The following is a 144179-nucleotide window of genomic DNA, read 5'->3' on the forward strand; positions in this document are numbered from 1 at the left end:
TCAAGCTTCTTTATTTTTCAAAAGGATGGATGATGTGGCTAAAATTATCTCAAGATCCAAAATTCTAATCTTGAAAGAAAACGTTAAACATAAACAACTTAAAACAGCAGCGGTGCCATTGACACTACCTCTTTTTAGGGCTACAATTAATTATATCCCCGGCAGCGGCGCCATTTGACCTACCTCTTTTTGTGTGTTTAGATGTGGTATATGGATGATATAGATAGATGATGGTCGTTGAACAAAAAGAAGCGTATCAAAACCTAATTATCCCTCAATAAGTAAAGGATGAGTAGGGTATCGTTCCACTTTTAAGTGTATGTTTATATGAAGGACAGGACTGGAAAGGGGGTTTGAGGGATTAAAAACTATAATTGTAGATATTTTAGATTCTAATGCTAAACTAAACTAACTAAACTTATACTAAAACTAATAATTGGAAATAGGGAGAGAATATGAGAGAGATAGATTCAAGAGATTCAAATCCACCAATGCTTTTGATTCAATGACTTTTTGCTTCATGTTGTTATCCAAGTAGACTACAATCGGGCAATCGAGCGAGTGCCGATGCCTTTTTAGGTGAAACATCGTTAAACAATTAACTCTACTTAAGGTTGTTCCTATGTTCATGTTACTAGTATCTTCTTTCCTTTTATGTGAGCTTGGGCAGCTATTCAATGAATCACCATCTAAGGCAAACACAAGGAATACTTCCCTTACTCTAAAACACTACACAACTAGAAGAAAAGTAGAGAATAATAATATAATATTCAATTACAATAAATAAAACTCTATTCTAGCATTATATTCAATTACAATAAATAAAAGCATGTTACTAGCAAATATTCAATTGCAATAAATAAAACCCTAAACTAGCATGATATTCAATTGTAATAAATAAAAACCTTAATCTATACTTCCATCCCCTAGTGTGGGCAATGGAACTAATAACTAAAAACATAAAGAACTAACCTGATTGAAGAACACCATAAACCAGAAGAATCATTAAACCTTAAGCACTGGCTTCATCTCCTCCCTTGAAGGAGAAGATTAGCCTTCCATAAAGAAGGAAGAACACGAAAAACGAGAAGAAGAAGAGTTGAAGAACATAATACTAGAAAGACTAATTTATTAAGACTCTCTGCCTCAAGTTCTGGAGACAAGAATATAAGTGAATTGGCCCATTACATGAGGCACTTAGGTCCTCTATTTATAGGGGTTACAATGAGTTCTAGAAGCATTCCAAACCGTCATTTGTTTCCTAATACAAATAGGTTTCTTTTCAGTCCGACTTCGTCTTCAAACCGAGAAGGAATTGGCTACGATTAATGCGATTCATGCGTCACGGGCGCATTATCCATGCGTCCCGGACTTAATCAATGTGTTGCGGGCCGCCGATCTATCGTCTCGGATGCAATCAATACGTCTCGGGCCTTTCGATCCATCGTCCCGAGGCCAGCGTAAAGCCGATTTTCTCTCTTCTGCTCTATCCTTCTATCCTCTTTTGCGGGCTTTGGTCCAAGCAATGAATCCTTTGGCCTTGGGCTTCCAAATAGACTTTAAAATAGGTCCAAGTCGCATATTTAATAGCTCCAATTCCTTGGCCTTCTCCATGATTGTCCACGGGCTTCCCATGTGATCCTTAATGCTCCGAATTACTCCGCTTTACCCCATTTTCTCTAATATTCTACAAAACTCTCTTTTTTACCTATAGAATCTTAAAACACAACTTATAAACACTATTAGTCCACTAAGATGGCTAAACAAGAGGCATAATCGAAGGTTAAATAGCACTTTTTGAGCACTTATCATATGGCAGGGTTCAAATGACGTTATGGCTCACGGAGGTTTTCGCATTATCCTCCAAATGTAAGCGATGTTTGCATACGCTAGGGTCAATACCCTTAATGCCGTCTAAAGACTAACCAATCGCAGAACGATGTTCACGAATAACCCGAATCAAATTTGCCTCTTCAATAGCAGATAACTGAGATGATATAATAATCGGATGAGTGACATCCGGATCAAGATGAATGTAATTTAACTCAGCAGGAAGAGGTTTAAGCTCAGGGGTAGGAGGAGTGGGAATGAGGGATTTATGAGGGTCTTCCTCCTTTACAACGCAAACTTGTTCAGGAATGAGTTCTTTAAACTCAGGAGCTAGATCGTGGATAGGAGTAGATTCTAAGAGGGCATGTACTTCTTGGATGTAAGAATCCTCAATACTGCCAAAGGAAAGAAATTGGTGCATCTGATTATCTAGAAAAGTTTTGTTAAAATAATCTTGAGCGAGACTTTCTATCATGCTAATTTTGTTATCTATAGTCGTGTCTGGTGTCTGTTGCATCATCTTAAACACATTTATCTCAACAACAAGGTTTCCAAAGAAAATAGACATCAAACCATCGCAGCAATTAATGAGGGCATTGGGAGTTTTCGAGAAAGGATGCCTTAAGATGATAAGAACAAAGTCATGAGCGACTTCTGTGTCTAGAATGACAAAATCAGCTGGATAATAGAAGTTTTGTATTTTAACAAGAATATTTTCAACTACCCCCTTGAGATACTTAATTGAACGATCGTCTACCTGCAAAGTTATTTTAGTTAGTTTTAGATCGTGTATACCTAGTTGTTTATAAAGGTAAAATGAGAGTAAGTTAACACTCGCCCCTATATCTAGAAGAGCAGTTGTGGTGAAAGTATCGCCTAAGGTGCATTGTACAGTGGGATGTCCAGGGTCCTTGTACTTAACGATTCCGTTGTGCTCAATTAAAGAAGGAAACTATTCCGTTTAAAAGGCTTCTTTAGGTATGTTTGTTTTTCTCTTTGTGGTGCACAAATCTTTAAGAAACTTAGTGTGTTTTGGAAGACTTTTTATAGCTTTGAGGAAAGTTAGGTTTATAGTTAAATTTTTGAAAAATTTCCTAATCTCGTTAAAATTATCGTCCTTCTTTAGCATAGCTAGTCTTTGGGGAAACGAGGGGTTTTCCCTATATTTAGCATAAGGGTCAATAGGAGTATTGCCCTTTTCTTTAACTGTTGTTGGTTTCCCCTTCGGTTGAGATTTAACTGGTACTTCTACAGTGGTAGGATCTTCAGTTTCAACTATGGTATCTAGTATGGTTTCATTATCTTTTTCAGTTTGTGGGGAATCCTCAAGAATTATTACTTTGTTGTCAATCACTTTCCCTGAACGGAGAGTAGTTATGGCCTTTAATTCACCTTGTATTAAATTTTCATTACTATGATTTAACATAAGGGTTAATAGGAGTATTGCCCTTTTCTTTAACTGTTGTCAGTTTCCCCTTAGGTTGAGGTTTAACTAGTACTTCTACAGTGGTAGGATCTTCAGTTTCAACTACGGTATCTAGTATTGTTTCATTATCTTTTTCAGTTTGTGGGGAATCCTCAGGCATTATTACTTTGTTGTCAACCACTTTCCCTGAACGGAGAGTAGTTATGGCCTTTAATTCACCTTGTATTAAATTTTCATTACTTTGATTACCGGTTAATTCAAAAGCTGTGTTTGTTGATCTTGGATTAGGTACAGGTTGACCTGGAAACACGCCTTTTTGTTGTGGTTTTTCTTGGGCTAACTGTTGGATGGATTATTGGATAGCTAGTAATATATGGTTGTGAGTCTGCATGTATGCATCGAATCTATCGGGTTGGGTAGGTTGAGTGGCCACGGGTTGTGTAATAGGAACTATCTCACATTGATTATTAACAAGTGGATTTTGATAGTTGCTATTTACTTGGACTAAACTTCTATTATTATTATTATAATTACCTTGCCCTTGTCCTTGCCTTGGTTTATATTGATTGTAGTTATTGGTGGGCCTAACGTTTTGATTATTAAAACCTGGAGGTGCTCCTTGATGGTGATTACTACGCCAACTAAAATTAGGATTTTGTCTCCAAGGTGCGTTAGGTATATTAAAAGCGCAGACATCTTCTGGCTGTGGTTGTGGTTGTTGTTGTTCATAGTCAAGAGCACAATAATGATCGGAATGCTCAAGACTAAAATAGAAATTACAGTGAAGAGAGTTTATATTCATGACAAGATCGGAGTGGGTTTCTCTTCTTGTTTATTGACAGAAAGGTGAGGGATTCAATGAAAGTTCTAAGTTCTGGATTTGGTTTAACCTCAAACATACTAGCTACCTTAGCTGTAGAAGAATAAGAAATGGAGCGGGAGTAATCTTTACCTCCCCAGTTGTTACTTTTCTTGGATTGTTTATCTAGAAAGTTATAAGCATCTATGGTTCCTTTACCTAGGAAATTACCTCCATTCATGATATCTAAAGTCTCTTTATGATGTTGGGATAGGCCTTTGAAGAAGGCACGAACTAGTGTGTCTTTACCAAGATTATGATGTGGACATTCTACTAGAAGATCAGTGAAATGATTCCAAGCCTCAGAAAAGGATTCTTGAGGCTTTTGGCGAAAGAAATAAATAGGTGATAGCATTTCATCAGTCTTCTATGGCGGGTAAAATTGTTCCATAAATAATTCTACTAGTTTTTCCCATGTGTCAACAGAGTTCAACTTTTGTGTTGTTAGCCAAGTAGCCATTTTGTCAGCTAGGGTGAAAGGAAACACCCTGAGCTTTATTTGTTCAGGTCTTACGTTAGAATGATGAAATATAGTAAGAACTTGTTGTATCCTATGTAAGTGTTGATAAATCTTCTCATGGTCTAATCCATGGAACATAGGTAGCAAATTAAATATATTAGGGGGGATTCTAAAATCTCCTGTAGTATCTGCAAGAATGATGCAGGACTTAGGTCCATCGTTTAAAGCCTAATAAAATCAGAGAGAGGTCTCTCTACTATTTCTTCACCCATTGCTACAAATGTAGTGTAGGTGGTGTGTGTGTGGTAATTGGTGAATTTCTAGATAGGCGATTATTTCTACGTCTACGATAAACTAATATGGCAGGTTTATGCATACCATATCTTAATCTCCTGCATGTTTTAAGTCTAATAGGCAATTCCTAACGAGCATGCAAAAATTAGTCAGATTATTACTAGAAATAGAATCCTCTGACAGTAAATTTGAGGATGTATAGAGGTGTTACCTGGAGTGTCCTTGCTACGCGTATAAATAGCGTCTTCAACTGCCTTGAAGCACGTCTATATTACTTGAACAATTATATGAGTACTGGTCCGGGTACACGGTGTGGATAGTGAAGTCCGGGTACGCGAGTTTAAGCTTTTTACTATGGGCTTCGTGTTGGGCCTTGATGTTAGGCCTATGAAACGGGCTGTGGGTGGGCTTACTAACTAATGTTAATTAATTTTTTTTGTATTTTTGAATCAAACCAACGGCCACGCCACCTAAGAATTGAGGGAGGTTGTCCATGTGTGCACGTTCCTTAATTAGATAACCCCAATTATTTGAGTTTTCTAGACACCGTTTAGAATGAGAAAAATATGTTTTTTCTAATTTTGTAGTTGATAACATACGAGTACTGTATTGTACTCGTGAGAGAATATTGAAAATAATATTAAAAAATTAATTTAAGCTAATTAACCTAAGGAGCGTGCGCGCTTAGAATTAAGGCAAATTGGGAGCAGGTCGCGAGTTTAAGTAATGTGCGGGTTGCGCTCCGTTAAGGAAAATTTGAGGCGCGTGCATGCTCTCAATTAGAAATAGTAGGGTGAACTTTTTTGGGTCAGGTCATGAGAGGGCAGTGAGTTGGTTGAACAACTCGTATGCACTCCAGCAGTAGCAGAACAATTGGAAGAAATTACGAACAATGTTTTCAGTGTGTGTTTTGTGAACAGTAAAAAACAATGTTTCTAATCTAAATACTCGTAATGTAAATGAACTAGATGGCAAGTGGTGCCATTGATAAATAAATAAATTAGATAGATTATAAAACAGTAGATGTGGAGGTGAAGAACAGTAGATATATGATGGAAAAATAGTAATTAAATACTCTCAAAATTCGTAGAAATAATGAGGAGCAGTCGTGTAAGGTTCACTCTAGTCGTACATTAGTTGAATGCAAGTTTAGATTAGAAATATGTTTTACTAGTTAGAGTCAAAATAGTAGACTTGAGGGTAAAAACAGTTAACTTAAATGACAAGAGAAGATATTAGAAGGAGTTTAATTCGTCATGCAATTCGATTGACTATTAGTTAGTATCGAATCGCTTGTGTTAATCTCTAGTGAAGACCAAGTCCTCTCGGATTGAGGTTTCACTAGCATGAGAGTTTAGCTCCACCACAAATCTCTTTGGTGGTGGCTCTATACTCTAGTTCTCTGTTATGAGCTATATCTCTAGACACTCATAACGAAGAACTTGACGTTCTTGATGCAAAACAATAATATTAATAATTACTCATCCTCACATGGCTTGATAAACCTCCTCTAATGGAGGTTTAGCTTTGTGTCATAGGAATCATTACGCTAAAGCAATAATAAGAAGACATAATTGAAAAGAGAATTGAATTGAAATTAACTAAAGCTTTTATTGATGGGAATTAATGGAGGCTACAAACTAATTTATGCTAACCCTAAACTAAAGAAAAGTAAACCTAATTAAAACTAAACTAATAATGGAGTGGATCAGAGTGTTTAGCCTTAACCCTCTTTATATAGGAGAGGTTTAGAGTTACATTTTCGTGCATGGGCGAGAAAGGGGGACATTGGGCCTAAAGTGAGCCCAAAGTCTATTAGGCTAAGTCTAAAGAGGCCACAGCTGTTGGATAATACTTCCATGCCCTTTTCATCCACGTTTATAGCTTTTATTGAGGCAAAACTAGGTCCATTGGAAAGCTGATTTCGAGTTGGTCATTTTGACATAAAGTAGGCTCAATTCTGAGGCCCGAGTATAACGTTATGGCCTATTAAAGTTCTATTGACTTTTCTGTTTTTTTTCTACCCGTATTGACTTTGACTGGGCTTGAAAAAGGCTTTTCTCTATGATTCTTGGGATTTAAACGTAGAACTTCCTTAGCAATCATCTTGACTCGTTTTCCATTCAAAAGTGGTGCCTTTAGTCACCTAATCAACTTCAAGTCCTAAAATGCACAAAAACACGTAAACAGTACTAACTCTTATTTATTATAAACATAATTAGCCTAAGTAGAATACTGTTAAAGGGTTTAAAATACACTCTTGGGTACCTATCAGAAACTAAAACATTTCTATGTAGAAAGAATTAATAATTTACTTCACTAATATATCATTGAACACCTTCAGCCCTTTCCTACCCCCAAACAAATATATAAGATAACAACAAACTTCAGTTGTACTTCTTACAAAAAGCTACCAAAGTACTCAGTATTTCAATTCAGACTAACCATCCACATCATCTACTTGAAAACAATCTAAACATCACAAAATAGATAACAAATTATTACTAGAGATAATATATTATTGAACACCTTAAGCCCTTTCCCCATCCCAACAAATATACAAGATAACAACAAATATCAGATCGACTTCTTACAAAAAACCACCAAAATAATTGATTAGCTCCCAACTATGCGTTTTATTATCTTTACATTACTACATTATAGCCTTTCTTATGCATAATGAAAAGACAACTCATAGTTTTTAATACATGTTTCAGGTTACAGGCCATTTCAGACCACTTATCATAGAAGCTGCATTTTAGCACTAAAATGAGTCTTATTAACGCTTACTATGAAGACTCAAGCTGCTATGAAAAAGTTCTAAAAAAATCAAAGTCAAAGGTCAAACGTCAAATGATAAGCACCCAAAAGTGTATTATGAAACCCCATTGAGACATATAAATTTGGTTAATTATGTGTTTAATAATCATGAAATAAATATGTTTTCATACTTTTGCAGGTATTCGCAGTAAACATGGAAATATTGGTTAAACCTGCGATAAAGCATGGGGAACGACGTATATATGAATTCTTCCAAATCTGCACAGAAGCATCAAACTTCCGAAGCTCCTATCTCTTGAACCAGGACTCCGAATGCGACAAGTGAGCTACTCAGACAATCAGGGCGATGAACTCTACGCATATATAGGCGGGAAGTTGTAAAATTACCCAAAGACCGGACCGCCACTGGACTGCATATGGACCCACTATGCGGGCCCGCAAGATTGGATGAGTCATCAATCATGGAGCATGTCAAGACAAAAATAACAAATTATTGGTGCAAAGTTGACACCTTGCATGTAATTAATTAGATTAGGTGTTAATAGTGAAAAAAAAAAAAAAAAAAGGCAAAGTGTCACTTTGTTTTAATGTGGTGGATAAAAATGAAGTAAATGTGGTTTGATGTTTCACGTGGAAGAAAATGAGATTTCTCTCAAATGAAGAAGAAAACAAAACAAGGGGGGACACTCCCTTGACTTATTTTCCTTACCTTGTATTATTTTAGTTCCTTAGTCTTAGATTTTATTTTTAGTTTTATTTTGGTAAGAATAGCTTGTAATAGTTTTAATAGAGGAAACCTTGTGTTTCTCTTGAAAAATTCTCATTTCTTCATGTAAGTGAGTATATAAATTAATAGTTTTCTTCTCTCTCTCTCTCTCTCTCTTTACATTCTACACTTGTTTTACTGTTCTCCCAAGGATCATGAGCTAACTTTCCCTTTTTGGGGAGTTAATAAAACTCATGTGAGGAAAAATCTTTGTTGTTTGGTTTAGTAAGTTAATTGTTTAGGAACAACAACTAGACCTACATCCTATCCCAAAATTATAGTTGGTGTAGTGTCTAGTTAGGGATCAAAGTGATGAGCTTAGAGATAAGTCATTGCTTTGGTTCCACATGTTAACATGTATGAGCTTAGAGATGAGTCATATATACTAGGGATCAAGTTTTTCTTTTATTAGGACTTGTCTATGAGTTCTAGCTAGGAAGATAATAATGAACTTATTAAAATCAAATAACAAAGGTTATCTTCACATGAGGATGATTAACTCTCCACCTTTGTTTTTAGTAAAATTTTATTGTGTCTTAATTGCATGATTTTTGTAACTTAATGTTTTTAAATTTTGTGTAGTAAAGAAACCAAGTATTTAGTATTAATATAATCATATTTAAACTTACTCACTAGTTCCCTAAAGAGTAAAACAACCAAGTTGTAGTTTGTCCTAAGCTTTAGGTTGGTTCGAATTCTTACTCCAACTATATGAACACGAAGATCGTGAGTAAGGAAAAACTTTGAATTCGCACTTACGCCAAAGAAGATAAGCAATTCTCTAACATAGCAAAAAGGCAAATATCAAAATGGCGCCGCTGCCGTTCTAAAGGCATAGGACTTGTGCTACAGATTGGAATTTGCTCCAAGGGGAAACCCCCCCTCACATCCTCCCTTATTTTTTGCTATTTTTTTTTTTTTTTATTTCTTCGTCGTCGCCAAACAAACGACCTGACCTCTCTTGAATTTTTGGTTGTACTTCCAGGGACAAAAAGTTAGGACCGGGAAAGTAAACTACACAAGATTCTAAGGTTTCTATGAAAAGTTGAACTCATTGTGGCATAATCGACACGCGTGCGCAGTACTGGATTCGCGTCCGCGGGTGTATTGTCTCTTGTGCTGCTCCTGTTCTACCTCCAACACCCACTAATAAATATTGATCCATATCCAGGCCTAACTCTCTGGAACTGTGACATAAAATTTGAATATCTTCTGGGATTAATTACGTCGACGGATTGAAACGTCTGTTTCATTTCTTTGGTGGACTTGTAGGAAGCAACAGGTTCCAAGTTTTTACTGTTTTTGCATGAATGCCATGTACGTAGTTATTATGTGCTAATTTATGGATTATTATTTACGTGTTAGCCTAGAAATATGCATGAATCATGTTCATATACCTGTAAATATTTATATACGATTAACTGGGCATGAATTGCATCTTAATGTATATATACATATAAATTGTACTGTTTTGCATGATTATCCGCCTTTCTAATGTATAAGTGTCTATTGTTGCATGTTTAGTATTTCTCTCGTATTATAAGTACCGTCTTGTATAATACTTGATTTTGTCAAGAAAGAGGAGAACATTCAACGAGGGTTAAAAATCTGAGTTGGGTAAGTTGTTTCTAAACCATACGGGGTGAAGTTCTCTATATGACACTCACAATCTCAATGAGTATTGCGAAATCGTTTTATTATACAATACAAAGAGTCGTATTTTAGTCTATGTATAATCGTTGCATGTTTAGTTTTAGCATTGTCTTATTTATATCGTCGTTATACTATATTCACATGATAATTGTATTTAGATAATGTATGAGTGATTCAAATTTGCACATTCTTGTTGATATCGTCCTACGTAATATCGATCTACAAATTAAGCGTACATATACGTATTACTTATGTATATTTGCCTATACGTATGGAAGTATTTATCGATGATACAACCTTGCCTATTCGTATAGCTATACGTATGAGTAGAGTATCTTCACATGCTACTGCATCTAGTATTGTATGAGTAGATCGTATTTGCATGCTTGTATTTTCATCCTTGCATAAATCTTTAAAAAAAATAATAATAATTAATTAATTAATTAATTAAGAAAGACCTTGCATAAATTTTAATTCCATAAATCTTAATCATAATCATATTCCAACGGTGTCTAGGAAATTTGAAAGATTGAGGTTACTTAATTAGAACCGTGCTTGCGGAAAAGCCTCCCTATATCTCTTGTGACCTGGCTGTTGGTTTATGCACACGTATTCCTAACTTCACTGCTACGTTAACAGCAACTTAGGCTTACGTTGTTACACTCTAATGCTTTAAGATAATAATACAATTCAAGTAATAAGAAGTTCCTTCTGTAAATTAGATCTAATTTTATGCTTGCATGAGATTAAGGTCTGGTTCCACTAAAGAATTTGAACATACCTATCGTCAAAGAAAATACGATAAGCAATTGCGTAAGTTCTCACCTAAAAATTGTTCTTCTTCTGTTAATTACCTTAATCAAGTTCCTTCGTCGCCATTAACTTCTGCAGTTATGGCTGACGATCCTCCACTCACCGGTGAGAAGCCCCATGGGACTTCTATCTTTGCATTCTGAGAAAGGACCTTCTTCCCTGCATCAAACTTGAGGACATTGTCGGTGATTTTCGTATCCCACCAAACGTTTTTAGTTTGTTACCTATGTACCATGGTTTGGATCACGAAAAACCGTACAATCATCTTCGTAGGCTTCAACAAGTGGCCACAACATTTCACTATCCAGCTGTCTCTAAGGAACAACTCTTGCTTCAGCTATTTTCATTCACCTTAGCAGAAAAAGCGTCAATTTGGCTTGCAGGACAATAGCCACAATCTATAGACACATGGAATAAACTTGTTCAAGCTTTCATGCTTAAATTTTACACTCAAAAGAAAACTACTGAAATGCTTCAGAAAATTCAATTCTTTCGTCAAAATCCTCATGAATCGTTTACGGAAGCATGGAGTCGCTTTACTGATCTACTTTTAGAATGTCCTCATCACCAACTAGACAAAGCCATCCTTGTCCATTCCTTCTTTAATGGACTTTCTGATCATCAAAAAGAAACTCTTGATATAATGAATGGAGGTTGCTTCATGGAAAAAGGAGCTACTGATTCATATACTTTTCTTGAAAAACAAGCGAAAAAAAGGTACACACTGGGGTAACACTGAGCCATCTAGATCATCAAAGGATACGGTAACAAAGGCTACATCTATTTTTTAGGTAAAACCCGATCCCGAATTAAAAAATTTGATAGAATCCCTAACTAAAAAAGTAGATGCCCTTGCAGTTCAAGTAAACGATCAACTCCCAAAACAGGTCATGAACGTTGACACATCCCCATGTGTTCTTTGTCTCAGTCCTGACCATCTTGATGCTTATTGTCCCTTGTTATATGCCTCCCCTTCTCAACCATCAGAAGAGGCATGTGCATTCAACATTCATAATGCACCTTGGCGACAACATCCGAATTTCGCTTGACGCCAAAATAACCAACAGCTGGGGGGTCCTCCAGGTTTCGCTAATCCACCTGTTCAACCAACCAACAACTTTATTCCATACCGCCAAGGAAATAATCAACAATACCAACAAAGTTAGAATCAATTTCAAAATACTTCGGATGCTAACTATCAAACCAACCGTGGCCTTGTTCCAGCCAATCCAAATCCCAACTATAATCAACAACTTCTCAGCAATAATCGTGATCTAGTACTTGTTGCACAATCTGCACCACTCGTTACGGATAGGACAAGTGAGACTTTCTTAGCTTACATGAACCAACAATCTCAAATTTTAATGTCTATCCAACAATCACTTCAACAATTGGCACAAGAAAATAGTCAGAAAGGCGTGTTTCCTGGACAAACAGTTCCAAACCCTAAGCCAGCAAACACTGCCTTTGAACTCACCAATGCACCTGGTACAAGTACTCCCAACCAAGGTGAGGTGCACGCAATCACTACTCTTCGATCTGGAAAAACTATAGACAATCAAATATGTATGTCAGATGATCAACCAAAGGAATTTGACGGTTCAAATGAATCTATTTCCAATAATGAACCTATGGAGGATTCACCAAATACAACAAAGTTAACATCTCAGAATTTAGGAAACAAGCAAGCGGACCCCTTTGCCAAATTCATACTAAGGCACCGTTTCTGCGCGCAGGCAAAGAATAAACCCGATGAGAATTTTGCTGAAATTCGAGAGACTTTTCAGAATTTGACAATCAACTTACCTTTTCTCGACGCCTTAAAGCTATTGCCAAAACATGCAAAATTTCTGAAAAATATGTGCACCACAAAAAGGAGAACTAATGTTTCTCAACAAGCGTTCCTCACCGAACAGTTTCCATCCATCACCGAACACAATGGTATAGTCAAATACAAAGACCACGGTAGACCAATCGGTTCCATGCACCTTAGGTGACAAATATCACGGCCTCTTTGCCTTTGCTAGACCTAGGAGCTAGTGTGAACTTACTTCCATATTACTTATTTAAGCAACTAGGGTCTTCATGAGCTGAAACCCACCACCATGACTCTACAGTTAGCCGATCGTTCCATTAAGTATCCAAAAGGAATTGTGGAAAACGTCCTTGTAAAAGTCCAAGACTTTTTATATCCAGTCGACTTTGTTATTTTGGATACTGAAATTGCATGTGATTCCATTCCTATCATCTTAGGACGTCCGTTCCTAGCAACTGCTAATGCTCTTATTAACTGTAGGGATGGTTCCATGACCATGTCCTTCGGAAATCTTTCGGTCGAGGTAAATGTGTTCAAGATGATGAAACAAATTTCAGAGCCTGACATTGATGGTGAGGTGAACAGGGTTAATAGCATTGTGCAAGAGTATTTAACAAGCACTTTTCCTGAAGATGAAGTATACCAATTTCTTTCCTTTAGAGATTCTGAATTTGAGGACGATGATTATACACAAGACGTAAACGAATTATTAGAGTCAATACCATTATTTGACCCTACGACCGTGATGTCCAGCAAATTGGAAGAACATCAATCTATTTACTCTATGGACGATGACTTTCCTCAAGAATCTTTAATACCCACTCCACCACCCATACGACTTTAAACCTCTTCCTTCGGAATTAAAATACGTACATCTTGATCCATATGGTAGTCATCCAATTACTATATCATCTCAATTGATTGATGATCAAGATTCCCATTTAATAGATGTCATTCAACAACACCGTTCTGCTATTGGATGGTCCCTCGATGACATTAAAGGCATTGACCCTAATGTATGCACCCATCGCATACATCTTGAAGAAAATGCTAAGACGTCACGTGAACTGCAGCGTCGTCTAAACCCAACCATGAAAGATGTGGTACGAGAGGAAGTTTTAAGATTACTTGATGTAGGTATTATTTACCCTATATCCGATAGTATTTGGGTGAGTCCAGTGCACGTTGTTCTAAATAAATCTGGCATTACAGTTGTGCGCAATGATAAAGATGAATGCATCTCTGCTCGTATTCCAATGAAATGGTGAGTATGCATTGACTATCGCAAAACTTAATGTAGTAACTTCGTAAGGATCACTTTCCACGCCGCTTCATCGATCGGATACTTGAACGGTTAGCGGTCATGCGTATTACTGTTTTCTTGATGGTTATTCGGGATATTTTCAAATAGTCATAGATCCCGCTAATCAAGAAAAGACTACGTTCACAATTGTCCTTTTGGTACATTTGCATATAAATGAATGCCTTTCGCCTTTGCAATGCACTGGTACTTTCAACGCTGCATGCTTCATTTTTTCATGATATGGTTGAACGTTTTATGGAAGTATTCATGGACGACTTCTCAATATATGGAGATTCTTTTCGATAGTGTCTATCAAATCTTGAAAAGGTCTTTACACGCCAGAAAAGAAAAACCTTGTTCTTAATTGGGAAAAATGTCATTTCATGGTTTAAAAAGGAATAGTTTTAGGACATATCGTTTCAAAAGACAGAATCAAAGTCGACAAAGCTAAGATAGAAAAAATTGCTTCACTTCCTATACCAAAAACAGTTCGCGACATTCTCGCATTTTTAGGACACGCAGGTTTCTATAGGAAATTTATTCAAGATTTCTCAAAGGTTGCTCAACCTTTGAGAAATCTCTTGCTTAAAGATGCCATTTTTTACTTCAGTTTCAATTGCAAACAAGCTTTTGAAACTTTAAAATCCTCCTTAACTACCGCTCCCATAATTCAACCACCTGATTGGTCTAAACCTTTTGATTAATGTGTGACGCGAGTGACTATGCTATTGGAGCTGTACTAGGGCAACGCCGAGAAGATAAGCCAATTGTCATTTACTACGCGAGTAAAACCCTTAATGAAGCTCAACGTAACTATACCACCACTGAGAAAGAGTTTCTCGCCCTGGTACGCAAGTAAAAGATATTCCATTTTTTCGTCCCCCTGGTACGCTAACATAGTAAATTACTTAGTTACCGAGGAAGTCCCTTCATTTTGGTCTCGTAATGACCGAAAAAAGTTCTTATCCATTGTGAAATTTTATTTCTGGGATGATCCTTACCTCTTAAAGTATTGTTTCGACCAACTAATCCATCGTTGCATTCCCGACTGGGAACACAATGACGTGTTATCCTTCTTCCATGAACAATCTTGTGGTGGTTATTTTAGTGGTAAGAAAACATCGGACAAGGTTCTACAATGTGGATTTTATTGGCCAACACTGTGTAGAAATGCACATGAGCATTGCAAAGCATGCAACCGCTGCCAGCAACTAGGACGCATTACTCAACGTAATATGATGCCCTTAAATTCCATTTTAATTGTGGAAATCTTTGAGGTATGGGGCATTGACTTCATGGGTCCCTTTCCAAATTCTCATGGTTTCCTTTACATACTAGTAGCAGTTGACTACGTGTCAAAATGGATTGAGGCATTGGCATGTCGTGCTAATGATCATAAAACTGTCGTTTTTTTCGTAAAAGAAAATATTTTCTCTCGATTTGGCGTTCCAAAAGCTATTATTAGTGATGGGGGAAAACATTTCTATAATAAAAATTTTGAATAATTAGTAAAGAAATATGGAGTCACGCACAAAGTGGCAACTCCGTATCATCCTCAAACGTGGCCAAGTAGAAGTCTCTAATAGAGAGATCAAATCCATTTTGGAAAAAACTGTTAATCCATCTAGAAAAGACTGGTCTACGATTATCTGATGCCTTGTGGGCATACAGAACAGCTTTTAAGACACCTATAGGGATGTCTCCTTATCACCTTATTTCTGGAAAACCTTGTCACCTGCCGGTTGAACTTGAGCATCGTGCTCTATGGGCCATCAAAAGCCTCAACTATAATACTAATGCGGCAGGCGCAAAGAGAAAATTGCAGTTAAATGAGCTCGATGAAATTTGGAGTAATGCCTATAATCTCTCGAAATCTTATAAAGCCAACATGAAAAGAGTGCATGACAAGCACATATTAAGAAAAGATTTCAAAGTTGGTCAAAATGTTTTGTTGTACAACTCAAGATTACACATTTTTCCAGGAAAATTAAAAACTCGATGGTCCGGTCCTTTCATTGTCTCTGCTGTCACCCCTTATGGGGCTATATCTTTGAAAAACGAAAATGATGAAAGCGAATTTCAAGTAAATGGCCAACGCGTAAAACATTATCATGAGTTGCGCTCTCCAGATATCGAAGAGACTCTTCTCAAAGATACAGTCTACACAGACTAATAGATTCACTGGTGTACTTCTTTCCATATGATATAAACAGGGAAAGTATGCCATTAGGGTAGCCAGGCCCTCTTCTATTTTCTTTTCTAAAAAATCCCAAGAGTGTGTGGTTGCAAGCGCCGGAACCTTAGTCCACAAAAACTCTACTTCAGAACTGAGTATAAATGTCTTCTGTTAATCGAAAGCAAAGCGTGCCTTCCGTAAACAATGGGTACCAAAATTTCAACTCCTTCCTTCTCTTCCCTTTTCTATTCTATTTCTCGTGAACTTCAGCTTATCATTTGGTGTAAATCTCACCCATCTCGAATAGGTAATGGTCGTAGTACTTTTGCTCGAAAGCGATGGGCGAAAAGGATAGGGTGGTGTATGAATTGTCAAACACCTTTTTGTCCAGGTCTTTATCTACTATCCGATATGAGCCGATATAAGGTATATTATTGTCTGACACTAGCTCAACAGGATAAACTTCGTCGTCGTCCCGTTGCTCCCACAGGTTGGGATTCGTCTTGAGGATCTGACGTTAAAAGACTCACATTAGTCTTGAGGATCTGACGTTAAAAGACTCAATTTGTTTATACTCGTGCCTTTTATTTTCACCTTTGCACTAAGTGTTGTGCACAAAGAGAGTCGTGATATGCAACATCAGTTGGTCCCTTGTTCGCACGGGCAATGGATTTCACCAAGCCAACCCCGAATAGTTTTCTATTTGATGACAGTTCGGGGCGGTTTGAGGCTATACCATATGTACTAAGGGTAATATTATTATTAGACCATTGCACATTGGTCAGGGATGGTACCGTCCTGAACCCTAGGCCCTCAAAACATAAAGGTTAAGCCACAGTCTGGCTGGATGACAGTTGCCTGATTTTACAGTAATTATTTTCTTCTTGAAATCTGGTGTTGTTAACACGTTCATCTCCCCTTGTACATTTGTATATAAAATTTGTAAATAAATAAACTTCCTAAAAAAAAAAAAAAAAAAAAAAATGGGGGTTTGTCTTTTTAAAGATTCAAAAAAAAAAAAAATAAAAATTTGTAAATATATATATATATATATATATATATATATATATGATTTTTGATTTTGATGATTATGCCATATTCCAGTGGATGGCATTTTTAATGCCGATCATTTTGATATCTCATTCGTTCAATTTGAAGTTAAAACGAATCGAAATTCTACGTTTGAAATTTCAAAACATTTCGGGACATAAGGGGAATTTCTGGAAAACATTTGGGCTTGGGCCAAAAATTGGACTTGATCCAAAATCATGGATCCGGTCACAAAACATAACCCGCGGGCCACACACGTGTCCAACCCTCACATTTCTTCCCCCCACAAATCCGGATCTTGGTCCCCATAAAAACTCCCTCACAGCGCATGCATCTCTCGAACTACATTTCACCAAATAAGACGCAGTAATAACTCCACCAATTCGAACCCCCTTCGTCCAGCACCATCTCCTCCATCACTCCTAGCAATTTCCACCCTCAGAAAATCATCTAGACCTCTCTATGGCAGCACGAAGGAGAATCACAATTGAGAGAAATTTTGAAAATCTCTATAACTCCGGGATGTTTCATCCATTTTTCGATGAGGAAATTGCTAGTAGAGAGTGAGAATATCTCTTGCATCGAATTCCAGCTCATTATTCCAAAGATTTAGTGTTAAAGTTTTACAACAATGGTGGTTTCCGGGGTGATGAATTTTGGATTACGGCGGATGGGTTGGAACGTGAACTCACGCTGGAGTTAATATCGAATACAACACAGATTTCGATAAACTCAGATAGTCCGACCGTGTTGTTATCAGAGTATCCGACTACGATGGACTTAATATTTGACACGCTTCTCGAGGGAGAGTACAATAATGGCTTGAACTGCGTGTACCAGCACTCACTCAGACGAAACCAACTAGCCGTCACTCAATGGTCAACTTACAACGTTATTGGAACTTCAAAGGCGTCGGCGTGAACAAGAAATTCTTGCACCTGCTGTGCATCCTCCAGGAGAAGAAGAATACTTTCTGTATGGTCCATTTCCTGGGCCATGTTCTTACGACTGCGTCAAACAAGTCAGCTCCTCTTGCTGTACTTGTTACTTAGCTTATGCTTAACTTAGGATTCTAGTCTGCTACTCATTTCATTCCAACAAGGTCTTTCGAGAATTTTGGAATTTTCGAGACTTGTGTTCTGGACCACTGGGACCCAGTAGCTAGAGATGATATTGAGCGTGATAACGTACCTCCTCCTCCTCCTTCACCACCCAACTGTTTTAATGAGGATATCATGCGCCGAATCAGCACTCCCATGGAAGCTTTAAGACACATGAATACCAGCATGCGCAGGATGTTTCTTCGTCAGGAAGAGATGCTTACTTCCTAAAATGACTTGCAGCAAGAAATGCGCAGGATGTTTCTTCGTCAGGAAGAGATGCTTACTTCCCAAAATGACTTGCAGCAAGAAATGCGCAATCGCCAAGGCCGTTTCCAGAGAATGATGATGGCAAATCAGCAGCAATTCCAAGATCAACTGCTACATGATCTTTGGGCCACATTCCGACCGGTCACCTCGGCTAGGAGTTAAATTAAGTAGCCCGACAAAGTGGAAACCCTGGTTCATCTTCTGCTAACCCTGAGGATTCCCAATAGCTGTTTATTTCCCTTGGTTTAGAAATGACTATGTCATTTATTTCCCTTATGCATTGCATTTTTATTTTTCTAGTGATAAAAATTATATATCATTTGATTTCTCATAATTTTGTATCTCCAAACGGTTTGAATGAGAAATTATTTATGTTATGCAATTATTGTACTTCTTAATATATTAGTTTGTTCCTTGATGCATGGGGCCTACTCTCAAAGCCCAATGGTCAGAACCCAACGGACTGATCCAAACGGTCAGATGCCCAACGGTTAGAATTCTAATTATAAATACAACTCTCCTTTTCCACTTTCACTTATCCCCTTCTCTCACTCTTCACAAATTCCTCTTCACAAATTCTCATTTTCTTGAACATAATGAATCCAATCGAGCGATGGGAAAAGGAGCAACGCGAATGGGCTATCACAGTATTCATGATAACAGTGTTTATCATTATTCTCTGTCACTCATGCATAACATGATCCAGAACATCTAGATCTATGTAACCGACATCTCTCTTTCCGTCTGTCGTTTTGTATATTAGTATGGTGTGATAAATAATTCTCACACATTTGTACGGGTTACATATTAAATGGAGAAGTTTCGTATTAAATATTTGTGTATATTACCTTGTCTTTTCCTCTAAAAAAAAAACAAACAAACAAACAAACAAACAAACAAACAAACAAACAAACAAACAAACAAACAAACAAACAAAAATAATAATAATAATAAAACAAACCATAACAAAGAAAACACCATCCAAAACTCACCAAAATAATTAAATCGATACTCATGGTGTTCAGAGAAGATCACACACGCTACAAGGTACGCATAACACTTGTCACACATGTAGCTTGATTATTCTATCCATATGCTATTACTGAGGTCTGATCATCATTTCTGAAATTACGTGTAAGTCTAACTACCCTGTGAAACTTTTCTCCGTATTTTCTAACATTGAACATCTCATTAATTGTTTTTGGAAATCTGACATGACAAGACTTACTATGGATCCCCATTGTTGTTGTTCATAATCACATAGGTCATTAACTACACTTGGAATCCAGATTGGTATAGACTCATAGATTGGCTATAAATCTCTTCTTTTCAGCCATTCTCATTTCAAACAATTTTCACTATCCTTCCCTCCGTAATAGTACCAAATGGATCAACCAAGAAAAATAATGTCTGAGAAAGACTACCTAAAAGTTTTTGAAGATGGCGGTTTTCTCCTTATTTTGACACCCTAAATTATGCGTCGGGGATGGGCGCCTTTCTATATCATTCAGTAGTTGGTTATTCCCGAGAATTGGTTTTGATGTTCTACCAATTTATAGGACCTGAGAATGGAAAATTCTACTTCAATGCTTATGGACGACGATTGGAATTGACTAGGGAAGTTATCTCCAACATACTTCAGATCCTAATGAATTCCCAGGAGTTCCTTTTTCCAGAGTCATCATTCGATTCCGTCAAAACTTTACTAAGAGCTACCGTATCTCATGGCGAAGTGGGAAATAGACATCACGTTGTTCTTCAATGCTCTTTGAAACAGAATCAACGAGTTGTGCTCCACTGGTTAGGACACAATGTGATAGGTACATCTCACCAATCAGAAGTCACAAAGTCTCAACTTCACCTACTTTGGGTTTTGCAGACTCAAAGGGATGATTTTTGTCTAATCCAACACCTCTGGAACGTGATCACCAGGAAAACAAGAAAGTCAGCACCTCTACCTCCACCTACTTTAGTCACGCAAATTATGATGCGTTAGGGTTATCCAGTAATTTCTCCAGAAACACCACTTCAAAGAGCACATATTAGTGTACTCCAAACAGACTACTCCATTGGTTTTTGGACTCCTGATACTCTGACAGATGAACAGAATGACCCAAGCTCAAACCCTGACCATTTCTTTGATGAAAATGCCATGCTAAATTTTTTTAATCCCATGGAAGCCATTCAATTTCTTCATCACGGCATGCGGGAACTATACGCTTGTCAGAATATCATCATTACAACTCTTAAGGAATTCCAAGAACGTCAAGCAATGCATGATGTTGAACAGGAAGAAATCTTGGAAAATCATTCTCAGTCCTTGAAAAATCATGCTCTCCTAATGGAGAATCAAACTACACTCTCTCTGCCCGGGGGACATTCGGATCGCATTTCGAAAAACAAATTGAAGAACTAAACACTGTGGTACACGATATGCGTCTCCAGTAGCATCATAATAATCCATGATTTTCTTATTGAATAAAAATGGAATAATAATACTAAGTGAATAAATAAATAAATAATCGTATATATTATTACGTTTTTCGTCGTATTATTAATTTTGTGTCATCTTTTGTAAGAAATGCTTGCTAGAATCATTTATGTTGTGACTAACTAATTTTAACATGTGATTTTCAATGTCATTACAGAAGGGTTTATTTTCTTCCATACTCATTTATCCATCCAGTTGCCTTTCTCATTACCCATTTCTTTACTTCATCCACCATGGCATCTTCATCAAACATGACACCTCCTAAACTCATTCCTGAGCAATCCTTTCAGTCTATGATGGATTCCAATACTTATGGTCATCTCTTCTGTGACTACATCACTAACATTGGGTGGTCTTCCCTAGTTCTTCAACCTGACCAAACTTATTCTCTGAGTTTGGCCGCATACTTTTATGCTAATATGGAGGACACACCAGCATTCAATCATGCACATGGCTTCTACTTAGACGGGTTCACAATCCTAGTTGGTGACACACATCATATTTTTTTCGAACAACAACTTGCCCTAACTTTGGATCTTCCATATCACGAACCCGGCCGCATCATGGCATTACATCTATCATAATTCTTACCGTTCCTTTTCGGTGGCAAGTGTTTCGCAAAACTTCACGGAGATGGTCTTTAGAGTAAACGAAAAGAGATGGCCATGTGCCATGGTAGCGACATCACCATTCCTTAGCAAGCATGACCATGAACATGGGGAATTTGGGATGTTGTTTGTACTCCTGAACATCATGGGAGATTGGCATTTTTCTCTCGCCAATGAGGCAGCCTGCGTAGAGTATTGATTCTGACCGGCACAAGGTCATACATTATTTAACATCTTAGGTTGTGTTATCTCCAACCTGAAACGAGCTCGCGACTTTTCGGATCATTATATTCTTTTACCTCAGAACCGCTTGCGAATCATGAAGACACATTTCCCACGGTTTGCAACTACTTTTCATGGTCAAAGGTAGATTCTATGTGCCCGAAAAGCGTAATCATTCGTTCATTAAGGTTTAGGCAATGGAAGTCTGCTTTCGATTAAGACGAGGTATGTTCGTTGTTACCCGAAGGATGAAAATATGAAGAAACATTTGAGGAAATCTGGAGACAAAGAATGGGCAGAAATTTGGCAGACTATTATCTTTTGGCGCGATGCTAAGGAAATGCATTTCCTTATTGAGGACCTGACCTACACATCCCGGCCTGATGGTAAATTTGAGCTTGTCATTGTACATATATCTAGCTAAAAATTATGTTTCGTGTGCTATTGTCTTTCATTATTCCGTGTGCTATATTTCGTGTGCTATTGAACATTTTATTGTTTCTTTCTAAATAATATATTATGTTCTCCAACCTTTCTGTTCTAGCAATCTAGCCCTAATTTTTGCTCACAGTTCTCAGGTAATTTCTCTCTTTATTTATTGATACTTCGAGGACTAAGCATCATTCTGTTTGGGGGTATTTTTAAACCCAGTAAAAAATTAGGCATATTGTAACTTCAGATATAGTTTTTATTTTCTTGTTAATAATTGTACTTAGTGACAAAGTCTTGTTTCCTTTTCAATGATGAAAATTGTCTAGAAATCTCACATTAGTATCCGAATTAGGATTTGCTTTAAGAAACTTAAGATAATACATTATACAATAGTTTATACATCTTTTCATGAACATTCATGCACTCGAGTATTATTATTGATTGTCATAGCAATAAGTTTACGGAACCAACGGTTAGTTACTTAAACTATAAATCCTGTAAGAATCTAACAAAAGCCTTGACATGAGTGATTTGTGTGTGATGACACGTGAGGAGTAGTTTTCGATTAGATAAAATCAATCGTCTACTTACTTGATCACCACCAACCCTAAGCGAGAATTTAGGCCTTCTTTGGATTGACATAGCTAAAATTCTTACATTACAAATTTTACCGCTAGTCACTCCATTTGAACCTTTCATCAAACCTTTCACTTTCACCAAAAAAATCCTTACCCATCTATTAAACCAAATAGAAGAACCTACCTAAGTGAGGAGTATGAGAAATAGGATGAAATGTGGAAAAATAAAGAGAAAGACTTGTCCCAAATAAAAAGTTACTTGCTTCAGGAAAGAAAAATAGAATCATGTCCTTAAGCAATAAAAAAAAAAAAATCCAGAGGCTTAAGAACAAGGTTGGAAAACTCAGTTAGAAGAAGGAAAGAAAACAAGAAATTCTCTAGTATAAATATCTTAAAGACCCTATTCTCTCATACTCGTAAATTTTCATTATCCATTTCCATGTTCTTGTACACTATCACCTAAGCCCCACAATACCTAATAAAGACCTCTAGCTCAATTAGGAGTAGGGTGGTGTGATAATAAGTAGTAGACGGATTGATTGATCGACATCGGTTCCTCCGATTTGTCATTGAGATGTAAGGAAATGTGTGCCCACCACATTAATGGAGTTAACAAAACCCGAGTGGTAAAATTTTGAGTGGAATTATGTTTCGACACATACACAGCGGAGAACCCATTTAGATGCACGCTCTCCAAAGGATCAAAAACGGCCCTGCTAGTACATTTCAATGCAAGTTCACTTTATGCATTATCATATGTAGATGTTTTAATTATTGGATGCATATTAACTTGAGTTTCAAAGAAATCAATCCTCGTTCCCTACTAAGAAGATGTATGGATATCCGAGATTAATTTAGGAAACGAAGTTTTATCAATCGAAGTCGTTGTAATATAAATGAAGTTTGTGAGTATCTTCTCTAGAAAACTCTCCGCGAGGCTATAACTTCGTCCCACTTAGGGAATTCCTAGTGGTTTAAAGGCCTTGTTGCATATGGTCAATGCAAATCAAGATCAGAATTGGCGTATTTTTTTAAAATATCGTTTTTATTTATTTATTAATTAATTAAATTATTTATTTAAAAATCGGGTTGGATTGGATTTTGGATACGTGGGCCCGGTTTTGGGCCCGAAGTCGTGTTTGGCTTGGGTTTGGACCCAAGTATATAAACACATTTTTCTAGAAAATAGGGTTCTGGAGAATAGAATATTAAAAAAATGGAGGCAGAGATGAAAGCTTGGATTTCACGGAGAGTGGAGGCGTGGCGGCGGACTCGAGAAATTCGTAGGAGTCGTTCATACAATTGAGTAGAATTTATCTCTCACCACTACTAAAATTATGATTTTTGTCGGTTTAGTATTTACTTAATTCAACGTCGAAAGTGTTTCCGACCAGTTTTATAATTTATTTTGGTTAAACCGTCGAACCGTTATAATCTTGGATACCGTTGAGGCGATTTGGTTTTCAATGGCGTACGAGCCCTACCAAAACAAAACAGATGGTCCCGTCTATGTGTTGGAAGTGTTTGCATCTCATTCTGCTCGGTTATACTCTTTTTGTTGTTGTGTGGATAGCTTTGAACAGTCGAATGGAGGTCGAGTTGGTTCTTTCAGTGGTGGCTGATGTTGGAATCGAGATGGGTAGTATAGTATAGTGTGGGTTTTGGTTAGGGATCAAAACCCAACTGTTTTGAAGGGTGCTAATGGTGCGGTCGAAGCTCCCAAATGGCGTTAATGGCTGCCAGAAATCGCCAGTTTAAATTAAACTTGGTGTTTGGGTTTTGGTTGGAACTTGTTGTTTGGCTGTTGATGTATGATGGAAGGTCGAACTTGGGTGGGCAGTCAAAGCTCCAAGAAGCCAGTAATGGCGGTTCGAAATTAGGCTAGATCTAGTTTTTGGAAAAGATATATATTGATTGATTTGGGGGTTTCGGTTTTGTAAATATTGTATGGTTTTTCATTCTCCTCATTTTCGATTTGGTTGGGACGAGTGGGGATTAGTGGTGGCTGGTGGTGGCCGGATTTGGTGGCTGTTGGTAGCTAGAGAAGATGAACAGTAACAAGCCGATTTGGGCTTGGGCCAAATCGGTTGGGCCGAAAACATTAGTTTGGTTGGGCCGGTTTTTAGTTAAGTTGTATGGGCCGGATTCTATTTTAAGTTGTTGGGCTCGGTTTATATTAAGTTTTGGACCAATTTGGCTTAGCCTATGGACCGGTTTCATTTTAATTTTCGGGCCGAACTCAGTTGTGTTTTGGGCCAGTTCAGTATACGTTTTTGGGCCCGTTTCTAATATTGCTTGGGACCAGTCCATTGAACTTAAAAATAGATCTGTTTGGGTCTTCCAATGTTTAGACTTTCGGGTTCTAAGGTTTGGGTTTGGCCAGTTGGGTCCGAACCATGACCTTAGTCACGAGCCCATGAGCCATGCACCTTTGCCCTTAGCCATGAACCATGGCTATGCCCATGAACCTGTCGAACATGGAAACGACAGTTTGACTTTGACCAGGATAGTTTGACTTTGACCATCGACCGTTGACTAGGACAGGTTGACTTTGACCTTTGACCTTTGACGGTTGACTTTCACCTTTGACTTTGATGATGACAGTTTGACTTTGACCATGACATGTTGAGTTTGACCTTGACCATGAGGTGTTGACCTTTGACCGTTGACCATTGACTTTGACTGTTGACCGTTTACTTTGACCGTTGACTGTGAATGTTGACTTTTCCAGTTTTTCATATGTTTGTTTATATGGACAAATATAGTAATAAAATATTGTCGATATTATATAACTTGGATGGTCATTATCTAATTTAGATTTGACGTGAGTAGTGTGTAAAGCATATATATATATTGGGCTTTGATTGTGGACTGTGGACTGTTTATTTGTGCTACGTTTTTTGTGTATATTATATGGACACATATAGTAATAAAATGCTGTGGAAGCTTGTAAAATTTGGTGGTCATTATCTAAGAAAGATTTGACCTTGATGTTGTGTATTTTTGACACGTGACGATATTGAGATGTTAGGAGACATTATATTCCTAATACGTTATAATAAAAATGTATGTGATACGTTGAAGCATTGTGACATGAGATAATATGCTGGGATATTTATATTAATGCAATATCTTGGAGAAATGTATATACACTCCATTATTTTATATGTGAGATGCTAATATAGTATTGGTGAATATTTGCCCACGGGAGTGTGGTGCAGTGCAATAATATATTGGCACGTGAAAGAATGAAAGTGACTATGAGATATAATTGAGATGTTTCTAGATATTATGGCTTAGTGCAATAAGGTAATTGACCTGCACGTGATATAGTAGAAATGTTTATGAGTCATTAATGTATGACACCTGAATAAATTACATAACGAAAATCCTAGAACCTGACTACCACAACTCATGTGATTGGCCCTTCTGGCGTTTCAGTAAAGCTGAATGGCCCTCCTGGCGTAGCCGAATAGTGGCTTGATTATTCCGTTCGCAAAATAGAACGATGATGCGCAATATTTTATGCCGAATAGAATAATAACTTGATGCTTACATAGATTTGGCTTCCGTGTGAGGATTTACGGTGTCGCGCATCCCGCCGAGGTAGTTACGCATACGAATGGCTCATTATGTAAGGGGAGGCATGTGGATGTACATGTTCGGCGTTGGGTAGCGATTGTGGTAGCCAGGGAAACTAGTAAGACATAGATACGACGTGATTTTAGGGACACGCAAAGAAAGCCTGAAATAATCTAATTATGGTAATATGTTTGGTTGGTTATTTGTTTAGTTAGAACCTAAGGCGCCTCGATGGAGGAACTACATGCCTTATTTATGATCCGTATAGTTTGTTGTATGGTTAGTGGGAAGTTAAGGCGCCTCAGTGGAGGAACTACCTGCCTAGATTATTGTACTTAAGGATGTTGTATTAGTCGTTGAAAGTTAAGGCGCCTCGGTGGAGGAACTAACTGCCGTTTGGATTGTGTATATATATGTATATTATATGTTGTATTTTAGGACTACTCACACCAGCATTGTTTATAATGCTGACCCGATTTGCATGTTTGCTTATCGGGTGTGTTCATTCAATGAACATAGTTGATAAGTTTTGACAGGTTTAGTGTTGAAGAAGAGTGGTTGCTGCTTGTGGTTTGCGTTAGCGTTGCATCTCAGGATCTGTTTTGTTTTCCCTTAAGGTGATATAGATTTTTAGTCTAGACGATGTTTTACGTATTTTCATTTGTAATTTAATTAAAGAATTATTGAAAAGAGATTTGTAACCTAATCTTATTTGGTAAATTTTCGTAAGGAAAATGACTTTTGTTTAAAAGTAAATATTATTGATTTTTAATTATCCGCATATTTAAACTGTTTATGGGTTTTTGGAAGTGGAGAGTGCGTCACACCTCGGAGATCGAAGAGTCGGGGACAAATAATGTTTTTTCGAATTCTGTCGAAATTCGGGGTGTGACACGCACTCTGTGAAACGAGAATTAGTTAGGACTACACATTTTTTGCCACTTATCTGTTTTAATGTCTCTTCTTTGCTTGAGGACAAGCAAAGTGCTGTTTGGGGGTAGTGTGATAAGCACCCAAAAGTTTATTATGAAACCCCATTGAGACATATAAATTTGCTTAATTATGTGTTTAATAATCATGAAATAAATATGCTTTCATACTTTTGCAGGTATTCGCAGTAAACATGGAAATATTGGTTAAACCTGCGATAAAGCACGGGGAACGACGTATATATGAATTCTTCCAAATCCGCACAGAAGCATCAAACTTCCGAAGCTCCTACCTCTTGAACCAGGACTCCAAATGTGACAAGTGAGCTGCTCAGACAATCAGGGCGATGAACTCTACGCATAGGCAGGAAGTTGTAAAATTGCCCAAAGACCAGACTGCCACTGGACTGCACATAGACCCACTATGCGGGCCCGTAAGATTGGATGAGTCATCAATCATGGAGCATGTCAAGACAAAAATAACAAATTATTGGTGCAAAATTGACACCTTGCATGTAATTAATTAGATTAGGTGTTAATAGTGAAAAAAAAATGCAAGATATCACTTTGTTTTAATGTGGTGGATAAAAATGAAATAAATGTGGTTTAATGTTTCATGTGGGAGGAAAAGAGATTTCTCTCAAATGGAGAAGAAAACAAAACAAGGGGGGACACTCCATTTACTCCCTTGACTTCTTTTCCTTACCTTGTATTATTTTAGTTCCTTAGTCTTAGATTTTATTTTTAGTTTTATTTTGGTAAGAATAACTTGTAATAGTTTTAATGGAGGAAACCTTGTGTTTCTCTTGAAAAATTCTCACTTCTTCATGTAAGTGAGTATATAAATAAATAGTTTTCTTCTTTTTCTTCTCTCTCTTCTTCATGTAAGTGAGTATATAAATGTGATATAGCTGGTTGTGTCAACAATATTCCTCAACTCTATAAGTTTTTTCTTTTCTTGGTCCTTTTGAGCATGCAATTCGGCCTCCTTGACCATTTTCTCAATTTCATCCTCAGACAGTCCTCCTGACGACTTAATTGTAATCTGTTGTTCTTTTCCTGTAGCTTTTGTCTTTGGCAGAAATGGTCACAATACTATACCATGAATTGGTGATTATAAGATGCATGAATATATGTGTTTGACTCTAGTTTCATCTAATTTTGTACTCACTTTGGTACTGAATATTAGGTCGCTATATGTATGCGTAGAGTTAGCTTGAAGTAAGTGTATGCCTAGAGTTAGCATTGTAACTCCTTGGCCTAGTTAGTGTATGCCTCTACATAACTATTTAGCTATTTTTCTTGTTCTGAGTTTCATTCATTCTTTCTTATCTCTTAGAAGTACATCATGGAGTCAACGTGCTTGATAGATAAGAGTTGGATTGATCTAGACGATTTCCGGCATCCGCGTTTTATAAGAGGTGTTACAGAGTTTGTAACCTTTGCCTCGGAACATCACGTTAACAAGAATGTCATACCATGTTCTTGTCGAAAGTGTCGAAACCAAAGTAGCGAAAGAATGAGTCCGCGATAATGTTGCCTACTACAATCGCTTTTAGCTATGGGTTTGACAAGACATATAAAATGTGGTTCTTGCACGGTGAGAAAGAAGTGGAAGAACAACACAATAAAAGAGGGCCGGAATTTCAAGAGAACGTGCATGTGGTTGACATGAATGCTGCTTTCCACACCATTGCTCAAGAGTTTAGTCTTAACAACTTGGACACTTTTCTTGGAGATGATCCAGGAGGTTGTATAGAAGGGGAAAAGTCGTAGACGATGTTGCTTTTAACGCTAACTTGCGTGAAGCAATGACTGAATTATATCCTGGATGTGACTTCAGTGTTCTTAGATTTGTCGTGAAACTCCTTAACCTGAAGTACACAAATGGGTGGAGTGATAAGAGTTTTACCGTATTGCTTCAACTACTCCGCATGGTGTTGCCTGCTGGTAACAAGATACCAGAGAATAACTACAGGGCAGATAAGATGATTAAAGACTTGAAACTAAAATGCAAGAAAATTGATGCATGTAGAAACGACTGCATCTTGTATTGGGAAAAGAATGAATTTAAGGTTACCTGTCCTACTTGTGGTGTTTCTAGATACAAAACTCCAACCATTGAGGATTTGAGGAAGCGAACCAGGGTGCCTGCTAAGGTTTTGCAATACTTTCCACTTACGGAAAGGTTGAAGCGATTGTATAGTGTGCCTTGGGTGGCAAAGGAGATGCGGTGGCATTCTACTGAAGAATCAAAGCCTGGCACGATGAGGCATCCTGTTGACTCGGCAGTGTGGAAGCAAGTCAATTTAAAATATCCAGACTTCTCTGTAGAGCCATGGAATGTTGGCTTGGGACTAGCCACTGATGGTTTTACTCCTTATGGCAACTTTGGAACGCAACATAGTTCATGGCCTGTTATGCTTGTGAACTATAACCTCCCGCCTTGGATATGCATGAAGTCTCAATTCACCATGCTTTCAACTCTCATTGAGGGTCCAAAGCAACCAGGTAATGATATTGACATTTATTTGTAGCCGTTGGTTAAAGAACTCCAAGAATTGTGGCGTGATGGTTAAAGATGCATTCAAAGGTGAAGAGTTCCATATGCGTGCCATTTTATTGTGGGCAATCCATGATTTTCCAGCTTATGGGAATATCTCTGGCTGTAGAACTAAGGGAAAATTCGCTTGCCCTCCTTGTGGTCCGAAAACTGCTTCTATAAGACTTCACCATGGAAGTAAGCATGTGTTTATGAGAAGTAGACGGTGGCTTCCATTGAGATCCGAGGCTAGAAATGATACAAGAGAAAGCACCTATGATAAGACAAAGGAAAAAGGTGAGCAACCAATAAAGTTGACTGGAGTTGAAGTTAAGAGAATGACTAAGTGTTTGAAAAATCATCAATTTGGGAAACTCGGCAAGAATAAGGAAGGGAATAAAGGAAATTTGTGGTTTTCGAAGCGATCTATCTTCTTTAAGCTCAAGTATTGGAAACACATTCTCGCTCGTCATAACCTTGATGTCATGCATATTGAAAAAAATGTATGTGAAATTCTTCTTGCTTTGATGTTGAATACGAAAAGGAAAACTAAAGATGATGTCAATGCACGCAAAGATTTAAAGCGTATGAAGAGAAAGAAGAAATATTGGGTGACTAAGCTTGGCGGGAAACAGGTTATGCCTCAAGGTATCTTTTGGCTTCGAAAAGAAGAGAAGAAGTTGTTCATCCAAACCTTGCGCAATCTTAGTGTACCTGTTGGGTTTAGTGGTAACTGGTCTAATATTGTCAAAGGAGATTCAATGGATTTGAGAGAAATGAAGTCACATGACTATCATATTCTAATGCAACATTTGCTACCGGTATTAAAACAGCATGCTTATAGAGATGGCAACAGAGAAGAAGCTCGAACAATTATTACTACCATTTGTACTTTCTTTAGTGTTTTGTGTTCGAAGAAAGTAGAGATTGAAACACTTGATGTACTGGAAAGGGGTATGGTCAAGGCATTGTGCGCGCTGGAGAGAATCTGCCCACCATCATTGTTTGTTACTATGATGCATATTCCTATTCACTTAGCTCATGAGGCTCGCCTTTGTGGGCCTATTTTCTTTAGGTGGATGTATTGTTTTGAAAGGTACGTAGCCTGATTTTTGTTACTTATTTTATTTATTTATTTTCTCATTTTTAAGATTCTATTGCTTCTAAAATACTTTTTTAAGGTACATGAAATATTTCAAAGATTATGTTACCAACAAAGCGAGCCTGGAAGGGTGTATTGCAGAGCGTTACTTGAAGGAGGAGACACTAATGTATTGTGCTGGATATAAAAGAGGAGGTGGTCTTTTAGATAAACTTGATAGGATGGCTGAAAATGAACCTGATGTTTTACCAGATTTTTTGGATAGTGTAGACGACAACCACACTGCCAATGAGGGTGGGCCAGTGACCTAAGTGCAAAGTATTTATTGGAAGGTGTGGAATATGAACAAGCACGACAATGGGTACTAAGAAGTCATCCCAATCTAAATTATATACATAATCCTAACTGACTTTATTACTTCAAAAATCATTTAGGAAGTACACTAGCTTCATTGAGGACAATAAAACAAGTGCAAGGAGGAGGACTGGGCACACTAGAGTGGCATTTTATTCTGATGATTTCATCACATGGTTGACAAAACAAAGAGGAGTTCCTCGAATCCACCGATGATCACTTCAAGGATTTAGTTAGGGGACCTACACGCTTTGCTACAAAGTACCATAAGTATTGTGTCAATGGGTTTCTCTTCATCACCAAAGACTATCAGAAAAATAAAAGGAACCAAAACAGCAGTGTTACCACAAATTGCCCTACAACTTTCCGTTCTAGTTCTAAGGATAAAAATCCAATTGATGAAGATGCAGATTACTATGGTGTTCTAACAAACATTGTTCAACTAAATTATCGTGAAGGCTACAAGACTGTTTTGTTCAAGTGTGATTGGGCTAAGTGCACACAACTTGGTGTGAAAGTGGATGAGGAAGCAAAGTTGAGGTTGGTCAACTTATCCAATCAACTCAGTTCGGACCATATATGTGATGAACCATTTATTCTTGCAGAGAAGGCTACTCAGGTTTTCTATTCCCAAGATCCCAAGAATCTTGAATGGCATGTAGTGTTGGAGGTTCCAAGAAAAGTGTATTTTGATGAAGGTGGACCGTGTCTCTCAGATGAAAGAGTGGTGAATGATTCAGATATAGGGCCTAACAACCTCGACATTTCTATGGTGGATGAACTGATATTCAACGACCTAGACGACATGTTTGAAGTTGTTGAGAGTAGCAGAAAAAGAAAGAGATCTAGAACATAGTCCATTTATATTTTGTGTTGACTTAGTGGTGTGAGTTTTGTGGTATTAAAATTTTGGTAGTTCTTTGATCAAGTGCAACTTTTTGTTTGATTGTAATCATTGGGTCACCTTCTTGAAACATTGCTTGTGTACTTAAATGTTTTTATTGGCTTTTACCAGTGCCAAGTACTAAGTAAACTACTGGCTTTTTGCTATTTCCTTTTTGGTTTCGTGGTTGTGATGTATATTTTTTATCACTATATAATATGGTTCTTAGGAAAGCAATAATTGAGTTATGTTCTACCAACCCCCCTTGTAACTCTGCCTGTGCAAACTTATGATAAGTTTGCATTGCTGGTCCCAAGCCCAGATAAAAGAGGAGGGAGAAGGATGGCAGATGTTTTGTTTTGCTAGATTCACCTACGTTAACTAAAGCTGCTGGTGTTATTATAGATGTAAGTAATTCTTTTTCTTACTTCTACGATTTCTGCTTGTTTCTATTCATGGCGAGAAACTCATCTTTTACTCCATCCTTATATTGTTTTTTATGGCTACTGGTGCTATTACATTGCCTTGTGGAAGTTCGAGACAACGAAGTACTACTGCACTGTCATTGATGCTCCTAGACATTGTGACTTTATCCAGAGCATGATCGCTGGAACCTCTCAAGCTGATTGCTCAGTCTTGATCATTGACCAACCTACTGGTGCTGGGAAGTCGTTGTGTTATCAGTTACCGGCTCTTGTTTTGGAGGGAATAACTTTGGTTGTGAGTCCACTTTTAGCTTTGATGGTTGATCAGTTAAGGTAACTCCCTCCAATGATTCAAGGCATTGTTCTTAGTAGTACAGTTCTGTTTCTGTTTCTGACTGAGTGAATGGATGCCTACAGTTTGTTTTCTTAAGGTTTCTATGTTATATTGGTTTTTAAATGCTTGTATTAGTAGTACTTTTGCGAATACTGTAACTAAGGTTTGCTGGCATCTTCCTTGTTAAACAGATTTATCTATTCGGCCCACTTTTCCCCTGTTAAATACAAACTTCTTGGGTTTCTTATGTCATGTTTTTCTATTTCTGGTAGGTCTTAAAATATATTGAAGGAATGTGCTGGGTTATGCACTACTATTACGAAGGGGTATGCTCCTAACAATGGTAAGAGAAACTTTGATTGGCTTTGATATGTGCAAAACTAATTCTCATTTCTCTGACTTTCTCAGATATATTATTGAATGATTGTATTGTTAATGGGTGTACCACTTTAGAACAAAACCACGTATGGTACTGGGTCTAATTAGGAAAAGGAGGTGGGCTGATGGTGATAGAAAGAAAAGGTGTATGTTTACATAAGAAGGAATTAGAAATTGGGATGAAGAAGACAAGGGTAAAATTGGCGTAAGTGAGAATTTCAATGTTTGGCTAGAGGAGCAGGATGGAATGTGTAGTTAAGTGTGAGTTGCCAAATCACAGGGGTTTTGTTCTAAAGTGGTACAAACTTTGGTGGTTTTTTCTAAAATGCCCTTCATATTTGCAGCATCAATTTCACATATTTCTATTTTCTCCAGGTTTTATCCATATATGCGCCATTTGCTTCTGATTTTCTTAATATTGAGCATTGTGAAATTCATTTCACACCTGGGACACCGTTCAAGCCATTTGATCAGTTAATGGGTGTATTGCCTGCTGCAAGGTTTGCATTTAAGACTATCCTTTTTGCTATTGGTACTTGGTTGTCAACACAATATGTGATTAGAGTTGTGTTTCTAGTGTGCATGCACTTCCCTTGTGTTACAGGGAACTGATGACTGATTCTTCATCTCCAATTTTAGATTTTTATCCCATTGGTAAGGTTCATTTGGTTTTTCAGATACAACCTTGACTTCCTTCCTTAGTGTAGTTAGTAATGATTTCTTTTATCAGAAGCTTACAGTAGTATATTTCTGGTAAATTTTGAGCTTGACATGTTTGGAAAGCATCATGCATGGTAGGTAATGCTCCGTATTTTGGCTTTGAATTTGAATATACACATGTGAAATTGAGCAGTCAATTTGGGCTTTGAAATTCAATCAATAAAGCTTGAGCTGAATTTCTCATCCAGCATGATCTCAGTGTAGTATATTGGATGATTCTTCCTTGTATTATGAATTGTATGCTTAAAACTTGAAAAATCCTAGTCATACCTAATCATGGCTCCTAATTGTGGGTATTACCATTGTTAGCAATATTATTGGCATAATATGTTAAGATAACTGCGATAAGTAGTTCTTTATACAGAGAAATACTAAGAGAACAAACACAATTTGGGCTAAGTTTTCTAACATTCTATACTTCTAACTGTGACGAAATAGAAAGATTCAACTGCATTACACTTTCAAGTTGTTAATAATATTGAATTCTTTCCTCTCTTAAATTTCATACTACAAATAGGATAATAAATCTTGCTTTATGACCTTATGTTGTGTTGAAATTGACAGGCTATCTACAAATTACCGTTTATTGAAGAATCTCGTCTTCTTCTAGAGATTGCAAAAGTTGAACATACCTTGACAGTAGTGCCTACTTCCGATGATCCTTCCTTTGTCATTCTCAATTTCAATTTTTTATTACTTCATTTCTTCTTATCTTGTTAGTGGCCATCTTTTTTCTCGCTATATAGGATGAAGAGAAGAGTAGAAACAGCTTTGGTATGGATTTACTGTTTGTCCATATTTCACATCCATTAGCAGCAGAGATCATAATATTTTTCGAGCGAAATAAGGTTCACCCAAAGTTGGCTATGGCTTAAGTCAAACGAAGAATTGATCCGAAATTCAGGTTTGTGATCATAAAATTCAATAAATAGCAGCCCACACCTTGTTCCTTTACAGGTTATTTTTCAAGTTATCATTGTTACACATTTATGTGCAAACTTAAATGAAATACCGGTTTTAGTTGTTGTCATTAGATCCAGAAAATAAAATAGAAAATAAGCAATTTGTTTCTTAGTTGGTATTTTTAATCAACAAAATGGTTCATTTATTGTGCTAAAATATGTAATAACTTAATGACCAGTCAATTGAGATATACCTCATTCTAATGGGGTAAGAACCCCACACATTTTCAAGACCAAGAAATTGGTCCAGAAGACCAATTTTGAGCCAAAATCACGGTAGAAGACAACCTATTTTAGAAACCACTCACAAAACCAAATTCCATGTTTTAATCACTTATGGACCCAGTCTTTTAATTAAAATAACCCTCAAGGAAAAAATAAGTTGGCCCAGTTTTTTATTTTTTATTTTATTTCCCCTTTTACCCTTATATGAATAAAACAAAACTACGAGAGAGAAAACCCAAAAGGCCAAAACTCCTTCTTCTCCAACCAACCAGACCCTTTTTAGACGATAATAACACCTCCTTGCGAAGAATAGCCTTTTTTATACAATAATATCAATGGCTAATTATCAAACAAAGCTAGAGATGGCGGCACCAGACTAATTATCAAACAAAATAGTGTTCATAGCTCCAATAGGTATGAACACTCATTGTTCATAGCTAATGTTCATAATTGGGGGTATGAACAATTAATGGTCATAGCTAATGTGAATAACTTATTCAAATTTGGGTAAAAGTGATATCCAAAGGTGATGGTGGTTCGATTCCACCAAGATCCTCTAAAATTTTAATGTTAATCAAACAATGATTGTTCATTTTTTACTGTTAAACACGTATTGTTCATACCTACTTTAAGCATAAACACGTATTGTTCATATCTGTTTTGGAAATAAACATTTATTGTTTATATCTACTTTGGATTCATGTTTTTTTGTTGGTATGAACACGTATTTTTCATATCTGTTTTGGGTATGAACAATCAATATTCATATCTGTTTTGGGTTCATGTTTTTTTTAAGTAGGTATGAACAATCAATGTTCATATATGTTTTGGGTATGAACAATCAATGTTCATGTCTGTTTTAGGTATGAACATTTATTGTTCATATGTGTTTTGGGTATGAACAATCAATGTTCATATCTGTTTTGGGTTCATGTTTTTTTTGGGTATGAACACGGATTGTTCATACCTAAAGAAGGTATAAAAAGGTATGAACAATCAATGTTCATATCTATTTTGAGTGTGTACATTTATTGTTCATATCTGTTTTGTTCATACCTATTGTTCATAGCTAATGTTCATAATTTGGGGTATGAACAGTTATTGTTCATATCTGTTTTGGGTTCATATTTTCATAGCCACAATCAATGTTCATAGCTGATGTTTAGCATGGAATGTTCATACCTATTGTGGGTATGAACAATCAATGTTCATAGCTATTGTTCATACATGGATAGGTATTGATTGTTCATACCTATTGTGGGTATGAACAATCAATGTTCATAACCGGGTTGTTTCAGTTGGGTCGGGCCATTTATTTTTTTTCTTCAGGGGTATACTTAACTTTTCATCTACCCGAGCCATTCTTATTTCGTGTCAAAGGTAAACTTGAACTTTCATCCACCCGGTCCTTGTGAGTAATTACAAAAATAATGTGTCCTCTAGAGTTTCTCTTTCGGCCGATTTGTCCTCTAGAGTCGCTCCCTGTTTTCAAGACTTACTGTGATGGCTTAACCGTATCTCCGTTGATGTCTGTGGGGTGTGGGGGTTTGGAGAACCCTACCGCACACCTCTTTGCATTAATAAACTTATAACAAAATGTATTGGAAGTCAACCGTAGTCTCGTTATTGTTTATGTATCATAGTCGCAGAATGTTATTTACTTAAAAGGGAAATAGGAAAAAGTTGTTATAGCACCTTTGCATTTATAGTAAAGGAAAAGTCAACCATATTCTGCAGAGGTTCTATTAATAAAAGCCTCAACATCAAGATCTTCTAGGGCTGAAGGAATTTATAGAACGCATTACATTTCCTGATAACAGGAACTAGATTCAGAGGGAACCAAATTACTGGCAAAGTTGCAAATTGCATTTCTTTGACCTTCTAATTATGTAGAAACATTCTTCGTCCCAAAGTGGTACGTACCAGTGGCCTGAGTCTTGGTTCTCTTTAGAAATGGTCTCTGTATACCAACCGGATACTCTGTATTCACAGTTTGAATATAGATTCCAAGATATTGGTTTGGAGAAAGGGTGGGGTGATACTGCTGAGCGAGTTCAGGAGATGATTCATTTGCTCTTGGATCTTCTTGAAGCACCTGATCCCTGTACCTTGGAAAAGTTCCTTGAGAGGGTACCAATGGTTTTCAACGTTCTTATTCTATCTCTGCATGGCTACTTTGCTCAAGCGGATGTTCTGGGCTATCCTGACACTGGTGGCCATATTCTTCTTTGATTGCAGTATGATCTCATCTTAGATTCTGGTTGCTTTTATATACGTATTCTGCTTTTGGAATAACTTTAGGTCGTCTATATTTTGGATCAAGTTCGTGCCTTGGAGAGTAAGATGCTTCTTCGCATTAAGCAGCAAGGACTGGATATTGTACCCCGAATACTCATTGTAATATTTCGGACACTTATCTGGATATAATGCTAATTAGTACATTTTTGTTCTTTTTTATTCTCATTTGTGCATTTGAATCCAGGTGAAGCGTCTTCTACCTGATGCAGTAGGGGCGACTTGCAATCAACGTCTTGAGAAAGTTTACGGTACAGAGCATTCACATATTCTCCGAGTTCCTTTCAGAACTAAGAAAGGAATTCTCCGCAAATGGATTTCAAGGATTGAAGTATGGCCATACTTGGAGACATTCACTGAGGTTAGACTTTCTTTTATGCTCATCTTATCCAGTCACACAGGTAATTGGAGAAGAATTATTGGTAGCTCAAAGCCATTTTCTCATTGCCGTTTCATGCACTCTAAGAAACTGATATTTCTTGTCTGTATTTTTCTGCAGTGCACCATTGCCCATGCTCTTGAGAAAACAAAGTATCCTAATTCTGACATATATTGGAAAAACTTTGAAGAGAAGTACCACTTCTCATGCCAGTTCACAGCTTATTTATATGCCATGAACCATACAGATTTCATCATACTAGTACATTCCAGGAGATTGTTGGAAGGTATGTTCACTAGATGCGTACTAACTTTATGGTCTTTTAATTTTCAGACCTAATATTTGACCTTTTTTCTTCTAAATTCTTACAGCAAGGACATTGTTAGACAGTGTGCGGTCTCTTCTCATTTCCTCTCTGTTTGTGCCTCCTTGTTGGCATCATATACATACGGTGCACGTTCATCTTTGTCTGTTCTGCACCATTTCTTTAGGGGTATATGTATGTGTCTCCACTTTTTTATCCTTTATGGTGATGAACGTGTACATAGTCCAATTTTCCGTTATGTGACTCACTACGTTTTCTTTGTTCAATATCATCTCATTATCTTCAACTTTGACAGCTGGGATTCCGAATGTGAGGTGGTTTGGCGCTGAAGGAGATTACAATGTTCTTGTGATAAAGTCAAAACTCCCGAAATAGTGATGACTTCTCCCAGCACTAAGCCACCAAGTGCAGATTCAGTTCATGTGTTGCTTAAGCAGGCACTACGTGCTGATGACCGTGTATTATTGTTGGATTGCTTGCACATGAGAGACAAAAAGGTTATTGCAAATTCAATCTCCCTTTTGACTCCATCAGACATTCTCAAGCTCTTGGATTTCTTGATTTCTATAGTTCAGTCAAGGGGTGCAGTCTTAGTTTGTGCGCTCCCATGGTTGAAAAGTCTGCTTCTTCAACATGCAAGCGCTATTATGTCCCAAGATTCTTCTATACGTGCACTGAATTCTTTATATCAGATTATTGAGTCTAGAGTTTCAACTTTTTAGTCAGCTCTTCAACTATCTAGTGTGATTGGGAATTTGGGATGCCTGAAAGAATTATTACAACCAATATTTTTTTTTAAAACAAAAAACTAATACCCGACGGATACCAACTGTCTAGTAGTAAACTACCCCGACGGACCTATCCGATGGCCTATAGCACTGGTCCTATCTGACGGATAGTGACAGCTGATATATCCGACGGCCTATAACAGTTGTCGTATCCGACGGCTAGTGACCGCAGGCCTATCCGACGGTTAACAACAGCAGTCCATATCCGACAGATCTTGGCAGCAGTAATACCCGACGGTTCAAAGCAGTGGGAATATCCGTCGGCAAAGATCATCAACCCCGACAACCTGTTATGACTGTTCATAACTGTCGGAAACCTATGCCAACCGAGCGTTTTCCGACGGTCGTGCTGCAGTTTTGGTCTGTCGGGTAATACCTTTGGCGACAGTCACTGTCAGTCGGGTAAAGTGACTTCTTTTGTAGTGAATGTACTCAAAGAAGTATTTAAACGTCAACAAACATGCGTAAGTAATAAAAGCACAAGTAGTAGTCCATATATGAAGAGCCTTTTAAGAAATAAGAACTAACTTCAGATAGCATCTGTGAAATGATAATTTAAAGATTTGGTAGCATTTTTGCAAACACCCCTATAACTTTGTTATCCTTTTTACGTAAGTGTTTTTTGTGAAACACTATTATACATGAAGAATTGTTAGGTGCTTCAAATATCACATGCATGGTTTATTACTTACATGTTGAATTATAGATGTAACATACTACATTCCCCATCTATCGCTTTAGATGAGACTGTAAGCATGTCAGCTCTGCCGGTAATGAATACATTAAGCATGCAGTTCAGACAATGGAATAATACATATTTTTTTTACCCTCAGAAAAATAAAAGTTACAATGTGAAAAAAGCTTCAGACAACCACCAAAAAAAGAAAAGAAAATATATTTGTATACTTGTGTAGTGAGCTAGTATTAGAGGTAATAATGTAATTGTACTTAAAGCAAAGCCAGCACCTCAGAAGGATGAAACCAAGTAACCTCATCCACAGCTTAAGCACCATGAGTTATGAAAGATAGTAAAATTGTTTGACAATAAGAATTAGTCACTTTTTTAAATCATCTATAAAACTGCCTATAAAGGTGGGGGACGGAATTGAGCATAAAGATGCCCGGTTCAATAAGTTGTTAAAATGTGCAGCAAAGTGAACTCCTAGTAATATTTTGTTTTCAATGCAAGGAGAAATTCATTGACTTGGGTTAGATCATACTTGGGAATGCTGAAGTGATCTGGGTTCTGCCTCCAATGTTGACATCAGTAGGATTCGAAGAAATATGACAACTTCTAGGCAGAACTTCTGCAACTATCTGGCAACCTGCAGAACCATGGAGCACAAGAAAGATCCAATGGCAATGTCACGCCCACGTGTTATTGGACAATGCATCAGATACTCGCACATCAATAAAACCGCTGGTGTCATGACAACATGATGGAAATCACAGCATGGAAATATCATGGACCATATCCTCAAAAGAAATAATGTCTTCATAGAAGGCCAAGAACTCGTCACTACAAGATGTATGTGCATTAGTAAAAAAAAACTAGTACAAGGAAGTTGTTTTATTTAAGCTGGAAAGTACCTCACAAAATTGAGTTCTGGTTTGATGTATGTGTCGCCGAGCACAAATTGCAGCAAAGTACGGAGTGTCCATGCTCATCTCCATCAATGGTTTAACCAACAAGTTCAACTGTTCAAGAGTTTGAAGTTCAATGGCTTCTTATCCGCAATGACAGCCAAAATACTACAATAAGACACCACAAAAAACCTAAGAAAAAAAATAACAATTCATTACAAGAACACTTGCTTTTCTTTTTATTAAATGCCTAGCTTGCAACTCAAACTTAGATCCAGGTATGCCAGACTAAAAACTAAGCTTAATTGAACATTAGGGTGAATTTTAAGGTCACAAGCACAGCCCAAAAGATGATTAACTTCAGAACTTGTGTTCTGACACAAAATCACCCTTGTGTCAAGCAACCCCAAAAATGTGTAGTAATTGTTACCTAAAAGAAACTGAAGTTTTAACTCCATTATATTATACTAGTATTACCCGCAATGACAGCCAAAATACTACAATAAGACACCATAAAAAACCTAAGAAAAAAAATAACAATTCATTACAAGAACACTTGCTTTTCTTTTTATTAAATGCCAAGCTTGTCACATACTCGAGTGCAACTCAAACTTAGATCCAGGTATGCCAGACTAAAAACTAAGCTTAATTGAACATCAGGGTGAATTTTAAGGTCACAAGTACAGCCCAAAAGATGATTAACTTCAGAACTTGTGTTCTGACACAAAATCACCCTTGTGTCAAGCAGCCCCAAAAATGTGTAGTAATTGTTACCTAAAAGAAACTGAAGTTTTAACTCCATTATATTATACTAGTATTACCCCCACACACACACAATATTAAAAAAGGTTTTTGCAATTACTTACCAATTCCATAACCAAATAGGTTTATAACAGTTAGCTTTGTGTCAGCAAACAGAAGGGTTGACAGTAGGACGACCACCCAATCCTTGACAACTCCCGCGACACGAATAGTCAATGCACTTGTGTGTGAGATGACAAGGAACACCGATAGATTCAGTGCAAAAGTACAAAGGGAATTGAGGGTCAGCACAAGAGGTTGAAAACTCCATGGTCCATTCGCATTCATCTTTGGCAGCTCTAGAAATATCCATGGGATGAAGAGGCATAGAGCACTGCAGAAAACAATATTTTGTCACGGAGGCAGCTTTTCACATAAGAGCTGGAAATCAAACTTATGAAAGAAAGTTCTACACATACCCGCACGGACTGACATAGTACATTACAGATATAGGATTTAGTTTGAGACCCTTTTCACAAATATCTCCATGAAAATTAGCCTCAACACCTCCCATTTGGTAAACCACTCCGATCCAGTTAACATTTACTTCTCCAGATGAAGCAACAAGAATGCCAAAACTGATCAACGACATTATGAAAAACATTCTGCAGCTCATAAGTTCAAGTCCTGATGCTACTCCAAGAATAAAGACCGCTAAAGGCACTACACATTTGAAAGCTTACATTATGAACAATTGCCCCAATAAATGGTTGTATACATGTAAGAAGAACACTTCAGACTGTGTGAAGGTTGGGATACTTCAATCTCTAGCCGTGTAACAATTACCCCAGCTGACGCAGGGGCACTTGGACATACTTACATGGACAGATTTGACTCACGTACATACTTACATTAAAGGTAATAACATAGGCACATAGCTATACAGGGGTAGTTGAGTTTGGAGAAAACATACTGATAGCTTTCAACATTTGTGCAAATGCAACAGAAATATACATATATGCAGTGTTCCCCAGCCACAGCGTCATCGCAAACATTGCACCAATTGGGATAACTGAAGTAGTGTATCTGAACACCAAAATTAGAATTCAATTCATGAAACTACCCTTTCATATCAATTATCAGATAACAAAAATTTTATTCTATATAATCGGTCCACTATATGCAATTAATCCCCGACCGATTTCCAGTGCTTACCATCTTAAACTACATTCTAACATGGAACAAACATTTCTAAACAATTGTAATAATGAAAAAGGATTTGTTTGATGCTTACATATCTAAAGTCATTCCCTCTTCAACCTTCATAATCTATAATAACACAATCAAGTTAAGCAGAATCCTATAAACAAAAACTAGTATGTTCAAACAATATATAAATAAATGTACCTTGAAAACTTTAGTTAACAAAAAACACAATACAGATGAAAACACCAAGTGTAGTAGAGTCAATCCAAGTGGGTATGGGAAGTTGATTTGTTTTGATGATAATACCCACTGCATGCATCCACGTAACAAAAAATGTCAATCAAATTAATCATACATATAAATGTATATGAAATAGATTTGTTTCAGCTGTGACTGACCTTATTAAAGAAAATCTAACCGCTGGATAGAAAGATGTATAAAAGAATGTAAATGTAAGTGAGAGCTCCTTCTCTGATTGCTTTTGCCATTCTATTTGATCCGACTTTTCCGGAAAACTTGTGTTTCTTGGATTGGCAAAAGTAGCGAGATCGGTTTATAATTGTGGTCGCCTCTTCAACTTCACACTTCACTCTCTCGTTTTTCTTGGGATGTGGCCGAAATACCATGGCGGAATTTCGGAAGATATTTCAACGACTGTAAAGCCCAACTCGAAGTTTTGGTCCATGGTGAAGCCCACGGGTTGAAAATTTTTAAGTGAGCCTGAACTGATGAAAAATGTTGAAAATTTCAGCTGACAAAAGTAAACTAGAAACTGGGCATAGCAGAGGCAGTGAGCAGAGTATAAAATTGTTGTATGGTCATTGGCACTAAATAAAATCACGACAATTGAAAAAAGTGCCAATCACAAATCACAACTCTTGTGGGTGAGGTTCCAAGTGAGAAGCCTTATTGGCTTTAGGTTCCTGAAATCTTACTGAAAGCCTGCACGATAGGGTTGGAATCAGATTCAATACATAGCTAGCATATTTGCTCCACCTACTAACAAAATGTTTGTCTTTGGCGGGGATGTCATTAATTATGTACCAAGATGGACATATGTTATGTTATGGGTGCCCATATACTATCACATGGATAAGTCACACTCAAATCACATGCATCTATAATTTCATATTTCAAATGATTTTTATACTTTGTATGACAAAAAACAAACACTAGAACACAGTTTTGGTAGAGAAAGCGTATAAATGACACCAAAATAGATCAGATATGAAAATGAGCCTAGCATAACATAAGCTAAAGCAGGTAAGAGTGTCGTTAAGTCAGGACCTAAGTTCCATTTGGTGTTAATGGGATCCCTTGTTTCACTCTACTAAAAAATGATAAAAGAAGCCTCTCACAAATATAATAATACATTGATGTTGAAACTTATGAAGCTTTTGTTAAAACAATTACCAAGCCCAAGAACCCAAAGTGCGGCACTATTACTAAGTCAAAGAAGGCAAGAACCCATACCTCTCTGCTAGCTTTCCTCTGTGAGTGGGCAGAACTTTGATTCAATAAGTTATTTCAACATGCAACAAATATATTAATAGGCAACACATCAACTGATCTGCACCAAAGGCAATGGAACATGGTCTAATCCAACCAGCTCCAATCAATGCGAACGCAAGAGTTGATAGGAGGAATTCATACTGAACCCAAGCATTGATAATAAATATAAAACAAATAACTAATTATTAACCCAAAGTTTCCCATTGTTAACACAAACAAATAACTAATTAATACAAAGTTCCTAAATTCTACCGTAGTAGTATATCTCCCTCAACCCAAACCAAATTATTAACACCACCTTTTTCCACTTCTCCTTCTAGATAAACAAAAACCAACATCAACCCAATTTTCCCCATCTATGCTCTTTGTTCAACTAATTTCACAATCACTCCAAACACACATTTGACAAAAAATCAAGAAATGACTAAAATTTGAGTTACATTTATAGAGAAGCTAAACAGAACAAAACCCAAATCAACCAAATCATTAAAAATGGAAAAAACAAACATGTCCATCTCACAAAATCAAATTTTTATCCTTGTATAAGTAAATGAAAATTTTCTTTTAAAAAAAAAGGCTCACATGGGATTTTGTAGAATGAAGGAGCAACAACATCTCAGAGAATCCATGAAGTGATAAGAGAGACCAGGAAGACAACCATAATCAAGTCCAACAGAAAGTCTTGGGATCCCAGAAGCTACTGAAATAAACCCAAATGCGTATATTAGACGAAAGCCCTAAAAATTTATAGGAAATGGTAAAGCCATACCGAAGAGATAGAATGCTGCACTTGAAATCCCAAAAACTGAAGCAACAGAACTTCCCAATGCCTAAAATCCCAAAATTCAGACCCCTCTTCTTTGAATCTGTGTTTGTGAAACACAACCACAAACATAAACAAGCGGTTTCATTACCTGAACAATAGGTTCGAATGGCTGTTGAGGTGGAGAATTGGTGTTGCTGGTAGAGAGATTTCAGAAGAAAGTGATACTGTCGAGTGGTCTAGTGTTTTCTATTTTGGAAACAAACTACCCCTCTTTTTACTTCGTCCTTATTTCTTTTGGTTTTTTTTTTATTTTTTGAGGAAAATATGGGCGCTAAATAACGAAATGATAGGCGCGGAAAGAAAAACATTAATAGTGCCTATTATCTACAAGACTACAACGGATGCAAGGGTGGGCAATAATTTTCTTTCAAAAACTGATTTGAAGAACCAGCTACGCATACAAGGGTTGCCAATAATAGAGACTATCAGCAACGCTTGAAAGTGTTGTCGAAGCTTTTACCAAATTTTGGTATTCACTGTGAGCATAGAATTAGCAACACTTATTGAACCGTTGCCAAACTTAGCTACTTAACCACATATTTTTCCCTATTTTAAAAGTGTCTCCAACTCTTTCAAGCATTGCTGAAAGTAAATAATATTTGCTACTCTTAAAAGCGTAGCTAATAGTAGCTAAATAATACAAAAAAATTAATTTAGCTAAATAATACAAAAAAATTAATTTAATTATTAGAAAATGCGAGATACATATAGCAACGCTTAAAACTGTTGCCGATAATAGCATCTATTACCTATTCCAAAAAAGCAATAACAACGTTTTTAAGCATATCAAAAGATGTTTATTGGCTACGCATTGTAAGCGTAGCAAATAATTTCGTAGCAAAAAATCTCATCTCTCTTTCTCTTTTTGGTTTTTATGTTTATGCGGTTGAGTGAAATGAACGTTTTTGGTCAGTATTTGGTCAATGGGAAATTGGAATTGGGAGTTTGAATGGGCCTGGCGTTATTCTGTGAAAATGATGGAATTGTGTCTTTCCTATGGGCTTTGGGATTGGAGAAGTAGTTCTGTGGAAGTTGAGTGAAGGTTAGATTGGCCTGACTCGTTAAATGAAGTCAATGGGATTGTTTATGGGCTCTGGGATTGGAGTTGGGTAGTTAATAGATGACCCTCGTTTGTTTCAGGCTTACACAATCTAAAAGTGTCTTTGTCAGAGAGAAACTAAAATATTTCTATTTAAAAAGAATCACTAATTTACTTCACTAATATATCATTGAACACTTTCAACCCTTTCCCCACCCCCAACAAATAAATAAGAGGCTTAAATACATAAATATGCAACGTATTTAGGTCCTATTAACATTTGTATCAACATAGAATTTTTTTTCACAAACGTATCAACGTACTATGCCCGATTTCACAAAAATAGCAATATGTTAGCATCCGTCAGTTAAGTGATGATGTGTCCATTTATTTTCAATTTTCTTTTTTTGTATTTTCCACCCAGCATAATATTAGGACGCGATGTGGCGAAAATAATACACCTAATATAATGGATGAGATTGATAACTCTTAAGGCCCAAAAAGAATAAGGACCCAGGCTCCAAAAATGATAGAACTCGACCCATGAAACAAAAGATTATAACCCGGCCCAACAATCTAACCCAAATTCTTATACTAAGCAACTACCGGGTGTACAAGATCACACTCGCCCTCATCTTCTTCCCCAACCATCGAACTAGCAAACCCTAAATTGACAATATTGGTTTCACATCCAAAGCCTTTGTATAAATCTAAAGGTCTTTCTAGCTAGAAGCCTAGAAGCACCTTCAAACACGAGACCAAAAGCTAGTAGTTGAAGAAATAGAGTTATTTTGATGGACCTTGCCTGTTGATGATGTTACTGTCCAACATTCCCGACTTAAAGTTTCTTGGCAAAATATCTCGCTGACCTGGTTTCATTTTGAACACAAGAAGTGGTGGGCGTAATTGAACACATCTCAAGTCAAGAGCAATTTTTTATTTTTTATTTTACACTTGTTGGTAGTTGAGTCAAAGTAGAGCACTTCCCATAAATTCATTTCCAGCATAACAAAACCTATTGCGTTCCATAAGAAAGCCATTGCGTTCCGTGTTAATTACTACGATTTTGAATGCAAATTTTCTCTTGGGTCGTTATTGGATAGCCGTAGACTACTCCAATGCAGATCGTCACCCATGAACCTTGATTTAGTGAATCACATTTTAAACTTCTAAATGATGTCAGCCTCTTAGGGCATGGAAATGGCGGCATTGATTTTAGGGTTTGCTGGTTCGATGGTGGGGGAAGAAAATGAGGGAGAGGATGATCATGTGCACCCGGTAATTGCTTAATATAAGAATTTGGGTTAGATTGTTGGGCCGGGTTATAATATTTTGTTTCATGGGTTGGGTTATGTCATTTTTGGGGCTGGGTCCTTATTCTTTTTGGGCCTTAAGAGTTATCAATCTCACCCATTATATTAGGTGTATTATTTTCGCCACATCATGTCCTAGTGTTATGTCCGATGGAAAATACAAAAAAAAATTTTAATAAATAGACACATCATCACTTAACAGACAGATGCTAACAGATTGCTATTTTTGTGAAATCAGGCATAGTACATTGATACGCTTGTGAAAAAAAAATCTATGCTGATACAAGTGTTAATAGGACCTAAGTACGTTGTATATTTATGTATTTAAGCCTAAATAAGATAACAACAAACTTCAGATGGACTTCTTACAAAAAGCCACCAAAATACTCAGTATTTTAATTTAGACTAACCATCCATCATCATCTACCTGAAAACAAACTAAACATCATATAATAAATAGCAAATTCTTACTAGAGGTAATATATCATTGAACATTGATAATCAGTAATTTAGGGTTTCGTTCTTTTGAATCCAAAGTCCGTAAAACGTCTGATTAGTCAAGTTACCTTACTCTAGTGGGGTGGTACCATAGATCGAGTAAGGGTTTGTCCAAACCTTAGGACTAGGCAAGGTTCACAAGTGGATTTACAGCTTCAAGGGAATCAGTGAGTATGATTTACTTTGTTATTTCCTATGTTGCTCAATTAAAACTTGGAATGCAAGTTAACTTAGAATTACAAAGATTGATTACTTAATAAACTAGAGAGAGGGAGAGATACAGGAAGAAGGTTAATCATAATCATGCAAGGTCAATTACAAGAGTTTAGAGTACCTCATCACTACAGCTCTAATCTGTCTCGAGTTCATAGACAAACCCGGAACGGTGTCGAGTATCGATCCCTAGTAAGATGTACTCATCTCTGAGTTCATCTCACTAGCATGAGGAGTTGAATTAACATTCCATCTCTGGAATATCACTTCAACTCCTGGTTTACGTATACACCAGCTGGACAAACTAGAGGGCTAACGGTCACCATAGGGTCTCGCACGAGACTTGACCTAGTGTTAACTAGGTCTCGCACAAGACTGGTCTGGAGTATCAGCACTCCAAACTTGGTCAGACTCAGTCATTTTGGGATCGGATATATAATCAAACCCTATTCCCTAAGTAGTGATTCTGGACTACTAAATTGCAGCCTGATCCTCACATGAGCATCATTAACCCTCCCCTTGGGATGGGGTTTTAGCTCATGGTCCTTGGATGGATTGATTTCTCTGATGTATGAAAGGAAAAAGAGAAAAGAAGTAAAGGAAAAACTGAAAATTTAACTTGAAGAAATAGATTTTATTTGAAGTTTAAGACTTCCTGTACCAACCTAATACAAAAGCTTCAAATGAGAAAAAAAAATACTAAGCATGAAAATGAAAACCACAAAATGAAATGCAAGAAGAGCCCCCCTCCTTTCTCCAACATCCAAAATATATATCCCATGGGAATCTCACGTGAAGACTTCCCATATTTATAAGTTTTGTCCTTTATTTCCTTTTTCAAAACATCCAAATTTTTTTCACAAAATTTGTCTTTTTCTTTTCAGAATATCCAAACTTTTTTCACCCTTTTCTAATCAATAATCTAATCATGCATTTAATTTCTTGTCTTGTCTTTTCTTGCAAGGTGTCACAAAAGTGTCCATCACTTGCCACTTGTCTATGCATGATGACTCATCATTTTTTGTGGGCCCGCAAAGTAGGTTCACGTGTTGTGTCCAATGGTGGCCCGGATTTTGGCATTTTTACAACTTTTTGTCTTTGTATAGAGCTCGTCACCCTGGTTGTTCTGGCAGTTCACTTGTTGCAATCAGCGTCCAGGTATGAAAGATGTGACCTTCGGAAGTTTGCTGCTTCTTTACAAGTGGTCCCGTTCTGCACTGGTTTTGTCCCTTTGGAATCTTCAGCTCTAGTCGGGGCTTTGTTAGGCTTTACATCAATGAGTGGGAAAGACTTCAAGTATGCGCAAGATTTCCGTGCATTTTGATGAGGTTTTATCATTATATTCACGTTAACTGCGAAAACCTACAAAAGTACGAAAATATAATTATTTCATGATTATTAAACACATAATTAACCAAAATGCTATGTCTATATGGGGTTTAGTATTACAATTTTGGGTGCTTATCACACCACCCCCAAATAGCACTTTGCTTGTCCTCAAGCAAAGAAGAGACATTAAAACGATAAGTGGCCAAAAATGTGTTGTTCTAAACTAAGTCTCATTTCGCAGAGTGCGGTTGCATTGACCATATGCAACAAGGCCTTAAACCACTTGGAATTCTCTAGTGGACGAATTATATCCTCGTGAGAGTTTTCCAGAGAAGATACTCACAAACTTCATCTATACTACAACGACTCAGTAACAAAAGCTTGTTCCCTTAATTAATCTTAGATATCTATACATCTCACTAGCGAGGGAAACAAAGATTAATTCTTTTGAAATTCAAGTTAATATACATACAATAATCAAAACATCTACATATGAACATGCATGCAGTGATCTTTACAATGAAATGTACGAGCAGGGCCGTTTATGGATCCTTTGGATATCGTCTTTAAGTAGGTTCTCACAGGTATGTGTCGAAACACAAATTCTCTCATATTTTTCCACTCAAGTTTTGCTAACTTCAGTGTGCAATGGGCACACGTTTCCTCACATACTCAATGACAGTCAGAGGAGCCAAGGTCGAGAATTCACATCTACTACTTATTATCACAACATCCTACTCCTAATTGAGTTAGAGATCTTTATTAGGTGTTATGGGGCTTAGGTGGTAGTGTAGAAGAAAATGGAATGGAAAATTCAAAAATGATAAGTATGAGAGAATAAGGTCTTCAAGATATTTTACACTAGAGAAATCCTTATTTTTTTTCCTGCTTCTAACATAAGTTTCCGTACTTAGCTTTTTTAGCTTTTGTATTCCCTTTTGATTTGATTTTGGGGGAAAGTCTAACTTTGATTTTTCTTTTGATTTTTGAAAATATATTTCTAATTTTCTTTTTCTTTTCTTCTTAAGCAGGTAACTGATTTTGATTTGTGACAAGTTTTTCTCTTCATTTTTCCACACTTCATCCTATTTCTCATACTTATCATCTAGGTAGCCTTATTTATTTGTGGTTAATATATAGATGGGTAAGGATTTTTATTTTTTTTTTTTTTTGCTGAAAATAAAAGGGTTAATGAAAGGTTTAGTGGGGAGACTAGCGGTAAAAATTTTACAGGTATAAATTTGTGGCTATATCGATCCAAAGAAGGACTAAATTCTCACCTAGGATTCGGGTAGTGATCAAATAAGTAGACGCATGATTTTCTCTATTCGGAAAAGCTACTCCTCTGTGTCATTACTCATATATCACACATGTTGAGGCTTTTTTGTTAGATTCTCACAGGATATGGAAATTAAGTTGTCTAACCGTGGGTCTCAGAAACTTACTGCTATGTATATTCAATGATAGTCAGTGCATGAATGCTCATAAAAAGATGTAAAAACTATTGCATACGTATTAACTTAAGTTTCTAAGAACAAATCCTAATTCTAATGCTAGGGTGAGATTTCTAGATATTTTTTTATCACTAAAAAAGAAACTAGACTTTGTAACTAAATACACTTATTTAGACAGAAAATAAAACTATATACAACCTATAAATGTTTAATTTTTTAGAAAGGTTCTAACCACCCCCAAACAGTACGTAGGACGTTGTGTCCTCAAAGTGTCAAGAGAAAGAAATAATATACTTGAGAGGTTTGAGCAAAAATAGAGTTGATATCTTCAACAGAAAATTATGCTAACACCACATATAATATACAAAACAAAAGGGAAAGGGCACATCAAGAATTAAAACAACAAATATGTACATCAACTTACACTGCCCTAATTAAGAATTAGGGGTATGTCCATTCTAGCTTCATCTCTATCGAAATGTCATTCTTTGGCGTCACGCCAGTTTATCATGGTCTGCCAAACTTTGCTCCACTTTCTCTTTTTAGAAGTGTCCAAATGAGCTATCATGTCTTTGTCTTTGGGGAAACAACAAACATACTTCAGGTACCTTGAAGAGCACCGACGCCAGACCCAAAATCTCAAAGAACGAATTATCCTTTTCGCCGGACACATAGAATCTACTTGTACCCAGTCATGAAAAGTGGCCGAAAACTGTGGGAAGAATGCCCTCATTATCCGGCATGCGGTAACGAGCAAGGTGATATACTGGTGTCGAAAATGGCGAGCCCTTTTTAGGTTCTCAATTACGAGATCCGTGATGTCGAAGAAGGTATGTTGCTGAGCAAGAGCATGGAAAGTCTTGCAAGCTAATTCGGTGGTAGTGGAAAAATGTCAATCCCCCATGATGTTCAGAAGGATAAACAATATGGCAGTCCCGACATTCATTGTCATACTTGCTAGGAGAATTGTTTTGTCCGGCCATCAGCTAGGTTCTTTACGTTCAACGACACGGGTGAGGCCATCACCATAGAGGCCAGCAAAATCTTCCCAAAAGTAGTGATTAAAGGAGTTCTGTATGATGTATTGAATGGTGGGGGTGGGCTCGTGATAGGGATGGTCCAAAGTCATAGCAACTGTAAGCTCGTAAAAGAGATGTCTGGTGTTACCCATACGGATTGTGAATCCGTTCAAAAAGAAACCACGTGCACCATTAAATGTTGTTGTATCCTTCATATGATCATAAAAATAAGCCGTTAAATGTGGAGAGTATGTCTGCTCAGGTTGCAGAACGAGGGAGGACCAACCGGATTGGGTGATAAGGTCTCTTAAATGAAGTCCATACGAAGGAGAATCCAACAAAGCCTGGAAGGATTGTTCAGGGATGATCTTTGGAGGTTCCATTATTGGAGATGTAGAAGACGTGTGATGAAAGATACCACCTGTAGACAAAGATAAACCAATTTTTAGAATATGATGGAAATGACTGAGTAAAAACAAATGACATTGATTACAACAGGAAAATTGCACTACACTTAATTAGGGTTACTAAAGAAAAACTAAAAAAAAAAAAAATAGAAAAACGACAAAGAACGGAAATTCTAACGGAAATTTGTGAAATTTAATTTGGGTCATGGCCCGGGTAACAGCGAGGATCCTTTGGTGGGAGAAATCCATTTATAAGATTCTCGATGAAGTCAATCCATGCAACAGGGCGCTTTGTGTCTGGTAAATCTTATATTGATTCTCCATTATGAGATTGTGCTTTGCCAAGAACTGGTTGTGGCTATGCAAGAATTGTGTTTGTTCCTCGTCGTGCATTGTCTGAAGGTCGTGAAACTCAAGAAGACTGGTGATGATGATGCTCTGATGTGTGTATAATGTTATTAGTCCTTGATGAATTAAATGAAGGCCTTCCATAGGATTAAATACGTTGTGTATTGCATTGTCAGCGAAGATGTTGATAGAGGAAAAAACTTCACCGGTTTCTGCACCGGCATGGTTCTTTGCAACGTCGAGAGTCCAAAAACTGTTCATACAGACGGAGTGAATGGTGAGAATGTTAGCTGTTCTGAGATATGTAGTAGGAACAGTAATAGGAAAACCCCAACGCACCATGATAAGTGCCACAATGGTTGGCAAAGGAGCTGACTTTTTCCCGGCACGTGTAATCGCGTTCCAGAGAAATTGAATTATGCAAAAATCATTGCTTTTAGTTTGCAGGACCCAGAGTAGATGGAGGAGGGGTTTTGTTATTTTGGAAGTCTTAGATGTGCCGAGCACATTATGGGCTAGCCATTGGATCACAGCTAATTGGTTCTTTTGCAAGGATCGCTGATAAACAATGCGGTTTTTCCGGTTGTATTCGCCGTAAAGGATAGTTGCAAACATTAGATGCCTTATATTGTCGAATGGTGAATCCTGAAGGTGTACCCCAGGGTTTGTTATGGGAATTTGAAGGACCTCGAAGATGATTTCTGGAGTCAATTCGGGCTCGCATCCGTTTGCACGGACAAAGAATTTCCCGTTTTGGAAATTATCGTGTGTATAGAAATGCATAACCAATTCTCTGGAATAAAGTGCCTCCTTATGATGTAATAAAGGGAACCATCCTGGACGTAAAATTTCAGTGTCAAAATATGGTTGAAATAGACCGCTCTGAAAATTTTCCATAAAGTTTTGCTCGGGCACGAAAATTCAAGTGAAGATGGAAGGAATGGAGTGGTGAAGATAATTCAATGAAAAAGGGAAGACTGGATTTTAGAGGTGTCTAGCCTAACTATAAATAGGCACCAATCCGAAACTGCAAAAAATACGGATCGAGGTGTCACAGGGTAGTTAGACCACGTGTATCTTCTAAAATAATTCTATCAAGGTGCTTGCCCAAAAGATTGTTTAAAGTCAGATCCCTGAGACTGTGAGTCAAACGTGGGAAGAGATAGAATATATGAGAGAAGGTTTCACAGGGTAGTTTGGCCAACTTGTATATTCATAAATCAATTAAACAATGCGCAAAAGTGGATGTAGTGTGGAGAGGAAAGAATAAGGCATGCCACTACAAGGAAGATCATGAATATCCTCCTGAATAAAAAATGGGATTTTAATATCATCAGATGAGTGATTGTCAGCAAAACCACACCACTACTGTAACGCTCGTATTTATTTATTTATTTATTTATTTATTTAATATTTGATTGGATTGGATTTGGGATACATGGGCCTGGTTTCTGGGCCCGAGTCTATGTTGGGCTTGGGTTTCAAACCCAAGTATATAATCACATTGTTCTAGAGAATATGGTTTTTAGAGAATAAAAAAATAATAAAAATGGAGGCAGAGATAGAAGCTCGGTTGCTAGAGCGTTGGAGCGCGACGATTCGGATTAGGAGGGATTCGTCGAGCTGTTAATAAAGGTGAGTAGACAATTTTTATACACCGTATGATTTTCGCAAGTTTAAATATAATAATAAAATTGTCGATTGAATATATATATATATATATATATATATATATATATATATATATATATATATATATATATATAGTGGGATTTAAATTTTTGGTGACTGTTTCTTCATTGTTGGCCGGTTCTTGATCCTGTGAATCTTAAGTGGACATTTCTAATTGTTGGCATATTGAGTATATCAATAGAATTTTTATTGATCCCTTAGAGTGGTAATTCAATACCGTACTTATATTATTGGGCTTCATACGGATATGGAGTTTGTTTGATTAAATCTGTGTATGATAAGGTCCTAGAATGGTATGATGAAATTAGGCTCTTAAATCCACTGTGTAAGATCCTTAGCTACCAGAACATAAAGTGGGTGCGAGAAAGCTCTCAATATTCAGTTTGCCTTTGATCCTTATCTATTTATGTTTACTTACTTGGTGAGAAACCTAAATATATTTATTTAATCACCTTCAGTTCTCAAAAAGACTTTAGGAGTACCATGTGACTATAACTTTAGAAACATTTCGACAGCTTTAGCATACCTGTTAAAGTGGATTGGCCAATAAGTATAGAATGTGGTGTTAAGAAATCAGAGCACGACTTCTTATTGAATTAATGTGATATTCATTACCTATCCATCGCGAGGGTTACCGTTTGGTGCTGGAATACTCCTTCCAAAATCGACAATGAACAACATTGTTTGTTGTGGCTGATCCGGTGGTGGTTGGAGAGGAGGCTGGTGGTAGCTGATGGAGAAGACGACCTATTGGTCAGTTAGGATTGGGGCGTGGGCCTTAGGTGGTTTAGTTGCTGGGTCGAAATCTAATTTTGTTGGTTGGGCCGGAACTAAGTTATTTTAGTTATGGGCCAGTTTCATTTGTTTTGATTGGGGCCGGTTTTGTTTTAGTTTTGGGCCAGTTCAGTTTAAAATTTTTAGGCCAATTTCTAATATTGCTTGGGGCCAGTCCATAGGACTTAATAGAGATCCAAATGGGTCTTTCAACATTTAGACTTTCGGGTTCTAAGGTTTGGGCTTGGCTAGTTGGCTCCGAACCATGACCTTAGCCTTGAGCCCAGGAACCATGCACTTTTGACTTTAGCCATGAACCATGGCTATGACCCTGAACCTGTCGAACATGGAAACGACAGTTTGATTTTGACTTTTGACCATTGACTTTTGACTGTTGACTGTGGAATGTTGACTTTTTCTAGATTTTCACATATTTAAGAATATGGACAAATGTAGTAATAAAATATTGTCGAAAATTATATAACGCTGTTTGTCATTATCTAATTAAAATTTGACGTGAGTAGTGTGTAAAACAAATATATATATTGGGCTTTGATTGTGGACTGTTGACTGTTTAATTGTGTTACGTTTTTATATATTAAATTGTATGGACAAATCAAATGCTAAAATGTTGTGGAAGCTTGTATGAATTTGGTTGTCATTATCTAATTAAGATTTGACGTTGATATTGTGACATTATATAATATGTTGGGATATATATATTAAAGGCAATAGTTTTGGAGAAATAAATGTATAGATACTCTATTATTTTATCTATGAGGTAGTCTAGTATGTGTGGATATTTTCCCACGGGATTATGGCTTAGTGCAATAATATATTGGCACGTGAAAGAATAAAAGTGGTTATGAGATATAATTGAGATATTTCTAAATATTGTGGCTTAGTGCAATAATGTATTTGACATGCACGTGATATAGTGGAATTATTATGAGTCATAAATGGATGACACTTGAATAAATTACGTAACGAAAATCCTATAACCTAGCTACCACAACTCATGTGATTTGGCCCTTCTGGCATTTTAGTGAATCTGAATGGCCTTTGGGCGTAAGTAATATGATTGGCCCTTCTGGCGTTTCAGTGAATCTGAATGGCCTTCGGGCGTAAGTAATGTGATTGGCCCTTCTGGCGTTTCAGTGAATCTGAATGGCCTTCAGGCGTAAGTAATGTGATTGACCCTTCTGGCGTTTCAGTGAATCTGAATGGCCCTTCTGGCGTAGCCGAATAGTGGCTTGATTATTCCGTTCACAAAATAGAACGAGACGCGCGATATTTTATGCCGAATAGTGGCGATTTTACATAATGGCTTCCGTGTGAGGGTTACGGTGTCGCGCGCATCCCGCCGTGGTAGTTACACCGCGGAGTGGTTCATTATATAAGGGGAGGCATGTGGATGTACATGTTCGGCGTTGGAAAGCGATTGTGGTAGCCAGGGAAACTAGGTAAGACATAGATACGACGTGATTTTAGGGACACGCAAAGAAAGCCTTAAATAATATAATTATGGTAATATGTAGGTTATTGATGTATCTTTAGATAGATGATTGTATATGGTTTTGCAGAAGTGTGGGTCAAACTAATTACTTGGGCAGAGACGACCCACTCTGTAATTGAGCATGAAATACGGTACGTATATAATATGTTTTGTTGGTTATTTGTTAGATGTTAGAACCTAAGGCGCCTCGATGGAGGAACTACATGCCTTATTCATTATGCATATAGTTTGTTGTAATAGTTGTTTTAAGTTAAGGCGCCTCAGTGGAGGAACTACCTGCCTTACCTATTGTAGTTAAGAATGTCGTATTAGTTGTTGGGAGTTAAGGCGCCTCGGTGGAGGAACTAACTACCTTATGGGTTGTGTTTGTATATGTATAAATATGTGTTGTATTTTAGAGCTACTCACACCAGCATTTTATAATGCTGACCCGATTTGCATGTTTGCTTATCGGGTGTGTTCATTAAATGAACATAGTTGATAAGTCTTGACATATTTAGTGTTGAAGAAGATTGGTTGCTGCTTGTGGTTTGCGTTATCGTCGCATTTCAAGATAGGCCTTGTTTTCCTTTGAGGTGATATAGATTTTCAGTTGAGATAAAGTTATTTGCATTTTCATTTGTGAAGTTTTGTAATGAATAGGATTTTTGTTTAAGTTAAAATTTTATTGGTTTTTAATTATCCACATATTCAAACTGTTTATGGGTTTTTGGAAGTTGAGAGTGCGTCACACCTCGGAGATCGAAGAGTCGGGAACAAATATTGTTTTTCCGAATTCTGTCGAAATTCGGGGTGTGACAGTTTGGTATCAGAGCATTTGGTTAGCTTAGACTTAGGTGAGTTTAGGTGATTCTCGGATCGTGGTTTATGGGTAGTGTTTAAGAAGTTTTATTTTCAAAACTATTTCCGCTAGTTGTTTTATTTTTACAAAGAAAATGAAAGAGATATAGAAATAAAAAGAGTCAATATTTTTCTTGATTTGTTTGTACGTGTAATGTGTATATTTATATTAGTTACTCTGGTGGAGTGCATATGAAATGATGTTTTTGTTTCCTTATCATATGAGGAGTAGTTACATTTATTATATGTTAATTATTAATGGATTTGATCAAAATGATGTGTGCTACTATAAGGATGTTTTATTGTTTGTATTCATTTTCACATGGATTATGGATTAAGTGTTATAACCTGTCTGTGAACTTTGTATTTGCGTGTTATGTTATTATTTAAGAAACAAGAAGATATTTTATCTATATTGAATGAGCTGTTTTAGCTGATGACTTTGTGATGTACTGAGTAAGGAACTAATCGCCTCGGTGTTGGAGGAACTATCTTGCCTCACTCGTACACTTTAATGGATGAATAATATTTTAAAGTATAAGAGATTAATTTGTTAGATGTGATTAATTATAAATAGAATAAAAAATAATAAATAAATAAATAAAATATACGTGTATTCTTTTTGAGATGTGTATACTTGCGTATACACGTATATTCTTTTTGAGATGTGTATACTTGCGTATACACGTTTTATATTATTGTATATAGATGAACTATTACCGGGTATATGAAGATAATAGTGTTTCACCAACATGGCATGATTGATTAATATTGTTAAATTAGTTTCACAGTGATTTTTGCATATTCGAGTATTCTTACATATATACCCTGATTTATGGTTCATAAATATTACCGTGAGAATATAACTTGTTATGGGTGATATATTAGAAATGAGTTTATATTATCCTAAATTTTTTTAAAATTCGTGTTATACGGTAGCAAGTCTTATGTTAATTGTCATTGTATATGGAGATTAATTTTTGGAATCTTTTCACCGTTTAAAATAATTAGTAATAATAATAATAGCAATGAGCGTCGTGTAATTATTCTTAATTGTTTTGTTTTAGTCTATATGATTTTGATAGATGAATATGAAAAATTATTTTTAGATACGTGTTATATTTGATCCAGTTGCAAGCATGAATTAGGATTCAAGGGTTGTTATAAATTTAATATTTCTGAGAGCATGACTAAAGTAAATATAAAGTTTTATTGTAGTATCAATGACACGAGTGATTTTTATTTTAAGTGTATCAGGACACTAATTTTCTTTTATGCATGATAATGAAAGACTCCATAATGTTTTATGCAGTGATGAACTTACCCTGTATTATTGATTAGTTACGTAGAATATTATTTTTCGTAGAGACTGCTACGTGTCAAGAAACTACATGCTAAAAAGATATGATATATTTATCTTGTATTTAAGTGACAGTAATAATTTGTTTTAATATAGACAGTTAAACTGTAATAGATTTTGAAATGGCATGAGGACATATATTCTGAAATGATTTAAAATAATTAATATCAACGTTATCTTGCTTAAGTTTAATCTTTGTACATTCTTGTGAAAACTCTACGTTAATAACCAACGTTATTTGTTCGTATAACTTTACTTCTGAATCTCGGGACGAGATTCTTTTGAGATGTGTATAGCTGTAACGCCTGTATTTAAAATACATATTTATTTATTTATTTATTTAATTATTTATTTAATATTTGATTGGATTGGATTTGGGATACATGGGCCTGGTTTCTGGGCCCGAGTCTGTGTTGGGCTTGGGTTTCAAACCCAAGTGTATAATCACATTGTTCTAGAGAATAGGGTTTTTAGAGAATAAAAAAATAATAAAAATGGAGGTAGAGAGATAGAAGCTCGGTTGCTAGAGCGTTGGAACGCGACAATTCGGATTAGGAGGGATTCGTCGAGCTGTTAATAAAGGTGAGTAGATAATTTTTATACACCGTATGATTTTCGCAAGTTTAAATATAATACGTAAATTGTCAATTGAATATATATATAGTGGGATTTAAATTTTTGGTGACTGTTTCTTCATTGTTGGCCAGTTCTTGATCTTGTGAATCTTAAGTGGACATTGCTAATTGTTGGCATATTGAGTATATCAATAGAATTTTTATTGATCCCTTAGAGTGGTAATTCAATACCGTACTTATATTATTGGGCTTCATACGGATATGGAGTTTGTTTGATTAAATCTGTGTATGATAAGGTCCTAGAATGGTATGATGAAATTAGGCTCTTAAATCCACTGTGTAAGATCCTTAGCAACCAGAACATAAAGTGGGTGCGAGAAAGCTCTCAATATTCAGTTTGCCTTTGATCCTTATATATTTATGTTTACTTACTTGGTGAGAAACCTAAATATATTTTTTTAATCACCTTCAGTTCTCAAAAAGACTTTAGGAGTACCATGTGACTATAACTTTAGAAACATTTCGACAGCTTTAGCATACCTGTTAAAGTGGATTGGCCAATAAGTATAGAATGTGGCTGTTAAGAAATCAGAGCACGACTTCTTATTGAATTAATGTGATATTCATTACCTATCCATCGCGAGGGTTGTCGTTTGGTACTGGAATACTCCTTCCAGAATCGACAATGAACAACATTGCTTGTTGTGGCTGATCCAGTGGTGGCTGGAGAGGAGGCTGGTGGTAGCTGATGGAGAAGACGACCTGTTGGTCGGTTGGGATTGGGGTGTGGGCCTTAGGTGGTTTAGTTGCTGGGCCGAAATCTAATTTTGTTGGTTGGGCCGGAACTAAGTTATTTTAGTTATGGGCCAGTTTCATTTGTTTTGATTGGGGCCAGTTTTGTTTTAGTTTTGGGCCAGTTCAGTTTAAATTTTTTGGGCCGATTTCTAATATTGCTTGGGGCCAGTCCATAGGACTTAATAGAGATCCAAATGGGTCTTTCAACAGTTAGACTTTCGGGTTCTAAGGTTTGGGCTTGGCTAGTTGGGTCCGAACCATGACCTTAGCCTTGAGCCCAGGAACCATGCACCTTTGACCTTAGCCATGAACCATGGCTATGACCCTGAACGTGTCGAACATGGAAACGACAGTTTGACTTTGACTTTTGACCGTTGACTTTTGACTTTTGACTGTTGACTGTGGAATGTTGACTTTTTCTAGATTTTCACATATTTAAGAATATGGACAAATGTAGTAATAAAATATTGTCGAAAATTATATAACGCTGTTTGTCATTATCTAATTAAGATTTGACGTGAGTAGTGTGTAAAACATATATATATTGGGCTTTGATTGTGGACTGTTGACTGTTTAATTGTGTTACGTTTTTATATATTAAATTGTATGGACAAATCAAATGCTAAAATGTTGTGGAAGCTTGTATGAATTTTGTTGTCATTATCTAATTAAGATTTGACATTGATATTGTGACATTATATAATATGTTGGGATATATATATTAAAGGCAATAGTTTTGGAGAAATAAATGTATAGACACTCTATTATTTTATCTATGAGGTAGTATAGTATGTGTGGATATTTTTCCACGGGATTATGGCTTAGTGCAATAATATATTGGCACGTGAAAGAATGAAAGTGGTTATGAGATATAATTGAGATATTTCAAAATATTGTGACTTAGTGCAATAATGTATTTGACATGCACGTGATATAGTAAAATTATTATGAGTCATAAATGGATGACACTTGAATAAATTACGTAACGAAAATCCTCGAACCTAGCTACCACATCTGATTTTTGTTGAGAAATCTATGATCCAGTACAGACTTGTTAACCGGATAAACTGGTTTGGAAAAAAAACAAATATATGAAATACCAAATTTACCCAAAAACTAATTCAACCTAATAACCATCGTGGAAATTGGAAAGTCAAATAAATACATCGCTATTTACTTCGGGCTGGTTCGAATAAAAAAGGAAAACAGTTGGCACCAAACTCTCATACTCTTTTCGGGTTCATCTCCACTAAACTGAGTTCATCTCCATTGTTTCCCTTTTTCACTATCTTCTAAGAGAAATCCTCTACATTTCAAACTCGGATTGGGCATCTCTCAAATACTCCTTCAAGACTCTCCTTGGGTTTGGATATGAGTATTTAGTAATTTAGGCTTAGTTTAAGAAATTTTTCTATGGATTGATTAGTGAATTAATATCTAGTTTCAAAATATCTGTTATTTACATATGGTGGTGCTTGGTCTTCAATGGCAAACACAAGTTTTTTACATGTATATTTTGGTTCAATGGTTTGCTTTTCTTGTTTGTTTATGACTTTCACACATATATCATGGCTTCCTCTATATAAATGCACTGATGCCATTAGAATCCGCAATTAAATGTGCTAGGCGATAGTACTATCTACTAAGGCTAACAGCAGTGATCGCTACTAGACCTGATGTCTTGGCAATGCCCTAACCCTGCTTTGTTGGCCAGCAAAAGCATGTTAGATAAGAAACACTTGTTTTATTGATGAACTTGGCCTGTTTAGAAATTTAAGTGTAGTAGTAGTTATCTTATTGCACTAAATTTGTTTGTAAACTCTTGAGATGTGCAGTAGACAAATGGCGGGATTGCAAAATTGAGTTAAAGTAGGTACCAGATTATAATCTAGAATATTTATGTAATTGTGCTAAAGTGTGTACAGTAATAATGTGATCAAGTGAAAAAAGAGTTGAGAGATACTGAAACCCTCGATGCTTCATGGCCAAAAATGCGAGGAAATAAATGAGCAAGTGGTGAGAAAAAAGAATTATTAGTTAGAAATGTGATTCGCATAGGCATACACGGGGGGGGGGAGGGTGGACCAGGTTAAGCAAAGTGTACCGGTTAAACTGATTTTACTTTCATCCTGATAACACTGCTGGCATTGTTAGTCGATCCTATAATTTTAGTGGCACACATGACACATGCAAGAGCATAAACAATCCTTGAGACCAGAGAAACTAAATTGTCACTTTTTCTAGCATAAATGTAAAAAAAAAATGATGTTGGAATAGTATTACCTCTTTTATAGTTCTGGAATGACATCTTGAAATAACTATAGTACTATACAACGTAATAACGAGAGAAGTAGTGATAGTTTATAAATTATAAGTAGATTCCTGGCCTGGCCGGATTGCCAATTATGAAGGTATTCTACTCCTTGAAAATTGAAATTGATCATATTTTCAATTCTAGGATTCAAGACATGTAAATATTGAGCTCCATAGGGGGAGTTTAATCACATATTGAACTTGCTTATCTTCTTATGTCACATAATAAGGAGAGTTTAATTTTACTGCTAGTTTCTTTTTACTTATTTCCGTTGCTTAAATTATCGTTACGCATTACTCACCTTCACCTTTTGTCCCTTCATGACACAAAGGTGAATCTTTTAATTATTTATTTGTGAACCTAAAATGCTATTGTCTGTTTTATTTTTTATTTTAAAATGAAATTTTAACTTCAAATTAATGTTGCTTCAATGTATACTCTTTATTTGTTGTTTATTTTATTTTGCACTTATAGTGCAAGAAGTAATGAATGCATATTTATATTATTACCATATTATAGTGATCAAGTGATGGTGGATATCTCTAATGAAGACAGAGATTGGGCTACAAATATGTGTAATGACGCATGTCCCGATATGAGGAAAGTGATTCTTGGACAATCGAAATAAATATTGTGGAAGGTTCAACCAATGTGAGTTTGGAAGACGGAGATGAATCGATGACCATAGTGTTAGTGAAATTGAAGGTTTTGAAGGACAGATCAAATGAAGCGCGATGCAAGAAGTGAACAAACTAATGAGAATGATTTCGATCTATTCAGTGGTAAGTTGGGAGGGGAAGATCTAGATGAAAATGCAATCATATTTTCAATGTGTTTTAAAACCAGCAACGAGGCATTTGAGTTCTACAACGAGTATGCTAAGGTTGTTGGGTTTAGTGTACGCAAGGGTGTTTACCGATTTCATAAAAATATCCCGGTTAAAAGAAATTTTGTGTGCTCGTGCCAAGGTGAGAGAGAGGTGAAATATTTGAATATGGAACACAAAAGGAAACAACGTGAGTTGTCTAGATGCAAGTGTCTTGCGATTTTTGAAGTGATTTTTTATATTAAATGCAATATGTGGGTTGTTAATAAGTTTGTTGCTGAACACACTCAACCACTTGTGCCTTATCCTAGTTCGATATTTGGTCGCTCACATAGAAAGATGGGCAGTGAAGATGCGGCTTTGGCAAAGAGTCTAATTGATGTGGGCATTAGACAATGTCAAGTGATGGATTTCCTTGTTTATAGGGTGACCAGTTTTTGTAAAGTTGGTTACATAAGAAAGGATTTGTATAATTATATGACCGGGATGAGAAAAATTTTTATTATATGAATGGAGATGCTAGCACACTTGTTTCCCTGCATGAAAAACAAGTCGAAGATTGATCCAGAATTTTACTACTCATACAAAATTTGAATGAACTTAGCCAATTGGTCGATTGTTCGGGTGATTCGACGCCTCGTCACGATTACAATTTGTTTTGGTGATGTGTTATTGTTTGATTCAACATACCGGACAAATCAATACAAAATGCCAATTGTCGTATTTGGCCGGAGTGAACAATCATAGACAAACTATTGTATTTGGTTTTGCAGTTATGACTAGTGAGTCGAGCGGTTTACATTTAGGCGTTAGAGCGTTTTCTTACAGCGATGGGCGGTAAGGCACCTAAGTCGGTCATAGCAGATGGTGATCATGCAATTCGCAAGGCTATTAAAGCTACCTTACCTAGTGCTAGACATCACTTATGTGCTTGGCACGTTCTGAAAAATTGTATTGACAATGTCCGTGTCTCTGGGTTTCAAAGGGGCTTTTGTTCACTCATGTTTATGAAATGTTCAGAAGAAGAGTTTGACCAAATGTGGGAACATTTGTTAGAAGCACACCAGGTCCATGACCATGAGTGGGTGAAGAAGATATACAAAAAGAGGATGAGGTGGGCAGAGGCATATCTTCGAGGCGCATTCTTTGGTGGTTGTAGAACCAACCAACGTTGTGAAAGCATGAACTCTGTTATACGGCTTCATGTAAAGCCTGGTTTAAAAATGGTTGAGCTCTATGGAAAAATGAAGCTAGTACTTGAGAAGATCCGGCACCGTGAGCACGAAGAAGAAGTTATTATTCTGACAACCAAGCCGGTAATTGTGACCCACCTGACTGAGTATGAAAATCAGGCGAACTCCATCTATACACAGGCGGCTTTTAATGTGTTTAAGATGCAATTGCAGCAAGAGGCATTGTACATTGTTGATTCAATGAAGGATCATCAAGGTGACAATATTCGTTACTACACTTTGCATCGTCATTTGTATAGGCACTGCAAGTCTATTGTGGAATACAATGTTGTTGATAAAAAAGCGAAGTGTTCTTGTGGTCTATTTGAGTCATTTGGTTTTCCATGCCGACACATCATTTCCGTCTTAAAAAATGAAGACGTCGCTGAAATACCCTCTAGTTGCATTTTATTGAGGTGGACACGACATGTGAAAACGGTCATTCCTACTGTTACTTCAGTTAATGTTCATAATGAAGCAACTTCTGCTATTTGTTATAGTGAGCTTATGGGGATTTGCAAGAATATTTGTTTGAAGGCCTCCAAAACTAAAGAAGCTAGTGAAGAGTTCAAAGATTTCCTACATTCTTATCTTATGTCAAAAGATATCCCATCAACTGCTGAAGAAAATCATCAAGTTCCCGTTGAGGAGCCATCAGATACTCACGGAGATGCGGCCCACTTAGAACTGATACGTGATCCACCCCAGGTAGCACCTAAGGGTCGACCAAAAAGACGTAAAGGACACAATGAGACAAAGAAGAAAAGTTGTGGCGAATGTGGTGTTGTTGGGCATACAAAACCCACGTGCCCAGAATTACATCGAGAAATTGGGGGTAACTAGTTATGTTCACCGCTTTAGTTTTTCCAATACAAGTATTTATATTATTGAAGAACTATAATTTTTAAACATGTTGCGTTGCTAGTACTTCTATTTTTTTAATAACTACAATGCTATGTGTGTGTAATAGGGCCAAATACAAACTCAAAACGTATGAGAAAATGTGCTCGATCAACTGATTTGAGCGAAGAAGAGGAGATACATTCTACGAGTGGTAGGTACTGCCATTTGCTCAATTTTGGTTTCCAAAGCTCAATATAATTCTCAATTTTTGTTCTAATATAGGTGTGTGTGGTTTTGTTGCTACGGAGAATTCTGATAAAAATAAAGGAAGATCTCGAATCAGCAAGTGTGGAAATTGCAGTGAAACAGGGCATACGAAGACTACGTGTACATGGCCTAAACCTCAATCACAAGGTAGGTACTACATATTGAGTAGTTATATTTGGAAGGTTACAATATCCTGAACTATGTATATACTTATTTAATATTAGTATTTTCAAAATCTTAGTATTTAATTATTGAATTTATTGCTTGAATTCTTTTCAAACAGCTTCTTCTTCTAAGGTTCCAACAACTCCTCCACCTTCTCAGGTAATTACATTTATCTTCTAGGATATATTTTCCCACCAATCGACCATATTTACTAAACGAATGTAAACTCAGAAGGCGTTAACTGTGTTGTATTAGTTTTTGCAGGGTGATCAGTAGTGAGATTAGATGCTGTTGGGAAGGTTTTTGCAGGGTGATCAGTAGTGGATATTAGCTGCAGTCTCATGACCGTAAGTTGATCAGTTGTTTGTCAAAGTTGGCAGTTCCAGCTAATAGGCCTTGTATTGAGTTAGTGGGACAGAAGAAAGTGAATCATCAGTCTACCAGCTATAGAAGTGAAGAAGTACTCAATTGTGAAGAAAGACATTGTCCCAGTTCTTGGTCATTGCTACTAGACCTGATGTCTTGGCAATGCCCTAACCCTGCTCTGTTGGCCAGCAAAAGCATGTTAGATAAGAAACACTTGTTTTATTGATGAACTTGGCCTGTTCAGAAATTTAAGTGTAGTAGTAGTAATCTTATTGCACTAAATTTGTTTGTAAACTCTTGAGATTTGAGACAAAAGAGGTTTGAGAATTTCACCATCATGTCATAATAACAATTCTGTTTTTAGAAGAAGAAGAAAGAATGGGAGTGTTCACTTTTGTCTGCAAGAGTTCTGGGAAAGTATGGAGTGGAAAGCAGTATTCAGGAGATTTAGAAGCATCAGCTTCATCAACTTTTGAGTTGCAGAGGAAACTTGTTCAAGCTGCTCTTTCTGCTGACTCATCTGGTGGTGTTTCTTCTTCCTTTTCTCTTGTCACTCCTTCTTCTGCTGTCTTTCAGGTTATTGTTGGCGGTGGTGGTGGTGGTGGCTTCATTGGAGGTGGTGGCTTCATTGGAATGTTTTGTTTTAAGTCTTAGTTATGTGTAGATATTTAACCCTTCTTCATCTGTTGGTTCTTTCCCTCAAGTGCAATGTTATTTTTGTACAGGTTTGAAAAGCAAGATGGAGTTGTTTTGATGGCTACAACCAGAAATCTGAAGCAAATAGATCAGGCCCTACAAAGGACTGGTCGGATGGATAGAGTATTTCATCTTCAACGGCCAACTCAAAGAGAAAGAGAGAAAATCTTGCAAATTTCTGCTAAAGAGACTATGGACAAAGAACTAATTGATTTTGTAGACTGTGGAAAGGTAATTATTTGCATATTACTGTTAAATAATTCAGAAAATGCTTTTATATGTCAACTCCTAATTTTTTTTTCTTTTTTTTTGTCAAATCATATGCAATTTGTACTGTAAAATTCTATTTTATTTTTCATCCTTTTCAGATAAGAAGCTATTATAACAACTAGCAGATTATTAGCTAGTATTAATATACTTGTTTGAAAATATGTTTCATACGCTATTTGGCCTGTATACTCTATTTGGAAGAGTTTTAACCTGATTCTGCCATCCTTATGCAGTGTTCTATGCTTCCTTCATGGATGAAATTTACTCACCGAAAAATGTGAAGAAAGTATAATACAAATAAAATTTTAAGTGGTCAGGCAGGGGTCTGGTTAATAAAATTCCAAGCACATTTGTTTTCCCCAAACCAAACTCCTAACATGCCAAACTTCGTTACCTTTTGCAGAGTGAATCACACAACTTTAATTTAAATACGTAGAGTCTTCATCGTATTGAACTTGGTTATGGTCATCTCTTATCTGATGTATCGACTTAGGGAACGGTTTTGCACATGGCATTTTATCAAGCTTCCAGTTATGAATAAGGAGCTTAGAACTCATGTCCTCTGCTGGTTGTGGGACTTCTTGTAACAAAAATAGACATTGCTATGGCAGATTTAATTTATCAAATGCTTTGCAATTATCATGCCTTTGCCATAAGTTCATAACACCTTGGCAAGCTATTAATTGATCTCATAATATAGAATTAATCTTTTGTCTCTCTCAAATTATATATATATATATATATATATATATATATATATATATATATATATATATATATATATATATATAAAATATAAATGGTAGAAACAAAATCCATGTCCATGTACAAAGAAGTAGTTTTAGGCGGTGATGTTTGGGATCTTCTTGACGAAGTTAATGATTTATATGGGAAACCTTATGCAAGTACTCACGAGAGATAAGTGCAGTTTGTTCGATAATTTTTTCAATTCTGTTTTATTTATTACGCATATTTTTTTAATCAGCAATATCTTATTCTTTTGGAATAAGCTTAGTTTCTATTGGTAGATTTTGATGTAGCTCTTTGGTGTCTGACAGGGTGTTCTTCTCTCTGGTCCTCCTGGAAAACACTTTTAACTAGATTTTTCTTTTGATTGGACCCCTTGATTAGAGGTTACCACACCTTTTAACTAGACCAGTATACCTGTTTTCCAAGGAATGAGGAAATCTCAGAATTTAACAGGGATCTCTTATTTGAAGAGGATAGCTGCTTTAGTGGTTTGTAGCTTCTGTAGTATAAAGATATGGTAGTAGTATTTAAGGCCTACTAGTAGTTTATTGGTGCTCAGCAAGTGTAACTAGTTTCTCTGTAGTCCTTAGGAAGTCTTATATCTATTCTGTTTAGGTATTTTGATGTTTCATTGATTGAATTTTTCTTTTCTATATTCAATACTTCCGTAATTTTCAGGAAGCCTTCATAGCTTAACTTAATCGGAAAACTAATCTTTCTTGACTTTTTCTGTTTTTTTACTTTTTATGATCATTTTGTTTAAATGGCAGTTTGCACCTCTTGATACTCCTGCTGCAGTCGATGCTTTCCTTAAATATTGGAGTCCAAATGTGTTCGTGCTTTGGGAAAGAAGGTTTGGCCAAATCTCATATTGGGTGCCTAAAGAAAAGGCGTAAGTGAATATCGCAATAATAATTAGTGCCTTTATGTGGAATTTGAAATTGAGGATAACCTGAATGTGGGCAGATATTTTTCCTTTAGAATTCACTTTCTCTATTTCAGTGACAAAACAATTGATCACTTTTTAGTCAATAGAGCTTTAAAGCAGAGGATACTTTGAGTATTTATCAGTATGCCACTTTCATGATATTAGATTACCAAAAGTTTGTAATACTTAGCATAGTCCACTCCCCACCTCCTCCTCAGCCTCGTTCCTGTCCTCCTCATAAGCATATTACCTTTAGATCCTTTGGTAAATAAAAATCATTCCAGTTGGTTTTTTCGTTTGATCTGTGCATTTGGATTGTTGACTCTCTCCTTTCATCTCTTTTTTTTGGTGATCGGTAATTGTATTTGTTTTAATCCTGGCAAGTTATGCTCAGGTCGTGCTGGCTTTGTTAAATGCCCGGGTTTCTTCCAGATCTTGCAAACTTTGGTCACAGCCACTAGCTCTACCCTTGATTTCGTTGATCTATTGCAGTAGTTTGGATTTTTATACATTGGCAACTCTATGAAGTATTGGATTCCAGATGATGGCATATTCAGGATTAGCTTTTGTAGTTGCGGCTATGTGTCTTAGACTCTAGTGCAGATGCTGTTATCTCTTATCTGACAACCAGAAGATATTCTATATTTTTGGATACGTGGTCATTCTATTTTCCTTTGTGATAATATTTATCAGGTTCGTGAAATATTGGAGCTCTATAGAAGGATATATGAGGAGTATCTAGCAATCCCAGTTGTAAAAGGGAAGGCAAGCGAGCTTGAAAAGTTTCCTGGTGGGTTTTATACAACAACTGTTGAGGTGACTCATGATAGTTTTGTGCAACTCATCTACTTGTTTCAGTGATTACTATAAACTATGAGCTTTCTTCATCTCTGTTCTGATTATATTTTGGCAGGCATTTATTCCAAATACTGGTCATGGCATACAAGGTGCAACATCCCATTGCCTCGGTCAGAATTTTGCCAATATGTTCGAGATAACCTTCGAGAATGAGATGAGAGAGAAGGCTATGGTCTGGCAGAATTCCTGGGCGTACAGCACTCGAACAGTAACTCTCACACAATTTCTTTTGTTATTTTTTATTTCACATAATTGCTTAGGTACTTAACAGTACTGAGTTAACCATCTCTGTGAAATTTTATAAAGGCATTGGATGAGAAGCACTTCTACTGATATTTTCCGACTGTCCTAGAATAGTTAAAAATTGAGTGTGAAAACCAATAGACTCTTCGTCAGATCAAGAGTTCATTTAATATAGAACTTATAGAAGTCTGATTCATTCTGAAAGTAATTTATATCTCCTGTTCACTTAGCTGTTTGTAGGACTGTTCATTCTTGTATATGAAGAGACGAGATGTGCATTTGACAATGATCACAACATTCTTGAATGGGCTAAGGTTTGATGCTCTATTGTACTTTGTCATTAATTGACATGCTTTCAGGTGGAACACCTGGGTGCTCTGGAAGCCATATTTAGCCATTTTAATTCTAATGCAATTTTGTGTTTTCAGGCAAACAATCATGGATCCTTGCAAATTATATGTGAGTATTATCGTTTATGTTGTCCTACCAGAGGAACAACACTTGCATTCTGTCCTCTGGAGCACCTGCATCCTTTGGAATTCCACAGACCTAGTGAAACAGTGCTACATGTTCTTGGGATTAACCATTGATTTGAAATCCTGCAGCAGTCTGGAGTTTGTAGAGGTAAATTCCTATATTTAAATGAGTGTACCAATGCCAAAAATAACAATTTAGTCAGTTGTAAGACAAATGGATTCACCCCTAAGTTCTGATATTTTCCCAATGAACAGAGGTGCATGTGTTGGTTGTGACTTGTGAATCTGTGGTAGAGCATTGGGTATGAAAAGTAATATTATGCTCAAAATATTTTGGAGCTAAAAATATTTTTATTTCATAATACCAACAACGCGCAGAGATATGATGTTATTAAAAAGATTTTGATAAGCTCATCACATATCTACTATTGGCATATTTTCAGTGAAAAAACATATTAATTGGAGATCAGGGAAAGCACAATAGATGATAAATGTTTTTCAGTAATGATCCTATACAAGAGAAGTAAAAATTAGTGGAACCTACTCCACAAGAGTCATATGTCCAAAGCGTGTATGTAAATGCTGTTGGTTTTCATTTATTGTATTATATGTTTATGGAGTAGGTTCTGTTTACAAACTTTTTATGCAGCACTTCATACAATGCCCCCTAACAAGGTGATTTAAGGGATAATTTCTTGATTTCACCACCATGGAGATCATGTCTATATAATATCAGCTCATTTACAAATAGCTAACCTCTTTTTGAAATTGTTCTCAACTTACGAATTTTTTAACGGTCCAGTAAAGCAGATATTGCATCCATCTTTCTGGCAATGTCAAAAAATGTGCAAAGGAACTGATTTTTGGGGTGATGATTTCCATGGAGTATCATACTTAAAAATAATTCAGCCTTCGATTCATCTTGTGGGGTGTGGGAGGGGGCATTGTATGTACATTTATGTATGTATTTCTGATTTCACTTCTCTATGATATTATCAGGCACGCAATGCAGTATTAGCAGAGGAGGCAACTGCTCTATCTGTGTGGACAGTTGCATGCTTATGTGGCTTGTTGCGCCTTGAACATGTAATTATCTGCTCTATCTCGATTGACAAAACCATGCCCTATCATCTGACCCTAGGGAAATAGTTATAATTGTCAGCCTTCTTATGAAAACCAGAAAGTATGTCTGTATGATGTCATTATTGAGGGTAATTCTTGTGGTGTTCACTCCTCGGATCAGGTGATCCATATACATATTTTAATCAGCTTTGTTATAGCTTCTTATTTATAATGGTATAATTCTTCAGGTTTATCTTCAAGTGATTATGCATCTCCCAATTTAAGTGTATACAGTATACATGTAATTTTTGATACTATATGTAGAGTAATTGGATTGAAGTTGAAATCGTTTGTACCTATTCTTGCTTTAAAACTTTCACTGAACTTTTTGTTTAAATTCATATTGTATGCTTAGGAAGAAGGGAAAAAAAGTCGTGGAGTAGGTTAATTTGAAATTAAGTAACTGTAGAAGTTAAGGACCAATGTCTAATTTTGCTGGATTATCTGAAACATTTGTTCATTGCACACGCCTTTTTCAGCGTTTCATGTCAAATCTAAATAAGTTTTCAAATGGGTGATTTTTGCTTTTGAATTCTTCAGTTCCATAGAAAATGATAAATTATGTTAAGACCAAAAGAAAATTGGTAACAAGAAACCTTTTTAAATCTGATTCTGTAAGCGTGCCCGTTTACATCCTATGATTGTGTTTGCATGTTTCAGGTATTGACAATGTTAGCAGGGGCACTTTTGGAGAAGCAAATTGTCGTTGTCTGCTCTAACTTGGTATGGTTGAGTTATGACATTGACTTCATGTGAATCCTCCATGTACTTATGGTTTTGTAGAAAGCCTGTCCACTGTAAACAAATGTGGAATAAGGAGTTACTCTGTTACTTGAGCGTGTAGGAATTGTTTCTTGGCCAGAGGTGGAAGATTGTAATGACTTGAGTTTTATGGCTGATTGACTTGGGGCTCATTGAGTCCAGCCTTCACCAGTAACATCTATGTATCTAACCAATAGACGTCGTCTTAAAAAAAGCAGTCAGCAGTGCTATGAGCTTTATCTATGTACGTGAAGTCTGTCAGTACCTATCAGCCACTACATTTTTAGAAATTCAGTGCAGCAAACCAATAATTTTATCTCCACCACATCCACATCCTCCTAGCATGTGTGCCTGCTTTTTTCCTCGCTCTGTTTTGTTCTGCCATCACTGTCAAAATTTTATACATGAATTGAATTCTAAATTCAAACCCATCACTTCATTGAAAAGAGTGAGATTTTATCTGAGGCGTGATTCATCCAAAACCTTGTGATTTTATTGTTGGTTGTGCTGATATAGTTTTGAGTGTATCTACTGCCCTTGCATATTAGGTGCTTTTAGATAAAACTTATGGATATATTGTTTTTTTTTCAGGGAATCTTGTCTGCTTCAGTTCTCTCCGTTATTTCTTTAATCCGGCCCTACCAGTGGCAGAGCCTTCTAATGCCAGTATGGTACCTTCTTCTTTATGATTCGTGTAAAAAATTTCTTGAACAATTCGTTGTAATTGTAATGTGGAGATTCAGGTGTCAGTATATCCTGATAGTCTATAGCATCTTGTATGAACTTTCAGGTTTTGCCAAATGACATGCATGATTTTTTGGATGCACCAGTCCCATATATAGTAAGATTTTCTAACTTCCTCCTTTTTCTTAAACATCTTGTATGTACATCTTGTATGTAATATGTTACCCGCAGAATCCTGCATTGTTTCTTATTTTACCTTGTGGATTTGTGGAGTTCACTTTTTGTGTTTCAATACTCTCAAGGCAACTTTACTGCCAATCTTGACAGTTTTAAGCTATGCTGATGGGTCTTTTTCTGGCACTGACAATTATAGAATTTTCTGAAGTGCGTCTAAAGAATTTTGAAGATATTATATAAAATTCATCTAGTTTTAAACTTAGATGTAGCACCTAACACTTTCAGTAGAGACAATCTTTAGGAGAATATGATATTGAAAGAGGAGAATATATAGACATTTTGAGTATTGCTTTCATCAATCATCAATTGTTTCAACTCCCTCTTTAACATCTAAGAGATGACTAGCTGGAAGTCAAAATTCGTAAGGGCAAGTGGATTCCTTGCTGTGCAAATAGGTCTGACTGGTTAATTTAGTACTCATTCTAGCAGGTGCATTGGTGCAAGCATCATGGTAGGTATTCTAAGATCTATACAGACAACGTAGTAGATACCGTGTTTTCCGGAAGCAAATTAATAAAGATCTTTTTTCAAGTGAGAATTCCTATGTTTAGACTACCTAATAGAATCACTGAATTCAGAATCTTATAATAAATTTGTTTTGTATTGCCTTCGGTTTCTAGCATTATTGTATATGAATGAGAAATGTTTAGAGCTCCTTGTAGGTTGGTGTAAAGAACAAAACTGGTGAAGTACAATCGAAGATAGGAAATGTCATTCTGGTCGACGCTAACAAGAACCAGGTATTTAGTTTCGTCACATAGTAGAACTTTCATAATAAATAAAATTTTAATTAACAAAAAAAAAAAAAATTATACTTGTAAAAATCAGGTGCGGTCTCCCACTTTACCTCAATTGCCCCAGAACAAAGAGTTGTTTAAGTCGTTGAGTCCATACCATGCAAAGCTTGTTGGAGAAAGCTATTTAGGAAGAAGACGACCTGTCTTCGAGTGTACAGATGTTCAGGTTGGCTCTTAACACAATACAAAGTGCATAGACGTTATTGACTGTGAAATGCTAATAACTCTCTCAATTGCTTGCTGCTCGTTATTCGGTCCCACAATTTGTTAATTTTTGAAGAGGAGGCCTGGGGATAGAAACACAGGTGCAACACACGTAGAAATCAGGACGGAACAATCTGAACTGCGTCCGAATTTGTTCTCACATTTAGGACTTGAAAATTTGTTTGGTCGCTTATATACCAATTTTTTTTTCTATGTGCAGATTGAGGCTGCGAAGGGCTTCTTAGCTGTTCTAAGGTCTTACCTGGATTCTCTTTGCTCAAATCTCCGGTCTCATACAATTACTAATGTGCAATCTAATGATGACAAGGTTGGTACCCCCCCCCAATACCAGTAGCAGAAAATGTGTCTCAGTTGAAGGGCAATATGATTCCTTCCTCGACTTTAAAATTTCTTTGTATTTTCTTGGGCCACCATCTGTTCACGTTCTTTCTATTGGAGAATTATTCAGGTCATGTGGTGTGATTGCCCATAGTCTATTCATAAAGTTAATGAGTGAGTGGTGAAAAACTTGATATTCCATAGTCTCATCCAACAGGACATTCTCCTTCGAAGCATTAATGATCTTTGGAAGAGAAACATGACCGTTATTAAGTTTTGTTCTTTGTGTGGCTGGCCCTGTGTCAGCAAGAACATTCTGAGGTGGCCTTTGTCTTAGCACATTTTTTTGTAATAGTACTTTGGTAGATGTCCAGTATGGCTTGTGTCATGCTAGCGGGGCGTTGGTACATGGGTCTCTCTCTCCAAGTGAGAAAGTGCCTCTGAAGTTGTGGTTCCTTTTTGCTGCTTGGTCTTGGTGGTTGTGTGCAGCTAGTCATTAGGAGCCTAGGTGATTAAGGAGCTGTGGTCTTTCTCTCAGATATTTTTGTCTTTAGGGGAGCTGTTCCGTTTTGTACTGGGTGTGTCGCATGTGGTAGATTAGTTTTAGGAGCAGAGATTTTTTTTGTCACTTTTGGCTTTGTGTTTTTTCCTCTCTTTGTTCTTGTACAAAAGAAAAAAATGATTATTTGCTTCTCCATTGACAGAATTAACAGACACTATACACACTTACGCCTGCATTTCTTTCCACTATCAGGTGTCTTTACTCTTGAAGGAGAGTTTCATTGATTCATTTCCAAACAGAGACAGGTCTTTTATGAGGGTAAGCATCTTAAACAACTAGTTTTACAGGTCTTTTAAATGATATAAATTGTACTTAAGCGTCTGTTTAAATAGTCGGTTCTTTGAAATTTACTATCGCACTTCATACCAGTTTGTATATTTATACTGCAAAAATGTCCAAAAATCTTGATGTAACCATGCTAGAAATAGACATTACTTTGAGATCTCTTACAGAGTCCTGACCCTTCACTTAGTTCCTTACCTGTAGCGGTGTAATAATAAAAAGTAAAGACTCTGGACATACAAAAAATCCGACAAGTCATTGTATAGTTGAAAACAACATAAAAGTTGGTATTGTTACTAATTTCTTTTTATGTTGAACAGCATTTTGTAGACACACAGCTCTTTTCTGTACATACGGATCTTGTTCTATCCTTCTATCAAAAGGATTAGCGTCACCATGTAAAGGTTACTGGATAAGTTATGGGCGAAGTACCTAGAGCGCAAGCTCTGTAATTTAGACAAGTTATTTATGAATTATTGATCCCCAGTTAGGGGACACAGAGAAGTTTGTTTTCCCAACCCTTTGCAAGTTTTCCTTCATTCCTCTTTTGTTCAATTATATGAAGAAAAAAAGAGAGGAAAATGAAGGAGTTTAGTTTGTTAAGTCCAAGTTCTACCTAAACATATTTTTGGTCTCTCTTCCACGATGAATTTAAAGTTCTTATTATCGTAGCATTGGTTTCATGGATTTGTCCTCATTCTCTTCGTATAATATACTCTTCTTGTTCCGATTTGAAAAGGCCTTTTAACCCGTTTCATTAGTATTGTAGCCTTGTAGGTGAAAGGGAACTAAGTGTTGTACGATATACATACATTAATCTCATATATATTTTTTGAATGAGATTGTGGAATTATTGTTTATATTTAACCAATCTCCCCCATTCCATCAAAAAAGAACTTCAATGCCCATGCTGCAAAATAATAAATGAACAGGGATTAGTGATCTCTTTGTATAGATAATAATAGGAACTCAAAATGAAAATATATATAGCGAGGATAAAATATACATAGTAGAGGCTTTGATGCTAGCCAGTAATGCACTACTGACTCCTGCTTTTTGATGCTGTCTGCTTTTTGTGCTGGTGTTCAATTCACCTCATTAGGAACCAATCCAAAGTGTTCCACCCCACCCCCACACCTCTCTTTTATGCATAGATTACCAGTTTGTATGTACTCCACTACTCCCCTTCTCAAATTATATTAGACATTCCATTTCTTAATAGTAACAAAGAATAATAAATCTCATAATATAATTATTAACTATATATATCAGTTGTATATGATCTGTACTGAAAGTAGGTGTCAAAAATTTCTGGGCTGATAAAACGTACTACCATAGTTTAGTTACTACTGCATATATATTACATCAGATTGCCATTCTTCTTACCTACTGATGAGTCCTGACCAGTTCTTGGGCATTCAAGAGCACTTAAGCCTATTAGACAGGATCTATTTCATTTGTGGCTTTACGTTACCTAACAGTATGATGTCATGGATGTATTCAGTTCAATTTTGCATTCCTTGTGTAAAATTCATGTGATGATCTGAGAAAAAAATAACTCGTTTGATGATTAATTTGCAGGTTGGAACTTCAGTTCATTGTGTTTTTATGTTTTTTATGCATACAGGTGGAGGAGAACTATATACATGGGGATCAAATGAGAATGGATGCCTTGGAGTCGGTTGCACGGAGGCCATCTATGAACCAGAACGAGTTGAAGGTCCATTCTTGAAATTTTCTGTGTTTAAGGTATCTTGTGGTTGGAAGCATACGGCTGCAGTTTCTGGTGGTAAGGTTTTCACATGGGGTTGGGGAGGATCACATGGAACATTTTCTGTAGATGGACATTCCCCTGGTGGTCAGTTGGGACATGGAGATGATATCGACTATTACGAACCAATGATGGTAGAATTCGGGAAGAATGTCAAAGCGTTGGAAGTATCTTGCGGATTCAATCACACAGGCGCAATACTTGAATACGCTTAATCTTATACAAGAAGCTGCAAGAAATGGTATAGTGTTGTTTCTGACGAAGAAAGGAGTTGGTATTTTCCTCAATTCTTCTTTTATAATGTTTAACGTGTTTAAGTACTCATTTCTTATAGAGCTCGATGGTGTAACATCATTATACTTGCAAATCTAACATGGAAACTCAGTTCTGTAATGAAACAACTGTTATATGGTAAATTTTGTTTAAACCATCAAGCTGAAGTCTTGTGATATGAACGCAGCCATTCAAAAGTCGAAGTCACTGCTCAACACGTTAAATACAGAACTTGATATTTGGCTAATAAAAGTATTTATGAAGCCGCTTCACCATACAGATAGTTCTGATATAACAGCACAAATCACATTAGTCTACAAAGATATGTATTTCTTCCCTCAGCAACTACATGTAACCCAACAACCATGAGAACCAAAGATCAAACGAAAATACAGTCTTTTCTAGTAGATATGCAATAAGTTTCTTCAAATAGATTACAAGAAATTGAAAGTTTTAACCATACAAATTGAAAACCATTCAATGGAGAACATGATTTTCTCACTTGAGAACAGAAGTACAATAATGAAATTCTATTAAAACTAGCAAAGAAAGATTTTGGATCATAAAGCGGATAACATTCAAGAGAAATCAGAATGCATCATATAGTGATCTCACCTGCATCAACTTAATACTCAGACCCGATTTAGCTGCCTCAAGAGTTCCAAAGAGTGAACCTGCGGCATATGATGTGTCAGAAAACGAAGCAGAAACACACCCTCACCCTTCCCCCCCTGAAGCAAAAAGCATAGAAAACGAGCACTATTTCCATTAGTTCTATCCCTCTAACTATGATCATAAATCATGTACATGATAAACTACCGAAATTTGTATGACAAAAGGTTACAACATCAGATCCGCATGAGACAAATTGAACTTGCTTTAAAGTTGTAACAGCATACCAAATATGAAGTAGAAGTCATCAGTAATCACGTCTTTCGCTAAATTCTTGATGTATAAAACTGTAGCAGAACTCCCGGCTGAATAGTTCTGCATAAATGCAAGAATGCGTAACTCAGTAAATATTTTTCATGCAAATGGTACTTAGATCTAGACTCCACTGCATTTTGAAATGTTCTGAATTTCTCCTTAACCTTTAAGGATTATACTAATGATGCCTTAGCATGAAATTGACATGGGTCTCTACTATGACTGATATGCAGGCATAGATATTTTTAAGGGTGCCCACCGCCATCCCAAAATTGGAGTTACACAGAACTCCATTATTTTCTTCGATTATACACTGATGAATTTTTAGCACGTTCAAATCATATTCTTTCAGTTTTCGATACCTTAAACATTGGTAGTGATAAGATTTCTTCGAGGCAACAACTTTCCTCTCTCTATATCTTCAGTTGTTGCAAATGGTTTTAGCTCCATGCCCTCTTATTCTGGCTCCCCTGATTCATTCGTGTTGTCCGCATCATATTTATCTTCATTATGTATTGGTTTAGCAGCGAGTTTGATCTGCATCCAAAAAAAAACAAAAATTAAATTACTGATATATATTGTTTAACTAAAGAATCTTAATTAACTCTTCCGAGGATGAGAAGCTACCTGCAGAACAGGGCTATTTTTTTTTATCATCGGCATCTCTTTTGGAGCTAACGTGGCTAGTTTCAATCCAACATCCTCATGAGACACATCTTTATTTACAGTCGGCCCTACAATAGTTTCTCCTCTGCAACGCTTTCGACCACGCTTTGATTTACTATGAGCATCGACGAGGCCGCTTTTGTCTTCATCCTCATCTCCCTAAATTTTTGGGCATGAAGGTGAACATTCCTCTTACTCCTAAGCTCAGACACTTTTTTCTTTTGGTAATCTAAACTCAGAGACTTAATGCCTGTAAGTATACTACTCGCGACAATACAAAAGATAAAATGTTCCGAGAAATAAAATCTGTGAATTCTAATCCTACTGTACAAAAATACATAGCAAATGCACAGTTAAAATCTCAAACACATTCTTTAAGTGGTAATAATGGCCCAACTCAAAGGAACAGAACCTTTAAACCAGTAGCTGCTAATGTGTTCATCTCTAGAGGGCTTGTTTATCTTATGCATTCCGACCAAGATTTGTAAGTTCTTGCAGTTCACTAAAAATTCAAAAAACTGAAATCTACACCAAATCTGCAATACTCTAAAGTTTGTTTCTACTTTAAAGAAAATAATGTATGTAACTGAAGCCATAAATTTAGTACCTCCACTGTGAAGGAGTTGTCACTTTGGAACTTGTCCATGATACCTGACTCATGTTCTGATAGTAGGCAACAACCTGTAGAAAATATAGTAACAAGGAAAACAGGGTTCTAATGCATCAACACTAAAGAAAAACTATAAACAACAACACAAAATAAGGTCAACAACGTACTTTCTCAATTTCTCTAGTACAGAATGAAGAATTAGAAACAGGAAGTAAACAGCCAACAGTGGGTCACAACTTGCAACTAAATCATCTCGGATATATTGTAAAATTCAAGAAGAAAGTATGTACAGAGTAGGACATTGTCCATTCAACATGACCACTATGTAAAACTGTAAATTGGAGATTTAGGCTGACGCTCTACCTCATTATCCTTATGTTCTGCCTCTTCTTTGCTATCCTTGTGGCTGCTGTCCTCTGGCACACTTTCTACCACTTTGACTTCCTCTTTTGAGGACGGCTGATTGTTATCTGGTACACTTTCGTCCCACTTTGACCCCACCTTTGGAATCGGCCTGGCTGTCGTCTGGTATACTTTCACCAACTTTTAAATCTTCTTTTACAGAAGCCCCTTCTCTGAACTTCTGCCGCACATCCAGGAAATCGTATTTCTGGTTCCCTGAATCAAGGTTAACCAGAAGGTTAAAAATTCAACATGAATGACGAGGTCCGTAATCTGTGTTTTCTGACATAAGTACTGCCTGGATGGGCATAATATGTACAGATTGGAAAGAAGGAACAGAATCCATACTGTGATCCTAGACTTATATAATTAGTTAGTAAGGATTCCAAGTGATGTATGCAAAAGGGTCACATACAATAAAGTAGATTGAAAGAAAATGTTCTGTGTGTAAGACCTAGATCGAGTTATGTTAACGTTCTTCCTAACGTACTGATTGGTTTAGAAAACAAGAACCATCTACATTTTAGTATTAGTCAATGAAGAAGGTGAGAACCAAGATCAATGGAGTCAGCTTCCAAGAGATGTTCTAGCTTATTTCATATTTGTTTTAAGACACTAGCTTATTTCATACATGAGGAGGCGGAAGCAAAGAAGTGGATATGCCACTGCAAAAACTAGGGAAAAAAAAACAAAACAAAAAAACGTAGCAATCTAGTAACAAACCTTATCTGGTTTGTTAGCTGCAAGAAGCACATTTGTGAGACCACGCAGTACTTCAAAGTTAATAGATTCACACACCTAGCACAAGTGAGAATACATTTGTGGGATCTGGTCAGAATTCAGAAGTAAGCCAATACTTTTGATTTAAGCAAAAGCAAGATTTGTAAACTTAATCTCAAATTTCATAAACCACTGACAGATGCAGAACTCCTATAGGCAGCAGCACTCCCTTCATAATCCTTGAGCTCATATTTAACTTCGCCAAGTAAACGATAAACATCAGGATCACTTGGCTTTTCCTAAAATACAAAAGTAAATTTTTTGGAAAGTAACCTCCAGAACTGTCCAAACAACTGGATATATATAGCAAATTCTACTTTGGTTCTACTCACTGATAATTGAGAACAAGAGCGGAGCAAACCTTGGACAATTTCTCAAGTAGAGAAGCAGCTTGGCCATATTCTCCTAATTCTGAAAGGGTTACAGCAGCTGCCTGAAGACCATTATTCCTTTAAAAATTAAATCCACACTAAGGTACTTACCCTCAAAACTTGGAAAGAAGAAATTTGTACTGTGTTAGTTGTAGGTGTTAGTTGTACTGTGTTGTCTGCTAATCGCATACTGTAGGTTTGTCAAAATAACATATTAACAAACAAAATATTTCTCAAGGAAATTATAACATTAGAGTTTATTTAACCTGAAAACCTGCAGTGGAACTGTCCAACAACTACTAGCATAGCTGCTTAGTTGCTGAAGTCCTTTAGCTTAATCAATAAATTTTAAGGATATTATTATTAATTTAATAAATATAAGTATTGCATAGATTTTTTTTTTAACACAAATGGTACATCTCACGTTTTTCTAAAGGTCCAGTGAAGTACAGGGCACTCCTAGGTCAAATCCCTGCTAGCAATATCAAGAATGAGGGTGTAAGTGTTAGTACAGATATAACTTAAACCTCAAAGCAATTTGGAGTTCTTTGTCTTCAGGATCCCGCCTCAAACCCTCAGAGAATGCATTTGGTGCCAAGTTGAATTTTGCACTTCCGCAGTATAGATTAGCAAATCCCCAGTTGAGATATGAGCACATATTTTCAAGGATGATGGAAAGATTAAGAAAATTCACTCACTTTTAGTGTAGCCCATGCAACTCCTTTCCTATAGTACGCCTCCGGCCAGTCAGGTCTTAGCCTTATACATGCGTTGAGAAAGCTGTGGAATGCAATTGGATTAGGATTTTGATTGGAGGTAGACTCCTATGCTGCAGTGCTAGCGAGTAATGGTGGCTCTATTACAATGGACCTGTAGAAACAGGAGGAATGATAGCAGGCAACAACCTGTAGAAAATATAGTAACAAGGAAAACAGGGTTCTAATACATCAACACTAAAGAAAGACTATAAACAAACAAAATAACTCAAATTCAAAAATTATAATATTGTACTTATTGACACTAATGAAAGACCACTAAAGAGGACTATCTGTCCAAACACCTAACTGAAATAAAGACAACATAAACTAGAAACTTCTTTACACCAACGAAATAAGTCTTAAGAAACCAAAACAAGGAAGTAAAACTGCTCCTATCCAGTCCATCAAACTCCACCACTACCATGCTTTTTCCCTCGGGATTCAGGAATTGTACCAACAACCTTCTTGTATGCATCAAAGCATGGTTGAAAATATGTTTCCCAATCACCGTTAGTAGGATAATGATAGTCAAACCAGAGCTTCACAATTTCTGGCATCAGATAGTTTGTTTTGAGCTTGAGCTTTAACATTTTGTTCTCGACAAGCCCAATACTTATAACATTAGGGCCATTTTTAGGGATAGCTGATCTCAGTGGGAGAAATGTGACGGACTTTGCCTTTGAAAAAAGACAACGGCAAGATGATACTTGAAGCTGCAAGATAACCAACCGTGCATCTTCATAAATTCATCCGTACCATATTTTGAAAGGTTCTCCACACAATTTTAAACCCATGAACACCAACATCTTTACATACTCTTGCTTAAAGCAACTCAACTCTACCAACAAATCTGTTTGTACTTTTATCCAATTCTCTTTACGATAACCCAATGCTAAAGCCAAGGCTATAAAACCACCAATTCCATCTCCCATTGATTCTTTAATATCCAAAGTGAATGGCCTCACAACTTCTGGAACTTTATCCATATAGTGAAAGTAGCAATGAGTATAGGAAGGTATTTCAACATCCCCGAGATACTCTACCTACAAAAAACATCTCACTATTCAACAATTTTTTATTTTATTAATTCCTACTTAATCATAAAAACCTTTACACGAATTTACCTTCTCTTTTCTTTTCATTGCCTCCTTCATCAGTCCAAGAGTGACGGGTGAAGCATCGCTAGCACCTTGATCTGTAATATTTGCATCATTTGCAAATTTCTATTTTTCTTTAATCAATTGAATTCTTTTCTCAATATTGTTGATATGAGACACTATGCCAATAAAAGCCTCATCAAGGTACTCTTTTATTGCATACAAATTCATCTTCAGACCAGCCACCTCCTCCTCTAGTCGATCCATTGGAACTTGGAAATCTAAGAGAAAAAATAAATAAAGAAACATTTAGACCTAGGACAATATCAACATTGCATATACTATCTAGCGAATTTTTAGCACTATAAAATTGTTAACTAGTTACTCTATTTTCATAACTTATTGAAATTTTCACGGGAATAGTGAGCTAAGTATAGTCTATCTTTCACTCTTAGAATATATTAGTTATGTCAGGGACGAACATACACCGCGACCGAAGTTGCTTGATTTCTTTCGTCGTTTTTCTAGTCTCAAATCATGCTAAAAACAACCTTCCATCCAAATATAAATTCAATAACGTTTAAAAGTGAGACAAGATATGTAAACATAAATAAAGGCTCTCTTTAAACAAATTACAAGAGTCCTACTCACATTCTCTCAAATCAATAACCGAAAGGAACAAGATTCAAAGATAACATCATTCTTGATGCAGGCAGTGAATTCCCAAGGGTTCATTGACATAAGATCAATTCCCGGACTAGAGACTACAACATATAAAACTCAACTCAAAAGCATATGAACCAATTACCATGGTCAACGTCTCTTGTCAAATTGGTCACTATAACATAGACAACAAACTAAAAAACCACTTACAGAACTAGATTACATTTTTGGGTAATATGCTATGGTCTTACATGCATGAATATCGAATAATTGCGAGAATAATTTATAACAGGTGTTCATTAACTAAACATGAAGAACTAAAGCATAAAACATATAGAACATAGAAAATATTACCTTTTAGTGTTGACCGCGAGCTGAAAAAAAAGAAATAGAGAACAACTGTTGACCGTTGATGGTTGATGTCTCTAATTGGGAGGGGAGGTAATAAATGGAGCGGAAATAGAGAATGTGCAAAGTGGAGATCCATTCGAAAAGTGGAGGGGGAACATGGTGATGTGGGGGGTTTTGGGCGTGGTGTGTGCGGATGGTTTGGGCGTGGTGTGTGGGGGAAGCCGCGAAAATAAATTATCTAATTTTTTTTTTGAAGTTTTGAAATTTTGAAAATTCGATAAAAATGAAACAAAATTGAAAATTGCACTTCATCCGAAATGTGGGTAACGGGCAAATCCACATGGCCCAAATTTTTCCATATCTCTATCTCTCTAAAACGGACGGCGGATAACCCATGGGTTAAAATAAAAAAAAGCTTTTTTTAGTCCAAGTGTCGGACATTTTTTTTTTTTTGGGACTCTCCAACCGCCATTCCCATAGGCATGACGCTGGGGACATGGATGCCCGTCGACGTGTGGTTTAGGGCAAGATCTTGATCAACTAAACTTAAGCCGGGTCAAGACGCAAAGGCCGACGCGGGTCAACATGGTCAGGACGCGGATTTTGACCCAAACAAATAAAAAATAAATCAAAATAATATTAAAAAACTAAAATTTTTCATTTTTTGTTTTATTAAGACTTATGACATGTTTTTAAAGTTTGATTAGGAAATATTAAACTTAATTTTGTGGCTATTTATCTTTAATAGTTTTGAATTTATAAATGTTGATACATTTAATTTAGTTTTTAATGTTCAATTTATATAAAATAAAATTATTAATATTAATTAATTTCCGCGTCCTTTGTTGCGTCCGCGTCCTACATTTTTGAGATATAACCGAGTCGTCCGCGTCCGCGTCGGTGCAACATAGCTCCACACACACCCAAAACCGAAATATAACGGTCTATATCGATATTTCAGAGATTCCAGCTTTTTTGAAATAGTTAAAATTTTAATATATATATCATTATATATCGATATATATCATTGATATATAACGACATATGTCGAATTATCTATCAACAATAAATATAATCGGTCAAACGAATAACAAGTCAATCGATATATATCAAATATATCATATATATTGCTAATATATATCAATCCAAGTCAATCGATATACATTATTTCCATATCATGTACCCATATTTCGATATATTGATATATCGGACGATATTTTCGACCTTGGTTGAAGAGAAAAATAACTAAGTTAGGGGTTCAATAACATTTTTATTTGACAATTTTTGGTTTAGGAGGGAAGTAAAATCAGCTTATGTGTTTGCTTAATAACCCCAAATAGATATGAATAATGATTGTCAATATGAATAGTGATTGCTCATAACTTATGTTAAGGTATGAGCAGTGATTGTTCATACTCATATTGAGGTATGAACACTCATTATTCATACCTAAAATAGATATAAACAATGAGTCTTCATATAAACAATGATTGTTTATAGCTCAGGTTAAGGTATGACCCCCCTCCCCCCTCCCCCAAATAGGTATTAACAATCATTATAGGTAGGAAGAGTCATTGTTCATACTCATAGCTTATTTTAATGTATCGTATGAACAATGAGTGTTCACAGCTCATTTCATCCTTAAACTAGAATTTAACCCGCTCTCATACTCGAGTCATAATTAAATGAATACATGTAAATTTAATTTTTACAACAGAATTACCCTTTTTTTTTCTTTGACATTTAAATTGAACTTGTTAGTGTCATTGTGATACCCTTAATTGAATATGCCTTAGAAAATCTTCCTGCCCGGGAATATGTATTGAGAACAATTTGTTCATCCAGAAGCGGAGTGTACATAGACTTGTTCCAATTCCTCATTCATAGCGTGGATGCCACTTTGAAAACATTGATCTTCTAATAAGTTCAATTGTGGTACTACTTCAATGTGTTTTGATATTGGCGTTCATGCATTGGCATTGAGAAACCACTTAATAGAAAATATGCAAGTTACATGATTCCTTATATATGAGCATGCTTCTAGGAGCAACTTTAGAAATACCATGAATCCATGATTATATTCCTTGATATGTACTTTGGACGTTGAACACCAGTGATGGAGAAAAGGTGAGTTGAAATCCTTGATCTAATTAGGCAAATTCAGTCAAAAGGAAAACATATATACCTTAATTATAAACGATTTTGTTTTTGAAATGAAAATCAAATATACCTTAATCAAGTTTCAAACTGAAATTGCATAAGCTAATGTATACCATGTTTAGTCATCTTTCATAAAAGAAAAGAAAAATGAAAAAGAAAACTTGCTTTATTAGTGTGGCCTTTGTCAATATACGTATATAGCTTCATTGCCCAACCTATAGTGAACTTCTCTAACCATGGTCATCGATGGAAATCTCATCTTATAATCCCACAATTTATTCGACCATATCTTCAATGTATAATATGAATTAACTTGAGATAGTACGTGCAGTGAAAGCTTCGGGCCCATTACCTTGATACCTTGAAGGCCTTGAATAGTTGAACTACTGATCTTACTTTTTATGTTGAAATGTTGAATAATTTGTTTACCCAAAGGAAAAAAAACCATCTCAAAGGCACTATATGAATAACTTGGTTTTATTTTTGGGTAATATAGATAACTCAAATATAATGAAAAAAACAACAAAGGATAGAAAAGTGATGTAAACCTATTAATTGAATGTTGTATGATACACAACATTCAATTTGAAAGGATACAAACATAAGATCAATGAATATGAACATGAACTTAGGGAATGAGACCAAGCGTCCACAACGAATTGAAGCATCTAATTGCTTGTTAGCAATATTTGTAGAATGATCTCAAACCGATATTAATCAAAAGACCGTATATCATTACATGCATTAGAATAAAGAAAAAAAATGAACTCATTAAATAGTCCTAGAAAAAATACCTACTTTAAGACGTGTAATGACAAATATCCCGGATTTGAAATTATTTTTTTCCGATTTTGCATTTTATGTCGTTTTGGTCATTGCTCACCGATATATGAATAGTGATTGTTCATACCCAAATAGGTTAACATACTTCATACCATAGTACAAAATATCAGGATAAGGCAAATATTGATTCCTGATTTATGTATATGTATCGTGGATATATCCCCTTCTTAATAGATATTTGACATTGTTTCATATGCAAATATCGTGGATATATCCAAAATATCGACAAGTATCTATTATATTATGGAAATTTCTTGATATATCATGATATATAATTTATATTTATTTGAAATATAATGGTAAATATTAAATAAAATTGTTACATACACAAAAGATCGCCAAATATCCTTAAATATCGCAATATATCTCAAAATATCGAAAATATCACTGATTTTTGTAGTTGTAAATATCTATAAGCATATCGTGATATTTACTTATCCTTTGCTGAAATCTCAATATATATCGCCATATATCACGATATATCGCAATATTTTGTACTATGCTTCATATACTATGTTGATGTATATTCATACCCCAAATATGTACGAACAATGATTGTTCATACTCCAATATGTGTTCTTATTGATTATACTTTATGTTAAGATATGAACTTATGAACAATGATTATTCATACTCCAATATGTGTTCTTACTGAGTATACATTATGTTAAGATATGAACTTATACATTATGAATAGTGATTGCTTATAACTCATGTTAAGGTATGAATAGTGATTGTTTATACTCATATTGAGGTATGAATGAGTATGAACAATGATTGTTCATAGCTCAGGTTGAGGTATGAACCCCCCCAAATAGGTATGAACAATCATTATAGATATGAATAATCATTGTTCGTATTCATTGCTCATGTTGATGTATAGCTCATTGTTCGTACTCATAGCTCATTGTTTGTGAGTCATTATAAAAAAAAATCATATCCTCTAGAGTTGTTTTGAAACGAACTTGTGCCCTGCGGCTAATTTATTGTATTTAGAATATATTGCCTTGTCTTGGCCTGATTTGACTAAAGTAATTTTATTGTGCATCTGATAATAAAAAAAATCATTGTGTAATAAAGTCAACTGCTGTTTGGTAATACTCAAGGTATGTAGGTTTTGTTTGTTTGTTTTAAAAAAAAAAAAAAAAAAAAGTAAACAGTAATGCTACATCGACCCACATATTTGACCTATTATTTGAACCTACTTATGTGTCAAAAGTCCTAATCATTGATTTACATAGAGATGTGTGTGTGTGTGTACGTGTGTGTGTATTGCAATGCAAACCAACTTCATACAAATAGTGAGTTCAATAGTAGATCTAAAAAGTAGGTCCATGTAGCATACTCAAATTTAAGTCCACAAAAAAGCCCAAAAGATAAAAAAAAAAAAAAAGCCCGCGAATCCATATATTGAAAACGTTGACGAGTTAAACGAACTCAATGTAAATAGACGCTAGCTGAAAAGAAATTGCTGAGGTTATTTTGGAGGTTTTTCGGAACTCCCAACCCCCACGTTCAAGGTTCAAACCCCCCACGTCTCTAGTCGTTTCTTCATTTGTTTCGCAACTTAACATTTCCGAGGTATACACGTATCCATTTCCCGTTGCTTAGAAGTTTTTAGCTTTTCATCCATTTCCCGTTGGTTAGAAGTTTTTAGCTTTTCATGTTGCAACGCTTTTTGTTCCTACAGTCCAAAAATGTTTGTTTTGCTACAAAATCACTTTATAGATACATAATTTTATTTTTAATCGGTGATGTCCTCTTTACTGGTAAGCTATCCTATATACATTTCTGGACTGTAGGCCAAATTGCTTGTTCAAGAAGGGTTAATGGACTTGTGATTTCTTTTTATTTCCCATTTCGTTTGTTGTATTACCAAGTTCAAGTATGTTAACATTTTAATTGTTTTCTCATATTCTAAGCCATGCATCTCTCTCTTAACAGTCCATTCTCACTTCAGCAATAACAACCATGGAGATGAGTGTCATAGTGACCTACATACAGCTAAAGTAACAACTTAACTCAGCTATTAACGGCTTCACTTTGGTGTATTTGGAATCTGTATAATATTATGTGAGGGATATATAATATAGTTCTGACTTGCAATTGCAGGACAAAAATTCGAGCAAGAACGTGATTGAGAATCATAGAGTTTCTATGGAGTCGACAAAGGGCCTCTTTCTCATCTTCCTCTTGTTCATCTTCATTCTCCTCGGTTGAGTGTAACAGATCTGTAGATGAATCTGTTGAGAGGGGATCAATGGGAAGTATAAGGTGTCTGTTGATCCTCCTGAATGGCCTCACTAAACTTCAAGAGGCGCCTCGGTATTTTCATGATACAAGAGAACCGCCAAGATCATCACCGTATGAAGTTCGAGATAGAACTTCCTTTTTTGATACCAAAGGACACCCCTCGGCTCTCTTATGATGGATGTGAAATACCTCGCTCTTCTTTTTATTCCCGAGACACCTTCAAATCCAACACAAAACTTCGAGAGCTGCCAAGGCTTTCTTTGGATAGCGAGGCAAAGTTCCATGAGAGGTTATGACTCGGACTCCAAATCAAACTCATTTTGGGGGATTTCCAAAGCGGTGGTGGCAATTCGAATAGAACCTCAAATACACATCAAGGGTTGGAAAGTCACAAGCACAATCACAGTGGTTGTGGCGAAATTGATGGGCTTGGAAGCTATCCCCAAATCCTTAGCAGCCAATGAAGGCTCAACGAGGCCGACTAGGACCTCTATCTACCCGGTGGTAATCATGATTCTTTGTCAAAGTCATCAAGAACAACAAGTGATTGCAAGCAAAATTCAATCTCCCCAGAAATTACCTTAAGGAGTCTGTTTCACCACGATTAAGAAATCCCGATGTTGTCCGCGAAACCATTGCCAAATTCACGGTTCCCTGTCGAGGCGGATGGATAGTAGTCATCTTGTCGAAAACCTGTCTTCGAGGAGTTGTGATAGCCCTCCTAGGGGAACTAGTGGCTCATCTTACGTATGCGCTGAGATTGAGAAAAGGTTGAAGGAGCTTGAGTTCAAGCAATCGGACAAAGATCTTAGAGCTCTTAAGCGGATATTGGACGGCCTTGATGCATGCGAAAGAAAGTCATTGGAAACCGAAAAGCAAGAAGATCAACGTTTTGTTTACGATGCCGGAAACTATGACAATCTAAAGCGAGAATATCCTTGATTAGAATGAAAGATCGGCACGACAAAAAGTCCGTAAGTAGATATCCTGTTTCTACCACCGCCAAGAGAAATATTTCACCAAGGACATTCGAAGTCTCAATTGTGATAATGAAACCCGCCGGACTCGTTAAAAGTCCGGCATCCTCGCTTCCTCTGTTATACCTATTGAAGGTATATCGGATCTTCGAAAAACTTCGTGAGAGGAAATATGATTGAAAACAAGAAGAGCTCGGTTAACAATAGAATGGCTAAGGACTTGCCTTATAAGCTAAATCCCGAGAGAGCACGCCAAGCTCCCTCTTAATTCCACGATAGGAAGCGAAATTACCGGGAACCTAAGATCAACAAATAGTCCAAAAAGGTCTTCACATGGTTGCCAAGAGAAAACATGGTAAGCTTAGGAAGAAGCTCGGGATCTGTAAGCCCAAGACTGCAATGAAGAAACTTCGATTTGGAGAAGTGATCTCGTCCTCCCACCCCTACCTCAGATTTAACCAAGCCTAGAAAGTTTGGCAGGGAGTGAAGATTTGTAGGCAACTGCAAGGAAGGTCCTTGAGATTCTTGTGGCGTCTCATGTAATAGCAGTTCCACCATTGAGGTTTAGAAATATTGGCCTATTTGATGTTCATGTATAGAAATTGAAAGCAAAAATAGTGATTGTATTCTTGAATGTTGAGTTCAACAAGTAAATCAAGTATATTGATTCAGAAGAATATATCGTAATCTGATTTACGTCCTTAAGAGTTGCTTTTTTCTTCCATGAGGGCGACACAATTTCAGAATTTTCAGTTCATTTCGGTTACATTAAACAGGCCAAAATCTGCTATTTAACAATGCTAAAAGTAGGTGCTAAAGTGCTGATTTGGCACAAAACTTGATGAGCCTCATACCATTGCAACTAACATAAATAAACACAGTTACTAGAAAAGCTTTATACTATCAGAGGAATACAACTAGACCAGACTGTCCTATTTTATTCAAACAAGTGTGGATAATCAAAAAATTTACGACAAACTACAATTTAATTCCATGATCGGAGATACCTCGCAAGGCTTACATAAATTGATCTTTAGCTTGCTTTGCCAATACACTGATAACCACACCCGTACTACATCCACACAAATGTTCCAACTTTACTCTTTTTGATGGTTGGACATCCAAATGCATTTCTGGGGCATCTCTAATTTGTGCAGATTTTTTTGAACATAGAACCATTGGCAACATTGCGTTCTTAGTGACTTTGGGCAATGTATCAAAACCATTCCTTTTGGATTTGATGATTTGAGATAGAAGTGATCCCGCCTCAGTACCTACAAATTACTTCAATAAGCGAACTCAAAGCACTCCAACAAACAGGTCTAATTGCATGATAATATAATCTAAGAGGTAGTTAAAGTAAAATCCATGTAACCACAAATCTAATTAACATGAATCAAAACATAAAGAACTACCTAAAATTAATTTGATAACAGAACGTGCACCCATTTGTTCTGCTGCCTTTTTGCTTTTAGCGGGAGTACCGGTATATGTTTTACCATGAAAATCCAAAGTTGAGATGAACACTGGAATTAGACAATTTGACTAGGTAGTTGTATAAATAAGCATTTTCAAACCAATCTTCACAGCAAATTTATTAAGGATGGATTTGCAATAGGTCATATCCTGCAAGAGTGACAAAAACAAATAAAAATATATAACCTAAGAGGAAAAAGTAGAACAAAGTTTAACATAATAGTAAAATAACACACACAAACACACGCATACATGCAACACACCTCGTCTATTATTGGACATCCTTTGTCTTTGACCTTCTTCAATATAGATTCTAGAGCAATTTTAGCAGCATTATGTTCTGCCTCTTTCTTATGTAGAAATGTCTCAACTGACATATAATTTCCCCCATCAACAGAAACAGAAGATCTAAATTGTGGCCGCAGTTCCAAAGCATTGATGAGTATAGGTTGGAGTGGCAGTTTGGATTTCTGAGCATACTCTTGCAATCGGTTCTTATGCATCATGACTTCAATTAGACCACGGGGTGTTCCTAATTAGACAAAAAAATAAAATCCATGTCAACAACTTTTTTGCACTGAGTTAAAAAGTATCTAGACAAAAATAAAATTTTAAGTCCGAAGGGAAAAAGCAAAAACCATTCCTTGATTTAATCTCGATACTCATTGTCAGACAAAAAACCATTTCGCAGATTTAATCTATGATACTCATTGTCAGATGTAATGTAATAGGTGAGTTTAAAACCTAATCAGATTATGTCTTTGCATTAATAGGCCATAATTATCTTCAATGATATTTGGTAACTATATAACTCATATATATGAACATGCAAACTATAAACTATAATAGTCAAAGTTTGTATATTAACTATAAACATGCAGACACATGAACCACCTCAAACACAACCAAACTTAACGAAAAAAATCACAAGCTAATCTATCTTATCAAAACAAATATATCTTTCTATGACAGTCAATCTCATTTAAATCGAAAACCTTGAATTGTAAATAGAATCAAATCTTAGTTAAACAATGAAACATTCAGAAGAAATCGAAGTGAATGCTGAGAGAGAAAGAGTACCTATCAAAGAACTCGTGCCTGCGATTGAGGATGAGAATGAAGAGTGATTTCTTTTTTTTTTTTTTGAGAAATCAGGAATACTCAAATGGACTCTAAGAGGTAAACAAGGTAACTGATGAGCTAAACCGAATCTAATCAGTTAGCATTAGATTCGGAGGTTGACAAGGGTTGACAAAGTAAACTGAATCTAAACAGGGTTGACAAGGTAATCAATCTTAAAAAAAAAGAAACTGCTGAGGTTATTTCGGAACTCCCAAACCACCCCAACAACAAGGTTCAAACCCCACGTCTCTAGTAGTTTTCTTAAATTGTTTCCTCTACAACGCTCATTACCCTTGGAGGTGACACTTTTATTAGCATTGGTTCATTAAAGGATATCAGTGGACTTCACATTTCCGAGGTATAGACCTATTTCCCGTTGCTTAGAAGTTTTTAGTCTGTCATTTTATTTTTCTTTTTGTTCTTTGGTTTTGTTACTTAGTTTCATTATGTCTCCCAGGTAGTAATTATTGTTTTTGTTCAGATAATACCCGTACCTTCTTCCTGAGAAGTAATAGAAGTTTGATTGTTTTCTAAATTTTGCTATGTTAGTTCTCATATATTAAGATCTTCGCACCCTCATTTTTTGCGAGTCAAAATGAACGTTTAAAGAATGTTAAGGGTCAATTGTTATGCTCGACTAGAGTTATCAATATGTCGTTGAAGCCTCAAATATTAATGTTTATTTATTTAGTTTTGATTTTCAGATACCAATGGAAAAACTACATAAGGAGGTGGTTGGCGTGAAGCTAGATTTAAGTGCAATGAAATCGTATCTTGATGAGAGTTTTAAAGGTTTAGAGTCCCATGCCAACCAAATTGAGGATAGAGTTAAGTTGGAAATATCAGCAAAGAAATGGGAAAATGATCCTGAGATGAGACGTTTCGAAGCAACTTTAGTGGAACTAGAGAATACTCCTGCGCCAATTATTAGATATAAAGATGCTTTACCTATCACTCCTGAGCTGATGAAGGAGACAATGAAAGAAAAACGGAAGGTAAAATCATGCTATGCTAAGGATTTTATGATTAAGTAGAAACTATATTAATGAAAAGAAAAATAGTTGCATAGTGAGATGTTGTTGTACCCTTGAAACGGTGTGTGCTAGAGATTCTTTAGACAATACCTCCATTGTAACAACGAAAAAGGTGTATTCACATAATACTCATTTTACTTGTTACAAGTACGAAGATAATCATTTGTTATTGTTTTAGGTTGAGTTTGGTAAGGATATTGGTGATTGCTCCTTCTATCGCTATCTGGATTACTTCCCAGACATTCTACAACCTTTAATTTTGCATATTGAAGATCCAAAGGGTGACGGCAAGTAAGGAAGAGTACATACGGATGTTCGGTCATGAAAACGTGACTCGTTGTGAGGGAAGTCTATTACACTTTAAGGGTGATGCTCCTGAAGAGAAATGGATGTTGCTACCTGAACATGGGTATCTTGCAAAAACAAAGTATAAGCGTTAGGATTGTGTATTTCTCAATGGCAGGTTGTCACACTTTTCTGCCGTTAAAGTTAGCATTTAATGAGAATGACTATAAAGTCATTGGTATTGGGCGTGTTCCAAACCACTTTTTAAAGTTGAATTTGGAAGCAAATTGTCCAATGCCAAAGATCGCGACGTCTTGGGAAAAACATCATCGTGAAATCGCAAATGAGTGGAAATCATATTTCATGTCTCGCTTTGAAGCATTTCCACTTGTCTCTTGCAGAGATGATCATTTGGGCGACCATGTGATTCTGAGTGATTCAGACTGACTTGGTAGGAGGCTCCTACATTGTGCGATATTTAAAATTTTCTTTTTTCATTCTACTTTTTGCGCATCTAACTTTATGACTTCTTTACACTTATTTTGAACTAATATGGTTTTTGTGTAAACCTGCAGGAAGACATTTCATATATTATTTAGGCGCCATCTCGTAGTAAGGATGGTTCGTCATCCTAGCGACGTGACAAACATTCTCTTATTGATATTTTCAATTAGTATTAAGAAAATGTTTTTCGTTATTGAGTAGAAGTGTATGCTTTTGTTTTCTGGATTAGACTATTGACAAACATTCTCTTGTTGATGTTGTCAGTTAGTGCAACAACATTGAATTTTCTATCTGGTTGTTATTGTGATGTACTTAAGTTAAAATTTTATTATTTCTTATGCCTAAGTTGATATCCTATCAAGTTCTAAATTGATGGTGGTCAAATAATGGTATTTGATACGAGGGAAGGATATGGTACGGACGTACAGTGCTAGTGCTCCAAGTTTGTCATAACTGTGTTTTACATTAGGTGCATATAAGTTTATTTCTTTATTCATTTTTGTGTTTCCATTGCTATTCTGCGGCAAGTGTTTTCCTTCAACTCAATTTGGTCATTTAAATGATCTCTTGTTGCATATGTTGTTGATTTAGTCTGGTCTTTGTATATGGTTATGCCGATGTTACTTTGTAGTTTTGTACTGTAGAATCACTAATGTTGTTTAATATTTGCTCGTGTGTATATAGAATCAGATTAGAGCTTTCTATGAGAATTTTCTCAAGTGGGGAAAACTAATGTATGAGATATATAGGGGCTTGGCAAAGAAGTTTTTCGAGAATTCAGTGTCTGGGATTCTAGCTGTTTTCTCCATTATCAGTTAAGAATGATACTCAGGGCAGGAAATAACAAAATAGGTTGTAATAGTTCCAGGGTAGAGGTGAAATGAGACTTGTCTATTTTCATAGCCTTAGTGCTTAACATGTGGATGTCGTGTTCAGTCTCAGCAGAGGAAGACCTCTTTATTTCATTATGGTAAAGATGTACCTGTTGAACATGCTTTAGCGTAGTTGTTTTTAAAGTGTTTGCGTCCTGTCCTCCTACTTGTGTCCACCATCAATGGAACTCTTTGGCTACCTCTTTTTACTTCTTTCTGTGTGTCTGTCTACCCTTAATGGTTAGGTTACACTAGCTACATATTTTTTCTTTCTTTGAGATTCTTGATTCCCTGTTTTGGAACTCTTTGACTAATAGGCTTTGTTATACGAAAAAAGAGTTGAAAGATGTCGGATAAGCATTGTTTTCTTCCTTAGATACCATATCTAAAAGATGGTTTACTACATATGTCCTCTTTACGAGGCAATTATCTCGATCGCCATCAAAGATGGTAATTACCTTCGTGAAGCTTGGGAGCACATTCGATGTGTCTATCTCGATTTGAACACTTGCAACTATTAGGAGAAAGTGTACCTTCCGATGCATCCTTTTTCACAGGACATCAATCTGAAGCGGAGGACAAACAAAATCCTCTAGTTTTCCATCCTTGAAGAAGAAAGGGAATGCTCTTCTTAATTGAATCCAAATGTGAATGGTCTGTAGTTCGAGGGGTTCATATGATAGCACTACTGTTGGAGGTCATACCTCAGGGCTAGTAACTCTAGAATAGGTTAATAGTTTTATTTCCAACTTGAATCTGCTTGACCAGATTGGAAGTTTTGAGCTCAGCCACATCTATGGTCATAGCCCGAGACTGAACAACGAGGCAATAGTAGCTTTTGTTAAGGCCCTATGTAAATATGTAATGGAGACTTTGATGTTATATTGCCCAAGAGAGAAGATACATTAGGTTTGTCTAGTGTGTTTTTGTCCCATAAATCAGCTTATATGTTCTCTTTTGATTCCTGGGTTTTCTCTTGAAGCTTTGGTTTGATTGCCTATTTGCCATGAGTATACATTTTGTAATTCTCATATATTATGTATTTAATATCTATCTGAATAGTATTAATATCTATCTGAATAGTACAAATGAGAAGTAGCAATGGAAAGACAAGTTGAAATTCTTCATCTTTAACCTGGACTTTGTAAACTTCCAGAATAAATACTTTTGGATGTTCAAGGATGATCAAACGAAAGCTGGAGATTATGGATTCTCTGGAGATAAAGAAAAACAAAGATTGTCACTGTGTTAATTAGGTTAGCTCCTAGCCATCTCTTTTTACTACAGTCTATATTGGTTATGTAATAAGCCTAAACATACACAACATATGTTGTAGGTGGATAAGGTTAGGGAACTATGGAGCAAGGATGACAATTTCAGGAATGAATATATCACGTCTGATGCAATAGGCTGAGTAATCTTGTGAGAAGATTGGGTACATTGGATGGATGTAGACTTGGTCCCCGACGAGGATCCACCTATACTACATAATGTTCAAGAGAGATAGAGTTGTTACCGCTCCTCCAACATCGGTAAAGGCGAATCTCATCTCACCTGTTTTAACTTTGAAAGAAGAAAAAAAACAGTTTGCCCTTAGGACTGAAAAGGCTCAAAACTCACATGTTTCAACTGTGGAGAGAAGAGAAGTCACCGTGAACCGAAAACAAAATCAGCATACAGACTAAATCCAAGGATCCTGAACCTTTTGCTTTGGAAAACTGCTCCCCTAATGTTTCCATAAAGAATGAGGTAGAAAAGGAAACAGGTGAAGAGAATGTACAAGAGGAGTTGGAAAGAAAGGAAGAACTTATGAGAAAAGAAGCTGCTGCAGCAATTAGAGAGCAGCTTCTTGTCGAAGAAAAGGACAAAGCTAAGAAAGTAGAAGAGAAAAAGAAGCGTCATGCAGAGAAGGCTCAAGCTAGGGCTCAATATTGGGAATGTAAGGAAGCCGAACTTAAAGAGAAGGTAAATCTCTTCAGCCTCCGTTTGCCAAGTTGGTCGGGTTGACTTATGATCATTAATATGCTGCCCATATAGTAGAATAGACGCCCGCTTATTTATTATAAATTCTGGCCGTTTGAGCGGCGGATTTATTTGATCACAGTAACTAAAAATTTGGCAATAGACGGACACATTCTTGTTAATTTGGATTAAAAGGAGTCACTTGGCCTTGCCTCTATTTATGGTTTTAGTGTTCTGGTGTGGTACACTATTTAGCACTCGATTTTTCGGGTTGCCTTCAAACTCTTCAATTTGCATTTTATGGCTTTAGTATATTGTTGTCTAGTGTTTCCACACAACACTTTGTGTTCTTCATATATATAATATATAAAACATTTGCAGGAGAGAGAGAAAAGAGAGAAGAAAAAGGCAAGAAAGAAGGCAAAAAAGAACATCATTGAGGGAGAATCATCGGTTTGTAGCTTAGAAAGCACGCATACCTTGCCTGAACCTACTATTCAGGAATCTGAAAATGAAGAGAAGCCTAAAACTTTGTCAACAAGACCTTTCAAACGTGATACCGAAGAGAAGCAATCTAAATCTGTGTCAAAGAGACCGCAGAAGCCATCGACTTTGTTGAAGCCGACTAAGACAATTCCTATTCCTTCACCTCTTTGCAAAAAGACTAAGAAAAGCGTCGCGGCGTGGATGTGGGTCCTCATTGGGACACGATAGTTCTTCTTTGTGGTAGTCCCGCTAGCCGCCCACTTACTGCTATTGAATTCACTGTGAATGATACTAGGATGTTTTTATGAGTTTGAGGCACTGTGGCTTTGACATAGAGTTTGGGTATAACAGTCCTACAGTGCCTTCTCTAATGATTATCTTTTCAGGAGGTTGCCTCTGGTTCATAAGTGGTTGATTCGTCATCGGATAAGATACAGTGCTCATTTTCTTCTAAATGCTTAGTTCTAGAACATATTCACTCTTTTTTTTTACATGTTTTCTTACTAAGGAATCAAAAGAGGTTTGAGAATTTCACCATCATGTCATAATAACAATTCTGTTTTTAAACAAAAAGAACGGTGGTGTTGAACGCGTTATAATTTCAGAGAGAAAGGAGCAACTCCTATGGATCTCGCATAAAGCAGCTACAAAAAGATTTGTCCACTTCTAAGGTTGAAGTGTCTAGAGTTGAATCACATATGGTTGAGGCTTTGGCTGCAAAGAACTCAGAAATTGATTCCCTAGTCAATTCGTTTGATACACCTAATCAAGAAACAGGGCTTCAGTTTAAAAGAAAGTCGGCTTCCTTACGGTATATTTAATGTATCCAATTACACCTATATATTATGTACTTGAAGTGTGATCTTTATGAAGGCACGCTATTGGCAAGGAAGGTTCTGTGCTATACCCTCGTCGGCCTCTCGATTTATTTAAGTGGAAGTTTTAATCATTAGAACAGAGGGAATCAAGTCACTGTTTACTTATAATATGTAGAATTTTACTTTTGATAACTATACCCGGATACCTTGATATCTCTAATTATCTTGAATGTGCTAGCTATGGAGGCTCTTGCCTTAGATTAGAAGATGTTTGTGGTCATCATAACAAAGGTCCATGTATGTTGTCGATCATGTAAATATGGAGTCCATCATGAGAACTTCGAACCCATGTAAAACCCGGATGATGCGTATCTCGGTTAGCTTAGTCAAAATTAAAAAATGTCTCTTGTTTGGAGTATAGCGGTTTCTTTGTATTTTTACCTATAATGGAAAGTTCGACCTCGAAACACCATTCAATTGTTAGGCTCTCCGGGAAGAGCTGGGTTCTCGCAGATCGTAGAGCGTAAGAAGAACGCGTCAAAGACACAACGCTACCAAAATGGTCAAATCTCTACCATTGTTTTCATAATTTTTCAAATATTTTCGTCTGTTATTTGCCTGATGTCTTATCCATTGAATAAGCAGGCAGCTATGGAAAAGGAGGTGAGCTTAGAACATCGAGCTATTGAGGCATCTACAGCCCTCGCTAGGATGCAGGTATCATTGAAAGGGAAACCAAATTGAAGGAGTGTGATCAAGTCATACCACATCAGTGTAATCCTTGTAGCCAAATGCGTATGGGAATTGAAAGCTGAAAAGTAGATGGCAGGCATTTTGTATTGTTAACTTTTGATTTTGGTACCAGATTTTATGTTGTTAACTTGTTATATACTTGGAATAAAATCATTTCAATATGGTTGGGTTTTATGCGTTGATGTTGGTCTTGTAAGTGGTCAATGTCTGATGCTTATAGATTTGGAAACACAAGTTTTCACTTTTCAGGGTGCAATTGAAAGAGCAGCAATTTTTTTTTTCATTCTAGTAACTCATTTGGAACAGATGTGGAGTGTTCCGAATTTTTCATTTGGAACAGATTTAATGTGTTCCCCAATTTTTATTTGAAACTGTTGGGTCCCAAAGACGGCTTTATCACATACCGTGATCCGTTCCAAATTGTAGAACGATTAAGCAAAAGATTTCTCGACACCACATCCCATCCCATGCAAGATCAGTAGTCATGTTCCATACTTCGGGCTCAAAGGAATCCCTCTACCAAAAATAAGATGTTAGTTAGGCATTGCTCTCTGTACCAGTTAGAAGATGCATGGGTGATGTTACTTGTTTTCCCAACTAGCATTCAGCTCTAAGTAATACAAGTAATACACCCACTTCAATCTACTACACTATTCGTTTCTTTTAAAGCCTATTCAAATGGCAACTTATAACAACCCCAATTTTTAAACAACATAAATTAAATTATTTGATTGAAAATAACTATTATATTATGAAGTCTAGTTTATTCTAGAATTTGTTTAGCTATTGTTGATTTTCAAAAAAAAAAAGTTAATGTTTTTACTTGAATTGTTTGTTAGAACTTATGTGGGTATTTTATAATCATTTTGGGCTTGAAAACATTGTTAAAATGTACCCATTCATATAGGTATGGACCTTGGGTGTTTTTAGACCCATTGGAGGCCCATAGGTTACCTTAAACAGACTTAAAACATGGAATAAATAAGAGTTGCGAATTTTCTCTGTAAAAATATGATTATTCAAAATCAAAACCCTAGCCTCCAATAAAAAGAAGGGGAAGAGGAAGAAAAGAGAAAAAGGGGACGCAAAGTATTGGGCTCACCGCACTATTGATATTCATAGTTGTTTACATCTTGTAGACTTAATAAGGTGAGTTATATTTATTTCTTTTATTGTTTCCATAGAAATAGGATATGTTGTTTGTTATGTGTGATCATATGGATTGTATATTGGGAGGATAAAGCCATTAATAAATTGTATAGAGTTTTGTGAAGAAGATGAACAGTTAACAGTAAACACCATTCTAGAAAAGTTGTCTGCGCAGTCTTTTAATTCTGTTCAGATGGAGATCTCTCCGCACACGGATGTCTCTCAAATTTAATCCATAGTTTCCTGACACATTGTAGTCTGACATATTAAAATTTTAGACAGATCCAACGGTTGGATTTCTGTCGAGGCGCGCATAAGCGTGACACGTCGTAGTGTTTCTACACCAGAAAAACTGCAGTGTGCAGTCTTTTGTTTCTGCTTAGATGGTGTCGTTTTCATTCTCGGATTTGTATGAAATTTAATCCATAGTTTCCTGACACATTGTAGTCTGACATATTAAACGTTTAGACAGATCCAACGGTTGGATTTCTGTCGAGGTGCGCATAAGCATGACAGGTCCTAGTGTTTCTACACCAGAAAAACTGCAGTGTGCAGTCTTTTGTTTCTTCTTAGATGGTGACCTTTCCGTACTCGGATTTGTATGAAATTTAATCTATAGTTTCCTGACACATTTTAGTCTTCCATATTAGATTTTTAGATTTATCCAATGGCTTGATATCTGTCGAGGCTTCCATTAGTGGGACTAGTCGTAGTAGAAACTACACCAGAAAACTGATGGGTGCAGTCCTTTGTTTCTGTTTAGATGGAGGTCAACCTATTATTGGATTGACCTCAAATTTAATCCATAGATTCTTGATATCCAGTTAAATGACATATACAAATTTTAGGCAGATCCAATGGTGGGTTGTCTGTCAAGGCACGGATTAACAAGGTTGTTAGAATTAGCTCAAGTTTAAAATAGATATAGTTGGGTGGTTACATGATGGCATTAGATGGTCGATTGGTTATTATACTTTCGATATATTCTTACTATCGTGAAAATATTGGTGTGGAATGAAAATATATCTATATGTTTTATTTTATCGTGATTATTAAAATATTTGGAGAATTGGTTAAAGAGCTACGTAAGGCTTGATTCTAATCTTAAAAGATTGGATCATTAGGGACCTTATATGTACAGTCTGCATCACTATATCTATAATATATATATTAGTTTGTGTGATAACTATGTGATTGTGTTAGAAAGTACTCGTTGTTTTGATACTACATAAATATATATGTGTGAGATAGAAGTTGCATATGAATATAGACTTTAGTATATGTAGATCTGTTTTGGACATTAGTGTGTGTGGACTTGAATTTGGGTTAATGAACTATTTGTTTACAATATTGTATATATGAGTGTGGTTATGTAAATTGTATTTGTTTGATTATAAGTCCGTTTTACATTAAATGATGCTTAAGTGCTTGATTTGCCTTGACACGAAATGACTCTCTACATGTGTGGTCCGCTTTTGACATGAGTAATGCTAGTATAATTATAAGTGATAATAATGTTTTAAAGTGTAAGCCCACATCTTTAGAACTCTCCATGCCTCGTGGATTTGGTAATGAGATATTATGACTTGTGATGTCATGTGATAGATGGGTATTCATTGAATGTGCCATGAATGACCCAATAGTTTGGGCTTCCTAGAGAGGAACTAAGGTATTCGCCTTAAGGGGTTGGTCGTATTCCTTGAATGTACGGGGAATGTAGGTTTGGGTATTCCTTGAATGTGGCGGGAATGACTCGGGCATTCATTGAATGTGCCATGAATGGCCCGTTAGTGTTAGGATGGGTATTCCTTGAATGTGGCGGGAATGACCCAAGGTATTCATTGAATGTGCCATGAATGACCTGATATTTTGTTATGCCCAAAGGAGGCTTTGTGATTATGTGTATGGAAAGCCCAGAGATGGCTGTGACTCACAAGTTACGAGTTTACAAGATAAAAATATGTTTCACGGAGGCTTATATCCCGCTTGGGACATATGTCTTGTAGTGGTACTCGGTGTGAGTGAGGCACACGGATATGTGTGATTTGGCAAATGTGTGTAGTGCAAATCGTGGAGTAGGAACTAAAGGTTGGGCTGTGTCTTTGAATAAATGAGTCAACGAGATAATTAATAAGCAAAGTAAAATATTGATTTTACGTGTGATGGAGTTATTGCATATGATGTATATGATTTCTTATGATAAATGCTTACGTGGTTTGTATGAGTTGATACTCACAAAGGGATGAATGTACTCCTTGGTTGTGACTTTTCCTCGTTCTCATAAGTAGACGAGTGATACTAAAGTAAAAGTATATGAATTGTGTAATGTTATGGATATGAAGTGTAACGGTAAATAATATTAGTAAATGATTGTGATTTCTATGTGACTGTGAAATGACTATAACTTGATATGTTATTACGAAACTATTAATGACTTGTGATAGTCTGAGATCTATGGTTATGCACGCAGAAACTTTATGACGTAATGATGTCATATGAATGACTACCCTTGATGAAGGTATTATGATAAGTGGTATTCCCTGAATATGCGGGACGAACCAGGTAATATCAATTAGACTTAATTGTCTTAAATGAGGTTTGGTTATGAATGGAATTTTGACTGGCTGAGATAACTCATTTTATTGTGATGTCTAACTCTATTTTGCAGGAGGGTAGGATCTATTAATCTTTTCTGCAGGGACGTACATATCCTACCCTAAGACGACGTGTTGGCTTAAAGGTAAGGTATACCAAACACATATTTAATTAGGTTGTCATATGTGCATTTAATAAATGGAATGTAAGTGGTATTGTATTGTGAGTTATTTTGGAAAGTTGGAATGACGAAAATCGCTATATGAGATTCTTGGAATTTGTATGTTGGGGTGAAATCTTACTTGGGAAGAAACTACACGCCGCTTTTGAAAAACGGAACTATATTGTCTTCAAGTTGAAATTGTTTGAAATGTTACATTTATTCATTTAAAAGATTATTATATATTTTGTTGTTAGTCTACTCATACCAAAAAAATTCAATTTCTGTCGACCCATGTTTGCTTTGTTTTGCAACGTGGGTGTGTTCTTAGGAACATAGATGGTGGAGTCACGATGGATAAGGAGACGTGATTTGGAGTTGCTCTTGAGTCTTACGGTTTAAGATTTTCTCAAGAGTGGGTTAGTTTCTTTATAGTTTAATAATGTAATTTAAGGATTTTTTTTTTTTCGTTTCTTTTGATTTCAGTTTTTGTATATATCGTGTTTGATAACTTGGTTTTGGGTTTTGTTTCACCCGGGTTTCCGATAATTAAATATAATTGTTTTAAATATTGTCCGGAAATTTGGGGTGTGACACAACTTATTTAGAAATCTTTTATAGCTCCAGTGGCAAACCAACAGAAACACTCCGGACCTTATAAGTAATTCAAACTACATACTAAGATACACCTAAATCAAGATGAGCATCTCGTGTTGTAGCGGACACCCATAGGCCAAATGTAGCCTCACAAATCCATCGAGCAATCTGAAAACTGCTATGAGAGAGGTCCGTTCTTCAATTTTCCTAATTTCGTGTTTATCCGTTGGTGGTTGGCGGTTGAGGAAGAAGAACTAACAAGCAGGTGTAAGCAATACTGTAGCATATGCACCACATATGGAAGTACTCTAATCAAGGAACAAAGCAGTGAGGTTGAAGTGAAGTCTAAGAAAAGCACACTACACCAGATAATAGACAAGGTCATCCAGTGGCTCGCAGTACATAATAGTATAATACACAAAGCAAGATCAAAGCTTTCGATGGAGGGTGATCAATAACAAAAAGTAATGAATTAACTTTGTAATACTTTCATCAAAATTATTCTCTAGTTTACAATTCTTCCTAAGAGTATATTTGGAACCAATCCTCTAATAACGGAAATTCCCACGACTATATGCTAATCTAACATAAATTTTTCTAATAAATAGGTGTAGTAACCTTCGTTATTTCTTTTATCCGACAAACTGATATCTTTGAACTAAATGCTAATAAGCACAAATCCGATATTTTATCAAAATCGAAGCATGACGACACAAGAAGCTTGATGGTTAATAAGTGAATCTGAGGCCCCCTCTATGCTCTCTAGGTAGACCTTGACGTCAACTGTTACACAAGCTACACCAGTAACCAACAAAAACCAGCTCAACTCGAAAGCCTGCCGAAACAAAACAAAGGAATTAATAGAAGAATAATATTATAGAGAAATATTTTACCAAGCTATATCAGGGAAACCAAGGGGATGTATCAGAGGCTCTTTCTAATAACCCTTAGGATCACATGTAAGATCCCTCACAATTCAGAGAATGTATGAAGTGTAAAAAACTTGGAGATCATTTCACGTTAAAGATTTACTGCACTAATGCATCATCATCATCATCATCATCATCATCATCATCATCATCATCATCATCATCATCATCATCATCATCATCACATAGCTTACGCAAAAGATGCATCAAAATTTTGAGTACTTGTTTTTATATAAAAGACGAACATATTACGAGTTATAGATGTTCAAGGCAGTATGTTAGCATATCAGTGCATCATCAATATTTCAACTACCTGTTTTTATATGAAAAACGAGTATATACAAGGCAGTAAGTGTTATCATATCAGAGATAAACAACATGATGTCGATACGAACACTAAATTGAAGAGCTGTATCTTAATGAAAATAATATATTTACTAATAAATGGCCATAATAGCTTCTAACCTACTCTGTATATGACAAACTATTATGTAGATTTCCATTAGTGCGCCTATCTTGAATTGCCTCTAATTATATACTTCAAATAAGATCTCATCTATGCATATTGCTAAAAATTTTACTTCGCAAGAAATTTTCAGTATTCCATTTTTTTTCATAGGATGACCAGATGATATTAGCTTTTCCTTACGTTAGAGATTAGAATCTCTAATTTGGTACAAAAGCAACTCAAAGTTCCTTATTCACGATTTTTCGTTTTAATTAGAGAGAGCTAAAGTAAGGATTCAACCAACCTAAAGTCTAGGACAACTACAAATTGTTTGTTACTCTTAGGGAACTAATGAGTAAGGTTATATTACTAATGCTAGGTTTCTTTCCTACACAACATTAAGAAAAACATTAAAGTTTGAAATCATGCACTTAATACAAAAGACAAATTACTAAAGAAAGAAAAGTAGAGAGCTAATCCTCCTAATGTGAAACTAACATTTAGTTGTTGATTTGAAAAGTTTATTGATTCTTTCTAGACTCATAGACAAGCCCCTAATGGAAGAAAACTTGATCCCTAGTATGTACAACTCACTTAAGAGCTCATACATGCTAGCAAGTGGAACCAAGCAATGACTTATCTCTAAGCTCATTGCTTTGATTCCTAACTAGACACTACACCAACTATCATTTTGGGATAGGATGTAGAGCTAGTTGTTCTTCCTAATAACCTACCAAACCAACAACAATTGTTTTTCCCTCACATGAGTTGGATTAACTCCCCAAAAGGGAAGTTAGCTCATTATCCTTGGGACAAGGAAATTACAACTAGAAAAACAAAAAGAGCGAGAAGAGGAAGAAGATAAACAATCAAACTCACTTGCTTTTTATTTTCTAGAAGAAAACAAATGTTTCTTCCATTAAAACTATTACAAACTTTCTTACAAAAACTAAAAACTAAAAACTAAAAATGGCTAAGGAACTAAAATAATACAAGGTAAGGAAAATAAGTCAAGGGAGTAAATGGAGTGTCCCCCCCTTGTTTTGTTTTCTTCTCCATTTGAGAGACATCTCATTTCCTCCCATGTTAAACATCAAACCACATTTACTTCATTTTTATCCACCACATTAAAACAAAGTGACACATTGCCTTTTTTTCACTATTAACACCTAATCTAATTAATTACATGCAAGGTGTCAACTTTGCACCAATAATTTGTCATTTTTGTATTTACATGCTCCATGATTGATGACTCATCCAATCTTGTGGGCCTGCATAGTGGGTCCTATGTGTAGTCCAGTGGCGGTTCGATCTTTGGGCAATTTTACAACTTTCCGCCTATGCGTAGAGTTCATCGCCCTGATTGTCTGAGCAGCTCACTTGTCACATTCGGAGTCTTGGTTCAAGAGGTAGGAGCTTCGGAAGTTTGATGCTTCTGTGCGGATTTGGAAGAATTCATATACATGTCATTCCTCGTGCTTTATTGCAGGTTTAAACCATATTTCCATGTTTACTGCGAATACCTGCAAAAGTATAAAAACATATTTATTTCATGATTATTAAACACATAGTTAACCAAATTTATATGTCTCAATAGGGTTTCATAATACACTTTTGGGTGCTTATCACCAGACATTATGATAAATTAAATTGAATAGTCTACCTACGAAATGACCGATGAAACTCAAAACGTAAGTAAACTAAAACTAATTATGATCCTATATTTATCAAAGTTTCTACTCTCAATTCTATCGAAATAGAGTGGAGTAACAAATTCGTTCCACTCCTAGTTCTCTAGCATGGAATGTTTTCTAATCTAATTAGTCAGTCTTAAGTCTAATGAGAGCTTTACGAAGGGGAATTATACTACGATGCAATATGAAAAGCAATATGTTGAATGTCACTACGAAATATATGGAAATACTAATATTCTTGAATCTAGATAAAGAATTAGAGGGGAATTGAATCCACCTCGAATCCAACTTAATCACCTAGAATAGATGTTGTAATCCAATTCTTACGTTCTTACGGTAAGAAATTGCTCGTTCTAATCCCTAATTAACATGGTATTTCTACCAATTATAACTAGCGTGTGAGGTCGTCCACCCATTCTCATGGCAAAACACGACCTTCTAGAATGGAATAGACTCTACAACGCTTCTACACTATACAACTAAATTTTCATCAAGGCTTCATCAACCCCTCTAATGGAGGTTTTAGCCTTGATTCATCAAACCATCATTTCCCATTGTAATTGAATACAACATATTACAAAGATTCTAACTTTATGAAATTTAACTAAACAATAATCGAAATCTAATTAATTAACTAAGAATGAAATAAGAACAAGAATTTAAACTAGATCTATAAATGCAAATGACAAAAATTGAAATTGAATAATAATAACTATTTTATTTATCTAATTAAATGATGAACAATCATTTAAGGAATTAAATAAAAACAAGATATGAAACTAATTAAATTAAACTAATTAAATCTAAGGAAAACTAGATCTAGAATTAATTAATGGAGGCTACTAATCTAATTCTAATCTAGGTCTAACTATCTACCATTAACAAAGAGCTAAGCTTTGGTTTTTATATGTCTAGATCCAAAAATCGTGCATGGGCTTGGAGCCATGTTTTGGGCCAGATAATCAGGCCCAAAACCCAATTCTTTCAGTCCAAAAAGGCCTCTTCAGCTGCAGTTGGCTTTAACAGACTTTTCGTTCACTTCTACTCCTCTGATTGGGTCTCAAGGCTTAAACCATTGAAAAGCTCTTTCCGAGCCGGTCGTTTTGACATAAGGTAGGCCCCATTCTAAGGTCTGAGTCCAAAGATCTGACGCCCGGAGTTCTGGCGACTTGTGTCTTTTTTTACGCCGCGTCGACTTTTCAGCTTTTGACCGGGCTTTAGAAAGGCTTTATCTTCTTGAATCTTGGCCTTTAATCACAGAACTCCTTAGTAACCAACTTTTTCTCCTTTATCTCGCTAAAGTGGCACATTTCTGCACATAATGGACTTTGAAGCCTGAAATGCATAAAAACACATAATCAGTGTTAACTCTTAATTATTACTCACATAATTGGTCTAAAAGTATGATTATTAAGGGGTTAAAACTACAGTTTTGGGCTCTTATCAAACCACCCCCAAACAGCATTTTGCTTGTCCTCAAGCAAAGATGAGAAATTAGAATAAGTGACCAAAAATGGAGTTCTATCTACTCTCGTTTCGCTGAGTGCGATTGCATTGACCATATGCAACAAGGCCTTAAACCACTAGGAATTCCCTAGTGGATGAGTTATAGTCTCATGAGAGTTTTCCAGTGAAGGTACTCACAAACTTCATCTATACTACAACGACTAAGAAATAAAACTATTGTTTCCTTATTCATGCTCTAAATTAACTATACCTCTCACTAGCAATGCATATAGAGTAATCAAGTCGAAACCTAAGCTAATATATGCATAATAATCAATCATCTACGAATAAACATATATACAATGAGTAATGCTATGAAATGAAGTAACAGGTCCGTTTATGAAACTTTGGAATAGCGTCCTTAAGTAGGTTCTCACATAAAAGTCAAGACAAAAATCACTTTGATTTTTCCACTCAAATTTTGCTACTCCGATTAATGCGGTGGGCATACTTTACCTTACAATCTCAATGACACACAAGGAAGCCGAAGTTGATCAAACACATCTGCCACTTACTATCCCACTAACCTATTCCTAATTGAGCTAGAGGTCTTTATTAGGTGTTGTGGGGATTAGGAGATGGTTTAAGAAGGAAGGAAATGGATATTCAAACGGACAAGTCTGAGATAAAAGAGTCTTCATATTATGTAACTAGAGAAAACCTTGTTATTTACTTTTGCTTCTACACTTTGTTTCCATCCTTAGCCATATTTTTTTTTTCTTTTTCTTTGGCTTTTGACTCCTTTTATTCTATTTTTTTTTGGAGTTTTATTTTATTTCTATTTTTATTTTTTTTTTTCTTTGGATGGAAACTTCTTTTCTTTATTTTCTTTCAAGCAATTAACTAACTTTTGTTTACAATGTTTTTTCTCTTCTTCTTTCTTCCTTATTCTATTCTCAGACTTATCTAAATTGGGTAGGTTGATTTTTTTTTTTTTTTTTATTTTGTTTTGTTTTGTAACAGGGTAAAGGATTTATGGTTTATGAAAGGGCTAATGAAAGGCTCAGTGGGGTGACTAGTGGAAAATATACTTAGGTCGGAATTTCTAGCTATATCGATCTAAAAAGAGCCTAAATTCTCTCTTAGGACATGGTATAGTGGTCAAACAAGTGGACGTGTGATTTCTCTATTCGGAATATACTTCTCCCTTGTGTCATTTCTCAAATGTTTCACTCATATAAGGCTTTAGGCTATATTCTCACAGGATTTGTAGAATAAGTACTCTAGCCTAGATTTCAGAAACTTACTGCCCAACAATCATAGATACTCATGTAATATATTTATAGATAGATGCAAAGATTAACCTAAGTTTTTAAAAACTATTCTAATGCAAAAGCTACGTGAGACTTCTAGATTATTAAGAGCATAGAGAAAGAAACAATACCAATATTCCTAAGTGTATAGCATAAACTTTTTATTTTTATTTTTATTTTTATTATTTTTTTAAGACAAATAATACGTAATATACAACCTAATATGTGCTTAACATTTACATCGTTTTTCTATACTACCCCCAAACAATTTGGGAGAAGGGGGTTCATGAAACAATTCAATAGCACAATTAAATTATGTAACTAACTAATTTTTATAATTTTTAACATTTTATATATAAAAGTGCATAATTTACATCCTAAAAGTGTCTAATTTTTGCAAATGTTTCTATCCCACCCCAAAACAATCGAACGCTTTGTCCTCAAAGTGTAAAGAGATAAGGAAAAGAATTTACCATAGAAGCGTAGCAAAAATTGGCGAGCACATGTAATGAAATATTGTAAAGATGATATGATAATATGAAGCACAATTAAACTCATTATTGCATTTAACTAACACAAACTCTACTGGAGTAAACATGACAGGCTTAGGGTGGCAACAAGGTTTGAAATGAATACCAAAATACGCCACCCCCAAACAAAATTGGAAAACTCTTTTTAAGTTTGAAAGTTTTGTTTGGCCTATACTCCAGAAAGTTGGTATTGTACGAAAATTTGGGTCTTTTAAAGTCAGATTCCCTAGACTTGCTAGATTACTATTTTTATAGCTTTAAACTTTTTTACTTTTTATGAATTAGGTTTAATATAAAGGAAAACAATAAGCAGTAAAGACATAATTCACACCATAGAGAAACATGACTCAAAAACCAAGAAAACATGCAAGAGTGGAAAACGTGAATTATGTAAACCGTGGACATAGGATCCGGTACTTACAACCACACACTCCATAGGGAGGGCCCGGTTACCTAAATGGTGAATTCACCAATATATGGAAATGAAAGGAAATGCACCAAACACAAAAATTGAGTCGTTTATAGTCAGATACTCGAGACTTTATCTAAATATATGTATGAATATGCAGTTTATCATATATCAACAACCGAAATAGTTGTGGATCGTTCCATAAATAAATATCACATAAAACATATCCAAACACAATCAAGCACCAAGATTTCCCTCTGGCCTAGTGGAATGAAAGTGAAGTCGGATAGACCTATAACATAACCGAAAGCATGCACCTTATGTTTCATCTTTGAACGAGAGGGTGTCCTAGTGAATAAGTATGGAAAAGTGAATGGTTGTGGAAAATATGGTGGATTGGGATAAGTTTTAGAGGGAAAGCATGGAAAAAATGAGGATGTGGGTTTAGCACAAAACTCATTCATGGTGTAGTTAGGGACTGTCTCAAGTCTGAAAATGAAGGTGTCAAGTGGTTTATCCTTGGCAAGTATTTGTTTACTAGGTGGATTTAAAAAATCATGAAACACAGGAGAAACTAAAGGATCAAGTGCAAACTCGAGGTTCCTTTGAAAAGGTGGAGGGTGGGGAATATTGGTGATGGAAGGTGAATGATTCTCATCTAGAGCTCTCAAGTCCATATCATCAGAAATCTTGATATATTCAAGACATTCCTCAATAGGTGGGTCAAAAGGATCACTGGGATAGAGATTGAAAAATTCATCTTCCGTCATAGCATCAAGGGATGAATGGTTGTTGGCAAGGGGGGACTCGCGAAGTGGTAAAGAAGCGGTGCAAAAGAGTTGCAGGAATTCTTCTTCGATTTCGTCTACTACCAGGGAGTCATTGTTAAAGTCAAAATTTCCGAAGGAAAGGAATTTGTTAATTTGTTTCTCTGGAAACATGTTTTTGAAGTAATCTTGAGCTAAGCTCTCGATCATGCTAACCTCGCCATTTGTAGATGAATCGGATATCTTGTGTCCTCGTTTTGAAAACATTTACCTCAACGTGAAAGATGGCCAAAAAGGACAAGGACATCGAACCATCGCGCAGTTTATGAGCGTTGGCGTAGCCAAGAAGGGGCGCCCTAAAATGATAGGTATAGAGTCGTTAGTAACTTCGTGTTGAGGATAACGGTCGGGCGGTAGTAAAAATTTTGGACTTTAACCAAAGACATTTTCAACCACACCCTTAGAATACTTAATAGACCGATCGACTAATTGCAATGTCATTTTAGTAGGTTGCATCTCCTTTAGACCTATTTGTTTATACAAATAAAAGCGGGAGTAAGTTAACACTAGCCCCGTGTCTAGTAAATGATCGTCGTGTGAGAATCTCCTAAGGTGCATTATGCAAGAGGATGGGGCGACCGTGGTCCTTGTATTTAACAATTCCATTATTTTTGGATAAAGTTGGGAACTGTTCAGTTAGAAAGGCGTCTTTAGGTATGTTGGTATTATGCCTAGTAGTGCACAACTCCTTAAGAAACTTAGAGTGGTTAGGTAGCTTTTTTATAGCTTCGAGAAAAGGAAGGTTTATCGTTAGATTTTTGAAAACGTTCCTAATCTCCTCAAAGTTAGTATCCCTGGTTAGCATGGCTAATTTCTGAGGGAACGGTGGTTTCACTCTATATTTAGTGTATGGCTCGACTTGATGTGTAACCTTGGCTTTCTGTTTCTTAGGTTGTGGTTTAACTAGTACTTCTACAGTGGTAGGTTCTTCAGTTTCTATTTCGGTATCTAGTTCGATATCCGGTGTAGAGTATCTTGATGGGGTAACTATAGGCATAGTTACTTTGTTATCAACCACTCTTCCGAATCGGAGTGATGATGGCATTTAGCTCACCTACGGTTATAGTTTCCGTACTAGTATTACCGTTTACCTCAAAGGCTGTGTTTGCTGTTCTAGGGTTGGGTATCGCTTGGCCTGGAAACACGCCTTTTGGTTGGGCTTTCTCTTGGGCTAAGTGTTGGTTTAAATTATTAACAGATTATAGAATGTGTTGGTTAGATTGAGCCATGGTTTGAAAAAGTTGTTGGCTCACTTGTATGAAGGTGTCAAGACGATTCGGTTGTGTGGGTGTAGTAGTCACGGGTGGTGTGACTGGAACTATCTCGCGTTGATTATTTATGGGTGGATTGTGATAGTTATTATTTACCGGAATGATACCTCTATTAGCATTATAATTATTATAACTAAATTGACTTTGTGCTTGACTTTGTCGAGGTTGCACTTGGTTGTTATAATTATTATAATTACCCTGATCCTGTCCTTGTTGTGGTGGAGCTTGGTTATAACTGTGCGTTGGCCTAACATATTGATTATTGTACCCTGTAGGTGTGACTTGTTGGTTATTTCTCCAACCGAAGTTGGGATTTTGTCTCCAAGGGGCGTTAGGTTCACTATTAATGGAACAAGAATGTTCATAAGCTATAGGACAGTGGGAGTCGGGATGCTCAGGACTCCAACAGAAACTACATGGATTTGAATTTACATTCATGACGGGGATAGGCTTTTGTTGTACAGAAATGGCCTCTACCTTTTTAGTGAGGGATTCAATTAGAGTTTTAAGCTCAGGATCTGATTTAACCTCAAACATACTAGTAGCCTTAAACCGTTGAAAAAACTAACTAGCGGAGAGGAGTAATCGTCACTACCCCCAATTATTATTACGCTTTAGTCCGATCTTCCAAAAATTATATGCCTCTGAGGCTCCTTTACTTAGGAAACTACCCCCATTCATTATGTCTAGGACTTCTTTATGGTGGTGTAGAAGTCCTTTGAAAAAGGCACGAACTAGCGTGTCTTTTGCTAGGTGATGGTGTGGACACTCTATAAGGAGATCGGTGAAACGATTCCAAGCCTCTGAAAATAATTCATGAGGATTCTCGTCGAAAAGAAGTGAATCTTGGAAAGCATTTCATCCGTCTTTAGGGGTGGGTAAAAAATGTTCCATAAACAAATTTGAACAAGTTTGGCCCACGAGTCCACAAGAATTAAGCGCTTTTGCGCAGTTAACCAAGACCTTTTTATCGCCTAAAGTGAAAGGGAATACCCTCAATTTAATTTGTTCCGCACCAACCGTAGGATGGTAGAATGTTGTAAGGACTTGTTCAATCCTACGCGTGTCTTCGATAAGGTTTTCATGGTCTAAACCATGAAAAGCGGGTAACAAATTAAATATATTTGGGGATGCGAAATCCCCCACGGGTCCGCTAGAACGATGCAAGATTTAGGGCTATCGCCGAGGCTTTATAAAAGTCGAGAGAGAGGAGTCTCTCTTTCTTCATCCATAATATCGGTGGTGTATGTGAAATAGTAGCTAGAGGTGTAGTGGGTGGGAAACTAGATAGACTTGTTTGTTGGACGTTGCCGTGTAATTACGTTAGTTGTTTTTCTTCACCGCACCTTAATCTCATGCAAGACTAAGTCGAACTTAACTAAACATGCAACACTCCAAACAATTACGATATACTAATAGAAACCTCTAACCGGAGATGCGAGGTATGGAAGAAAGGAATACCGATAAGCGTCCTTGCTTCGCTTATGAATAAGCGTCTTGTTTTGGCGTGTTCAATTGTAAATAACAAGTTAGAACACCGAAAAACTTAAAAATTGAAGTTCAAAACAAACCTGTAGAAATCCGGAAAATTTTGCTTAGAGCGTAATGCGCGCGCAGAAGCCTGATCGCTCCGTGTTCCATAAAATTAGCGGGTCGCTTTGTGTTCCAATAACTTAGCTGGTCGGCGCTCGGTATAAGCGGTCGGCGCTCCGTGTAATTTTTCGCGGAACTTTTCAATGCTGAAACGAACAACCACAGTATGAATCAAACAAGGGTGGGTGGGTGAAATGGGACTTAAAAATGACTAATTCTACTATGAAAACAATGCTAAAGTGCAACTAAGATGGTAGCGGCGCCATTTGATAAAGCATAAAATTGAATAGTTTACCTACGAAATGAACGATGAACTCATAACGCAAGTAAACTAAAACTATTTACGTGTTTATATTTATCAAAGTTTCTACTCTCAATCCTATGAGATATAGTGGAGTAGGAAGTTCGTTCCACTCCTAATTCTCTAGCATGGAATGTTTTCTAATCTAATTAGTCGGTCTTAAGTCTAATGAGAGCTTTACGAAGGGGAATTATACTACGATGCAATATGAAAAGCAATATGTTGAATGTCACTACGAAATATATGGAAATACTAATGTTCTTGAATCTAGATAAAGAATTGAGGGAATTGAATCCACCTCGAATCCAACTTAATCACCTAGAATAGATCTGTTGTAATCCAATTCTTACGTTCTTACGGTAAGAATTGCTCGTTCTAATCCCTAATTAACATGGCATTTCTACCAATTATAACTAGCGTGTGAGGTCGTCCACCCATTCTCATGGCGAAACACGACCTTCTAGAATGGAATAGACTCTACAACGCTTCTACACTATACAACTAAGTTTTCATCAAGGCTTCATCAACCCCTTTAATGGAGGTTTTAGCCTTGATTCATCAAACCATCATTTCCCATTGAAATTGAATACAACATATTACAAAGATTCTAACTTTATGAAATTTAACTAAACAATAATCGAAATCTAATTAATTAAGTAAGAATGAAATAAGAACAAGAATTTAAACTAGATCTATAAATGCAAATGACAAAAATCGAAATTGAATAATAATAACTATTTTATTTATCTAATTAAATGACGAACAATCATTCAAGGAATTAAATAAAAACAAGATATGAAACTAATTAAATTAAACTAATTAAATCTAAGGAAAACTAGATCTAGAATTAATTAATGGAGGCTACTAATCTAATTCTAATCTAGGTCTAACTATCTACCATTAACAAAGAGCTAAGCTTTGGTTTTTATATGTCCAGATCCAAAAATCGTGCATGGGCTTGGAGCCATGTTTTGGGCCAGAGAATCAGGCCCAAAACCCAATTCTTTCAGTCCAAAAAGGCCTCTTCAACTGCAGTTGGCTTCAACAGACATTTCGTTCACTTCTACTCCTCTGATTGGGTCAAGGCTTAGACCATTGGAAAGCTCTTTCCGAGACGGTCGTTTTGACATAACGTAGGCCCCATTCCGAGGTCTGAGTCCAAAGATATGGCCTTCGGAAGTTCTCGACTTCTGTCTTTGTTTACGCCCCTCCGTCGACTTTTCAGCTTTTGACCGGGCTTTAGAAAGGCTTTATCTTCTTGAATCTTGGCCTTTAATCACGAAACTCCTTAGTAACCGACCTTTGCTCCTTTATCTCGCTAAAGTGGCACATTTCTGCACATAATGGACTTTGAAGCCTGAAATGCATAAAAACACGTAATCAGTGTTAACTCTTAATTATTACTCACATAATTGGTCTAAAAGTATGATTATTAAGGGGTTAAAACTACAGTTTTGGGCTCTTATCACATTACCGAAGGAATCCGTCTGCTGAAAAAAAAATGCTATCGAAAGTGCCCACTCACCTACAAGGTAAAAGTAAAACCAGATTTGACTAAGACTTTGTATAATCATAGAATGACATTTAGTACTAACTACTAAGAAATAAAATACATAATGAATGGCCATGAACACCATTAATCATTATACACATAACAAAGTCGAAGCTCAGATTTATAAAGTGTCCAAAATAACTTACCAATATTACCATTAAATTGAGCCAGGTAGTGATACCCAAGTCATAGTTTATGGTAACTGCAGTGTGTTCATATTAGTGGCCAACGTTGAGAATGTGCATACGAGGCTATTTCACATAGTGTCTTTGGCAGCAACTATTGCACCACGGTCTGCATCCATCTTCTTCCAATCGTCCAGAAATGCCAGAATGGAACTTCCCCATTTGATGAATCCAAAGAACCCTACCAAAAGTCATATTACTATAACTGTGAACTCCTTTGCAATGCAGTAATCTCTTGACTTAATCTAGATTCAGCAAATAAGAGTATTAAATAATAAGGATTTGGCGGAAGTTAGGTTTTTAATTGAGAAGGGATGGTTTTGTTATTGAAAATTTGGGAGGCTGTTTATTTGAGGAGTCGAAAGGTCAGAATACAATAAAAATATTTATGCCGGTTTTATTCCGGTTTTAGCCTTTACCCATTTTTTCATCTTTCTTTCGGCAGATGGACAATCTACGCTCCAAATCACTGCGCATTGAGTTGTATTTGAAGCCCTGCGCATTGTAGATTTGGTAATTTTTAATTGGTTATAATATATGAATAAATGAATCTAAAATGAATAAAAAGGACCCGCGACTTTATTTCGTTATCTCGCACTCATTATCGAACGAAAAAATTGAAAAAATAAAATAGATTGTGTTTTCATTCTCGCCGCCCAAGTTTTTATCTCTCTCTCACCAGTATCAAAGAGAACATGGGCGGCTAAAGTAAAACCCATTTTCCACCCTTTCTTTTCTAATCAACCATATCTATTTAAACCCATTTTCCACCTTACTGAAATCTCCATCCAAAAAAAGTAAATCTTTTTCCTCTTTCACTGAAAGCGAAAGATTTGTAGATTAAAGTAATTAAGAACCAGGTAACCCTTATTTCATTTTCTTTTTCCTTCACAGTTAGTAATGGATATCACTTTGATTTTGTAGAAGATGATATTGAGGGAATGGATGAAGCAGTTCTTTATTCGGTGTTGTCATTCGACTCCAAGGTAAAATATACTACTCTCGAGTCTTAACTAATGTGATAGTTTTAACTCAATGATGTAGTTCAAGTTCATGGAAGAAAATGCTGCTTACTTAGAATGATCTTATCTCGGAGACAGGGGTTCCAATTAGCTTGCCATACTAAGATTTTATTTACTAATAATTAGTGGCTGGCTCACACTCATTTCTCCACTCTAAAGATAGGAAAAGAAAAGAGGGGGGAAATAAGGGAACAAACTGATGAAAAATTATATTAAGCCTTATTAAGGCTGCACTCACCTCGTGGACATGGTTCCTTTGTATATTTTCAAATCTTTGGTCATGAGCACTACTCCTAATTAAGTTTGTGTTAGAGTGCATAAATGAAAATAATATGTGCACAAAATTCACCTTTTAGACATAGTTTTTGGGAATCACGAGATCATGATTTGTTTATAGTAGTGGGTCATATCTCTTCTCTCTTATTGGGTTTTTGTCTGCATACAAATATCATAAAAAGTATAACGTTTGATCCTTAAAGGTTTATACTGTTTTGGATTGTGTTTGGTTAGATCTCAGTGTGCTCATATAAAAAAGAAGAAAAAGGGTGTTAAATATAAGTTGCTAACATCTAAATTGTAATTGTTAGCTTTTCTTTTTCTTATTATTCATTCTGAAGTGTATAGTTCTCCTATGTAGTTTATCAGTGTTGTATGCTACTATACATTTGCAGGTTGAAATCCCTTGTATTTACTCACGGATCATTCAAGTTATTAAGTTCATTTACAACTTTGTATGCCTAAGAAACGGCCGATGGATGAGGTGTTTTGGACGATTGTCATGGGCACAGATCTGAGTTAATTATTTCTAACTTCCTTTCTAAGGTTTGTATCCTATCCTTAACCAAATCCGTGTTGCTATGAATATTTTAATGCCTATTCCTGTTTTACTTTAATGGGTTATTTGTAAAAGAAATTGTTTTCTTCTAGTGTTCCCCGAACTCATCATAATTTTTAGCAACACAGACATAATTTTCCGATGTTCCAATCAGATTCTTATCTCAATTTCTTATGACGTAGCTTCTCTAAAGGTTTGGTTACTTGAGAGTTAAGAATGATGTCTCCACCAATGCTTTTTTTTTTCAGGCCATTCCAGATGATGCTTCAAAACTTCCAGAGTTTCAGAAGATAATAGAAGTTACATATGAATTTGAGACTGCATCATAGGAAATGGAGTTTATTTCCGGAACTGATGACAAGGATAGACGGTTGAGTAACTATGCTCAAAATATTGAAGTTTATTTTGCTTCGAGGAAGAAGAAAGAACTAATGGCAAAGGCTAGGAATCTAATTCTACAATGTGATTCTTCAATTCCTCCAGTGAGTACATCGGATAGATAAGCCTTTTTTAACGAATCAATTGGAAAATTATACTCACTTAAGTAATGGCTCTTGTCTTAGGAGTATACAAGCAAAAACAATAGCTCAAATGCTCATGGAGTTACAGAAGATTTTCCTGAGCAGCCTCCTGAACTTCTTTTCATGCCTGAGAGATGCATTATTTCTAAAGCAGGAGCACAGCTGATGGAACTAGTGCATCAAGTGCTTCTGGTAATCTTTCATTTAGTAAGAAGATTTTATGTTGGTACTAACACACTTATCAAAATAGCAAAAAAGTGTGTGCCTGATTTGCAGTACGCAATCATTGTATTAGCTCTTTATGCCTTTGAACCTCTTTGGAGAGTATTAGTCTGTGTATGGAAATGTTTAACCCTATGGAAGATAGATTATTACTATCTATAGTAAATATAAGATTTATAGATTCAAATTAATTTTGTGACTAGGAAAATTACTATACGAGGATGAGCTGCCTACCCAAAACTAATAAATGGAGAGACGGAAAATGAAATGAAAATAAAATGTTCCATGCATTTTGGTGGTAATGCCCAAAAATTTGGATAAAGGTTCTATAGAGTGCAGATGATAAAAGTGTACTGGAAGGGGTTTATTCTTTGTTGTGCACTCAAAGCCCAGCTGATAAAGATTTCTCATTTAGGAGATTAAAGCTTGCTTTTCTTTGGGATGTTTTTTTTCCATGTCAGTCTGTTAGATCACCATCTGTTTTTTAATGTTCTGTAGTCCTTTAGTATCATATGTCATCATTAAAAAACAGTTTCCATATTTTCCCTTATTAGTAAAATGATGATTATATTATGCAACCCCTATAAATATATTCATTATCTAGTTATGAATTATGATGGACACTCTACACGGTGTCCCTCCTTGCAAATGGTCTTTATGATGTTGGTGGATCATTTCAGGATATTTGCCTGTCATCAGCCAGAGTGTCCAGGGAGTTTTACTATGCTACAAGGGATGTTCTACTTCTATATGAAGCTATAATACTTGCCCAGGTTTGTGCTCAAGAAGCATTTACAATTACAAATGATGGATTTCCTTTGTTAATTGCAAAGTCTTACATATTTAAAATCTCTGCATGGGCATCTTGTACTTTACTCATTGGAGGATTTAGTTATATCCATTAAAGAGCTTGTAGCTTATTGGGTGATGAGTTGGGAAAGGGACACACGGTTTGGGGGGCTTCTTGTTTAGAAGGGATTCTTTATTGGGCACTTGTACAATGGTCCATTGATTTATTATTGGGTACTTGGGTGATGAGTTTGGAGAGGGACACACGGTTTGGGAGCTTGCTCCTTTTTTTATTTTATTTTTTCTTTCTTTCTTTGTAACTTTTTTTTTTCCTGTCTTGTTGTATGCATGATATCTCATCCTACAGTTTCCTTTTTATTGTAATAAAAATATATTTGCTTTAACAAAAATAAAAATAATAATGAAAGAATGATTTCTTGTTTAAAGGAAAATTGAAAATAGGTTTCATGGGTATATAGAAGGAGTGTTATGAACTTTTAAAATCATTTCATGATACTCAGATGACATGAGTTCTTGCAAATTCTAAACTTGTGTTAATTGCTGTTTGTTTACGCATAAAATAAATGCACATCGATGGCTTCTTGTACATGCATGATCGATTTCGAACTTTATGGTTTTTGCGATTTTGGCGCTGATGGGCGGAATATGGTACTACTATGCATGCGTACTGCTGGATTTTGAACTTCCATCACAAGGATTTTTTGTGTAGATATTTTGATACTTTTGTTTGTGTGGTACCGAAATACTCCAAAAATGAATTGTTGTTTCTCTTATTTTTGGTAATGATTGGAATTGGTTTATGTAGCTTCCATGTGAAATGAAATTTCAGTTTAGATTCTCATTCATAGCTCTATGTGGTTTTAGTACACAAATTATTATTATTATTATTATTATTATTATTATTATTATTATATATATATAACACTTTTTGCCGCGACCATTTGTTGTAAAAAAAACCCAAAAGTATTGTCTTACCGCGACCATTTGCTGCAAAAAAAAACCAAAAATAATGGCGGGAGAAACATTTATTGCCACGACTTGTGGCAATAAATACTTTTCGCAACGGCCATGCCTGTGAAAAAAAAAATTAATTTATTTTGACAATTAAACTAATTCAAATAAAAAATAATATCTTGCCACGACATGGTCGCGGCTAAATGTTCATTCTCTTGCAGCAGTGGCAAAAATCGTGGCAACAAACTTCTTTCCACACCCTTTTTGGCATTGAGCGAGGCTAAAAGTTTTTTCGTGGCAAAACACATGTTGCCACGAATTTTGAGTTTTTGCCACCACAACTGACCGCGGCAAAAAATCATATTTTTAGTAGTAATTGTAACTTTCAGCATTCAAGATAATGTTAATGTTACGCTTCCAGTCCACATAATTAGGACCAGTTAACTTGTTCTCTTTCAAGATAGATGCTAAGGGACTGAAATTTGATTGAGACATATCTGGAATATTTACATATACACAAAAAATATTATAATGCATTTAATATTGGTTTTGGGAATTTAATAAACCAATTTACCGCTTATATAATAAAAATACAACACCCTCCATATTGTATCAATAAGACAAATATAGGCAATGGAAATAACCTAATACTTATGAATAATCTCTTATCCGTAGGGCATCAAAATTATTCAACTTAATCAGGCGAGTTCTACTACATGTAATTTTACATACATGTAATATGATTTTCATTATTATTCTTTTTGCTACTAAAACATAATTGCACAAACCGTAGGGCTGTCAATTATATTTCAGCCAAGTGTACCATCATCTTAATTCATTAATGTAACCGCGAGATAATGAATTAAGTAAGAAAAACACTCTCCATTTAGCCATACATGAATTTTTCTTCTTAAGAATAAACAATAGACAAAAATATTTTAGCATGCAATTAATTTATTTGAAGGGATCATATTAATCACATCTAAAAATATAATTCCTATTGAATTAATAACGGTGTAGCAAGGAATTCAATTCGTAAATTGAATGCCTTATCACTTGCTTTATATAGACTGAGGGTATTAGTGCCTAAATATCAACACTTGCTTCTAAGTTAAAAATAAAACCGATTACATAATATGCTTCTAATAATAATGACAATGACATCTCATGTATCTCATGCCAAAATAAATACATGTCATAATGTCATAGATATTCTACTGTCATATTATGGCGCGAAAGTCTAGATATAGAAACTAGAAGCACATATCGTTCAATATTCCCTCGTACATGTTATGCATTATATGTACCTAGCTTAATATTGCTAATAATTACGCAATTAAACACATATATAACTACATGCAGGAGGTGTGAGGTGTCAAACATAAAACTTTAAAACATAAGCATAAAAGGAAAAGAAGTTTACATGTGACTTTATTAATTCCTATCTCTTACAGCAAGTACACATACTTTATGCATCTTTTATGTGGCCCACAGTACCAAGAACTAACTCAAAAGCTACGGTTAAAAAAAAAAACGTGCATGCATATACCTTTTACTTTTCTTTCAAAGTAAGCTTTATTTACATATAAACACGAGTCACTCCATGTGGTCGTTAGCTATGAACAAGACTATTAACATAGTCCTTCATCTTTCCAACTACTTTTAGAAAAAAACCTTTGTCATATACTAATACAATACTTTTAACAAGTCCAAGTTAAGAACTTGAGATTCCAACGACATCATATCCACTTTTTGTAAAGTGATTTATGTCTTTTAGATCATTGGTAATGCTCTATATATTAACAAAGAACTTTATGCAAGGTATAAACGTGAATAGTATTTGATAGAATAAAACAGATCTAGTAAAAATCCATCATTCACTCATGTTACCGAAACCAACATATTAAAGCTAGATATTTAAACCGATCAATATATGCTAACCTTAAAATAGAACATGTGATCATATTAACAAAATAATATATCACGTCAATAACCCATATACATCTTCATCCTTTTCTTTTATAGTATATTCTAATACTTTAAAAAAAAAACTTTTATTACTTAGAATATGCAAATCTGAAATTACCATATATCATATATATATGTTTAAACAAAAAATTTCAGATCTGATTATTCTATTAAAAACAAATCAAAATTAGATTATAGCATGACCCGCTCTGATACCAATTGTTGGGATTATTTTAATCCTCATCTTTAACATATGCATGCTAATCTATTATTGATAAAAAAAAAAAAAGAGAATTAAAATAAAAATACCTTCAAAGCCGCCGGAATTGGAGATTGACAGTAAATAGAAACTTTCCAAAGCTGAATCCAAATTACTTAGTTTTCAGCCTTCTAGTAGTATTCACCACACAACACACTACAAAACACTTTTGCTTTACTCCTACTTTTAGTTGTACTTTTTCTGGAAAATCTAATAGTCACTTTCTCCAAAAAGTCATTCTCTTATATAGAGAAATTCTAAGAATACGTAAGTGTGTGTGTAGTGAGATTTACTTAGGATTCCAAGTCTTATCTTAAGAGGACAAATCTTTGTCATACAAGTACTTGTACTTGATATATTAAAACACTTTTAATACATATCTCTTTAATATAGAAAGTGCCCATTAACAAATCCATATTTACAATACGGCCCCTGGAACTTTCAAGAAAGTCATTTCATACCATTAATTATGTCTAAGTCCCTCCACCTTTCTTGTATTCACAATTAGACCATTGAGAATTTGTTCATTTTCACTATCACACTCATGTCTAATTGACCCAATTTGACATTTAACATCAATTGAGCATTAATAAACTATTTCTTATACCGGCCGGGTTTGAGCTCAATTAGTTATGTCACAATTTCCTAATACATAACTCCGTAGAGTGGTGGATCATTTATTAGAATTCGTGATTCAAGACGTCCTACATTTATTACCCAAAATGTTAAGTCTAGTCTATGAATATACATTATTTTTTAACGTCTCAAAGTAATAAATTTGAGACACAATGAATTTTTACAATTCCTCGAGTCTAGGGATTAATTGGTAGAATAAGATTTGCACACTAACCTTAACAGCGAATTTATAGTGTATTCTCACTTTGATTCTCTCAGTGTTAGTCATGTGACTACACCAATATACAAACTTAGAGTCATACTCAAATTATTGGGATATCATCATCCTATCATATATCAGTTATGTATATTACAGTCTTATAAGTGAAGCGTCCGACTTCACCCCTAACTGTGAGCATTCTAGGTAAATAGATACAATCAAATCTCCCGCACATGACTCTTCATATGCTTGATTGTTTTAATTCTATTACCTATGGAACTTATGGTTTCATCATATGATATTAGTTCACCCATATATATAATAATAAGATTCGTGTATTTAATTAAACATGATCATGTATAATCAATAAATGTTCATTGGCTTTGTAAAGGCCAAATATCCCAACAAATCCAGCTACGTTTATATTTAGTTCAAATAATGATTTGCAATTTCTACTTTAGTGATGCTTTTCAGTAATCTCGGCTGTTCAGCTGCGAATCTGCGATGTATCATATCCAAGAAACGCGGAGTTACCCCATTTGCAGAACATGTTGGTGACTTGGTGTTTGGAAGTGGCAGCTTCCCTCCTTGTGTGGACTTCAATTTGGAAGTGCGACAATCTTACATATTACTGAGATATCTAGCCACACACGGGCAGTGAAAAGAATTCGGTATGGGGTTTTCTTCGAGATGTTCTCTGTTGGGTCATATGGTATAAGCACGATTGCGATCGAAAATCTATTCTACGTGTGAAGAACACGTACTGGAGATCACTTCATCATACTCATACTATGAAGAAACTGGTCAAGTTGTATTGCTACAATGGGGGTGGTCGTTCGACCATCACCAATCTTGGCGACAACTTGGTTTCTATTCATTAAATTGGTGGGGGACACTCACTGTCCAGCCACACTCATATGAAGCTTGTGGCCATCATACTATGTACCCGGAGTTTCGGAAAAGCCAGGCAGTCTTGGTATCTTGTGACTCGCTCTGTGACCTTCCAAAGTTTGGAAGGACGGGAATTGGAATGGCGATTACATGTTTTGCATACAAAGACACGCGTGAGTAGGTGACTCGTTCATCGACTCTTTTTCTCCTTGAGACAACAGAAAAAAATTTGCCATGGCTGTAAGGTTGTCTGTGTTATCTACAATTCTCTTCATGGTCATAGATAGTTTTCAAAGAAGTGGAAATGTGAAACTTCTGGAAGACCATAACAACTAATGAAAAATAGGCTCATGCACATCTATATTTATAGAGATCTGACAAATTTACTTTTTATTGTAGGTACACATGTACATGAAGAATCAGTGGTGCGATCCATGAGATAGCCACGTAACTGACTGCGTAGCTGCTCAATTTGTGAGTTTGAGTGCATCTTTGTTAGACATCGTTACTATACCCTTGTTTCAAACTGAATAAATATACACGCAAAGTAATACGTGTGTAAATGATACGTGTTTACTAATCGTCTAATCTTTTGTTAAACAGTTCTGTTTCACACCATTACTCTAAATGCAGTTAACTGTCTTTGTTTAGAGCAAGAGTATTATTCAAATCAATGCTGTTAATCAACAATTGAACTCAATAGAAAAATATGTGATATGGAGCACAAAAAATCGTAGTTATTGTTGGCAGTTCGAGTGAAAAGAATATGTAGCGACATTATTGAATAATGATTGACTTTCAGATTTTCAGTGAAGGGGATAAAAGAAAGTTGAATAAGGCAGCTAACTTCTTCTAAAAGTGAGGTGGTTTAGAACTTTAGATGTCTACTGTGGCAAGCTATCCTTGTTTACATTAACGAGACAGTGAGTACAAAATAAGTCTAAACTGTTAATTAATCAATGTTAGCTTAACTAATAAAGATTTGGATGTATCGAACTTTCCCATACCAGCCGGATAGGTGACCTCAAACTCGACACGTTTTAAATGTTCACCATTGTAAATGTCTAAATTTATCCCAGACGGATTTATTTATACATTACACCAATAATATAAGTCTTAGCTCTTAAGTTAGAATATAAGAAGGAAAAGGTTGTTAATGGCGGAAATGACTGCTCTTCATAATGTAGAAGATGCGTATCTAGTTGAAGGAATCTGAAATCAAGCCAACCTAGTTCTCTAGGTGATTTTTATAGGCAGTTGGTGTGCATATCTGATGAGACATGTGTATCTGGTGAGTACAGATGTGTAGTCGAGATTAGAAATAAATTCATACATAACACGTGTATAGTAGTTGTTGGCGTTTAGACTGTCTGGTCTGGCATATGGTGTAATGATGATATGTGAGAACAACTGCAATAATGATAGGTGGTTGTAATAGTCTAAGTATTCCGGTGAGTGGGGTTAATGATAACGATAGTAATGATTATGTTGATAACACATATGAGCGGGAGCCGAGTGACGAGTCGAATAGGAGTCGATGTCCGTGCAGTAGTCCTTACTCGTGTGCTCATCACATGCGTGGTGGGATGTCCCTTATAAACATTATATTGTGTCCCTCTTTCTCACTCATGCATGCCATTACGTGTACCTATATGATCGTCCTTATGCATCAGGGGCTACTTGATTTCAAATCCTCTGTTCGTTGGCACGTTGCGTTAGTCAAGTGCCAACCTCATTTGCAGAACACTTTCGCCAATTCATGATCGAAAGAAATAAAAAAATGGGTTAATTACAAACATACAAACGTTCAACTCCATGCTATTTGACATCGTTACCATAGTTTCTACGGAATTTCTTCAATTTATAAAGAATATTTGATATCCATGAGATCTCTTTACTGGGTCATTTCTCGCAACTAGAAAGAATAGAGTATGGTATGCATAGTCTAGGTACCATAGTTTCTACGGAATTTCTTCAATTTATAAAGAATATTTGATATCCATGAGATCTCTTTACTGGGTCATTTCTCGCAACTAGAAATAATAGAGTATGGTATGCATAGTCTTGGAACCGAGAAAGAAAAGTCACATAAAAGTATAAAACTTTTTAAGTTTATTATAGAGTGATCTTATCGAAGTAGAATTTGAGAAACTTAAGGGTAAGGGTATGGTGGTTGTGAGTTGTGAAACAGGGTGACGAACCATCATATGCAAGATTGGGATAGACAGTAAGGAAATAGTTGGCTGGTAACCGTCCATTTGATAACTTACAGTACAGTATAGCTATCACACAGCTGAAAATTTCACTTTAGGCAAAAAGACAACTCCTCCTCAGAATCCCAGCTCAGCTCTTTCTCAGGAGCCGGTTTTAGGCATCTTTACTCACATGGACCCATGACCATCCCAATCATACCATAAATAACTAACTCAAGGTATTCTTTCTAATATGCTTTTCTAATTAATGTTTATACTTTATACTATACTATGTGTTATTAGTTTATTACAAGACAATCTATTGTTTAGTAATTAATAAAGTAACTTAATCTCAGCAAGACGATCGCATACAGGTTTCCCGTGAAAACTATACGTAATTTAAATCAACTGAGAAGGGCATTAACTAGCGACCCCCAATTTCACCGAATCCTACCTATATTAATATCCGTTTCTCCCAAGATGCTCATAGTGAGCCACATCAGCAAAGTTTTTAAAATAGTCCCTATTTGAAAAATAATTACTTGCCTTCTTACCAAACTAACCCTGAATTTGGCCTGCTCTCTAATTTAATATAAATTAAAATTGTCCTTTCATGTGTTATGCTAAAACAAAAAACAAAGCTACGCATTATTTCATTATTTCAAATGTACCCATGAGATAAAAAAAAAACAAATTCTAAAAAACAATAGATTAGTTAATTGATATGTATTAGTTATTCGATATGGATATGGATATATATTAGTTAATAGATATGGATATGGATTACTTATTGGATATGGATATGTTAAACTTCCAAGTGCTTCCCTTAAATATAGGCCCAGACATGATGGGTTTAAGAATAACAGGCCCGGCCACAGGTCGGGCTGCATGGCTAGTTGTTGCTAGTTACTACCTTTTTTTCACGGGCAAATTTTAGGATCATGGGATAGCAAATCCAAATGAAAGGATTAAGTTCCATAATCAAACTGAAAATATGTAAATTCTAAGATATAGTATAATAGAAGGTCTACAAAATATGCAAGTCAAGATGGTTTTCAAACATTTTGTGGTATCAATTACTACAACCCTCTCTACTCTCTCTATTTCTCTACATCTAGCCTATTCTATTTCCGAAACCCCCTCTCTCTCTCCTTATCTTTCCTTTTTATACCACACTCCACTCTTCTCCTAGCCGTCCACCTAGCACTCCATCTTTCGGTCTTATTCTCTCTACGTGTAGGGTTTTCATGTCGTACCTATGAGTCCACGGTATGATCTGTACACCGCACTTCAGTATTGTATGTGACTTCGGGCTCATCCCACCACTGATATCCCATGTCGCGGATCCTACCACCACAGATGCCCCCTCTCGAGTCCGCGATCATGGTGTCGATCGGAGGTTTGAGAGTTTCTGCTTTGATTTCGTCTTTAGGCCACAGCCTATCCCTCGGTATACGTCACTGGCCTAACATGTTCGACATGTGCATGAGGTCAGCGTCTCTTCGTATTCTGTGCAACCACGTGTCGCCCTTCCTTAGGTTCCCTTTAGTGTCCCCTCAACTTCAGCACCTTTCCCTTCCTGTTTTACCCCTCCTTTTTATAAAATCCCGCTCAATCTTTCTTTCTCTTCATTTAGCCCTTGCTCTTCCTCTCGCATTTCTTCTTCCTATTTCCTCACACTCTTGCTCTCATCCCTTAACCGGTGGTGCTGTTCTTATATATTGCTTTTCTTGTCACCAGCGTTCCGGTGTCCGAGATTCAGACTCGTTTTTCCCTCTTTCAGGTTCGTTCTTTTCTCTCTCTTTCTCTTTCTTGCACTGTCTTGATATGTTTCTTCTTTTCTCCACCATTTCAAACTGTGTGTTTTTCTTTTGCCATCGGTTCTGATGTCGGACTCCTATTCCTCTTCTCCTTCTAACACAGTGGCATCTCCCTCACCCTTGGATCCATCAGAGGCCCCCTCTACCTCAAGGCAACAATTTGCCCTTCCGCCGCCCCCACCTCGCAGTCGTAGACCTAATTTAGAAGCGGTCAAAGCTGCTTATGACATCCCTGCTGATGTCATATTAGAGCATGTGCCGGGCTTAACCTATTACCCTCATTCCATACAGACTGGGGTGTCTAATAGTCACAGTGGGTCAGATTGTTTCTGGACTCCGACTCCCCTTATCAACCCTGGATGTCGAGATATTTAACCATTTTAATATTCCTCTTTGCCAAGGCATTGGCAACTTTTGGAGACTAATGTATGCTGCGAATCACTATAACAAGTCTGCGGTACCCAAGATATCCTGTCGCAACATAGTTGCTCATTATTACATAAAGAATAGCACTAAAGATGTCAACGTAGGTTATCACTCCTTCTGTGTCTGTCCTAAAAAACAATCGTTTGTCCTTCGTATCACCACCTCGGACAAGACATGACACCATTATCCACTGTATGTATCTGGAAACTTTCTATCTGCGGATCTCTCACCTGCATTGACTCTTAATCATCTTGCCTTTCTGCCCAGTGGTGAGTCCCCTTTTCATCCTTCCCTTTGTGCACACAGTCCGCGACATGAGATCTAATGTTGTGATTTCCTTGTATAGGTTGGAGACCAGACTCGAAGTCGCGCATCTACACCGACGTGACATCTTCCATTTTTCAGAAGCTCCGCGAACTAGGATCTTCTCAATCCACGGTACTTGGAATTGACCCCACCACTGGTACTCCTCTGTTATCTGACCCTCAACTGCAAACCATCGGTGGATATAGCGCCCCTTTTTATCGTCCACCTCCCCCCAAAGAACGAAAACCTCAGGCTTCTCCCCCTCATGTGAAAATGCCCCGAACCAAGAAATACCGCACAACCAAGGCTGTTAATCGCAGACCCACACAATCCTCTCTCAACTCCCCATCAGCTTCTGCCGACCTCCATTCTTACAAATCTCTTGTGACTTGGGAGGATCAATACCTATCCACTCACTCTCCTTCTGCGGATTCTCCCAGTTCTGATATGGACATCTCGAAGAGGAAACTGCTCGATAGTGACTAATGACGATGCCGTGACTGAAGTTCTTCCCTCTACCACTATCCCTTCTTCACCTGGACCGCCTCCCAAGCATCCGCGGACTTCTGTGTCCAATGAGCCAACCTCCACTGTGCATGCTCCAGTCCACCTCTTCCCCTCGCCCATTTCGGCCAACTTGGCAAGGAGTTGGTGAGTAAATTCGGAAAAGAGTCCGCCTACCCTCTAGCCGCCTTCTGCCCCACTTTCAAGGTCCGCAGCCGCACCATCAACATTAGTGACTTGTCCTTGGAGAACCCCAATGTGGCTTCAGCTCTATTTTACGGGTCCCACCTTCCTAAAGATATCGCTTATGCGGAAGGTCGCTCGTTTGATCAACACAGAACTTTCTTCTATACCAGCTGGGAGAAGGTACTCTTCACTCTTGACTTTATTTTTATTTGTGTCTCCTCTTGGTTGTCTTACCCTTCTTCTGCATTTTAAGTGATCCTGGATATCTCCTATATGATCCATAGGCTGTTTGGCACAAGATCCAAAGTGGAATCATTGGAGAAGGATGTCGCTCGCCTTGAGAAGCTGAAGGATACATGCTCTCACCTCCAACAAAAGTTAGAGGCCGCAGCCCTGTCCAAGCTCAAAGCCCAAGACGAGCTCAAAAGTGTTTAGGCTTCCCACCAGGCTTACATGGATTCTGTCAATGATCGCCTGAGCCATCAGTGCGAAACCCTCCTTCAACAGCATAATGAAGCCATGGCCACACTCTCTCAGCAGCATCAGGACAACACTATGGCCCTACTCTAGCAGCACCAGTCTGACATGGACAAACTCCAAGAGGGCTTTAAAGCACTGGCTGACAAACGGGTGGCCAAAAGAAGAACATGATCGCCTTATTAAGGAAGGCCGTCTACTTCCGGATATGCCTGCCCCTACTGCCGTGTCCGAGGTTGCTATGATCCCCGCGGATCCCGTCTCCTCTACTAAGGTCTCGATCTCTGGAGATGTCACGGAACGGGTTGCTGAGGCCATTGAAAAATCTGCGGATGCCGCCATTGAGGAAGCCGCGGAGGCATTGATGAATGAAGATGGCTAAGTGTTGCATTTTGTGTCTCTTTACTTTATTCCCTGTCTTTTTTGGTGTACATTGTGTATCTTGCTACTATATGTTTAAGAGGTGTCAAGTATTTGACCCTTTACTTGTTTATTCGCTTTTACCCTTCAATTGAATCTTTGATGGGAATTAAACTTATTCGAGTAGTTTTTGGAATGTTTTGTTAGCTCTTTTAGCAAGGTAATTGTATTGCCTTCTCTTGCACAAGCCCTTGTTGCCCACTTTTTTGTTGCAGTAATAACTTATATGTATCTCTGTGCAGTAGGCTTCATGGCTGCATGTTTCACCCCTCCTCTTGAGAGCAGCTCAATTTGCCCTCACATACAATTCGGAACACTACTCAGTGGCGGACTCGTTTCCCCCGCTGCCTCTAGTTAATATGGAGGCAACTCGTCTTGCCCATAGTTCGCTTCGGACCTCCTGTCCGCAAAAGGGACAACTCACTTTGCCCCTAGTTCGATTCGGACCTCATGTCCGTGAAGGGGCAACTCATCTTGCCCCTTGTTTGATTTGGACCTCTTGTCCACGAAGGAGGCAACTCATTTTGCTCCGATTCGAGTTGGACCTCATGTCCGTGAAGGGCTCATCCCCCTCGCTATCTTTGGTCGGCTATTAAGACTTTCACTACTAGGAGTATTACTCTCCCAAAAGTGCCATCGTCTTATATATTTACAAATAGCTCAACTCTCTTGCATTAGACTCATATTACATTCTAGTGTGAAATTTCTTCAACAGCCTCACATTCCACGACCTCTCTATCAACTTTTCTTCCACAGTCTGTAGCTTGTAGGTGCTAGCCCATCCAGTATCTACCACAGTATAGGGCCCCTCCCAATTTGGGCCCAACTTTCCATCATTCACCTTCTTGGTAATGGGAGTTACTCTGGGGAGTATGGAATCTCCTACTTGAAATCGTCGCGGCTTCACTCTCTTGTTAAACTACCTTTGCAGGCGCCGGTGATATTCCTCTAACCTGATGCGCGCGGAGTCCCTTCTTTCCTCGGCCATATTCAAATCCCTTGACAATATGCCCCAATTCAAACCTTCCTCAACAGCCCTTGTCCGTGTTGTGGATGGCACCATTTCCAATGGAATTACTGCCTTAATGCCGTAAGCTAGTGAGAATAGGGTCTCTGGTGGTTGTCCGCGGCGTTGTTCGGTAAGCCTATAGGACATGATTCAACTCATCGGCCCACGCCCCCTTCTTATCTTCCAGTTTTCTCTTAAGGTTGTTCATTTTGGTTTTATTGGAAGATTCTGCCTATCCGTTGCCCTAGAGATTGTATGAGGCAGAGAATCCCTGTTTCACGTTGTATGATTGCAAGAAATATTTAACCTTGGACCTTGTGAATTGAGTTCCATTGTCTGCGATATGACGGCATACAGCAGCCCAAATTTGCATATGATATTTTCCCACAAGAACTTGATCACCTATTCCTCCTTTATCTGCTGCAGAGGCACGACCTCTATCCACTTGGTGAAATAATCAGTAGCCGCTAACATGCATCTCCTCTTGCCACTGGCCATGGGCAGTGGCCTGATAGGAAATTAACCAGCCTAAATAAATAAACTAATTAAATCCTATTATACTATTATTAATACTTGCAAGCGCACGAGGTCTATTATAGTAGGTGTGCAAATACGAGGTCGATCCCATAGAGAATGCGTGTTTGGTACAATTGAATATTAAAATACTACTTAACCTAATCCGAAATATATTGTTTTAATGGAATTTTAATTAACTAATAACTAATCTTATTTAACTTAATTATGAAAACTATAAAACTTATATTAAATTATCAATGGAGATAATACTAAGGCAATCGAATCCACCCTAGACTGTTGTAAGTTATCCTAATTCAATTAATTCAAAGTTCTCCTTTTATTACGAGTAGCACGAGGGAAAGGTAACCCTAGCTTTCTCGAAGATGTAAATGTTGAGCTCTTATATAAATCTATATATTGGTTTGATTGAACTTCAGCAAACAAGAATATAAACTCCTAGCAAAAATAGTCTTCTTACAGCACGACTTCTCACAAGTTTACGTAAACGATAAAAACAATGCTTTGATAAGAATAAAATATTAATCCAACTATTAACTAGTCAAGTCATGTCATAACATGCAAGATATAATCAATGAAGGTAAACCACTAATATCAATATGAAAACAATCAATGAATCTTTAAGTTCCGAGAACAAAGAATCAATTAAACAGTATAAACCTACGCAAGTCTAGGGCTTCCTCTAAGCCCTAGCTCGGAATTTAGCTACTCATAATATTAATTAGACAAAAACCAAATAAAGAGATAGATAAACTCAAATCGACAGTGAATTCGTTTATTCCTTCTTCAAGTATCTGTCTCTTGTCTCGCTCATGTGTTCCAAACCTCGACCTTTCAAAGATATATAACCTGTTTTGGTTCTTGGTCTTTCTCTCCAACTCGTTTTCTTCCGAAACTCTCGAGCTCTCTCCTGGTTTCTGTTTCGGTATTCTCCAGCCCTCCTCAACTCTCTGTCTCCGCCGTTTATATATCCTCCATTTTTAGGGCATCCACCCACGAGTCCCATTCCAATTAGAAGTTTCTGAATTCCAGCTCCAAAGGTGCGTGAGAAATTTGGACTCTTTCCAAATTAGAAAACTGTCGGTGTTCGATCAAATAAATCGGGCTTTAAGATGGTTTACTATTCGTGAGAGTCAAACATGGAAAGGTTTATATAATCTGGTGGTTTAGGTTGTATGGAAGGAATAATAGATGGATTATGGTAGTGTGGGCTTTTATTTTCAGGTTTAGATTTGTATCGTCGAAAATAGAGGGATGGTTTCTTGTTCGTGCGAATTGGAGATGGAGAAGGAAACTAAGCGTTGCTACGGTGCTTCTCGGATGGACAGGAAATTGTGTGGCCATTAGTTAGTTGTGTGGGCTTTGGTTAATTATTGGGCCGGTACATGGGCTGGTCTCTTTATCATTTCAACAAAAGCTACAAGCTTTAGTAACTTTAGTCACGTGGCAACTCAAGCCCATGAGCCCAAAACCTTATTTCTTTTATTTCCTCTTTTGATTAGTTCGGCCCAATATCAAATGGCCCAACCAAAACATCCAGAAATCCAAATGCAAATAATAACCCAGTCCACAAATAATCTTTCGGCTACCTCTAATGAACAACTAACGCCAATCAAATCACGAACTCACACATTCTCAATAGTTTTGACACTTTTAATCAACTCAACTCCAATTCCTGCAAAATCACTAAAAACGTACTAACTAAATCAAATAAATAAAGTAAATGAACTAATTGATATAAAATTGGGCATAAATAGCAAAACATTTACCCCAAACTTATATTTTGCTAGTCCTCGAGCAAAACTAAAACTAAACTAATAACAAAAACAAAATTCTAACTCACTTTCATAGGAATCACGATTACACTTAGCATGTGCAACAAGTCTTTTAAACCCCTAGGTTTACCCTATTGGATGAGTTTAGTCTCGTATGAGTTTTCAGAGAAGATACTCACAAACTTCATCTATACTATAGTGACTAAGAAATAACAGTAATGTTTTCTTAATTTATCTCAGGTGTCTGTACATCTCACTAGCAAGGAATAAAGAATACTCATTTTAAAACCTAAGATAATACATGCATAATAATCAAATCATCTAAAAATAAATAAACAAGCAATGAACTATACTATGAAATGCAATGGCATGTTCGTTTATGAAACTTTGGAATATCGTCCCTAAGTAGGTCACAAATATGTCAAGACAAAAATACTCTGATTTTTTCACTCAGGTTTCGCTCACTCCAGTATGTAGTGGGCACACTTTCCCTCTCAATCTCAATGACATCCAAGGGAGCCGAGGTTGATCAAATACATCTGCCACTTACTATCACACCAACTTATTCCTAATTGAGCTAAAAGTCTTTATTAGGTGTTATGTATAGCTTAGGTGATTGTTTAAGAATAAATGGAATGGATAAATAAAATAGACAAGTTTGAGAAAATAAGGTCTTCAAATTATGTAAATAGAGAAAGCCTTGTTCTTACTTTGCTTCTACACTTTGTTTCCATCTTTAACCCTTTTGTTTTGTCTTTTGACTCATTTGATTCTATTTTTGGAGTTCTAACTTTTTATTTTATTTCTATTCCTTTTTTTTTCTTTTCTTTGGATGGAAACTTTCTTTTCTTTATTTTTCTTTTGAAGCAACTAACAAATTTTTGGTTTTCCACAAGTATTTCTCTTTTTTTTTTTTTCATTTCATCCTATTTCTCAAATTTATCAAATGGGTAGGCTACTTTTATTATTTTATTTTTCTTTTATATAGGGTAAGGAATTTGCGGTTTATGAAAATGCTAATGAAAGGCTCAGTGGAGCGACTAGCGGAAAAAAATATTCTTTAGGTTGGAATTTTTGGCTATATTGATCTAAAGAGGGCCTAAATTCTCGCTTAGGATATGGTATGGTGATCAAGTAAGTGGACGTGTGATTTCTCTACTCGGAATTAACTTCTCCATTATGTCATCACTCATATATCAACTTATATGAGGCTTTTAGGCTAGATTCTCATAGAATATGTAAAATTAAGCACTTTAACATAGGTCTCAAAAAAGTACTGCCAAATACAATCATGATGTTCATGCAAGACATTTATGAAAAAATGCAGAGACTATTACCTATATATTAACCTAAGTTTCTAATAACTACTCTTAATTCTAATACTAAATGAGATTTCTAGAATATAATCATCATAGAGAAGGAAACAATACCATTATCACAAAGTGCATAGTATATATAATTTCTATTTTTCGCTAAACAAAATATTTTGTTCCCACCCCCAAACTTATTTTAGACATTGTCCTTAATGTTGACATATATGCTCAATTCCAAAAATTAATAACATGGACAAATAAAAGAATAAGGAAAGAAGTTACCAATAGCTCCATGAACGAAAAATAAAGCTCGAGTCACCTGTAGAAATTAGTACCTCACAAAAGATATAACAGTGATAATATAGAACAGGAACCAAATTACTACATCGACTAAAATGTGTCACGCACGTATCTCATTTCATAGAGTTACACATCTCCCAAAAGACGGAGAAAAGGTGCTAAAGTGGAATGCATGAGATATGTGTACACAATACTCAAAAAGAAAAACACGAGTTGCCTCCCATAAGCGCTACATTTTACGTCTCTAGCAGACGAATGCTTCACACAACTGATTCTTGGATTAACGCTATGTGTTGGAGTTATCCCGCACATGAGGAAGAAAGAGAAATCACTTTAGTTTGCATGGAGAAGCCTGAGCACGCTTGCGCTCAATTTGGTATTGCCCAAGGCGCGACCTGCGCCCATGCCGTGAACAACTTATAGTACTTTAAGGGCGCACCCGCTCGACATTGGCCTTGTCGAGAGCGCGCACGCACCCATGCCTATTGTCGTGACAAAAAATTTCAGATAAAAGTCCAGTACTGTTTCTTTCTCTCAACCCTTAATTTTGGCTAAGTAAGAAACCATGTATCACCTAATAAGATATGCAAAAGCAATAAACAGTAAGTGAACATGAGACAAAACATCTAACAAATAGTAATAATGTCATCAGATCTTTGCAAATCAGATAACACTTTCAAATCATCTTTTCGTACCGAAATGACACGGACCTTAGGTGGAAAATGTTTAGGTTGTGTTTGTTTATATTTCACTCCCATTTGTTTACCATGATTCCTAGGCAAACTATAATCACATCTCATAACTCTATTAGGTATACTAGATATAGCAACATCATTAGAATGGTCATGAGATGGAGCACATGATTTTTGAACCTGTTTCAAAAATGATACTGGGTCGTCATGACTACACTTAGGCCAAACCTGAAAATTGGTTTTCCTAACATGACAATGATACTTACTATGACCTACACCTCCACAATAATAACAAATAATAGGTGGCCTAGTACGATCAACATGGGAGGTGGAAGAGACATTAGCTGGTATATACCCAGCTTCCAACGAAGATGCAACTGAAGTAGAACACATAGCAAGATTAGCATAAACACGTGGACACTCCTCAACATTCCAATTTATATCACCATTACAAAGAGCAGGAAATGTCATATTGAGATTATTCTTTAAAAGATCAAGCACAATTTTAATATCCTTTTGAGTTTCCTTAATGATGTCAAACTCACATTTCAAATAATTATTCTTATCCCTAAGAGATTCATTCTCTGCCTGTAACTTGTTATCAATACACATATTTTCATTAACTGTGGAACTCAAAACAGTGTTTTCACTTTCAAGAGATATTACCCTTTCAGCCAACCTCTCGTTATCATTAAGTAATTCATGATTTTCCTTTAAAAGTGCAACATACAACTCATGCTAATTTTCATTTGAACCACTTAACAAACTATCACTGCTATTACTTAAACTAAGAGTGCAATCATGAGAAAGATGATCATTAGAAATAGGACATGAAGAAGTAACATCAAGAGTATCCCTAAAACAAAAGTCTTGAGATATATGATTCACTACCGCTCTCAGTTCCTCATCATCACTATCACTAAAATGGTTTGGACGAACATACATGGACTCAGATAAATCAGACCAAAAATCATCATCAGGGTCATCATCTAATAGTTGGTTATTAGTCTCAACCAAATTAAGCTCATGTATATTGTCCGACTCTCCAGGTTGGTTGTTTATAATCAAGACATTAGGCTCTAACTGGTTTTGGAGTTCTCTCTCATTATTTTCTTCAAAAGAGTTAATTAACTGATTGACACGAATTTCACTTAATAGGGTTGCCTCAAAGGTAGGTAGTGTAACTCTCTTGATCTCTTGCATGTTCAATGTATTTTTCATGATCAATGTATTTTACTCCAATTGAGAAAGAGCGTGTTCTAAAGCAGATGAAAGTGTAGAATGATTGTATGTGTTATAACTCCCCTTTTTTTTTAAAGACTCTAAATACGACCATCCACACAAACAATATCAAACAAATATATCCAATCCAATTTAAAAAATAATATGTTTAATATTGTTGCTCCTAAACCCAAATAACACGATTCCCAGTTCTTGTACAAAAGCACCGTCACTCGACCCGTGTCAAAAAGGCTTTCCTAATGAGCGGACTTAACCTGTCCTAATACAAAATGCCTAAGGCTAGTCAAAGTGAATTATCCTTCCTAATTGCAAATAAAACAATAACAAAAGAAAAACACATGATACGAACAAATTCAATCCCACAAGTTAGAAAATATACCTCCCCTCAGTTCACTGTGTCCTGTAGCACTGGAACACTTGTACAAGCAAAGTTCTGGGGTTCTTCACAGCCATTGGAAATAACCTGAAAAAAAATCAAATGCCTCAGTACTGAAGTCAAGGTGCGTGCGTGCTCAGAAAACTCAGGAACAAAGCGTGTGCGCGCTTTGTGCTTAATTCGCATAAAACAAAAGAAAGCACGAGCGAGCTTTCTGCAAGGTAAACTAGAGCGCGGGCGCACTCTGAGTTTCTAACAGGTAGACCTGCAATTTTTCAGAGAGGTTCCTACAGATGTCAAGAACTTATTAATGTGGTCGTATGCCAAAAAATCTAAATAGACACTTAAACTATAAATTAACTAAAACTACGGCTAAACTAAAACGAAAAATAACGAATTACGTAAAGTAAGACTCTAAAACTCAATTGTACCACTGCAATCTCCGGCAGCGGCACCAAAAAGTTGATAGGAAATTAACCAGCCTAAATTAATAGACTAATTAAATCCTATTATACTATTATTAATACTCGCAAGCGCACGAGGTCTATTGTAGTAGGTGTGCAAATACAAGGTCGATCCTACAGAGAATGCATGTTGGGTACAATTGAATATTAAAATATTACTTAACCTAATCCGAAATATATTGTTTTAATGGAATTTTAATTAACTAATAACTAGTCCTATTTAACTTAATTATGAAAGCTATAAAACTTATATTAAATTATCAATGGAGATAATACTAAGGCATTCTAATCTACCCTAGATTGTTGTAAGTTATCCTAATTCAATTAATTCAAAGTTCTCCTTTTATTACGAGTAGCACGAGAGAAAGGTAACCCTAGCTTTCTCGAAGATGTGAACGTTGAGCTCTTATATAAATTTATATATTGGTTTGATTGAACTTCAGCAAACGAGAATATAAACTCCTAGCAAAAATCGTCTTCTTACAACACAACTTCTCACAAGTTTACGTAAACGATAAAAACGATGCTTTGATAAGAACAGAATATTAATCCAACTATTAACTAGTCAAGTCAAGACATAACATGCAAGATATAATCAATGAAGGTAAACCACTAATATCAATATGAAAACAATCAATGAATCTTTAAGTTCCGAGAACAAAGAATCAATTAAACAGTATAAACCTACACAAGTCTAGGGCTTCCTCTACACATATTATTAATTAGACAAAAACCAAATAAAGAGATAGATAAAATCATATCGACAGTGAATTTGTTTATTCCTTCTTCAAGTTTCTGTCTCTTGTCTCGCTCCTATGCTCTAAACCTCGACCTTTCAAGGATATATAACCTGTTTTGGTTCTCGGTCTTTCTCTCCAACTCATCTTCTTCCAAAACTCTCGAGCTCTCTCATGTTCTCTGTTTCGGTATTCTCCAGCCCTCCTCAACTCTCTGTCTCCGCCGTTTATATATCCTCCAGTTTTAGGGCATCCACCAAAGAGTCCCATTCCAATTAGAAGTTTCCGAATTCCAACTCTAAAGGTGCGTGAGAAATTTGGACTCTTTCCAAATTAGAAAACTGTCGGTGTTCGATCAAATAAATCGGGCTTTGAGATGGTTTACTGTTTGTGAGAGTCAAACATGGAAATGTTTATATAATCTGGTGGTTTAGGTTGTATGGAAGGAATAATAGATGGATTATAGATGTGTGGGTTTTTATGTTCGGGTTTAGATTAGTATGGTCGAAAATGGAGGGATGGTTTCATGTTCGTGCGAATTGGAGATGGAGAAGGAAACTAAGGGTTGCTACGGTGCTTCTCGAATGGACAGGAAATGGTGTTCCCATTAGTTAGTTGTGTGGGCTTTGGTTAATTTTTGGGCCGGTACATGGGCTGGTCTCTTTATCATTTCAACAAAAGCTACAAGCTTTAGTAACTTTAGTCACGTGGCAACTCAAGCCCATAAGCCCAAAACCTTATTTCTTTTATTTCCTCTTTTGATTAGTTCGGCCCAATATCAAATGGCCCAACCAAAACATCTAGAAATCCGAATGCAAATAATAACCTAGTCCACAAATAATCTTTCGGCTACCTCCAATGAACAACTAACGCCAAGAAAATCACGAACTCACATATTCTCAATAGTTTTGACACTTTAATCAACTCAACTCCAATTCCTGCAAAATCACTAAAAACGTACTAACTAAATCAAATAAATAAAGTAAATGAACTAACTGATATAAAATTGAGCATAAATAACAAAACATTTACGTGCTTATCATGGCCCTACTATATCCATGGCCTACATGACGAACGGCCAAGGACTATCAATTGAGAAAACCTCCGACACTTTCCACATTTTTTAGCAAACTCCACAGTATCTCTTTTCATATGGGGCTAAAAGTAACCCTTAGTTAACAGCCGATGTGTAGTGGTTCTTCCCGCTGAATGGCTCCCATAATCTCCCCCATGTAGTTATGCCAGCACCTCTTATGCTATTCTTGGACCGAGACATTTCAGTAACGGCCCATCGAAATTCTTTCGATATAACTCGCCTCCCAACGAAGTGTATATCTGGAAAGTCTGTTCCAACCTTCTCCTCTCTTTTTTCTCGGTCGCCTCTCCTCCAGCCAAAAAGTGCTTGATAGGATCCATCTACCCCCCTCCTCTTCTGTAGTATGAAACACCTTTTCCGGTCACTAAGTACTCGGTTTTACCAACCTCCCTACTTTGATAGTTCTCTCTTCTGATCCTGGTATCGCCGCGGCTACATAGGCCAGGGCATCTGCATGTCGGTTCTCACCGTGGTTCAAATGTATGAATATGATCTTTGTAAACTTCGTAGCCCCTCTATGCAAGACCTCCAAACATTTTTCCATTTGCAGACATCGAGCAGCAAACTCACCATTTGCTTGGCACACCACTAAGTTCGAGTCTGAATACACTGTCAATTCCTTTACTCCTAAATCCTTAGCCATTCTCAAACCCGTTATCACAGCGTCATACTCTGATTCATTATTCGATGCAGCAAATCCCAGCTTCATAATTTGTTCTATTCTGTTGTTATCCGATGTAACCAACATGACACCTATTCCGTTGCATGTATTTATCGTTGATCCATCCGTGAACTCTCCATCCGTTCCTCTCATCCCATGGATCTAACATGTCTTGCTCCAACTCTCGTTCGGGTTCCATGACCATCTCCTCCCCCCAAGTGTGGTCTTCCGCCAAAAACTCCGCCACCGCATGCACCTTCTCTGCTATCCTGATCTGATATTGGATTTCATAAGAACTTAACATCATTGCCCATTCACCATTCTCCCAGACTTCTTTGCCTTCAGCACTTGCTTGAGGGCAAGTTTGTCACCACTACCACTGAATGTGCTTCGAAGTATGGTTTCAACTTCAAGGTCGAGAATATCAGTGCCAAAACATACTTTTCCACTCTGCTGTACCGGGTCTCTGCATCTAGCAAGGTTTTGCTTTGGAAATACACTGGCTTTTCCATCTTATCCACAACCCGAATGAGGACTGAGCTAACCGCGTACTCCGTAACCCCCAAATACAAATACAATTTCTCCCCCTGCTCCGGCCGCGATAACAAGGGAGCCTTGCCCAGGTAACTCTTCAATTCCTGAAATGCCTTCTCACATTCCGATGTCCATGCAAAGTCTGGGGTGTTTCTTAGCAATCGATACAACAGTCTACACTTATCAGATGATTTTGAAATGAATTTGTTTAATGTCGCGACCCTCCCTGCTAACCGTTGTACTTCCTTAACGTTCTGAGGAGAGGGCATTTCCACCATTGCTCGGGATTAGTCTCTATTCCCCGATAAGTAACAATGTAGCCCAGAAATGTTTTTGTAGTCACTCTTTTGAGTTTCAAATTATGTGTCCGTAGTATGCTAAATGTCTCCCTCAGGCCTTCTAAGTGCTCTTCCTCCGACATACTCTTTTCCATTATGTCATCTATGTATATTTCAATTCCCTTTTGAATTTTGCTCTATGTATGTCCCAACTGCTGGAAGGTAGCCTCAGCGTTCTTCAACCCAAATGGCATCCTGATATAACAGTATGTACCCCCTTCCACCACGAAGGATGTCTTTTCCTGATCCCGCCTATACATCGAGACCTAATTGTATCATATAGAGCCATCTATAAACAAAAATATTTTGAATCCCTCCGTTCTATCCACTAACTCATCGACTCGCGACATAAGGTGGTCTTTAGGACACTCTAGGTTGACATCTGTAAAATCTACACACATACGGACCTTGCCATTTTTTCCGGTACCACTACGACGTTGGATAACCAGTCTGTGAACTACACCTCTCTGATAATTCCCATTCCTTTCAACCTTGCAACCTCCTCCCGAATCCCCTCAGCATACTTTGGCCTCACACTTCTCATCTTCTGTTTCACAGGCTTCGCATCCTCCTTCATGTGCAAATAGTGGCATGCGAAGCTTGGGTCTAATCCTGTGATATCCTCAATTACCCACGCAAAAACATCATTATTCTCTAACAAGCACTGTACCAGCTTACTCTTCCACTAATCTGTCAAATTGGAACCTACTGATGTAAATTTCTCTTCCTCCCCCATCCCCAAATTCACTATCTCAATTTCGTCTAGAGTCTTCAGACCCATCGTTAACTCTACCTCCCCCTCCACGGCGTCACACTGTAATTGCTATGCTTGCCTCTTCCTGGGGTTAGATGACTCTCCTCCTGTGCCGCGGACCATGCCCTTAACCGTACCCTGATGACTATTCTTAGCTGCAACTTGATCACCACGGACTTCATACATCCCTATTGGGGTGGGGAATCAAATTACCTGATAGTAGGTTGATGGTACCGTCTTCATATCATGGATCCACCGCCTCCCCAGAATTGCATTGTATTGGGACTTGGAATCTACCACCATAAATCGAGTGAACACCGTCATAGGTAGCAAAAGTTCTCCCATAGGCTCTATAATACTTCCGTTGAGTCCATACAAGTTGGTCCGCGGAGACCTAAGCTGTCTTGGATCAATCCTCATTTTGTCCAAAGCTCCTCTGAACAATAAGTCCATTGCACTACCGCAATCAATTAATACCCTCTTAACCATGTAATTACCCATCACCACAGTAATGACCAATGCATCTTCATGGGGGGTATAGACAGCTTTGAGGTCCGTGCTTGTGAATACAATCTGATCCCCTCCTTCCGCCGACCATGACTTAGGTCGCGGAATGCCTGTTGCTTCATTGATTTGCTAGATACTCGCGGTTCTCCTGATCTTATCTCTATGTGCATTATGACTAAGAATCTCTCCACTGAAAATAACATTGATGATTCCCGATATCCTACCCTGAGCCGGTACCTACTCCTCATTCGGGGAACACGCTATAAACTCTCTCATCATTCCCTTCTCTACCAACCTCTGAACCAACCATTTCAATGCATAGCAACTATTAGTCTCGTGATTTCGGACTTGGTGATATGCACAGTACTGCTTGTCCGACATCTCTATCAGTGTGCTTCGCGGCCCTTCATATCCCTGAAGATTTTTTATCAATGACAAGATCTCACTTAGTGGCCTATTCAATGGTGTCTGTTCCAATTCGCAGTGTGGCTTTCTCTCTATATTCTCCCTTTGAACTCCCTCCCTATTTTTTCCGGCCACGATGAATATCTCTGATACCCACCATTTCCTC

The 144179-nt window shown here is 36.5% G+C and overlaps 8 protein-coding genes, 3 long non-coding RNA genes and 1 pseudogene across 56 annotated transcripts; 9 read left to right on the plus strand and 3 right to left on the minus strand.

Moving 5' to 3' along the window:
• Positions 1 to 29250: 29250 nt before the first annotated feature.
• On the plus strand, positions 29251 to 33175 carry LOC147481995 (uncharacterized). Its single transcript, XM_086579150.1, has 6 exons — positions 29251 to 29950; positions 30087 to 31077; positions 31163 to 31377; positions 31629 to 32209; positions 32918 to 33078; positions 33163 to 33175. The coding sequence occupies exons 1-6, from the start codon at positions 29251 to 29253 to the stop codon at positions 33173 to 33175; spliced, it is 2661 nt and encodes an 886-aa protein (XP_086435276.1).
• Positions 33176 to 33262: 87 nt separating this feature from the next.
• Positions 33263 to 37672, plus strand: LOC147481996 (5'-3' exoribonuclease 4-like). 2 transcript variants are annotated; one of them, XR_015204586.1, is made up of 6 exons: positions 33263 to 33422; positions 33833 to 33957; positions 34035 to 34111; positions 34742 to 34816; positions 34924 to 35081; positions 37185 to 37672. XR_015204586.1 is itself a non-coding variant. In XM_086577443.1 (4 exons), the coding sequence occupies exons 1-4, from the start codon at positions 33408 to 33410 to the stop codon at positions 34765 to 34767; spliced, it is 243 nt and encodes an 80-aa protein (XP_086433569.1). In that variant the 5' UTR covers positions 33267 to 33407; the 3' UTR covers positions 34768 to 35240. The 2 variants fall into 2 exon arrangements, 1 of the variants encoding a protein (XP_086433569.1); XM_086577443.1 differs by lacking the exon at positions 37185 to 37672 and having other exon boundaries at positions 33267 to 33422; positions 34742 to 35240.
• LOC147481997 (sucrose synthase-like) lies at positions 35361 to 39088 on the plus strand. Of its 2 annotated transcripts, XM_086577442.1 has the most exons (6): positions 35361 to 37601; positions 37688 to 37761; positions 37847 to 38020; positions 38159 to 38324; positions 38410 to 38537; positions 38659 to 39088. In XM_086577442.1, exons 1-6 carry the CDS (start codon positions 37532 to 37534, stop codon positions 38674 to 38676), a joined length of 630 nt encoding a protein of 209 aa, XP_086433568.1. In that variant the 5' UTR covers positions 35361 to 37531; the 3' UTR covers positions 38677 to 39088. The 2 variants fall into 2 exon arrangements, with proteins under 2 accessions (XP_086433568.1, XP_086433567.1); XM_086577441.1 differs by lacking the exon at positions 38659 to 39088 and having other exon boundaries at positions 38410 to 38629.
• Positions 38741 to 39085, plus strand: LOC147481998 (uncharacterized). The gene has a single exon (XM_086579151.1). It carries the CDS (start codon positions 38741 to 38743, stop codon positions 39083 to 39085), a length of 345 nt encoding a protein of 114 aa, XP_086435277.1.
• A 1041-nt stretch (positions 39089 to 40129) lies between the features above and the next one.
• On the minus strand, positions 40130 to 45435 carry LOC147481999 (putative sugar phosphate/phosphate translocator At3g14410; annotated as a pseudogene). Its single transcript, XR_015204585.1, has 11 exons — positions 44964 to 45435; positions 44777 to 44894; positions 44156 to 44334; positions 43081 to 43407; positions 42884 to 42991; positions 42771 to 42805; positions 42450 to 42562; positions 41956 to 42199; positions 41602 to 41870; positions 40742 to 40903; positions 40130 to 40670 (listed from the first exon to the last, which is right to left on the minus strand). The product of XR_015204585.1 is annotated as a putative sugar phosphate/phosphate translocator At3g14410 (transcript).
• Positions 45436 to 64162: 18727 nt separating this feature from the next.
• LOC147482000 (protein FAR1-RELATED SEQUENCE 5-like) lies at positions 64163 to 65099 on the plus strand. The gene is made up of 2 exons (XM_086579152.1): positions 64163 to 64781; positions 65065 to 65099. Exons 1-2 carry the CDS (start codon positions 64163 to 64165, stop codon positions 65097 to 65099), a joined length of 654 nt encoding a protein of 217 aa, XP_086435278.1.
• Positions 65100 to 65339: 240 nt separating this feature from the next.
• On the plus strand, positions 65340 to 66581 carry LOC147482001 (uncharacterized). The gene is made up of 5 exons (XR_015206699.1): positions 65340 to 65406; positions 65535 to 65618; positions 65690 to 65821; positions 65958 to 65998; positions 66104 to 66581. It is a non-coding gene; the product is annotated as an uncharacterized LOC147482001 (long non-coding RNA).
• Positions 66582 to 66583: 2 nt separating this feature from the next.
• Positions 66584 to 77616, plus strand: LOC147482002 (uncharacterized). The gene is made up of 16 exons (XM_086579153.1): positions 66584 to 66840; positions 66931 to 67132; positions 68745 to 68774; positions 69543 to 69665; positions 69763 to 69915; positions 70191 to 70264; positions 70379 to 70574; positions 71426 to 71512; positions 72209 to 72271; positions 72902 to 72976; positions 73101 to 73151; positions 73894 to 73971; positions 74060 to 74194; positions 74453 to 74560; positions 75326 to 75391; positions 76997 to 77616. Exons 1-16 carry the CDS (start codon positions 66584 to 66586, stop codon positions 77399 to 77401), a joined length of 2103 nt encoding a protein of 700 aa, XP_086435279.1. The 3' UTR covers positions 77402 to 77616.
• LOC147482003 (uncharacterized) lies at positions 77572 to 82555 on the minus strand. Of its 43 annotated transcripts, XR_015204065.1 has the most exons (11): positions 81914 to 82001; positions 81743 to 81823; positions 81206 to 81277; positions 80982 to 81083; positions 80788 to 80862; positions 80026 to 80280; positions 79660 to 79733; positions 79014 to 79211; positions 78749 to 78923; positions 78359 to 78446; positions 77839 to 78133 (listed from the first exon to the last, which is right to left on the minus strand). XR_015204065.1 is itself a non-coding variant. In XM_086576588.1 (5 exons), the coding sequence occupies exons 1-5, from the start codon at positions 81927 to 81929 to the stop codon at positions 80199 to 80201; spliced, it is 354 nt and encodes a 117-aa protein (XP_086432714.1). In that variant the 5' UTR covers positions 81930 to 82540; the 3' UTR covers positions 79813 to 80198. The 43 variants fall into 43 exon arrangements, 3 of the variants coding, with proteins under 3 accessions (XP_086432714.1, XP_086432715.1, XP_086432716.1); XR_015204036.1 differs by lacking the exon at positions 81743 to 81823 and adding an exon at positions 77572 to 77666 and having other exon boundaries at positions 78075 to 78133; positions 79014 to 79733; positions 81177 to 81255; positions 81914 to 82540; XR_015204035.1 differs by lacking the exon at positions 81743 to 81823 and adding an exon at positions 77572 to 77745 and having other exon boundaries at positions 78075 to 78133; positions 79014 to 79733; positions 81177 to 81255; positions 81914 to 82540.
• A 239-nt stretch (positions 82556 to 82794) lies between these two features.
• Positions 82795 to 84101, minus strand: LOC147482004 (uncharacterized). Its single transcript, XR_015206846.1, has 3 exons — positions 84088 to 84101; positions 83098 to 83351; positions 82795 to 83016 (listed from the first exon to the last, which is right to left on the minus strand). It is a non-coding gene; the product is annotated as an uncharacterized LOC147482004 (long non-coding RNA).
• An 8893-nt stretch (positions 84102 to 92994) lies between these two features.
• Positions 92995 to 94240, plus strand: LOC147482005 (uncharacterized). The gene is made up of 3 exons (XR_015207006.1): positions 92995 to 93273; positions 93607 to 93910; positions 94128 to 94240. It is a non-coding gene; the product is annotated as an uncharacterized LOC147482005 (long non-coding RNA).
• A 2860-nt stretch (positions 94241 to 97100) lies between these two features.
• Positions 97101 to 98286, plus strand: LOC147482006 (uncharacterized). Its single transcript, XM_086579155.1, has 3 exons — positions 97101 to 97262; positions 97354 to 97575; positions 97954 to 98286. The coding sequence occupies exons 1-3, from the start codon at positions 97101 to 97103 to the stop codon at positions 98284 to 98286; spliced, it is 717 nt and encodes a 238-aa protein (XP_086435281.1).
• Positions 98287 to 144179: the final 45893 nt, after the last annotated feature.

The sequence above is a fragment of the Coptis chinensis genome, chromosome 8, assembly GCF_015680905.1.
Source record: "Coptis chinensis isolate HL-2020 chromosome 8, ASM1568090v1, whole genome shotgun sequence".
Taxonomy (NCBI): domain Eukaryota; kingdom Viridiplantae; phylum Streptophyta; class Magnoliopsida; order Ranunculales; family Ranunculaceae; genus Coptis; species Coptis chinensis.

Coding starts and splice junctions, on each gene's coding strand:
- LOC147482002 (XM_086579153.1), top strand. CDS start 66,584: ATGGGAGTGTTCACTTTTGTCTGCAAGAGTTCTGGGAAAGTATGGAGT. Junction 70,575..71,425: donor GCAGTCTGGAGTTTGTAGAG/GTAAATTCCTAT, acceptor TGATATTATCAG/GCACGCAATGCAGTATTAGC. Junction 72,977..73,100: donor GGCAGAGCCTTCTAATGCCA/GTATGGTACCTT, acceptor ATGAACTTTCAG/GTTTTGCCAAATGACATGCA.
- LOC147481997 (XM_086577441.1), top strand. CDS start 37,532: ATGGCTACTTTGCTCAAGCGGATGTTCTGGGCTATCCTGACACTGGTG. Junction 37,602..37,687: donor CATATTCTTCTTTGATTGCA/GTATGATCTCAT, acceptor TTTTGGATCAAG/TTCGTGCCTTGGAGAGTAAG. Junction 38,021..38,158: donor ACTTGGAGACATTCACTGAG/GTTAGACTTTCT, acceptor ATTTTTCTGCAG/TGCACCATTGCCCATGCTCT.
- LOC147482006 (XM_086579155.1), top strand. CDS start 97,101: ATGTTCAAGAGAGATAGAGTTGTTACCGCTCCTCCAACATCGGTAAAG. Junction 97,263..97,353: donor TGGAGAGAAGAGAAGTCACC/GTGAACCGAAAA, acceptor GTTTCCATAAAG/AATGAGGTAGAAAAGGAAAC. Junction 97,576..97,953: donor AAGCCGAACTTAAAGAGAAG/GTAAATCTCTTC, acceptor AAACATTTGCAG/GAGAGAGAGAAAAGAGAGAA.
- LOC147481998 (XM_086579151.1), top strand. CDS start 38,741: ATGACTTCTCCCAGCACTAAGCCACCAAGTGCAGATTCAGTTCATGTG.
- LOC147482000 (XM_086579152.1), top strand. CDS start 64,163: ATGGGCGGTAAGGCACCTAAGTCGGTCATAGCAGATGGTGATCATGCA. Junction 64,782..65,064: donor TTCAATGAAGGATCATCAAG/GTGACAATATTC, acceptor TATTTGTTATAG/TGAGCTTATGGGGATTTGCA.
- LOC147481995 (XM_086579150.1), top strand. CDS start 29,251: ATGACTGAATTATATCCTGGATGTGACTTCAGTGTTCTTAGATTTGTC. Junction 29,951..30,086: donor TGAGGGTCCAAAGCAACCAG/GTAATGATATTG, acceptor ATGATTTTCCAG/CTTATGGGAATATCTCTGGC. Junction 31,378..31,628: donor CAACCACACTGCCAATGAGG/GTGGGCCAGTGA, acceptor GACAAAACAAAG/AGGAGTTCCTCGAATCCACC.
- LOC147481996 (XM_086577443.1), top strand. Junction 33,958..34,034: donor GGTGTATTGCCTGCTGCAAG/GTTTGCATTTAA, acceptor TTGTGTTTCTAG/TGTGCATGCACTTCCCTTGT. Junction 34,112..34,741: donor TTTAGATTTTTATCCCATTG/GTAAGGTTCATT, acceptor TGAAATTGACAG/GCTATCTACAAATTACCGTT.
- LOC147482003 (XM_086576588.1), bottom strand. Junction 81,084..81,176: donor GCTCTTGTTCTCAATTATCA/GTGAGTAGAACC, acceptor TTTGTATTTTAG/GAAAAGCCAAGTGATCCTGA. Junction 80,863..80,981: donor CCTATAGGAGTTCTGCATCT/GTCAGTGGTTTA, acceptor CACTTGTGCTAG/GTGTGTGAATCTATTAACTT.